Raw genomic sequence first — 144179 nt, forward strand, 5'->3', positions numbered from 1 at the left:
TGCACGCAGGCACTTCTGGTCACTGCCATAAGATAGCTGTCTGAACCAGCGTTCCAATGCCTGTCACGGTTCTCAATTTCGACTCCCGATGCTCCTGTTACACTGAAAACAAAATAATCTATATCCCTCCAGAACCTGCAAATGAAACTCAAAACCACTCTATCCTTCTTCAATGATAAAAACAACCTTTTAAACCCTGCAAATACATTCTAACCTACTCATGCTGAATTTAGGAGTGAATGAGCTAACTTCATGGCTTGTTTGGTCTCGATCTTACCATGTTTTGACACCTAAGGACACTATACATGGGATTTGAATTAATTTTATAACAAAAACTGTATCAAAACCCAAATCTGGACTTTGGATAAGGGCGTAACCGTCAATAGTTTGCTAATCGCGCAGAGGAGAGACAACGAGCATGTGACAGCTGCGTTCCGGCGGTCTTGGCTGACGGTGCTCCGGTGGTTAACACATTACGATTTCCTTCTCACCTATATCATAACTCTGACGGTTATCAATCTCCGTTTACATGTCAACCGCGGTCAGACCCCGATACGGTTAACCCCAAGCTCGACGGTTTACTCTGAATGCTCACATGATAATTGTCACAGTTATCTCCCTGCGTGATCAGCCTTCGATGCTAACCTCGATTGCTGTTCACATGCCTTATCGCCATGGTTCCTTTGCAGTTAACTCCCGCAGTTAGGGACTGCGGTTAAGGCTTTGAATTCTCCGCTGTTTACATGAACAACAATCCCCACGCGGTTTAGGCCCGCGGTTTTGATGACTGTTATATGTATTTTGTAATGTTTTTGTATTGTTTTACAAAGGCCGAGAGTTTGAAACATAGATTTTATGTGTTTTATGTTGTCTTATTACATAGATTTGTAATTTAACATGTCGGATAGTTTTAGGACTTAGGTTTTAGGTATTTAGTGTATTGTTAGGTTAGGGTTTTAGGGTTTGATTAACATAATGTCTTAGGTTTAGGGTTTTAGTATTAACATCAAATAAAAACCCATTCATAACCAAATGTCACAAGGTGAAATTAGCAACGACATCACTTGACGACAACCCTGTCAACAACCAAATCCTGTAAGACGAACGACAATCACATGTCGATGACCAAATCCTGGCGGAACTGACGACAACCACATGTCGACAGCCAGGTACAAAACCATATCCTTTGAACACCATGAAAACCATAGACATCCCCTGAACACACTGAACCATAAACAACACTGTTGATGTTGAACGACGCCGGACTAAATGCTGACGACGAAACTGAACCTGTGTAACTGATCTGACGATATCCTCCTGGATCAATCCTCTCCACTTGAAAGCTTTTGGACCACAAAAGTTTGACTTAAACAAATAGTCGATGAGGGTAGAGATCCCTCACTCTCCACCTTGCCCTGATGATGTACCAATACATTTGATCAACCACCTGAAAGTGATGACCCTGATGACGCTGACCATGGCACATTTTGAATCGGTGACCTGTTCCATCCATCTGTAGTATGAACAACTTGAGAAGATGGTTAAAAAACTTGTTATGAACATGGCAATTGACTTCTTTCCACGAAGTACCATAAATTAGTGATTCATAAACATCTTTGAAAACATTCTCTACAGGATATTTTTCAATACCATTGACATGTATTAACAATCTATTTTGTAGAATGACAGAGACAAGCAAAGACATTTTTGATATCAAACCAGCTACTTGACTTGATATACTCTCCTGCTTCTTGATTACTAAGTGAACTTGCTGCAATAAACCCATCAAACTGTAATATGACAACTGCTGCAACTTAGTTTGATTTTGAAAGTATTGAATTAGCTGTTGATTTGTTTGAATCACTGTTTCTTCATTTATTAAATGATGTTTCCATTGATTAGCACTTTCCCCTGATGCATAAGTTTCCCTTAGATGTATTGAATACTTTGACATTGCTTTAGAAAAGGCTTTAATATGAAAACAAATAGGCTTCCTCTCCACTTGAAAAGAGGCTTCCAAATTGTTTGAAACATTAAATGGTGACACAATACAAGAGAAATTTAACACTGACTTTCCCCAATACTGACCTGCATCTCTGTAACTGATAATTTCCAAACTTGGACTAAAATAATTCATTCTAACATTAGGAAGAGGAGCTTTAGGCATCAACTGTAATTCATGTTGTATTCCTTGCGTATGAGTAAGATGTTTGGTTTCTTTAAATAGAACTGGAAAATTTTCTACCTCTTTGATCAAACTATCTTTAAGCTGAGACTCATAACCTGAACAAATATCATGTTGATTCTTATGTTGTTCCTTTACACACATGATTGCAAATATTTTATTTGAACTTATTAATCGCTTCATCTGATTAGCAACAATTAAATTCAAGTAATTTTTGTTTTGATGTGCCCTGATAATAAATTCAACCCCATCTTTCTTAAGATGATATTTATGCTCTCTCCTATAAAATACTGCATCACGATCATAAAGATAAGGACTTCCTAAGACAACTCCACATATGTCTACTGGAACCACATCTAATTCCACTTCATCAATGTAATTAGTTGTAATGGAAAATTTTAATCGACACTATTTTGTGACTTTTATCTGAGTTGATTTATTTAGCCATCCTAATGGGTAAGGTCTTGGATGATTCCGTGTCTCCAAACCCAAATTCTTAACTAAATATTCAGCTATTAAATTGGCCTATGATCCACTATCAAACATTGTATCTATCTTTGTATGCTTAGAAGTTATCCTTATGTTAAATAATTCAACTCTTTTATCCTCATTTGAGGGATTTATGTTTGATGAAGATGCAATAGTATTCAAACTTGAACCATTGTTAGAAGTTTTACCTGTCCTAACCATGGCATTTATCCTCTTTTCATCACTTGAATCGGAACCTAGATCTTGCTAGACTGCTGCAATTGCCTTCTTTTCATCCTTCTCCTTAAGGAACTTTTTGGGCTCAAGTTTTGGATGAAGTTTCCAACACTTAGATTCATTGTGACCGATTCTCTGGCAATGAGAACAAGTAGGTCTTTCCTTCATCATGACCGATTCTCTGGCAATGAGAACAAGTAGGTCTTTCCTTCTGAGCTATCGCTGATTTTTTTCTCTTCGAATTGTTCTTCCCCTTACTATAATTGGAATCTTTGATTTCCAACTCTTTGGATGATTACGGTGAAAACTTGAATGCTCTGCCACCTGATTCAATATGTATGGCCTGAACACACACTTCATCAAAATCATCAAGATTAAACATCAATAATGTATGCTGCAAATATGAATGTAAATTGCAGATGTATTTTAATAAAGTTTCACGTGTATCCAATGAAATACCAAGCGCCAATGCTTTCTTTCTAAACTCCTGAGTAAACTCTTGAACACTCTACCCTTTACCTTGCCTCAAACGCTGCCAATCAATAACAACTTGCTGCATGTACCCTAAAGGATATAATTGTTTCCTAAGAGCTTTTTAAAACTTAGACCATGAAGAGATGACTTTACCTTTATGCTTTACATCTATCTGAGTTTTACTTTCCAACCAGATTAAAGTTGTTCCCCCATTCTAAGCGTAGCTAACTGAATTTTTGTTTTATCGTCAAAGATGTTCTGAATACGACAATACACTTCTAACTGCTTAATCCAATTATCTAACTTTTCAGGATCCATTTCACCATCATAAATAGGTAACTCAAATTTTACATCAAGTTTTAAAAAAGATGTTTTTTAGGTTTCTTATTTTGCACTGGAAGAAGAAGAAGAAGATGGAGATGATGGAGATGATGGAGGTGAAGGTGGTTTATCAGCCTTGCCTTTACCTTTGTCCTTCTTTGATGTATTTGAAGAAGAAGATGCATCTCTCACCTTCTTATCTTCGTAGAGTTCTCCCAACATCTGCTGCATAATCAAGAATGCTTGCTGACACTGTTCATTGCTCATTTTAGTTTCTGGCGTTTCACCTGCATCAGATCCTGTCATGGTCGACTTATGAACGACTCGTCGTTTTCCAATCTCTGGATCAATCTCCTCGATGATTCCTTCTCCACGTTGCGACTTTGACCTGGGTAACATTCAATGGCAAATTCTACAAACGCAACCTGCTCTTATACCAAATTATATGATTTGAAATGATCATATATTAAAACTGAGGTAGAATTGATTATGCCATTAATGAATAGAATGGTAACTGAAAGTGTTGAAACTGTGAGAACTGCTTGAGGAAAAGACTTTATGACAGATGAAAAAACATAAATAAGATGCAAAACAGTAGTGAAAACAACAAATACACAACGATACTAGACAACAAGGTTGGTCACAGAGTTCATTCCTGATGGACTACGTCTCCAGGTCCGCTTTCAAGATGGGCGATCGCTTTATTAGGATTGAAACTGAAAAGGTCGTTTACACAGAAATTTGACCAAACTGAATGTGCATGCAGGCACTTCTAGTCACTGTCATAAGATAGCTCTCTGAACTAGCTTTTCAATGCCTGTCACGGTTTCAAATTCCGACTCCTGATGCTTCTGTTACACTGAAAACAAAATAGCCTATATCCCTCCAGAACCTGCACATGAAACTCAAAACCACTCTATCCTTCTTCAATGAGCAAAACAACCTTTTGAACCCTGCAAATACATTCTAGCCTCCTCAGGCTAATTTTAGGGTTTGTTTGGTCTTGGTCTTACCATGTTTTGACACCTAGGGACACTATACATGGGATTTGAATTAATTTTAAAACAAAACTGTAACAAAACCCAAATATGGACTTTGGATAAGGGCACAACTGTCAACAGTTTGCTAACCGCGCGGAGGGGAGATAACCAGCATGTGACCACTGCTTTCCGGCGGTCTCGGCTGACGGTGCTCCAATGGTTAACACATTACGGTTTCCTGCTCACCTGTATCATAACTCCGACGGTTATCAGTCTTCATTCACATGTCAACCGCAGTTAGACCTCGATGCGGTTAACCCCAAGCTCGACGGTTTACTAGGACTGCTCACATGATAACTGTCACAGTTATCTCCCTGCGCGATCAGCCTCTGATGTTAACCCCCACTGCTGTTCACATGCCTTATCACCGTGGTTTCGCTGCGGTTAACTCCCGCAGTTAGGGACTGCGGTTAAGGTTCTGAATTCTCCGCTATTCACATGAACAACGGTCCCCACGCGGTTTAGGCCCACGGTTTTGAGCACTGTTATATGTATTTTGTAATGCTTTTGTATTGTTTTACAAAGGCCGAGAGTTTGAAACATAGGTTTTATGTGTTTTATGTTGTTTTATTACATAGATTTGTAATGTAATATGTCTGATAGTTTTAGAACTTAGGTTTTAGGTATTTAGTGTATGGTTAGGTTAGGATTTTAAGGTTTGATTAACATAATGTCTCAGGTTTAGGGTTTTAGTCTTAACATCAAATAAAAACCCATTCACAACCAAATGTGATAAAGCGACATTAGCAACGACATCACTTGACGACAAACCCGTCAACAACCAAATCCTGCGAGACGGACGACAATCACTTGTCGACGACAAAATCCTGGCGGAATTGACGACAACCACATGTCGACAGCCAGGTACAAAACCATATCCTTCGAACACCATGAAACCATAGACATCACCTGAACAAACTGAACCATAAACAACACTGTTGAAGTTGAACGACACTAGACTGAATGCTGACGATGAAATTGAACTTGTGTAACTGATCTGACGAGATCCTCCTAGATCACAAACCCCTGGATAAAATATGTAACGTCTTCATCTCTTTTTTTTTATGCAGGGGGTGGAATTTTTCAATGACATAGGCTTCATCAACATCCGTTGCCCATCTTTTCTTGAAGAGATCTTCAAATTGGTCCAATTCACTGGTACTAGTTGGAGGAAGACTAAGGTACCAATCCCTTGTTGGAAAAGTGACTAGGTTCAATCTTCATTCTTCTATCAATTTGTATTTTTATGTAAAAGAAGAAAAATATTTTTATTTGTTCAAGCATGGGTTTCATGCTCAATTCTAGATTAAGCATGTTCTTCATGCTTCTAGGTTTTGATTAAGTCAAAGAATTAATTTTGAGTCAAATTCCATTTGGACTCTTTGTAAGAAAAAGGTAAAATAATGTTTGTTTAGTCAAAAAGAGTCAAATTAACCTCCATAAGACCAAGTCAACCCTCTAGATGGTCAAGTCGGCTCACTCAAAGGGATGTGTCTGTTCGTATGTGAGAACAACTATTTATAGGCGTGAATCCTCCTCCAAAACAAAAGTAAGTTCGATGTGTTTCTGTGAAAAGATATATGAGTTTTGTGGCAAGTTCGTGGAAGCTTTCAAGGAAAGTTTGTTGAAGTTTTATAACAAGTTCATGGATGAATATAGAAGAATAAATGCGAGTTTTTTCTTTGGAATAGATACACGTTTCCCATGATCATAATTATGTATAAACAATACGAGTTATGACAAACTTCCTCCATGAAGAATGACTATAGTACATGTGAAATATGAGCTGTAGTATCTATGATATGCGAGTTGTTGAAGGGATGTAAGATCCATAAAAGACAAGTTGCAGGAAGGACATACGATAACTATGGGAGAAGGGACCTTGTGATAGACCAAGCTACCTTATTAAAGATGAATCTTGACAGAGAATGGAGGGTTGACTTGGTGGTTGGAGGAGGCCTTGTTTTTTGGGTCTTGGAGGTCTCATTTTGATTTGATTCTATAAGAAGAGGATTGTTCGGGATTTCCCCAGTTGTGGGGTTTTGGCTTGGCATGGAGCCTATACCTTGTGTTCTTTGTGTTTTGTGATTTTCATGTTTTTTATAATTGCTTGATGAAGAAGAAAAACATAATAATAAAATGCCAACAAATTTTACAAGTAATTATCAAGTAAGGAAAATCAATATTAATTTACAAATGCTTTGATTTTCCAACATGGTATCAGAGCCAAGGTCAGTAAAGGAGAATTGAAGATCACTTTCTGTTGGTAGCGATGTTTGAAGTCTTCTTTGAAATCCCTGTGGAGTCTGAGTCTAGATCACTTACTGTTGGCTTAGTCCTGGAAGCTTGAATTCATCCATCAAGGAGATCAGATACAACTAAAATACAAAGTTCTGGATCAACTATTCAAAGTTCCAATTTACATCCTAATATTTGTGGCATACCTGGTTCTTCCTGCAGTATAATAAAATGAGAACTATTCTTCATTGGACTACTAGACCAAAGGCATCAAGACACTTTTATCATCTAAACCTTCTTCAAACATGATCTGAATTACAAAGAACCACTACAATAATCTATGACAATATGACTGCAACTTGACAAGAAGTGAATTCCCTTGAGCTACTAGATTAAGGATGGAAGTGAGTTTCTTGGTGATACAGTTTGACTTCTGGACAACGAACAACAATTACAAGAAGATGAGAATGCTTGAAGATCCAATCTGTGAAACTGTGATGATCCAAGTTTCAATACGAAGATGAAAATCTTTTTTTCCATACTACTGTTCGAAGATTTAGTGATACAAAGTAATTCCTGAAGTCTGATGCAAAATAGTGATATGTGTTGTATCTCCCAAATAAAATGCATGACTATGATACAAACTCTCTCTAAGGTCAAAATGTATTCCATGTGGTGACCCAACTTGAAGGTCGAGATGGGCTACTAAAAGGGCTGTAATCTGATCCATCCAAAGAGCAAGCATCAAAGGAAAATATACCTCTCAGGCAACCGAGACCTAAGGAGAATTGCAAAGGCAAGAGAAGGACTCTATTTTGGGATAATTCTCTTGTGGTTGCAGGTCGAAGATAGGGGGAGCAACCAGTGAAGGAGGGAGTCGAGAAACGACAATTTTGTACCTAGTTTGAAGGACACTCTTCAGGTTTGGAATTTTTGCTCATGCCCTAGTTCTTGTAGGTAAATTTTGGAGGGACAAAGAGCCTAAAGAAGAGAGCTGTAAGGGCATAAGGAACAACGAGAAATTAGGGTTTTTTTGGGAGGATAAACCACAATTTTTGGAAGCTTATATGACCAATTTTAAGGGGCTATGATTGTGGCTACAGTCATTCTGAATCAGAGGGTTGAGATTACAGAGAGAAGGTACATAACACAAGGACAAGAAGGATAATAAATTGTTGATAAACAAGGTATGGTTGTTCTATTGTATTGGTTCTTTTGCTAGTGGAAAAATTGTTCAATTTAGACAGATTATTGAAGGTAATCTTGAAGCTGTTGGGAAGGAAGTAAGTAGGTGATCTTAGGAGCCCTAATTTCAGACTTGTGGAGGACTATAAGTCTGCTAGGAAAGACTAGGATTTGAGCTTTAGAGACTGATCTTTGAAGGACGTTTGGCCAAGGTCTAAAAGGTTGTAAAGAAGATTCTCAAAATCTAGAAGGGACAAAACTTCGATGTAATTGCAGATTGAAAGAAGGGCCTATTTTAGAGGATGAGTTATCTAGTAGGATTTTCCAAAATCTAGGTCACATCACTTTGTGGCAACTACATAGGAAGAAGGTCCTTTGGGAGGGTTTTTTGTTTTACTTTGCAGGTACAAAAAATCCCTAGACAAGGTTGAATGGTGCAGGCTTAGATCAATGATTATTTAGAGGCAGATTTGAAGAGGTTCTTTGTACATTGAATAAAAGAGTGGTTCACTATTGCATGGGTAGATTTATGAAAACTCGAAGGATAATGAAGTAGTGGACATTCACTATCAAGTGGGTTGTGTTTGGAAAAACCTTATGATATAAAACTTGGGGATATTGGAAGGCAATTTGATTGGTGTCCTAAGGACTGTAAATTTGAGGGTTGTGTAGAGAAACCCTGATGACAGTCATCTTAGAGGCATGAATGAGTAAGAATATTTATTTGAAGACCCCAAGAGTTGGCTATTTTGGAAAGATAAAAATAGCGGCTAGAGGGAAAAATTATTTGAGACTATATAGTTGTGTTGTTAGCCAAATTGTCTGAACAATGGATTGGATGCCCTATTATTATGATGATAAGAACTATGTGATGGATTATCTTCAAGGAAAGAAGCAATGCAGAAATCATTTTTGGACATAGTTCTTGATGCAGTTGGTGAAGACCTCAAATACAATGGATTGTTAGGAGGTATATTTGGAACCCTAGTTAAGGAAGTTGCAAGATGAACAAACTCAGTGATAAGAGGTATGGTTGAGGAAGCTACAATACTTTTAGGTAGCTGATGTAAGGGATGTATGGGTACTTCTGACACAATGTGAGGATTGTTGATGAATTCTTCCCGTTTGAGAGGTAGTGAGCATGGATTTTTCCTCTCAGGTTCAAAGGGACTAAGGTTGGACACTGGTTCTCCCTTTGTCATGTACAAAACAGGACTAACTGTAGTAAGTCTAGTGCATGCATCATGAATAGGGAGAATGATTGTTTGAATTAGCATGGATGTCCTTGTGTCAGGTTCTGTGACAGATTAGGATTGATATCCTAAGTCAAATACGTAGACATCAATAAAGATAATGGTGGATTGGATAAGAATCTTGGACAAACATTCTTGAGTCATGTATTGTGATGGATTAGGATGGAGGTCCTAAGTCAAGTACATGGACTGGGATATGAATGGTTTGATGGACATGCATTTTCTTGAGGGAAATGGTCCAGTGAAATATATACTTTGGGTATCCTAGATGGAGTATGCACCTCAGTGAGGCGATTTGGTGTCCCATGGAATGCCTCCCAACATTGTGCTATGATCTTGTGAGAGATAGAGTGTACCTGTCAAGGCCTTGGTAATATGATAATGTTGACTATGATGATTATTGATGCTTATCAATCTAGATCCCTTATGAGAATATTTCAACTTGAGATAGACCTATTGAGTCATTATGAATATTTCCCTAGTTAAGAGGAGTATTGGAAAAGTAACTAGGTTTGGCCTTCATTCTTGTATCAATTTGTATTTTTATATAAAAGAAGAACATTAATTTTAATTTTTCAAGCATGGGTTTCATGCTCAAGTCCAGGTTAATCATGTTCTTCTTGTTGGTAGGTTTTGATTAAGTCAAAGAACTAATTTCGAGTCAAAGTCCATTTGGAATCTTTGTAAGAAAAAGGAAAAATAATTTTTGTCTAGTAAAAAAAGAGTCAAATTAACTTCCATAAGACCAAGGCAGTCCTCCAGATGGTCGAGTTGGCTCACTCAAAGGGACGTGTCTATTTGTATGTGAGAACAACTATTTATAGGCGTGAATCCTCCTCCAAAATAGAAGTAAGTTTGGTCGTATTTATGTGAAAAGATATACGAGTTATGTGGCAAGTTCGTGGAAGATTTCAAGGAAAGTTTGTTGAAGTTCTGTAGCAAGTTAGTGGATGAAGCTAGAAGAATAAATGCAAATTTTTCCATGGAATAGATACTAGTTGCTTGTGATCAGAATTCTGTATAAAAAGAAAAAGTTATGGCAGACTTCCTCGATGAAGAATGACTGTAGTACGTGTGAATTACGACTTGTAGTATCTATCATATGCGAGTTGTTGAAGGGCTATAAGATCCATAAAATAAAAGCTACAGGAAGGACAAACAATGACTATGGGAGAAGGGACTTTGTGATAGACCAAGCTGTCTTATTAAAGATGAATCTTGATAGAGAATGGAGGGTTGACTTGGTGGTTGGAGGAGGTCTTGTTTTTTGGGTCTTGGAGGTCTCATTTTGATTTGATTCTATAAGAAGAGGATTGTTAGGGTTTTCCCCAGTTGTGGTTTTATTCCTGGGCGTGGAGCCTATATCTTGTGTTCTTTGTGTTTTGTGATCTTCATGTTTTTGATAATTTCTTGATGAAGAATAAAAACAGAATAATAAAATGGAAACAAATATCACAAGTAATTATCAAGTAAGGAAAATCAATATTAATTTACAAATGCCCTTATTTTCCAACATCCCTAACATTCCCTTCAAAGGTCAAAGAAAATAACATCATCTTTACCCCCAAGGAAAAATCGTAATTTCCATTAATATTTGAAAATTAAATGTTGTAGATGCTTGAAGAAGCATACACTGTAGGTTGTGGCGAACCACCTTTCAGATATACATTGTACAAAAAACCCTGTAGGGTATATTGATAGTATGTGCATAATTACATATCAAAAATAATTAAAACATAAACTGTTCAATGAAATATGTACTAGCTATAGCTCAAAAAACATGTAAGTAGGCCCTCTCGGCTCCTATATTCTGTGGTCAATGTATGGGCGATGATAGTACTGATAGTGGTCCATATCCTTTTGCTCTTGTATCAACCATAAACCGCGAGGCTAGACCACAGCCTCCTTGGGTAGCTGGTCAGAAATCTGGTTGTGCTCCCTGTAGATATGATGACAAACAATGGTATCAAATTGGGCCCTTAATAGCAGTGCATCATCCAATATATGCCTGAGCGTGTGTGCATAGCAAATAGATAAGTTGTTGAACCAATTTATAATAGTCTTGGAGTTACCAAAAACTTGTAGGTGCCTACACTCTTTTTCTAAAGCAAATTGAAAAAGATGTCTGAGTGTCAGCAGTTCTGCAAAGTTATTGGTCCCATTACCCAACCCCATCTGAATTTTGAAATAGTGATTCTATGATAGGTGTAAAACCCCCCACAACCTTGAGCTTGGGTAGATCCATCAAAATAGGCCCATGGTATGCTTTTGTGTTAAAATTGGCAACTAGGGCCAAACTCCATGTGGGTCATATTATTTATGGCAACTGATATTTTTCTTGGATCCATCTCATTGAGAGGTGTAAGATTGATCTAAATATCATCCAATTCCAATAAGTATTCATGGAGTTATGAATTTAATTGTGTTATAAGACAATTCGTCAAGGTTAGCTAGCAACCAAATAACCCACACATATGCTCCACGATTTAGTATAAAAAGAGGTGATTTGATAGTCATTTCTTACACATACTTCTATCTTGATTTCTCTCCACTTGTCTTGGGTTTTAGTGGAAGAGAAATCTAGGAGTGGAAGCCCTAGACGTTGGAGGAAAAGAGGCTGCCCTAGATGTTGGAGGAAAAGAGCCCTAGACGTAGATGGAAGGCAGCCCTAGACGTAGACTAAAGGGTGCCCTAATGCAGACCTAAAGGCTTCCCTAAACGCTGGTCTAATCCAGCCCTAAACGCTGATCTAATTCAGCCCTAAGATAGTCAAGTTTATGGGCCACAACGAGGGTTTGCTATAGGTGATAGCATGGTAAGTAAGGGTTGTTCCAAGTGCATAATGCTGGGCAAATTAGGACAAGGAACAACTGTGTCAACAACGGGGTCATAACCGCAATATAAGGGGTCAAAGGAACAACGTGGAGGCTGCCCTAGACAATGTAAAGGGGCTGAAGGGATAGCGTGACCTTAGCCGCAATATGAAGGAGCTGAAGGGACAACATGGCCTTAACCGCAGTCAAACAAGGCCTAAAGAAATAACATAGGTATGGAGGGTTATCTCCTTGGAGAACTGCAGTCTTTAGAACGCTGCTTTGCTATTTTGTATGGAAGATAAGGGCTGTAGGGTGATTCCCTATCCAGTGATGCAGTGTAGTAGTGCAATGTGTTGAAACAACACATGGCAGCAAGGTTACATGGTGCTGCAAACTAGTGAAACGAAGTAAATATATAGCTGGGTTACATGGTGCTGGCAAGATGCATGGACAACAGGCTACATAGCGCTGCAAAGTCACATAGGACAACAATAAGGTATAGCAACTATGTTGGGACAACAATACTAATTGGACAGTAAAGGACATAGTGCTGCTAACAGGCATGGGACAACAAGGACATAGTGTTGCTAACATGCATGGGACAACAAGGTGATATAGTGCTACTAACATGCATGGGACAACAAGGTGACATGGTGCTGCTAAGACACATGGACAAAAACCAGGTATGCTAAGACATATGGGATAGCTGAAAGGTATGGCAAGGCAAAGTGAGACAACAGCTGTGACATGGTAGAAGGAACATGGTACAACAACAAGCATGGTACAACAACAAGCATGGACATCATGGTTGTCATGGAAAACGTGGATAGCTGTGACAAGCATTGTGTTGCAAGCACATGAGACATGCAGTATGACAACATGGTTCAACCATGGCACATGGGACAACAGTGCAGCATAAGGTGTAGCAGTCATGAGGTCCAACATTGTGATGATGGGTGCAACATGGTGCAGCACGGTGAGGTGCAACATGATGACGAGATGCAACACAATGAGAGGTGAAGGAGTCACCTTGGAGAATTAGTTGAAGCGACATGTCTTCAACTGATCTCATATTTTATCTTCCTCGAGATGATCTCTGCTCTTATCTAGAAAAGTCAAAGTGCTGACTTTTGTTGTAAATGTACTATCTCTCTCTCTCTCTCTGCTAAACTATTGAAGAACATAAAAGAAGAATTGATCAAGGGTTTCCCCACATTGGGGTTTGTCCCTGGCTAGCGCCACATCTTGTGTTATCCTTTCGTGGATTGTCTTCTGCGATTTATGTTTATGTTCTATCTACAATTTACTTTAACGCTGATGTGATTGCTAATCTGGAAAAGATATTGAGCTATCTGTGAAAATTGAAATAAAATTGCTCTAAGCATAGAACATACCTAAAATTAATATGGTATCAGAGGCGAGGTGAAGACAAAGCCCAAGCAAGAGTGAAAGAGCAATCACCAAAGACAGTTGGGAAAGGACAAAAGGATCAATAGATTCCTCATCCCTCTTCAAATTCACCAAGGGTGAAGTCGAAGCAAAGAATATTATCCAAGTGGCGCAGTGGAAGCTTCTGATGGCCTACCTTAAGATCACTTCGATGGGAAGTCTGGATCTAAGGGTGGAAGGAAAGGAAAATGCCTTGTTAGTAATAAGATTCGACCATTATGCGAAGGAGTGTCCGAATGGTAGGGACACATCACTTTATGATGATAACAATCATTCCAGGGACATCTTCAATGATCAGAGGAATGACAGGTAATGCAGGTCATCAAGGAAATGGTCGACTCTTCAAGAAAGCAAGGAACCCCAGGTATGAAGAATCAAATGTTGTTTCTGATAAGATAAAGAAGCGTTATCTTGTATTGGCTCTCTCCTTCAAACTCTTTAGGAATCTGGCTTATTGATTGTAGTTCTTCAAGGCACTTCATCAGATAGAAGGGCGCTCTCTCTAATTTGGTAGAGATGGAAACAATCATGGGATTATACTTGGAGTCGATGCCACCTATCCTGGAAAGGGTGTAGGGAATGTTAGCCCTCAATTGGACGAGGGTAACTTGATTCATTTACAAGAATCTATTTTATGTACCTGATCCCAAGAAGAACCTGGTGTCCATTTAAACAATGGAAGTCAAAGGTTTTAGGGTGGCATTCATCGATTGAAAGGTACGTGTTTGAAAATAGATTTTTCAAAGATGCTTTTACTCATAGGTTCAGGGTTGGAAATTTGTATCAACTTGTAGGATCGTCCATTGGGGACCATGTCAGTTGTCACATATCATGTATAGCACCGGAGGTCTACTTTATGGGACCCTACCCGATGTGAGTCAGATGGTGACAGGGATGCCTGAATTCAAGAAGAGCATGAAGGTACATGTCCAAGATGTGCTGAAGGAAAATATTACAAGGGGAGCATTCCCCTCATGTAGCAGGTCCATAGGTTTGGAACAACATGGGGGGTTTGATATTCATGATCAGGAATCTCATGTATGCAGGTGGAAGAAATCCCTCTACGGCTTGAAGAAAAACACCCCGGGCGTAGTATGAAAGGATTGATAGTTGTCTGATGAAGATGAGATTCACTAGGAGTGAAGCCGATCCAAACCATTGCTTGAAGGTTGTGGATGATAGACCTCTCATACTAGCACCTTATGAGGACGACCTCTCTCTGACAGGTGCGAAACCTCTCATTTATAAAAGTAAGAGGGAGTTGGATTCCAGAATTGGAATGCTGAACTGCAAGCCCATGACTACCTCGATGGAGCTTAACTTTTAGAAGTTATGTGGTAGTGATGCGGGACCAAATTTGGGAAATGCCTCCGAGTTTCCTAAACTCATTTGCTTTTATGTTCTTGGTGAACTTTCGTCCGGATATATGTTTTGCAGTTAGAATGTTGGGCTCATATTTGGTTGAGCCTCACTAGATTGGTGCCAAGAATCTTCTGATACATATTCGGGGCACAATCTCTCATGGATTGAGATACACTGCTGGAAATGTGAAGCTGCATGATTATTCGAATGCTGACAGGGTAGGCAGTGTGGAGGATCTCAAGAGCACTTCTGAGTGCTGATTCTCTTTGGGTTCTGCTTGATATCCTGGATGAGCAGGAAGCAGAAGATGGTTGCTTTGAGCACTACTGAGACCGAATACATAGCTATGAGTATGACCTCATGTGACGCTGCCTAATTGCGGAAGCTCTTCAGTGAGCTGTTTGTACACTGATGGATACCACCATGATATTTTGTGTCAACCAATGGGGGTTTCGATTGTTGAGGAATCCAGTATTCTATGATTGCTCCAACAGATAGACATCATATACTACCTTATCTGGGATATGGCATGTTGATGAGCGAGGAGGCTCCATCGCATTGAGACTGATGTATAGGTCACAGACATTCTATCAAAGCCCCCTGGAAAGGTCAAATTTGTGACTTTCCCGAATGACTTGGAGTCGTTGAGAGACCTTCTTATGAGGGTCCCGCATGATGCAATATGTGAGAGCTCCGGGGGGCTTGGGGTACTTCTTGGGGCAACACACGACCATAGGGTGACTCACCCTCCCCTAATGGTGCGCTGTGTATAGGGTGAATGGCTCAGCCTTCCCTTGTGATACCTCGAGGTGACTTAGGGAAAGGATGAATGGTTCTCCTGTCAAGGCATCCTACCCATGCATTCTAAGACTCATGGGAAGTACCTCTCATCTGGTCAATGAGCAGGGAAATGGGGTTAGGGACCATAGTAGTAATATTGATGGAAACATCGTTGTATCTACCAAACTCCCTATGCTAAGATGACCTCCATTGATCTGGGATTAGTGAAACTGATATGGGATCAGTATGAGTGGTTTGAGACACTCTCTTGTGATATTGATCTGGGATTAATGAAACTGACTTCGGGTCAATAAGAGTGGTATGACACACTCTCTTCATATGGAACTGACTTTGGGTCAGTATAGAATGGTATGAGACATTCTTGATCAATTCTTCTTCTTCATGGTTCAGCAGAGTAGAGTAGAGCAGTGCAGGGCATTGATGGCAGAGATAGTACAGTTAGACAGATGGATCAACAGATGGAGTTCTCCCTAGTTGAGAGGGAGTGTTAAGATTGGAAACTAGGGAAAAACTCCATGTGGGTCATATTATTTATGACAGCTGATATTTTTCTTGGATCCCTCTCATTGAGAGGTGTAGGATTGATATAAACATCATCCAATTCCAATAAGTATTCATAGAGTTATGAATTTAATTGTGTTATAAGACAATTCGTCAAGGTCGGCCAACAACCAAATAACCCACACATGTGCTCCATGATTTAGTATAAAAAGAGGTGACTTGATAGTCATTTCTTACACACACTTCTATCTTTATTTCTGTCCACTTGTCTTGGGTTTTAGCGGAAGAGAAATCTAGGAGTGGAAGCCCTAGACGTTGGAGGAAAAGAGGTTGCCCTAGACACAGATGGAAGGCAACCCTAGACACAGACTAAAGGGTGCCCTAACGCAGACCTAAAGGCTTCCCTAAACACTAGTCTAATCTAGCCCTAAACGTTGATTTAATTCAACCCTAACGCAGTCAAGTTTATGGGCCGCAATGAGGGTTTGTTGTAGGTGACAACATGGTAAGTAAGGGTTGTTCCAAGTGCATAATGCTGGGCAGATTAGGCCGAGGAACAACTGTGTGGATAACAGAGTCATAGCCACAATATAAGGGGTCAAAGGAATAACGTGGAGGCTACCCTAGACAATGTAAAGGGGCTGAAGGGATAGCGTGACCTTAGCCGCAATATGAAGGAGCTGAAGGGACAACGTGGCCTTAACCGCAATCAAACAAGGCCTAAAGAAATAGTGTAGGTATGGAGGGTTATCCCCTTGGAGAACCGCAGTCTTTAGAAGGCTGCCTTGTTGATTTGTATGGAAGATAAGGGCTGTAGGGTGATGCCCTATCCAGTGATGCAGTGTAGTAGTGCAGCATGGTGAAACAACACATGGCAACAAGGTTACATGGTGCTGCAAACTAGTGCAACAAAGTAAATATACAGCTGGGCTACATGGTGCTGGCAAGATGCATGGACAACAGGCTACATAGTGCTGCAAAGTCACATAGGACAGTAGCAAGGTATAACAACTATGTTGGGACAACAATACTAATAGGACAACAAAGGACATAGTGTTGCTAACATGCATGGGACAACAAGGTGACATAGTGCTGCTAACATGCATGGGACAACAAGGACATAGTGCTGCTAACATGCATGGGACAACAAGGTGACATGGTGCTGCTAAGACACATGGACAACAGCTAGGTATGCTAAGACATATGGGACAACTGCAAGGTATGGCAAGGCAAAGTGAGACAACAGCTGTGAAATGGCAGAGGGCACATGGTACAGAAGCAAGCATGGTACAATAACAAGCATGGATAACATGGTTATCATGGACAACATTGATAACAGTGGCAAGCATGGTGCTGCAAGCACATGAGACATGCAGTATGAAAACATGGTCTCAACCATGGCACATGGGACAATGGTGCAGCATAAGGTGCAATAGTCATGAGGTCCAGCATTGTGATGGTGGGTGCAACACGGTGAGGTGTAGCATGATGCTGAGATGCAACACAATGAGAGGTGAAGGAGTCACCTTGGAGAATCAGTTGAAGCAACATGTCTTCAACTAATCTCATGTATCATCTTCCTAGAGATGATCTCTGCTCTTATCTAGAAAAGTCAAAGTGTTGACTTCTGTTGTAAATTTACTATCTCTCTCTCTCTCTCTGTTGAACTATTAAAGAACATAAAAGAAGAATTGATCAATGGTTTCCCCACATTGGGGTTTGTACCTAGCTAATGCCACATCTTGTGTCCTCTTGTCTTGGCTTGTCTTCTGCGATTTATGTTTATGTTCTATCTGCAATTTACTTTAATTATGATGTGATTGCTAATTTGGAAAATATATTGAGATAACTGCGAAAATTGAAATAAAATTGCTCTAAGCATAGAACATACCTAAAATTAACATTTTGTGTATGACTTCAGGGGTGATGGATCGATGGGGAACATGTCTTTCATCATCAGGTATATTGGAGTAAATGGACAAGACACGGGCAAATGCTCGGTTCTAGAGAGGCATGATATTACTGAATATGAATTTGTTCCGAGACAGCCAGATAGCCCAGTAGACCAGTAATGGGAGATTCCTAGCTTTGTGTGGCAGAGCCGATGACCACCAAGATTGCCAAGCCTCAAGAATTGTATTACCTTGCCATCTGAAAGTGATGGAGAGAGAGGAGAGAATCAGGACCCAAAAATCCTTGATGATGGGACAATGAAGAAAGAGATGCTCAATAGATTCAAAGGCTTGTCGACATAAACAACACCAAGTAGGTCCATGGAAGGATCGCTTCATAAGGTTATCTCCCATGGGTGCTTTGTGATGAAGGACAAACCACATGAAAATTCTGGTACGGGGGGGGGGGGCTTTCAACTTCCATAATAAGCTCCACCACCAGTCAAGGATTGGTGGTTTGTGGGAAGAGTATATGACAAGGTATCCATCCTTGGGAGTGTAGTGACCATGCTTTGCATGGGCCCATATCAGTTCATCTTCACCTTCAAGAATCCTGACATGTGATTCAGTAAGAGAATTGGTATAATTGAGCCAGTCTTGGTGCCATATGTCAGGGATACCAAGTTGTAATGCCGATTTCCAAGCCTGAGAAAAAATATTAGTATTTTTTGGGTCTACAATATGATCAAGATAGATGATACCAACATTAGTTAAAAAATTGATAAGATCAGGTGGTAGTCTAAAGGCGTTACCACTATCAGACCATGGATTCATGCCCATACGAGCTGAGGAGCCCGACCTAATCCTCTAGGTTAGTCCATCACGAACATATGATATTGAATTTAATACTGCTCTCCATATAGATGAAATTCCTATCCTGTTCCAAGAAGGGAGCTGAATCCATTCAAGTGTGCGAAGGGGCCAGATGTATTTTTGATATACAACCTCTGTCCATAATCTATGTGCCGTGAGAATATACCAGCCCATTTTGGAAGCAAGTTTAGTGGAGAAGGATTCAAGATTTTTTAGTTCCCAATCTCCCCATTTCTTTAGAAGTGCAATCAAATCCCAACAAACCCATGCATAAATGTGAACATCTTTTCTCCCTTTCCATAAGAATATGCAGCACAATTGTTGGATCCGTGAGAGAATTCCTTTTGGGATCCAGGCCATGGACATCCAGTATACCAGAGTCACTTCGAATATAGAGTTAATTACAACCAAACATCCATCCCTGGAGATGTATTTGTGATGCCAAATGTTAAGTCTTCTTTCAATCTTGGCTACTCGCCAAGTCCAATCAACAATCCTGTAGTGAAGGTGTTGGAAACAACACTGAGAGGAGGGGTGAATCAGTATTATCAGATCAATAATTTAATTTCCCAAACAAATTTATATACAATACTTCAGCGAAGTGAACTAGCGTGTACATGCTATTTTACTTAAAGCAACCAGCGTATATGTAGAGAACTTTTGATTTAGACAGTTTATCATGTATTGAACTTTAACACACATGAACACCAAGATATAAGGTGGAAACCCAATGTAGGTAAAAACCACCTGCTGCTGTCGTCTATCTTCTTTTAATAACAAGAAAATCTGTTTACAATCTTGCACTGGTGCAGAGTCATACCAGTACGCAGGCACCCACCTGCAGAAAGTTACAACCTTCTCTCGTTCTCTAGCTACTACTGGAAGGGAGCTACAACCCCCTAGCTCTTGTACTAGCCAATATGTTTACTAGTACGTAGGTACCAGCCTAAAGAAAACTCCACTCTTCTACCAGGGACCACGTTTCATGAATTTTCAGACTGGATACTCCTGGAACACAACACCACAATCTAAAGTCCATGTTTCATTCAATTTTCATACTGGACCCATCAACAACATCATAAATGCAATACAATCATCAAGTAAATCTGCATCAACCAAAACTCAATCATCATAACCTGAATCTGATCATTCAAAACACTGTCACCATAATACAGTCACCAGAACCCAAAGCAGAACCCAGAACTCTGCAAAGCAAACAGATACAACTGAAACAGACTTCATAAGGTATACACTACTTCCATTTGTCGAACCAACGAGTATACACGCTTTTATCAAAGCCAACCAGCGTACACATTTGCAAATATTAATTCATAATTTTGCAGCTATTCCAGACTTCAGTTATACCTAGATCATAACATTTACAAAATAACACATGCGTCAGTATTCAGATCTAGACTATACATAATCAAACCATATAATGATAATTCGTTTCAAGCCTTAAGATCCCGATCCATCAATAGATCTTATCCCTCATCAACCGCTAAGGTTCATCCTTGGTTCAGATCAAGCAAAGCACCATGAGCTAATAACCTGCATACTAGATCTCACACGTCATCAGATATTCGATACTTGCACTGCTTGGCCTAATGATCTTCTCCTCCTTATATAGTTTTAGGCCTTTCTCAATACCATGGATCAAAACCACTTAGGACCAATACCTTGGACCAAATACCTAGGGTTAATACCTCGGACCAAATACCTTGGACCAATACCATGGATCAAAATACCTGGACCAAATACCTCGGACCAAAAACTTAGTTTTCCAACATATACGCACTTTTCCTTATGTGAAAGTGCGTGTGTACGTATACGCTACTTGTGTTCAGTGAACCTGCGTGTATACACAGCTTGGTCAAGGTGAACCTGCGTATACCTCTCTTTATTCATTCTTTGTAGTCTGATTTGTAATTCTTTGCTATTGAAATGCCGCACCGTGATTTTTTATCTGAGTGAGTTGCCATCAAGGACAATGCTTGTATCATAATGCCAACAATCTCCCCCTTTGGACTTGATGGAAACAACAACACCAAGTCACTCTCCCCCTTTGACATCAAGGGCAAAGGGTGGACCAAGATAATTTATCCTTTTGACATACATTATGCTGGTCATGCTCCCCCTGAGTACATGCTGAAATCTCTGATTTAGCTTCCCTTTTGTACATGCTAAGATGCACTGAAACCATCCATGCTCTTCCTAAGTAGAAGTAGAGTCTGCAAAAAAATATTTTCTAAAAGAATAACATGACTCTATAACTCAACTATGTGAGGGTGACCTTCCTATCACCAATGACTCATACATACATCCATCTCCCAATCGAATGGGGATATACCAAATTTGAATCATCCACCCAACCGAGTGGGGATATGCCAATTGTTTATACATGACAGAAACAAGAAATATTACATCATCCATCCCATGTAAAGTGGGGATACAAATTACATCATTTGTCCAAGAGGACTCATATCACTTCCTAGACTTTTACATGACTTGAGTAACAAATGGTATAAATATATGAAGCCATAGCTGGACTCAGCAACCATAATTCCAACAATGCTGAATGTATGTGAAAGGCTAATGCTCCCCCTGAACCTGTGCTACCTGTGCATTGTTAACAGGTCAATGATCAAGGCATCTTTGTCAGTCAGATAAAATTAATAAACAAAACATATAGACACTAATCATCAATATCAATCAGAGCACCCATATCAAGTCCCGCCCCATTGTTTTTCTTGTCTGAAACACATATACGCTCCTTTACCCATAGAAACTCGTGTTTGTATGCGACTATACTTCATGAAACACCCGTATAATAGCCTTTTTTCTGAAAAAGTTGGATTTAACAGTAGGATGATGCAACAACTACTCCCAGCTTTTGTCTGAGATATTCAAATGTCTCTCTGTGCAGTGGTTTAGTGAATATATTAGCAACCTATTCTTTGGAGGGAACATCCTCCAATTTGACCTTTTGTTCAAGCATTTGTTCACGTAGAAAATGGTATTTGATGGATATGTGCTTGGTCTTGGAGTGCATGACTGGATTCTTTGAAATACTGATGGCACTTGTATTATCACATAGAATGGAGATGGGTGGAGTACATGTGATTTGAATGTCTTACAAGGTTTGCATCATCCAAAGTAGTTGTGTGCAACAAGATGCAACAACCACATATTCTGCTTCAATTGTAGATAGCGCAATTGAACTTTGTTTCTTGCTGAACCAAGACACTAACCTAGAACCCATTTAAAATGCACCACCACTAGTGATTTTTCTGTCTTCAACACTTCCTGCTCAATCTGCATCTGTATATGCATGAAGAGTGAGATCTGTATCTCCAGGATAGCATAAACCAAAGTTCTGTGTTCCTTGAAGATGTTTGAAAATTCTTTTGATTGCTTGAAGGTGTGATTCCTTTGGATTTGCTTGGAATCTTCCAACTATTCCTACTGCATGCATGATGTCAGGTCGGGTACTTGTTAGATAAAGCAAACTGCCAATCATGGATTTGTAAGTTGGTTGATGTACTGTTGCTGATTCATCATTTGAGCTGAGACTGCATCCTGTTACCATTGGGGTACATACAGGTTTAGAATCTTCCATGCCGTACCTTTTCAAGATCTGTTTGAGATATTTGGTTTGTGAAAGAAAAATACCATCTTTATTTTGTTGAACTTGTAGACCAAGAAAATAGGTAAGTTCACCAAGCAGGGACATTTCAAATTCTTGCTGCATTACTGAAGCAAAATTCTGACTCATGTATTCTTCATTGCTACCAAAAATTATATCATCAACATAAACAACAATAATTAACAATTTATCAGTGCCAATCTTTGTATATAGATTGCTATCTGCTGAACCTTTTGAAAAACCTTGTTAGTGTAGATATTTGTCAAGACGGTAATACCAGGCCCTTGGAGCCTATTTCAGACCATAGAGAGCCTTTTTGAGCCTGCATACAAGTTTTTCATCATTTCCAAGAATGAATCCTTCTGGTTCTTCAATATGAACTTCTTCTAAATCTCCATTAAGGAAAGCATATTTTACATCCATTTGGTATACTTTGAATTTCTGAAAGCTAGAAAGAGCAAGAAACATCCTTATGGCTTCAATTCTAGCAACAGGTGCAAAGGTTTCTTGAAAATCTATACCTTCTTGTTGAGCATACCCTTTACAAACAAGTTTGGCCTTGTTTCTAATGACTTCTCCATTTTCATTCAGCTTGTTTTTGAATATCCATTTAGTTCCTATAATATTTTTATCATGAGGTCTAGGAACTAATTCCCAAGTATTATTCTTTTCAATTTGCTCAAGTTCTTCATTCATGGCCTTGACCCAACATTCATCTTTGCATGCTTCATTTACATTTTGAGGTTCGGTGGAGGATAGTAATGCTAGATAGCTTGAAGTTTCTGTAATAGTTCTTATTGTCTGTACACCTGCCTCTTTTTCCCCTAAAATTTGAGTTTCTGGATGATTTTTCTGAACATACTTGGACAAAGTCTTTTCTTCTACCATTATCTCTTCTTCTGGTGCTTCATTGGTTTCTTCTTCAATATCATCGTGATTTGATGTGGGAAAATACTCTCCATCTTCTTCATTGTCATAATCTTTTGTTTTTGTTTGTTTTGGATTTTTGCATGCTTCATCAACTACAACATCAATACTTCCAACAATTTTCCCAACTCTTTTATTATAACATTTATATCCTTTACTTCAGGAAAAGTAACCAAGAAGAATTCCTTCATCTGCTCTGGGCTCAAACTTACCAAGTTTTTCATCAATTCTTTTGATATAACATTTGCTTCCAAAAACTTTAAAGTATTTTACAGTATGAGTCTTACCATACCAAAGTTCATGTGGAGTTTGAGTGCTATTTACCTGAACATTTTCTTGGTTGAGAATAGTTACGACGGCGAATGCAATTTCACCCTAGAAGGTTGCAGGAGTTCCAGATTCATCTGGCATAGCTCAAGCCATTTGTTGAATAGTTTTGTTCATTCTTTCTACCACTCCATTTTGTTGAGGAGTCCTTGCGGTGGAGAATTGCCTTTTTATTCCATGTTGTTCACAAAAGTCAAATAATTCATCTGAGGTAAATTCCCCTCCTCGATCAGATCTGAGGCATTTGGTTTTTCGATCTGATTGATTTTCAACCAAAGCTTTGAAGGCTTGGAACTTTTCAAATGCTTCATCTTTATGATTTAGCAGACCTATCCAACACATTCTTGAAAAATCATCAATGAACAAAATAAAGTATTCTTCTCCATGAGGTGACTTTTTCCTTGATGGTTCACATAAATCAGTATGAACAAGTTCAAGAGGCTTACTAGCTGACCCTTCTTTTTCAATGAAGTGAGCTCTGGTTTGCTTACCGAATTGACATGGTTTGCATATTGTATTTTCAGGGATGCTGATATCTGGAAGATCACAAACAACCTTGAATCTGCATGCTTTTCTTATTTGAGAAAAGCTTAGATGTCCCAATCTTCTATGCCACAACCAGTTTTCATCATTTTTGCTTAGATAACACTGTTTTTGTCCTCCCTTGAGTATGTATAAGTTGTTTGGAGTTCTTGTACCTTTGATCACGGTCTCCCCTGTATCAAGTTCACGAACAACACATCTGTTTGATCGAAACACCACTTCATTTCCTTGATCACACATTTGACTGACACTCAACAGGTTATGCTTTAAACCATCTACATACATAACATTTCCAGCTTTAACCTTTTCTTTCAAGAAAACAGATCCTTTACCTTTTATGACAACAGGAGTGTCGTTTCCAAATGAGACATTCTTTTCTTTTTCTAAGGCATTATATGAGTGAAGTTTTTCTTTGTCACCTGTCATGTGTTTTGAGCATCCACTGTTGATGTACCACTGATTTTCTTGTCCTTCTGCATACAAGGCTATACCACATCTTTCTGTTTGAGATTCTTTCCTTCTCCATATCTTGGGATTTAATGGAGTTTGCTCATTTTGAGATGATTGCCGAAATTTGCTGTTGCATTCAGATTCTTCATGACCAAAGTTGTTATAGATTGAGCATTCTATTTCATTTTCAAGAAGAGAAAATTTATTAGAGGAACTTTTCATGACCCTTGTTACATTCCTTTGATTTCGTGCTTCTCTAGTCATGATGGTTTTGTAAGAAACACATTGAGCAGCCTTGTGTCCAAAATTATGACATGAAAAACATTGCCCATTAAAGAAGTTCTTGCGACTATCGAATCTATTGGCCTGATGATTGTAGTTTCTATTGATATTCATCTTTGGAGCAAACTGAGTATGATTTACCTGAGATTGGTTTTGGCTTCTATTCATCCTTGGAATAAATTGAGTCTGATATACCTGGTGAACTGCTTTACGCCTTTGCTGACGATTGTCCTATTGTTCACTGGTCTTCGCTGCATCAAGATAGCTTTTAGTGGAGGTTGACGGATTCTGTGATTGAGATGCTTCTTTAGTATGTCCAAGACCTGTCTTTATCAGAGGAGAACACTATACTTTGATAATTTCATTTAAGGTTTATGATCCTTTAGCAAATCTAATATTGAGAGATTTCGTTTTCTCAAGATCCTTTCTTATACCCACAATTTCACATTCTAGTTTTTCATTGTGTTTTTCTTTTTCAGCAAGTTGGTATGTCAAGGTATCTATAATCATATTCTTTTCTTCTAAACAGATTTTGAGTTTAGAAATTTCTTCATGAAGGTCGTCTTCTTCTAAAGCATCCCAAAATTATCATCGTCATAAGCCATTAGAAGTCTATAGTCATTACTATTTTCATCTTCATCACTATTTGATAAACCATCACTATCTTCATGAGTATAGTAACTTCTTTTATTTACAACTTGTTTTCTCTTCCCTTTTTCATATTTATCTTTATGAGGACATTTGGCAGCATAATGACCGACTCTGCCATAGGCAAAGCATTTGAAGGGTAGCTTACCTCTAAATCTTCCGGAACACCATTGAAGCTTCTTGACAAACTTTACTTCATCTTCTTCTTCTGAAATATGTACCAATTCATTGTGTTATTCCTTTCCTTTTACTGAAGCTTTAAATGCGGCTTCTCTCATATCTTATGGACCTCCTTTTCTCATCTCAAAGGAAGTTAAGATTCCGTGAAGCTGTGTCATATTGATAGTCTGCAGATCCTATTTTTCTTCTATGGCAAACACTTTTGATTCAAATTTAGCAGACAAGGATCTCAAAAATTTCTCAACTAAGGTAACTTCCTTTATATCTTCACCCAGATTCTTCATACAATTAACAACCTCATTTATACATAAGAAGTAACTAGATATACTTTCATCAATGTGCATCTTAAGAGTTTCATACTGAATTCTGAGAGTTTGAAGTTTAGCACGTTTTACCTGAGAATTTCCTTCATAGCTCAGAACGATTTTGTCCCATATTTCTTTGGCTGATTTGAGCTGCATGACTTTGACAAACTCTGATTGTGATAGACTTCCCAATAAGGTATTGACAACTCTGGCATTGGTTTCATATTGCTTCTTACATGCCGTATCTGTAGGAATTGCTGTTGGAAATGTATATCCTCCTTCCACAATTTCCCAGACATCCATTCCAAGTGATTGTAGATAGGATGTGGTTCTTATTTTCCAATAAACAAAGTTGCTCCCATCAAAGATTGGCGGTCTGATGGATCCCACGCTTTCTTGATTACTCATGATGATGGATCTCCTTTCAAGTGATCAAGCTTGTTCTGAAGGACCTGCTCTGATACCAATTGTTGGAAATAACACTGAGAGGGGGGGTGAATCAATATTATCAGATCAATAATTTAATTTCCCAAACAGATTTATATACGCTACTTCAGCTAAGTGAACTAGCGTGTACACGCGACTATACTTAAAGAAACCAACGTATATGCAGAGAAATTTTGATTTAGATAGTTTATCATGTATTGAACTTTAACCAGTATATCAGAGATTTATTAGAAAGTGTGGTAAAAGCAGAATAAAGCATCACACATAAGAAACACACATGAACACCAAGATATAAAGTGGAAACCCAATGTGGGTAAAAACCACCTACTACTGTCGTCTTTGTCTTCTTTTAATAATAAGAAAATCTGTTTACAATCTTGTACTGGTGCAGACTCATACCAATACCAGGCACCCACCTGTAGAAGGCTACAACCTTCTCTCGTTCTCCAACTATTACTGGAAGGGAGCTAAAACCCCCTAGCTCTTGTACTAGCCAATATGTTTACTAGTACGTAGGTGCCAGCGTAGATTAAACTCCACTCTTCTACCAGGGACCACGTTTCATGAATTTTCAGACTGGATACTCCTGGAACACAACACCACAATCTGAAGGTCATGTTTCATTCAATTTTCATATTGGACCCATCAACAACTGCAATAGAAGCATCAAGTACATTTGCATCAACCAAAACTCAATCATCATAACCTGAATCTGATCATTCAGAACACTATCACTAGAACACAGTGACCAGAACCCAAAGCAGAACCTAGAACTCTGCAACAGCAAATAGATACAACTGAAACATACTTCATAAGGTATGCACTACTTCCATGCGTTGAATCAGCGTGTATACGCACTTTTATCAAAGCCAACCAGCGTACACATCTATAAATATTAATTCATAATTTTGCAGCTATTCCAGACTTTAGTTATACCCAGATCATAACATTTACAGAATAACACATGCGTCAGTGTTCAGATCTAGACTATACATGATCAAACCATATAATGGTAATTCATTTCAAGCCTTAAGATCTCGATCCATCAATAGATCTTATCCCTCATCAGCCGCTAAGGTTCATCCTTGGTTCAGATCAAGCAAAGCACCATGAGCCAATAACCTGCATACTAGATCTCACACTTCATCAGATATTCGATACTTGCGTTGCTTGGCCTAATGATCTTATCCTCTTATATAGTTTTAGGTCTTTCTCAATACCATGGATCAAAACCATTTAGGACCAATACCTTGGACCAAATACCTAGGGTCAATACTTCGGACCAAATACCTTGGACCAATACCATGGATCAAAATACCTTGGACCAAATACCTCGGACCAAAAACTTAGTTTTCCAACATATACGCGGTTTTCCTTATGTGAAAGTGTGTGTGTATGTATACGCTACTTGTGTTCAGTGAACCTGCGTGTATACGTAGCTTGGTCAAGGTGAACCTGCGTATACCTCTCTTTCTTCATTCTTTGTAGTCTGATCTGTAATTCTTTGCTGTTGACATGTTGCACTGTGATCTTTCATCTGAGTGAGTTGCCATCAAGGACAACACTTGTATCATAATGCCAATAGAAGGGGCTTAAGTCTAAATCCAAGGTACTTCAGATCATCATCCAAGGATAGGAGAGAATAGGGGAATCTATGGAGAGAAAATTGGATCTCATGAGGTGAGCATCTAGAAGATGTAATGGTAGATTTCCGAGCATTACACTCCATACCTATAGCAGAACAAAATAAGTGCATAGTAGAATGGAGAATAGATAGGTCACCAATTCCTCCATTGAGGAAAATTAATACATCATCTACAAAAAATAAATGCGTTAAGATACAGTTGTTGGTGATATTGATACCCTGGAGATGGCCCAATCTGCGATCTTCTGTGATGATCCGACTTACGCCCTCCATTATGAGAAGGAACAAGAGAGGAGAGAGGGGGCAACCTTGTCGAAGACCCCTCTCTGCATGAAAAAAGGGGGAGGCAGATCCATTGATGAGTACACTATAGGATACCTTGGTGATGCAACACATGATCCAATTGACAAATTCCAGAGGGAAACCCAAATGGGTTAAAAGCATATGCAGGTAGAGCCAACAAGCATGGTCGAAAGCCTTTGCAAGATCAATCTCAAGGATCATGCCTTTCAATTTCATAGTTTTGATGGATTGTAACACCTCTTAGGCAGTACCAATGGCATCATGTATCTGACGATTATTAAGGAAGGCAAATTGTTTAGGAGAGATATGAGCAGAGAGAATGGGCTTAAGTCAGTTGGCAATGATCTTATAGATGCAGTTGCAGAGAGAGATGGGTTGAAAATTGTGAAAAGATTGGCTAGTTAGATTTCCAGATGAGGGCTATGAAGATGGAATTGAAGGCCTCATACATGCAACCACTGGTGCGACAGTCTTCAATGATTCAGAGCATATCTTCCCCCATAATGTCAAAGAAATCCAGATAGAACTCAACCGGCCAGCCATTTGGACCAAGACTTTTTTCCTTCTTAAACCATTTAAGAGTTTTCTCCAGCTCCCCCATTGTAGCTGGCTTGAGGAGATCCTTAGCTACCTCCTGATCAACAAAGCGAGGAAAGATGGCAACCAGCCTAATGATTTCTGCCAAAGTAACTTCTTGAGGGGCTCTATAAATATTTTTGAAGTGAGATGAGCCAAGAGAGGCTAAGTGATGGAAGGAGTGTACTCTCTGGCCTTCCTCATTGGTCATCTACCAGATGGTGTTGATTGCATGACGTCCATTGGCATAATGGTGGTAAAATTTTGTATTGTCATCTCCCTCTTTCAACTAGATAACTCTGCTCCAAAGTCTCCATGTTTCCTCTTTGTCCTTTAATATTCTGTCTCGTTCAGTCTCTAAGTTGATGAGATGGGTCTTGGCATCAACAAACAAGAAGCCCCTTCCATGCTCATCCTCTAGACTAGCAATCTCGAGCTCAAAAGTGTGAAGAGTGTTTTCATCTTGTAGTTGCTTGTTATGGGCCCATCCCATGGATAATTGTTTGAGTTTAAGAAGGTTGTTAGAGAAACCTTCCGAAATAGTTCGGCCCAAACCAGGGGGTGTGCCTTCCAAAAATCAGAGACTAAGAGAATGTAGTCAAGATCCTTTAGCCAAGTGGCATTGAATTTGAATGGAGCTTTAGGTTTATGGACTTGGTCATTGATCTCAAGATAAATAAGTGAGTGATCTGATAATCCCCCCAATCCTACCCACTGCCCGTAATTATGGAGACTGCCAATGAGCCTTTCCTTAATAAGGAAGTGGTCCAGTCTTCAAGCCAAGATTTCCTCACTAGTCCTTCTGTTCCTCCAAGTAGGTTGAATTCGTGCCATGGGATGTCTAATGAACCGGTGATCCTCAAGAAGGGTCTCCAATGTGTTAGACAAGGGGTCAATCTGGGCATTGTGATCCCAGGTCCAATGGAAAAGTTGAGGTCACCTCCCATAATGATGTTCTCAGCTTGTAGAAGAGCTGAATTGAGTAAGTGATCCCAAAATGCTGCTCAGTTGTGACAGGGGCCATATACATTTATCAATCGTAGCTCTAAGCCCAAATCATATGAAAATATATCTGCACCAATGAAGCCATTCCCACCCCATACATTTGATAGTCTAACCGACCTAGGGTTATACCCAAAGGAAATACCCCCTGATCTCCCATGTACATCAAGGGCATGGAAATGCCATCTAGGTACCAGAGATTCCAATGCAGGAATAACTAGATTGATAAGCCCTAGGGTTTCTTGTAGAAAGAGAACGTCCACTCGCACGACTTCCATAAGTCTTTTGAAGGTTAGTTTTTCGGCAGAACTAGCCAACCCTCGACAGTTAAGGGATAGCCACTTCATGGAGGAGGGAATGAATGGGTGCTCTGTGCTCTAAGAACCCAATCGATGGCGAATTGATGGCCTGCTGTGACATCAATTCCAAGTTGATGAATGGCTTTGGATATAGAGGAATGACGGCCCCGAGTAGATTTAGGGGGCTTTTGGGGGGGGTATAATCCTGATACCACAAGAGTCCTTGGATGAAGGTCTATCGAAGGATCGAAGGTTGTAGGAATGGGTAGGTCAAGAGGAGTCCAAAGCCTTCGACATAGGAGAAGATAGAGGGAGATTTGGGAAGGAGGGGGGCGTGTTTGAAAATATGGGGGGGGGAATTAGGGGGCAAGATAAGGAAGGAGATGCAGATGCAGTTGTAGAGGTGCAAAGAGAAGATGTGGAAATAATCAAAGACTCAGTAATAGAAATAGAATTAACAATAGAGTAGAGGAGAGGGTTACCTGATGAGAGCGTAGAAGCGGCCGCCGCCCGGGATCTAGTAAGAGGAGGCAAGGGAGGGCGGGTCAGAGTGGTGCTACGCTTCTTCTCCTGAGCCTTTGCCGGAGTCAATTGGCCAGAAGTAGTGGGTGTGCACTGAACATGTGAACCTTTTTTGTCCATCGTACCTTCAGTCGCTCCTCCAGGGGGGAGCAGGTTTAACCAAATGGAATTCCTTATATAAATGCCCTACCTTATGACATCTTCGGCACTTGAAGGGAACCCCTTCGTAATCCAGAATATGAATGTGAGTGAAGTGATTCCAATGAAGGGTTATATGTTCCTCCAACCCTTCTCAAGTGTCAAGGTGTACAAATATGCGGGAAAGGGACATGTTACAGGAGATAATAAAAGATTTTTCATGATCCAGATAGGTACCTAGAGCATTGCGATGCGCTTGAAAATATCTTCGGGCTAGAAGTGAAGCGACAGACCAGGAAGCCTCACCCAAAGAGGACAAACCCCCAATTTCTCCCACTTTGGATTGAACAAGGGACTCCATCTCTTGAGCAGGACGAGAGTTAGCTCTATATGCCAATGTTTGGAGAGGACCCACGAAGTGTAGTCAACATGATGGAATCAGAGGGAAAACCAACCACGTGCAAGGGTGGTTACAGTTGGCAGTTTGGTGAGGATTTGTCCCCGATCCATTGTCGGAGTCTGGATGTAGAGTAGGAACGACCATGAACCCTCCCCACCAGAACACGGTCCTTCGTATCCAACACGTCCCCCATCTAAATCCCTTCACCAAAACAGAGAGAAACATCTTTGTTTTTTGCCTTGACACACTTTGATTTCTTCATCGGTTTAGGTTGATTGGTAACCTGAGTGACTAAAGAGGGTTTGGGAGGAGGGTCTAGATCCTCAGCCCTAGGATTAGGTTCGCAGTCAACAAAATTAAATTGGCAGGCCTTCAAAGAAACTGGAAGAGGGAGGACCGGGAACGAAATGATGGGAATCCGGCTGATTAGGGGGAGGCTGAGTAGATTAATCCAGAGGGAGGGTAACTGGTCCAGAGGATGGGAAGTGAGGGGGAGCATTAGTAGAGGGAGAGAGGGAATAACTCGTCGGGTAAGTGGGGGAGGCGACTTCCAAGGCAGGTAGCCAAGAATTGTAGGGACACCAGAGAATGGGGGAGATAATTTGATTCTAACCAGGGGAGTGAGGGAACATCTGGACATGAGGAGATAGGGTCTGATGGAATAGGTGTAGTAACTGCCATAGGGTAACCAACAAGGGAGTCTGGGGGTGTAGACAATGACACATCTGACAATGGAGGGGGTGATGTGGTCCAGATAGGAATCGAAGCATACAGGTCGTCTGTATAGTCAACTAGGTCCACCTCCATTTTGCCGACCTGTCGACAACGCGTGATGTTGGAGTAGGATCCCTCACCAATTTCCAGGTAGTGTGACGACATTGTGAAGGGTGAAGAAACCCATAGTAGCCGCGAGAAAGGTGCAGGTGCACAATGTCGATAAGCTGAAACTACAGGGCATCAAACCTTAGCCGAAATATGTGCTGCAACGTATCTCACGGAGTCACTCCATCTCCTTTTCCTATTGTCTAGATCAAAGAAAATAACATCATCACTACATCTTCATCTTCGATACCTCGAGGGCCCACTTTCAAAAAGAAGTTTTCTACATCTGTTTCAGTGTTTTGATCAACACTCCCTTTAAACTTTGGTAGCAATTCATGATGCTTCTCAGGTAATGTGTGAGGAGCATAAAAAATTCCACTAAAATCTAGAGGTTTGAAATCTGCCACATTTCACCTCTTAAGCTTCGAGATTTTGGTTAGTTTTGGTATTCATGTTGTTATGAAAAATACCTCTTTCAACAAGGGGAGAATTTTCTCGTTGAGTAGCGCTCTTAGTAGCTGGTGAGCACCAGTATTGCAGCAATAACGCTGCAACTCCCAGGCTGCCTACTTTGCTCTTATCAACCCGGTAGTTCGTAACAAACTTGGAAGCATCGGTGTTGTATGCACAAGTACTAGTCCTCACTGCAGGTTGTCACTTGGTCAGCCGGTGCAAGATCACTAGGAGCTCAAGCCAACTTCTATGGATTTCAGAAGATGTTTTATATGTGATGAAAGAAAAGAAAGATTACTTTTCAGATGCTATTCTAACTACAGAAAGGAGAAAGACTAAAATGTAAAGCAAACCTAGTAAACTCTAATTAACCAACTAGTTCTACTTTTGCAGAAAGCACTATAAAAACCATGAAAGGAATGCCATTACCTACTCAAGGAAGTAAACAACATCTAACTATGCTATTTTTGGAAGTAAATAAGCAAAAAACATATTTTTGGATTTTTATGTATTTTTATGTGAATTTGACATGCATGTAATTTATTGTGTGTGAGTGTAGCAGCGAATAGGTGGCATTGAAGGGCGCTTTTGGGACTTGAGAGGATGTAGGATGGTGTGGATCGGTCCTAGGATGTCTCAGGTGGCCTTCTGGAGGGTTTTTCCCACACTCGGCCTTCAAAATAAAGCCTACAGGAAAATCTACAGGAGGGCACAGGAAATGGACATGAGGAAAACAGGGAAACTACAGGAGGCCTACAGGAGGAGGTCGAGAGCAGTTTTCACTGTTTTGAGGGTGTGAGAGTGGGTGAAAAAGGTGGATGAAGGTTGGAATGAGGTGTTAGGGTGCCTAAGGTCTACCATGAATCACCAGGAGAGAGAAAGATGATTGGGTTTGCTCAAGGAGAGAGGAAGTAGTTCTATGGAAAAATGTAGGAAACTAGGGCAGAATTGAGGTGAGATTTGGGAGACGTATAGGGCATGGATCAGATGGAGGGTGTGATTACTGATAAGCTGGCCTACTACTAGAATAGATCTGCTGCATAGAAACTGATAGTCAACCAAGGAAATCAAGCAACAAGTGAAATGAATGCTTTTAGGAAAAACAGAGTTTTGCATAAAAATGGTCTAAACTATGATCTATGAAAGGAAATACTGAGAAATGTTGTAGGAAAGGAAAGCATGAAAGAATACTATTGCAATCTAAATCAAAACAAAGCTGGACTATTAAAAAGCTGCAAACACTAGAAGTCCTATGAAGGAGGAAAATCTGTGTTTTTGGGGCTGCTAGAGAGTCTTTGCCTCAAATCATGGTCCCAGAGGGAGGAAGAGGGGCCAAGGCACTATTTCTGGCATTTTGAATCTTCTTTTTATCACTGCTTAACTTGCTACAGAAAGCACAAATGGAAGCAAACTACTAAATCATCAAAAGCAACCTATTCTTAACCATAAGAAAAATACATCTAACAACAAACTAATCTACAAACTGAAAAAAGGCATACAAATACAAGTAAAGAGGAGCTTGGCTGCTTGGATTGGGCCCTAACCCAAGAGATTCAACCCTCTGAGGTAACTTAGTGCTAGCTCAAAAAGGATTCCATCTTTATTTTCAAAACAATAGCAAGATTACGTGAAACTGTCACAAAATAATAAGCTCGAAATTTAAGCAGAGTTTACATAAGAAAAAATCCGACCCTAGTGAGGCCCTAGGCCTCTCTACTTACACAAATGAAGCTACCAATAGTTTCCTTAAAATTAGGGAGGCTTGTCTCCCAAAAATTGAGATAATCATCAGTCATCCTCCACTTGCTCGGCTGCCTTCTAGTGCATGATTCGGTTGCTTGTACTCCGAGCTGAATGAAGGGGAATTCGAAGTGAGGAGTAATAAATGAGGGGGATTCCCTTCTATAAGTCCTCTCCTCTATCCACTTCGAGTTATTTCTTCCATTTGTCCACTATATCCTTGACTTTGACCTCCAAATCCATCAATAATCTGCATTAAATACATGTTAGACCACATGGCACAATAACTAACTCAACTCACTCTATAAGCATAAATATAATCAGAAAATCATACAACAAGCTAAGAGAATGGTTGATTTGACTAGGTTAGGAGGTAAAATGAGCCCATATAATTACCCATTTATGAGGCTCATTATCACCCCCCTACTGAAGGTGTTGCTCATCCTCTGAGCAACCTAGTCATTCTCCTCATCTTTTATGGCTCTGGTGGCCTCCCTAGCATCCCAGGCTTCTGATGTGGTCTGTTCTTCTTCGTCATAGAATCCTACCTTCCTGTCTATTTCCTTCCACTGCTCCTCTTCTTCTTCTCTTCTGCCTTCCAGCATGCCTAACAGCAGTGGGGGAGTCAGTTTGAGGCCAATCTAGTTGACCTTCAGCCTCTGCATGGAGCGCTTGTACATTGCCACTAATGCCTCCTTCAGCCTCATGGGGGAATGATATTCCCTGATCTGCAAACTGTGTGGTAAGGTGTTCCATCTCCTCATGCATGCATGCACACAATCATCCCCAAGTAGCCTTTGCATATCATCAAAGTGTGTAATGGCTTGTGCCTGATTGGTGAGATATCTAGGGGCAATCTGAGGGTCATTGGCAAGCAGGTTGTGTGTGCTGATGAGTGCCATAGGATCTGATGGCTCAGCTCTTACCATTAATGGCTCATTCTGATCCTTTATCATCAATCTTTTCATTTCTGCTGCCCTCAATTCTTCATGGTTCATGCATGAGGCCATGGCCATTAATTGCAACTTCAGTGACTAAAAAAAAAAAAAAAAATAACAACAACAACAACAACAACAACAACAACAACAAACCGCTTCCTCTTTTCCAAAAATTACTAACCTTTTGAACTCGCTCACTTGGTCCAAAGTTACTTTATGAGAATAGAGGTCTTGGGTTCAAGTCTTTCTTTTTGTTGAGTTACTTTTTCAAAAAACACATGTAGCTTATGTTTTAAAGTTACTTTATGTAAAAGTGTTCTCACCTATTATAAAAAGTGAGTCACTTATAATTCTAAAGTCTCTTTATTTTTTATTTAAGTTACAATTTAGTGGGTAGCTCATAAAGTACCATTGTAAAAGTGACTTTCACTTATATATAAAAGTGAGTCACATAAATTTCTTTTAAAAGTGAGCTAATTAGATTTATGTTTGGAAAGGGGGGATTTTTTTTTAAAATATAACATTATCATTAATTTCTGCACATTCACGCACTTTGTCGGCATCTTCAACAACTTTTATTCAAAAAGCCATAACTTCTTCATCCAAAAGCCATTTTCAGAGTCGTTTTTTTTTAATCAACCTATTTTTTTGAGATCTTTCCATTGGAACACTTATTTTCGGCATCTACAGCTTCAATTTCTGTTAAAATAGAAAGTCCATGCCAAGTTATTCTTGACAGCACCAACTACTTCCAATGTTGGTCCTACATTGTGGATTTACTTAGAAGTAAAGGTCTTTACAGAATAGCCTCAAGCCAAGAAACTAAACCTAAAGATGAAGATAAGGTAGCCAAATGGGAGAATAGGCAAGATCAAGCATGTGGGTTGATAGGGATGTCTATTTGTCCAGATCTAAAATTCAAATATCGCAGAACTTGATACCCCCAATGAAGCAATTAAACAACTCACTAAAGTTTTCGGAATTAAAAATGAAATTAGAGCCCATCAACTTGAAAATGAGTTTCTTACGTTTGACCCCAATACTTTTTCTTCCATTGAAGACTTTTTGTCCAAGTTCAAGACCCTTAGACTTCTCTTGGAAGGTGTTAAGGTTAAGAAAGAAGATGGTAGCCTTATCTATTCCATTCTTACTAAGTTGGGACCAGCCTACTATGTGTTTGCTTCCACCTTCCATTCTACAAGAGAAGCCTTCATTTCTTAAGGACAAGACTACAAGTCCCCTTCCTTTGATGCCTTTTATGATTCTTTAATAAGAGAACTAGAAAAAATCTTACATCTTGGTCTTCTTAATCTTGGAAACTCTTCTAAGAAAGCCTTAGTAGCCCAAAAACAACCAAATTCAAAGAATCCTAAGAAGCCGTCTCCTAAAAAGAATGGTCCTAAACCAAACAAGGGTTCTAAGCAATTTCAGTCTCAAAATGAAAAATCATTTCAACAAAATGATAAGGAAAATAAAAACAAAGGGAAGAAGACTGATAGACATTTCCACTTTTGTAATCGAGATGGCCACTTAGAATCCAAATGATTTAAGAATATGGAAGCCTTGGAAGCAACAATGAAGAAGCATAACATCCATTTGGAGCACTCTTCAACTTCAAATTCATCTTCAGGAATAACACTTTCTGCATGTGGTTGTCAAGCATCTCGGTCTGGATATGCACTAAATGTATCTTCTTCTTCTCATTCTCTTGAGTGGCTCATTGATTCTAGAGCTTCTTATCACATGGCCAAAAACAAAGCCATTTTTTCTTCTTTAAATGATTGTAACACCAAAAATATATATGTTAGTGATGATAGATCTCTTAGTGTTGTAGGGACTAGAAATGTTCATATAGAAAATGGTCAATTTAATGATGTATTATGTGTTCCAACCTTATCCCGCAAACTTCTATCTGTATATCAGATAACTCATTCAGGTGAAGGAAAAATCGTTGACTTTTCACCTCACGATGTTGTAATTAAGGACCTAAGAGATCCTAGACATATTTTAGCTACTGGCATTGCTGATGATTCTATAAAGTTGTATAAGTTTAACAACTTTGGGTCATCAAATATTCCCTTGGCATTTGTTGCTCATAATGATGAAGTGAGCAAACTTTGGCATGAGCGATTTGGTCACTTAAACTATCGCTCCCTTCAGAATCTATGTAAAGAAAATATGGTGACAGGTCTTCCAATGGTATCTTGTAGAGATGGTGTTTGTTCTGGATGTGTGCTTGGAAAACATCATCGGGATAGTTTTGAAAAACGTGCCTCTTGGCACGCCTCAGCCCCTTTATAGCTTTTGCCAAGTGATTTAAGTGGTCCACTTCTAGTTGTTTCATTCTCTGGCTACAAGTATTTCTTAACTTTCATTGATGATTTCTCCAGATGCACTTGGGTATACTTCTTAAAACTCAAGAGTGAAGTATTTAACATGTTCTTGGCCTTTGTTGAAAAACAATTTGGACATGAAATTCTTAAGCTAAGATCTAATAATGGCGGAGCATATGTTAACAACAAATTCATCAACTTTTGCATTGAGAATGGAATTCAAATGCAACATACTGTTCCATACTCCACAACAAAATTATGTAGCTGAAAGGAAGAATCACACCTTAAAGGAAATGGCTAATTGTATGCTTCAATCCAAAGGACTTAGGCTTAATTTTTGGGCAGAAGAAATTAACTATGAAAATTACATAGTAAATCACACTCCTACAAAGGTTTTAAAGAATATCCCTCCAGAAGAAGCATGAAGCTCAATTAAACCAGATGTAAGTCACTTTCGTGGTTTTGGAAGTGAATCATGGGCCCATATTATAGATGAGAAACATAAAGCTTTAGAACCTAGGAGTGAAAAATGTATTTTTGTTGGAAATTCTGAAGATGCCAAAGGATATAGACTTATTCCACTTAAGTCCAAAAATATTATCATTAGAAGAGATGTAAAGTTTGCTGAAAATATACTGGCCTATGAGCTTAGTTCGACAGATGTGCCACCTCTCTCTATTCCTTCTACTTCTGAAAATATTTCTTCTTCAGATGATGAAAGCAAGGATGACAATTCCCCCCCCACCTTCTTAGGATCCTCCTTCAGCTCCTCAGCTTCCAAAATGGGTCTATGCTACTCGGGATGCAATAGGTGCTCTTGCCGGTGATCCTACAGATCAGCGACGTACACGTTCTCAGTTTGATAGAGCCTCTTCTTTACTGGCTCAAGCTTCAACGAATTATGATCCTGACACCTTTGCAGAAGCTTCATTCCATCCAGATTGGGGTGCAGCTATGAATGAATAATATCGTTCATTATTGAAAAATGATACATGGGATCTTGTTCCTCTACCAAAGGGACGAAAACTTGTTAGATGCAAATGGGTTTATAGAACCAAGTATGGACCAGATGGAAAAGTTGATAAACATAAAACTCAACTTGTTGCTAAGGGTTTTTCACAAGTAGAAGGCATTGAATATACTGAAACCTTCTCCCCTGTTGCCAAAATGAACTCTATCGACCTTGTTCTTTCCCTTGATGCCTCTTTCAAATGGGAAGTCCATCAAATGGATGTTAAATATTCCTTCTTGCATGGGGACTTGCATGAAGAAATTTACATGGAACAACCTACTGGCTTTATACAAACAAACTCCAGCCTTGTATGTCGGCTTAAGAAATCCCTTTATGGTCTCAAGCAAGCCCCTCGGGCTTGGTATGCCAAAATGGATAGCTTTCTTTTAGAAACTGGCTTTTCTAGTTGTCATTCTGATAATACTGTCTACACCAAGAAAGTGGGGAAGTCTCTTATCATTCTTGTTCTTTATGTTGATGATCTTATCCTTACTGGTAGTGATCCCAACTTTGTCAACCATGTGAAGTCCAACCTTAAAAAGAAGTTTGAAATGATAAACTTAGGACACTTGCATTATTTTCTTGGTCTTCAAGTCTTGCAATCCAAAGAAGGTATATCCATTTCCCAGTCCAAGTATGCCTGTGATCTTCTATGCCATTTTCACATGGAAGACAGTAAGCAAGCCCCTTCTACCTTTTATTCTAGAGCCAAACTTTCAGTCACTTGTACTTCCCCTGAAGTTGATGCTACCTTATACCGTCAATTTGTAGGAAAACTTTTGTATCTGACCCATACTCATCCTGACCTTTCCTTTGTTGTTGGCCTTATTGCTCGATTTATGCAAAACCCACATGAAAGTCATTGGAAAGAAGCTAAAAGAATACTTTGTTATGTTCAAGGGTACAATTCAGTTTGGAATTCATTACAGTGCAGAAGCATCTCCTCTATTGGTTGGTTTCACTGATTCCGATTGGGTTGGTGACCCTGATGATTGGAAGTCTACTGTAGGTTATGTGTTCACTCTTGGTTCAAGACCTATTACATGGGCTTGCAAGAAACAAAGTGCCATTTCTCTTTCTTCAGCAGAAGCAGAGTATCATGGTGCCGTAGAAGCTAGTAAGGAAGCCTTGTGGCTTTGTCATATCCTATCAGAGTTTGGCTTTCAACAACAACATCCGACTACACTTTGGTGTGATAATCAAAGTTCCATTCAACTATGCAAAGACCCAGTCCAACATCAGAGCAACAAGCACATTGAACTGCACATGCACTTCATCAGAAAGCTCATTCATGACCATGTCCTTGAAGTGCAATATTGTTCAACAGATGATCAAGTTGCAAACATCTTTACAAAGGCTCTGACAGAGACAAAGTTTACTAAACCTCGATTTATGGTTGGAGTTCAGGAAGTTGTCACTAAGGTGGTATAGGCTCTAATGCCTCCTTCCTTCTCCTATTGTGTCATATTTGTACATCCTTCAATCCTATCCCAAGTTGTTCTTAAGGGGGGATGTTAGGATATTCCGACACACAAGAAATAGTTAAGTATAACTTGGTATAGTGTAGAGTTAGGTAAAGTGTGTTTCTTTACTATGTACTTTTGTAACTTACAATCTGACGGTCATGATATGTAGTGATCTGACGGTTCATTCTCTCCTCGGTATTACCGACACTTGATCCATGGCTTGACACCCGATTGGTCCATGATCTCTATTTAAAGAGCATGGAGGGTCATTTGTAGGTTAACCATTCATGAGAGAATCTTATGTAAATTTTCATTTCTTTATTAATAAATTTCCTGAAGTGGTCGTGTTGGCTCAAGCCGTGGACTGTTTCCCTCTTTGAGGGTTTTAACCACGCCAAGAATTCTGGTGTATTGATCTATGATCTGTTTGTGAGCGGTGTCCTTTGGTGTTATATATGAGGAACTTACCTTGTAAATTTCTACAAACTGACGAATTAAATCTAACGATGACAATTATCCTTAGAAATTTTGTATAGGTATTGGAGATGGATATTCCATATGTGTTTCTAGCCTCATAGACACTACCTGAGACTAGAACACCTATTCGAGCTACACAAACACTCCATCTTAGCAAGGAAGGTGTTATGCATAACACCTAACTTATCTTTGAAGAAGATGAATGTCACCTTTCCTAAGGCCTTTGTTTGAATGTCTGCTACTTGTTGATATGTAGGTATATATTGTAGTTGAACAATCCTATGTTTTACACCATCCTTGAAGAAGTGATACCTGATGTCTTTATGCTTAGATTAGTTGTGAAACACTAGATTCTCATATAACTTTTTGCAACTCTGGTTGTTGCAATGTATCATGATCATCTCTACCCTATGACCAAATAAGGCTACCAACAACTTTCAAAGCCAAATGGGCTCACTTGTTTCCATGCTAGTTTCTATATACTTCACTTCCATAGAGCTCAATGCCACAAACTTTTGCTTCCTACTGTACCAAGGAACAACTCTTGATCCCATGCTAAAGAAACACCTTGAAGTGGTTTTCCTATCCATTATACTTCCTACTCAGTTTGTGTCAATATATCCCACCAATATGATACCATCACCTTGAGCATGTCTGATCCCATACTTGATTGTACCACACAAATACTGCAACACATGCTTTGCCACTATCCAATGCACTCTCTTCGGCTCAACCATGAATTGACTGAGAGAGTTTACTGCAAAGGATATATCTAGCCTGGAGTTGACCAAGTATGTGAGAGAGGAAATCAACTACCTATATAAGGTGGGGTCCACATTCTTCTCCCTAGATGCGTTTACCTTCCTCCAATTCATGATCATAGGTGTAGACATGGCTCTGCAATCCTCCATCTTGAACCTCCTTAGGATCTCAATGCATTATTTCCCTTGCCCAAGGAAAATATCCCCATTTTTTTCCACACCTCCATGCTTATAAAGTAGTGCATAAGCCCCAAATCCTTGATCTCAAACTTTGTTGCAAGATCCTTCTTGCACTCCTCTATGAGCCCTAGTTAACCTGTTAGAAACAAGTCATCCAGATACAAAACAAGAATGAGAATCTCACCCCCATTAAAGGAATTTCGAGGTCTAAAATGGGCCTCCTAAGGAATATTATAAAATACTAGTGGAAATAATAAAATAAGATTAGATTACATCATCAAATTGTAGAGGGAAAAAAAGGAAAAACTACTTTTTAAACTCGTATTTCAACTTATCTCCCTACGATTTTACTCAAATTTCGAATTTTTTTCATGTATTTCTCATCTTTTGTGTAACAAGGTCTATCTAAAGTATGCAAAATTAGTACTCCCTGGATGAGAAATTAAATTCTACATCCAATGAGTACTTTCGCTTGACATTTGAGTAAAACTGTAGGGAGATAAGTTGAAAATATGAGTTGAAAAGTAGTTTTTTTAATTTTTATTTTAAATAATTTTTACTTTGTTACTCCAAAAGTGGTGAATCATACCCTATGGTTGACATCATCAACGTGAATCCTAATTTTTCTTATAAAGTTGATTTTGGTTGTATATTTTTGTTTTGAGGCTCATTTTGACTTCAAAATTTCTCTAATACAACCACCAAGTAGTAGAGGTTTGCATCTACCCTACTCTTCATGAAGCCCATCCTTATGAGTCTCTATTTATGCACCCATACCATGCCCTAGAGAGCCTGTTTGAGCCCGTACAAATCTCCCTTCAATCTACACACGCGGGTCTCACTGTTGTGTGCTACAAAGCCCTCTGGTTGTTCTATGTATTCCTACTTCCAACTCACCATTACAGAACATTGTCTTCACATCCATCTGATGGATCTGCCATCCCATCTGTGCTGCAAGTGAGATCATGAATCATATAGAAGTATACTTGGCGAAAGGAGTGGATGTATCCTCATATTATATTCCCTTCTTTTGAGAGAACCCCTTGGCAATGAACCTCTTGTATTTCTTGATGCTCTCATCTACACCGTGCTTGATCTTAAAGATCTAGCATGAACCAACCACTACCCTATCTATCGATCTAGGCACAACCTCCCACACATCATTCTTCATGATTGAGGTATACTCCTCAATCATCGCATCTCGCCACACTTGATGTGGTGTGACCTCCTAATAGTTGGAAGGCTCACTATATACCAATTGACTAACCAATTCCATGTAGCCAGTGTACCTCTCTAGTTGTCTCCATTGTCAACTTCCCATCCTAGGAGCTCCAACAAATTATTGAGCATCCCTTAGTGTCTGTTGATCCTCACAGTTCCCCCTGCCAACCATAGAGGATGGAATGTCAACCTCCATATCCATCTCTCATATCTGCCACATCTGCTACTCCATACTCTACGAACTCTCAGGAACTTCTGCACCTAAGCCTGTGCTCATACTGGTAATGTACTCATGCTTTGTTTCCCCTAATCCTGTTGGTCAGCCCTTGGAGCTTCTGTTGGCTCCTCACTTTGATCAATTGATCACAAATCGTTAGACATCTTGTATGCCTTGTCTTCCATGAACTTGACATCTAGTTTGACAATAATCTTCTTGGCCCCTAGAACAAATATTCGATATGCCTTTGAGATCTCATTGTACCCGATAAAGTACCCCCCCCTTTGTAGTATGATCTAACTTGGAATGTGTATCCCCTGGAATGTGACAATACACTATGCTTCCCGTAAGAATTTACAGGGTAAGTTCCTTAGAGTCTGTCCCAGCTGCTGGACCATAAAAAGTTTTGATTGGCCGGAAGGAACTAGCCGGTTGACTCAACGATTGTTCTTTCTTTCTTGTCCCGGGAGGCCAGGAAGTATATTAGTTGTTATAGAACACCAAAGGACATCACTCACAAACAAATCACAGATCAACATCAGCACAACAAACACATTGAACTACAAATGCACTTCATCAGAAAGCCCATTCATGACCATGTTCTTGAAGTGCAATATTGTTCAATAGATGATCAAGTTGCAACCATCTTTACAAAGGCTCTCACAGAGGCAAAGTTTACTAAACTTCGATTTATGGTTGGAGTTCAACAAGTTGTCACTAAGGGGGGATAGGCTCTAATACCTCCTTCCTTCTCCTATTGTGTCATATTTGTACATCCTTCAATCCTATCCCAAGTTATTCTTAAGGGGGGATGTTAGGATATGCCGACACATAGAAAATAGTTAAGTATAACTTGGTCTAGTGTAGATTTAGGTAAAGTGTGTTTCTTTACTATGTAATTTAGTAACTTAGAATCCGACGGTCATGAAGGTAGGCATAGTTGGACTAAATCAACCCCTCAGACATCTCAAGGGTGCATAAACTTGGTTCCAACATCCCTCCATACTGATTTAGGTGAGACTTCAGTCCGCGCTTCATAGGCTGATTATGAAAGGGCCAGTAGTGTAGGGATTTTTTTGGGTAATTAACTTCAAACCTGGGTCAGGCACCATCAAGCCAACAACTCCCTTCCTAGAAGCCTCTATAGTATCTATAAAAAGAGAATCATTTTCTCTCCAAAGATATGAATCGAACACACATCTAAGGAAAGTAAGTTCTAAAATCACCTACGACCTTGAGGAGAATTGAAAACTTGATGAGAAGGATAATTTCTGAGGGTGTATTGGGTTGTATCTTTGTTAATGGGTTTTTGCTGGGTTCTCATGATTATTTACAGGTGGATCTGAAGTAGACTGCTAGAAGCACTGTTTGCAATATTTGTTGGGCGTTTCATGAGATTTCAGCCCCATTGAAGACTAGGTTTGAGGCACGCCTTGATCTTTTGTTGTTGGAATTCGTATATATATTAACCCCTGGAATAGATTCTAAAGAATTCAGGTTCTGACACAATTTATATAAAACTCAACATTGTCTAAGCCTTTAACCAACATCAACTCTTATTTGTTGGAAGGCATATTTTGGCCTTGGTAAGAGGCCTATTAGCACTTTTCTATATACTAATTGGAGGCCTATGCATTAGAAATATTCTAAGTGAAACTATATTGAAGATAAGGTCGTAAGTTGAAGCATTGAATCCCTAATTGTAGGTCTGAACCTTTCAGTCTTTGCATCAGTACTCTCAATTCTCTAAAAACAAAAAATTTGAAGCATATTTATCAAAGAGTTGCTTGGCCTTATACATATCAATGACTGGTTTGTCCTTGTCTACTAGATCTACACATGTTCAAGCAATTTTCTGAAGAATATTCATACAACTCCTTCAATAAGAAAGTTCTGAAGATTACACAACCTCTTTAAGCACAAAAGTTTGGCTCTCTTGAATTCAATGGTGGCACGAATTTGAAACTTGGAACTAACGCTTGTTTATTCCATTAATTGTTGATTTATGGTAGCATCATATGTGATCTAGCCATGAAAATTGGTGGAGAGGCTAAAACACATGAGATGTCCAAGACCCAGAAATGGTTTGGGGAAATTCCACCCATTTATAAAGATATTAACATGGATCAAGCCAAATCTAATCTTAGCCATTAATTAGAGACTTAATCTCGGTCGTTGAAGACTCAACAGGAAAATTATAAGAGGAGGCTTGAGGGTCAGTTGGAGATACACCAAGATTGATCAGTGAGTTTGATTTTCTGGAGCAGGGCTTGCTGAGAAGATTCGAACAAGTGATATATTGTAGCGAGGGGCAGTGAGTACATAGCAGAGAAGTAGGGATAGTGCCTGAGGTTCAGTGCAGTGACTGAAGAGGCTGACGTAGAGGCAACTAGAGCTATGCAGAGGCAGCTAGAGACTGTGCAGAGGCTGAGGGGCCTATGTGGGTGATGCAGAATGCCAGAGAGCTGATGCCGAGGGCTAGAGTGTTGATGCAGAGGGATAAAGGATTGACGTAGAGGCTTTAGGGGCTGATTTGAAGCTAGCAGGGCTGGTGCAAAGCTAAGAGGAAGCACTAGAAGGATTTTCGTGGGGTGGACTAGAGTTGAGACGCTGAATATTTGTCTTCGAGAAGAGGTATTACTGTCATGTAATAATATCTGTTGGGTGAGCCATTTCAACACCTTAGTTGTACTCAAGAAATCTACATAATAATAAAACCCTCATAACTATTGCATCGGTTTTCCCGCATTGGGTTTTTCTGAGGGACGATTGTCCAAAAATAAGGGTGTCCCTTGTGTGTTTGTTTCAATATTTCAGCTGATGATCTGTAGATAAGTTAATGCTGCATTTGTGTTTATTTTAGTATTTATATTTATAAATGACTTGTTAATGGAATAAACAAGTAGGAGAAATAAACTAGATAATGCATTAGGGATTTCTAACATGTCAGACTTAGAAATTTCAACATGGTATCTGTTGGCTTGAGGGGGCTTGACCGAGGTTCAGAGTTAATTAGCCAAACAAATCCCTACACTACTGGCCATTTCAGCATCAACCCATGGTGCATGCACTGAAGTCTCACTCGAAGCAGTATGGGTGGATGCTGGAACCAAGTTTCCACACCCTGGAGATGTCTAAGGGGTCAATTTAATCCAACTATGCCTACCTTCGTGCAGGTCACTTCACGCACTGTCTTAACCTGGGAGACCTTTGCGATCTGTTAGGATCGCCTTTCGCGTAGCCCTAACCAGGGGCTGAGATGCTTCCACGCTGCTAGGATAGCGATTTGTGCTATTTCCCCAAGTTACACCATGTATCTTACTTATCTTCTTACAATTGTTAGTTAACTTCGCATAAATAGATACCTTATCTCACATTTACTTAATCAAGACAATCAGATATGTTTGTGCACCATATAGACAATAGAAATGAAATTTATACCCAATATATTCGATACAGAAAACAAGAAATAAATACACAGAATTGATGTAAAACTTCTCTTTATTAATGCTTCAACAGTTACAGACTCGACTCGCCCTGCACACTCAGCTGCAGGGGTCTGCACACTTAGCTGTGGACTACTAGGCCTTTGTGCACTCAGTTGCATAACCTTCTCCTACTCTACAACCCAAAGACTCGACTCTACGCTTAGATGTTTCGCTATGCTTCTATTCCATGGTTACTCTATTTCTATTATCTCCCAACTACTTAGAGGCTTGCTTTATTTATACAATCCCATTGTCTGCAGACCATAGGTGGATCTCTAAAGCCGACATTACATTACAAAATTGAGGGCGAACAACCCTATGAATCATTTACAACTTCGCGCTCTGCGCCCATAAAATTTGGAGTCTTCACATTGGATTTACAACTTTTAACCAAAAACTGGGCTTTAAGCCCCAAAAATTTCCTTGGGGGATCCCGTGCCCAACAGGCCCCCAACATAAGCATCGTGACTTGCCCTCGAGTCACTCTGTCAGTGTGGAGATCTTCGCGTGGAGACCTCCCAACTCTGCCTGGACTACTGCAAGATTGGAAGCGAACTGAGCAACTGCCTGCTGCACTTCCTGGATGCACTGTTCAGAAACTGTTGTAGTTGAACTACTTCCCTAAACCTGTTTATAGTCCCGCACCTCCTTTCAGCTACCTGGAGTGCTAAGACTGTGCTTCCCATGACTAGTCAGATGGCTGGGCCACCTGTGTAAGGCTTCATCCGACTACCGTTTACTTTTCCTAAGAAGAGTTCACCATTTAACTTCTCCAACTGCACTGCACCACCATCTGTGATTTCCTTAATAACATATGGTCCCATCCCATGCAACAAACTGAGAAACTCTGGGTGGTGGTCCCTAACTCTATCAATGTAATCGAGCTCATCCTACTCTATTACTACGGTCTTTCTATCAAGAAAGTCCTTTATTCCTTCCTCAAGCTTCTTGACTTCCGCTTCCGCCATGGTTCTTTTCTCCCTCAACCAATCTCTTTCATTCATGAGTTCTTGGACCCTAAGATCACCCTGCTAGATCTCTTCATCGAGTCCCAACTGTTCGTCTTCGAGCTCTTCCAACAACGCGAGCCTTTCTTCGAGGGCTCCGTGATCCATTACCCCTGCGAGCGCCACTATGCGCGAACTAGACATTATAGACTCCATAGGCATTACGACTTCTACTCCATTGACCAACTGAAAGGGTGTCTTTCCGGGTACGCGTAGGTCCCAACCACTTCGCTACGCGTTGCATACCTTTTTCAACGCATTACACACCTTGTCAAATGCTTCCACGTGGATAACCTTCTGTGTGATTGTTCTTCCCACACATTGTCTGTCCAACCTTAAGAGAAATTTGCACATATGTCCCCCCAACACACGCTTATTGACCATAAATCTAAGCGCGGAGTTCATGCACATTAGCATAGGTTGTTTTCCTTATGCCTGTATCCACTTGGCTAGATGTGCACGCGGATCATCCCGTCCATCATACTTTTCTGTTAATCACATTTTAGGCTTCCTAAAACATGTGCGCATCATTCTCCTACATTCACGCCAGTCCTCAAAGGTCCCTTTGTACGTACCCCACCACCTCGTGGGCGTAGCGCGCAGTACCCAATTTAAAGCCTAGAAGCGTCGCTCTTCCGACACCTCCCTTTCGAATTTATTCAAGAAGGAATCTACCCCACTTAGACCATCATAAGTAGGCAGGTCCCTTACTTCTGTTGATACACAACACAGCGACCTTGTCATCATATTACAATTAAGTGTAGTCACCTCATGTAACCAAAGCCATTTCCTCATCCGAATTCGAAGTACAGGAGCTCTCGCGCTCCCATGCAAGTCATCCATCCGTAGTGGGATTCACCCAGTCCTGGTTTCACGCTGTTATCTTATAGATGCAGTCCAAATCATCACTTCTTTCATAGTCACACACCGGCTCCATATAGCGCGATCCTTCAGCAGGGTCTAGAGGTATAACTATGCGTAGTGACTTCTTCTAAAAAATCATCTTGTGCTTCTTCAGATTAATCACCTGTTTATGTCGGTGGCCCAATTAATTCCTAAGAGAACAGGGTAGGGATTGATGTCATCAACAATCTCTATTACTTCAAACTCTGCTAGCATGCTCACTCCCTCAATATCCACAGTGATTCCCTGCAATCGCCCCATGGGTATTATTTTCTGCTGGTTCGCCATTCGCAGCTGAATAGGAGACCACTGTAGTGTAGGCCTCTCCATGGGCTCCCATGTTTGATTCGGCAGAACATTTGCGTCTGATCCTAAATCTAGAATTACTTGGTCCATCTCATAATCTGCGTGATTAACCTCATTTCTCTTCCCGTCCTTGTCTTATGCGTTCCAATCTTCCAGACTATGCGCGGTTCTCCTAGCGCGGTCTCGACACATCTGTTAATGAGTTCCTTAATCCTTTTATAGTCTTCTTGTCGGATAGTAACTTCATGCATGTTTCCACGATCGTCGTAAGCATAGATGGGTCCATCTCCAGCTCTGATCTATCTTTGCTTACTGAAGTGGAGGCATCAGCAAAGCTCTTCTTAGTTTCCATGAAAATTTTCCGAGCGTGCTCCAGATCAAACTCTGCTTATTTCACCAGAGCTTCACGAACCCAAGTACTATCTTCAGGTTGTTTGCCTTTTTCATCTCCCATCATGATTCCACTTCAAAGCACAATGTTCACATTTGGATCTTCCTCACGTGGCTCAGACCTCATCATCTGCAGGTTCTGAGTCGGGGGAGGTGGTAGCGCTCCTTTGTCATGTATCCTAGCTATCAGCGTAGGGTAATCTTCTGTCTCATTATCAAAAAAGGTGCAATATAAACATGATGACTGCGTCGGATTCGTACAATCACGGGCATAATGTCCTGGCCCTCCGCAATTGTAACATATCAGTTGATTGTGACCTCTTCCAGGTCCTCCTCCACCTCGACCTCTTCCGCGCCCCTGGAATTCGATTTGCGCCACTCCTGCATTCTATTCTAAGGGCTGCGATTCGGTCTGAAATCTGCAGGTGGGAGTTCTATTCATCATTGGATCATAGCTTCTACAAGTGTGCTCATTGTGTCCCACTAACCTACAAAAATTACAGAACAATTGTTGCAAATTTTGTGTATACTTTTGTAACAAATGACAGTTGTCCGTAGCATGTTTTCCACCCATTTGGCAAATCGCACACCACAAGGCAGGTGCCGCACTAGGTCCTTTTAATGCTTCCAACCTTAACGGAATTGGTCCTCCTCTGGCGAGGTAATTTGCAAACATTGGGCAGTGGTCCTTATTATGCCCCTGACCCTTACATTTTACACACCACACCTCTTCGTGCACTTCTAGTTGAGTTGTTCTGTCCTATTTCAAACTTTGCATCTCCAAGCATAAATTTTTCAATTGTGCATGGATCTGTCGAACTCCCAAGTTAGGATCCTGCATTGGGGTCTCATGAAGCCTCATCGCGATATATAAGGCCTCTGCCTGAGTCATTAACTTCTGCTGTGATAATGCGCTCCTTAAATGTGGCGTTAGCGATGCTACAAACCATTTGCGATGTTGTCCATCCATCAGATTCATATTAGCTTCGCGAATCATACACTTCAACCTCTGATCCAACTCCCAAGGAGTCTCACCTGGTAGCATCATGATTTCTTTGAATCCAATGATCAACTGTGCTTCAGACTTCAGCCTGCTAAATTCTCTATTTAGCGCTACTTGGATATCCACAATTCCTGCATTTGGATTATCATTGGAGTGCTTAATATACCAAGTCAGCACGTGGTCCTGCAGGGCACTAACCAGTGTCACTTTCTTTATATTTTCATTTGTAACTCCCTATGCTTCCCATATGGCTCTTACCACGAACCAAAATTGGTCTAGATCCTCATTTCCCAATCCCTTGAACATAGGCAACTTTATCGTGCTTCCCATATTGACTCGCGATGGTGGCGAAGGCGATACGGGTGAAGATGGAGGTGAAGGTGATGAAGTTGGTGGCAGTGTGGGTGGGGGTGGCATTCGTGGAATTATTTTCCTTATCAGATGGATCGCACTTCGTGGCAAGACCTTCGCGAGTTCTTCCTCGTCCCCTCGCAGAGGTGAAATCAAGGAGCTAGTTTCTGGTCCCTTATTTCCTTCGTTCCTGTAAATTTTTCCACTTCACGTAGCCCCTAGCATCAAGGTTATTACATAACTCTCTTTCACATAATAACATTTTAATCCAAGTATTCAGGGAATTTACGTACTTACCTCGCGGTCCCTTGAGAAAGCATCGCTTTGCCTTGCTATAGCTCACTAAAGTGTCAACCACGAACTCAATAATGAATCCTCCTATAATTCGATCGAGCTAGTGACCAACAATGTGCATGATCTTATCCTCCGATGCTTCCAACCTTCGCACTAACTCTGGGGTCCACACAATAGGATTGTTGAGTTTCCACCTTCTTAGGCTATTTGCTAGCTTCACGATCCACTCGTACAAATCAGTAGGAAAAGACGCGAAGAAGATTTCATGGATATTTGTGTACATGTAGTATTCTAACCACTCTTATTTTGTCAGTCGTGGGTTCCTGTTCTCCTGCGCTGCGAACTCGTAAAGCCTCCTGTCCAACCAACCTTCAATTTCCTTCTTAGTTGGATTCTAATGATACGACATCAGACATCTCTATGCAGATTTCGATCTCGCCAATGGAACCATTTGTTGGCTTGAGGGGGTTTGACCCAGGTTCGATGTTAATTAGCCAAACAAATCCCTACACTATTGGCCCTTTCAGCATCAGCCCATGGTGCGTGGAATGAAGTCTCACCCAAAGCAGTATGGGGGGATGCTGGAACCAAGTTTCCACACCCTTGAGATGTCTAAGGGGTCAATTTAATCCAACTGTGCCTATCTTCGTGCAGGTCGGTTCGCTCACTATCCTGACCTGCGATACCTTTGCGATCTGTTAGGATCGCTTTTCGCATAGCTCTAACCAGTGATCTGCGCTATTTTCCCAAGTTACACCGCGTATCTTACTTATCTTCTTACAATTGTTAGTTAAATTCGCGTAAACAGATACCTTATCTTACATTTACTTAATCAACACAATCAAATATGTTTGTGCACCATATAGACAATATAAATGCAATTTATACCCAATATATTCAATACAGAAAAAAGGAAATAAATACACAAAATTGATGTAAAATTTCTCTTTATTAATGCTTCAATAGTTACAGACTCGACTCACCTTGCGCACTCAGCTGTAGCGGTCCGCGCACTCAGCTACGGACTACTAGGCCTCTTTGCACTCAGCTACAGATCCTTCTCCTAATCTACAACCCAAAGACTCAACTCTACGCTTAGATCTTCCGCTATGCTTCTATTCCATGGTTACTCTATTTCTATTATCTCCCAACTGCTTAGAGCCTCGCTCTATTTATAAAATCCCATGGTCCGTGGACCATGGGTGGATCTCTAACGCTGAAATTACATTACAAAATTGAGCGTGGACAACCCTATGAATCATTTATGACTTCGCGCGATTCAGCCTTTACATTACAAAATTGAGGGTGGACAACCCTATGACTTAGTTGGACAAAGGAGCGATTCAACCTTTGTTGGGATTTCACAGAGCTGGAAGGCTCAATTTATTTAGTTTCTAGGACCTAGGGAGTTGTGGGAAGATTGTGGATTGGGAAGCTGGTGGGGTGTTGTTTCTATCGAAGCAAAACAATATCTAACGGGATAGAACCAAGGTAGAGGGAATCACTACCTTGACAAATTTCTAGCCAATAAATCTAGATATGAGTTGCAGTTGCAAAGAGGATTAGAGAGGAGTGGTTCGAAAGTTGGTGGGAAGATATCTAGCAGGGAAATCAAGACTTAGAGGGAGATTTCCAAGAGGGAAGTCGAAACTCAGAGGAAGTCTAGAAGAGGAGCGAAGATGGCATTGAATGGATTGAGGGATCAGGATAGGTTGGATAGGGCTTCCAACTTTATCATATGGAAGGCCAAGATCCTGACAGTCTTGGATAGACATCGCATCAAGGGCTTTGCCTTGAGAGCTGTGGCTATCCCAATAGACCCAAATGATAATGAAAAGTACGAGGATGCGATGGCGAGGGAAAAGTGCATAATCCTTGATGGGGTCAAGGATCATGTTGTACCACATATTGCTGAAAAGAACACAACAAAGGAGATGTGGGATACTTTGATGATATTGTATCAGGGCACTTCTGTGTAGCGAAAGATGCTATTGGAGAATTAGCTGTAGTCGTATTAGATGAAGAAGGGGGAGCAGATAGATATATACCTCCTCATATTGCAGGAGATTCAGAACCAACTTACTTCCATAGGAGCCATGTCGTATCAAGAGTTCATGGGAGGATCACCCTGAATGCAGTCTCCGAGGAGTGGGAGACATTTGTCCAAAGCATTTTGGGTGGAGCTAATATTTTAGGACGGGAAGAGATGTGGGCATCTCTTTGCCAAGAAGAGATCAGACAGTTTACCAAGGCGGGGAGTAGTGGCAAAGGAGGTCGAATCATGATCAGATATTGATAGAGGACCTTAATGATAGCTCAAAATTAAAAGTGTATGAAAGAGTGTCGAACCTGAATGACCGTATATATCTCGTCTTTATGACTCCAGCGCCATGAACGGTTCAAAAAAGTGATATCGTATGAAGAAGTTATCACAATTTAAAAAAGTCCAGTAAACTGCAATTTATGGACATTTGACCAAGATTAATTTGGTTTAAGCGCTAAACCTTTCCTTAAGTTCCTTTCTTAAAAGTGTGAATTAAGCACATGGGTAGTATTTGGAAAGTGGAAACTAGTATCTCGCGCGCCCTAAAGGTGGGAAACGGTATTCCTAAATTTCATGCAAGTACCCTTAGCGGGTGACCCGTAGCACAAGAAAACTACTTTTCTCGTGTGCTCTCTATCTGATATCGGTCGTGCAAGATTTCACACGAGATTGTGTGATAGCCATTCGATTGGATGAGACAGATTGACGGTGGAGATTGTCCAAGTTAGTTGGTAAGCGGATGACGTGATATCCGTTGGATTTGGAGAAGTGAGATCAATGACACAGACTGAAGCGCTTGATAAAAGGGAAAGTCAAAGAAGGATCGAGTGGGATTGATCAATGGTGGAAATTCTTCTAAGTAAACAGTCCCATGCGGTTGCGATTAATATGATCGCCAGCCTTATCCCTAACCACCGGGGATTAACCGCTCCGTATGCATGCTAGAAAGTTATTGTAAAAGTCACCTCCGACGGTTCAGCTTGGTGGAGCGACTAAAATTAGGCGGAAATGCTAAGTTTAACTAGAGTTAGGTGCAGTTCACCAAATTTTGTAGAGTATCCCTAGGGGATATTGATTAAATGCACTCCAGGAGAAGTTTTCATCGAGAGCCAGAGAGAGAGGGAGAGAGTGAAACAAGAGGCTAGCTAGGCTAATTGGAGCCTTCTTAAGCCAATGGATTAGTCTAGAGAAGTTGAAGAAGTCATCTTCATGGAGATTTTCATTCAGGAAGATTTTTGGAGCTCAGGGCCACCAAGAGTTCGAGGTAGTTGTAGGAGCTACCAGTACTCGTTCTCAGCGAACCAACAGTCATTCCTAACTGTAATGATCCTTCTGAATCCATTGTAGGGATTTTCAGAAGCATTTGAAGACTTCTAAAGGACAAGATGCTACAAGGAAGTTTAAGGCAGCCCAGTGCCAACCATGGAGGAAGGCCTAGTTTGGGGTTGCAGTGCTCATTTTGAGCAAATGATTAGTCTATTTTCAGTGTCTGATATGTGCTGGAGACAGGAGATGAGGTTTCAGTGACAGTTAAAGAATTCTAAAGGAGTTAGTGCCATCAAGAAGCTCAGGGTTGCTCATAGCACTGATTGAAGGAATCAAGTCTAAGGAGCTTAGATCTTTTTGCAGAGTGATGAAAACCATGACAGGGATATAGATGGTATTCTAAGACAATTGGTTTAGTTCGGTAAAATTTGGATTTAAGTGTGGAACTTGTAAAAGAAACTTTTCCATAATCCCAAAGAGCCAAGTCAAGATGACAAAAGCTCAAGGAGCTGTAGCCCATGATATTCGGGTGAACTCCTAGATTAAATTTGTTGTTATGTGTGGTTGTTTATTTGCTGCATTATGTGGTTGTTATATGTGTTCAATATCAACATAAACAAATGGACTTAAAGCACTTAAACAATTAAAAGAAAACATACACCTGTTTCAAGTATTTAATTCTGCAAATGTCATATATAAGCTAGATCATTTATTTGTTTAACTGAGTGGGAGGTTCTTGTAAGCATAACAAGTTAGAAAACCCCCATTTCATATCAGGTGGTATCAGAGCCAAGTTGCTTGATTGACAGAGCAAGTTGCTTGATTGGCAGAGAAATAAGTTGCTTGATTGACAGAGAAATAGGTTGCTTATTTGACTTGAAAGGTGTTTAAACAATATAAAGAATTTGACTGTTTGACTGTTTGTAAAATGACTGCTATTTGAGTTTACAAAGGTGAAGGGAAAGCTACTGATAGTTAAGTCTAGGAAAGGACACGAAGGAAGAAGAGATGAAGGCATTCACCTTACCCAAAGGACCTCAAGGCAACCCTTGAAGCACAAGAGGGTTTGTTTGCAAAAGGCTGCTTGAATAAGAGTTTGATTCTACATCCATTAGTTCTTTGAAAGCTTTTAGAATTTTGTTGAAGTTCTTTTGTTCATGTTTATAATGATAACTTCTACAAGTGAGTTTTCAAAATCCTCCTCCTTCACAAGATTCTTTGATGAAGACATGAAACAAGACTTGATCATCATGATGGATATGGTGAAACAAATGTATGAAGATGAAAGGAAGAGCACCAAACTTCGAGAGCAGCTGAATTCCATGAAGGAAGAGAAGTAGTTGCTTTTTGACAAATTGCAAGAAATGGAGAGCCAACTTTATATTTCAAATATGAACCTAGAAAGGATGCATGAGTTGGAGACACATCTCTTTGTTTCCAAAGAAGCCTTAGTCAAGCATTAGTTTGAAGAAGAGGTAAACAATTCTAGTTTGTCTTCAATTTCCTCTAAGAATGTTTATGTTGGTTCTTTTGAAAAACATACAAGAGGCATAGGGTCCAAGTTGATGTAAAAAATGGCTATGAAGGAAAAGGATTGGGCAAACATGCACAAGGCATTGTGAGCCAATAATGGTTGAGGAAAGGCCTAAGTATTTGGGTCTTGGCTATGGACAATATTATGGAGAAAGTTCCAAAGCAACCATGAAGGCAATTGAAACAATTCCTAGAAGGAGTTTCATTTTAGGTTATCTACCTAAAGTTTGTAAAGATTGTATTCATGGGGAATGCAGTTGTTTGAAACATACTTTGCAAGAAGAATGTTTTCATAAGCATGCACTCCAACAAGGGAGTTGTGAAAGCTCTAAAACCATTGAAGAGGTTGATGGTTTTCCGAAGGGAGCCACTTCTTCATTCGATTCACCTTCTCATGAAGGCAAAAAGGGTGAAAGATGAAAAGATGAAGGTATAAATCTGATTTCAATCACATTTCTTTTGATTATGTAAAGCATGGTAAATTTCCACATAAGCATTGGAAAAAAATTGTGTGTTCCTTTTGTGGTTTGGTTAACCATAGTGTTTCTAGATGTTGGAAGAAAATGGCCACATACAGGAAACTTTTGAAGAAAAGGATGCAAGAAGCCAAAGGTCCATTGGACAAGGCAAATTATGTTGTAAAAAGGATGAACATGTGTTGCAAATATTGCCATAAGCAAGGACATATTGCTGAAAAATGTTGGATTTTGAATCCAACAATGCTTCCACGAAATTTGAAGAAGGTGGAAAAAGAGAATGGCAAGAATGGAAAGGAAGTTTCCATAGTTGATGTGTTTCAGGATGACTCACATGTTGATGTCGATATGCAGTTAAAGGAAGCGCCTTTAATGTGGATTGGTAAGAAATGGTTAGAGTTCTTATCTAATTAAGGTTGCATGTCTTTTGATTTGATACATTTCTTTACTAATGGAATGCAAGTGTAGGGTTTTACCAAAAGGGTGAATGAAAAAGTTGAGTATGAGACTCGCTTTATTGCAGAAAAATTATATTCATTTCAGATTTGTAAGTACATTTTCATATGATTGAGCTTATGATTGTGCTTGAGAGAAAGTTGAAGAATGGAATACATACATGAGAATGGTATGTATGAACAAAGGAATGTTGATGATATCATTGTATTTGAACATGTATTAGTAATTGACTTGATGGTCTATTACTTTGTTTAAACATGCATGCAATGTCATATGGACTTGGAAAAGTTGATTTTCTCTCGAAGATTGAAAAAGGGAGATAATGAAGAAGTGTTTCACAAGAGGTGGAATTCTTTCTACTTTGAAAAAGAATCGTCAAGTTCTTTTTGTACATGCTTGACTTGAAGAGTCAGTGGTTTGAAAAGGTATGTTTTTGTCGGCTTGTGATTTAGTCAAACATTTGTTTGTACACAAGATGTAAGAGACATGATGATAATTCACATGATTGGAATTTATGTCATCAATTTGTTATTTTTGCATTATGTTGTTTTTGACAAGATGTCAGAAGAATATTTTCAATAGAAAATGTCACCATAGAAGTGGCTTGGTAAGAAGTGGTTTGACTTCTTGACACAATAAAACATACTTTCATTGGTACATATGCAAATTTCAGTTAAGTATGCATATATTTATGATGTAATCTCGTGTTTGTTTGAGACACCTTGGGTCAATGATCAAGGAAGCGATGTTCAACTACCTTCTGTAAACTTATCAACAGAAATTCTGAATGAGTTCAAGGAAGACAATTCTTAATAGGAGGACAAGTGCATCCAGGAAGGGAAGTGTCGACTACCTTCAAGTTTTGGTTCAAAGGCACTAGCCATGCAAGGAAAGTGTATGGAGGTTGAAACAAGAGGGTTCTCTACTCTCATCTACTATACAAATAAGTATATCAGTCTTTTGGGGTCCAAAAGATTCCTAATGGGGAGGAGTGATCAAATATTGATCCAGGACCTTAATGATAGCTCAAATTTCAAAGTGTTCGAAAGAGTGTCGAACCTGAATGACTAGATAGATCTCGTTTTTCTGACTCCAGCATTGTGAATGGTTCAAAAAACTGATACCTATGAAGAAGTTATCGCAATTTGAAAAAGTACAGTAAACTTCAATTTATGGACATTTGACCAAGACTAATTTGGTTTAAGCGCTAAACCTTTCCTTAAGCATCTTCCTTAAAAGTGTGAATTAAGCACATGGTTAGTATTCGAAAAGTGGAAACTGGTATCTCGCGTGTCCTAAAGGTGGGAAGTAGTATTCCTAAATTTCACACGATTACCCTTAGCAGGCGACACGTAGCACGTGAAAACTACTTTTCTCGTGCGCTCTCTATCTGATATCGGTTGTGCAAGATTTCACGTGAGATTGCGCGACAACCGTTTGATTGGACGAGACGGATCAGGGGTGGAGATCGTCCAGGTTAGTTGGTAAGTGGATGATGCGATATCCGTTGGATCTAGAGAAGTGAGATCAATGGCGTAGACTGAAGCGCTTGATAAAATGGAAAGTAAAAGAAGGATCGAGCATGATTGATCGACTGTGGAGATTCCGCTAAGTAAACAGTCCCACGCAGTTTTTGATTAATATGACCGCCAACCTTATCCCTAACCGCCGAGGATTAACTACTCCATATGTGCGCCATAAAGTTATTGTAATAGTCACCTTTGACGGTTCAGCTTGGCAGAGCGGCTAAACTTAGGCGGAAATACTAAGTTTAACTAGAGTTAGGTGCAGTTCACCAAATTTGGTGGAGTATCCCTAGGGATATTGATTAAATGCACTCCAGGAGAAGTTTTCATCGAGAGCCAGAGAGAGAGGGAGAGAGTGAAACAAGAGTCTAGCTAGGCTAATTGGAGCCTTCTGAAGCCAATGGAATAGTCCAGAGAAACTAAAGAAGTCATCTTCATGGATATTTTCATCCAGGAAGATTTTTGGAGCTCAAGGCCACCAGGAGTTGGAGGCAGTTGTAGGAGATACTAGCACTCGTTCTCAGTGAACCAACAACCATTCCTGACTGTAATGAGCCTTATGAATCCATTGCAGGGATTTGTAGAATCATTTGAAGACTTCTAAAGGATGAGATGCTACAAGGAAGTTTAAGGTAGCCTAGTGCCAACCCTGGAGGAAGGCCTAGTTTGGGGACGTAGTGGTCATTTTGAGCAAATGATCAGTCTATTTTCGGTGTTTGATATGTGTTGGAGATAGGAGATGAGGTTTTAGTGACAGTTAAATATTTCTGAAGGAGTTAGTGCCATCAAGAAGCTCAGGGTAGCTCAGAGCACTGATTGAAGGAATCAAGTCTAAGGGAGATTAGATCTATTTGCAAAGTGATGACAACCATGATAGGGATATAGATGGTATTCTAAGCCCGGTGGTTCATTTCAGTAACATTTGGATTGAAGTGTGGAACTTGTAAAAGAAATTTTTCCATAATCCCAAAGAGCCAAGTCAAGATGGCAAAAGCTCAAGGAGATGTAGCCCACAATATTCAGGTGAACTCCTAGATTAAATTTGTTGTGTGGTTGTTTATTTTCTGCATTATGTGGTTGTTATATGTGTTTAATATCAGCATAAACAAATGGACTTAAAGCACTTAAACAGTTAAAAGAAAACATACACCTGTTTCAAGTATTTAATTATGCAAATGTCATATATAAGCTAGATCATTTATTTGTTTAACTAAGTGGGAGGTTCTTGTAAACATAACAAGTTAGCAAACCCCCATTTCAGATCAAATCAAGAAAGAGGAGGAGGATGCAGCTCTAGCACCTGCGGGACAACAGGGAAAGAGTAAGAAGAAGGATATTTCCAAGGTGAAGTGCTTCCATTGTGGGGAGCTGGGTCATTATGCATCCTAGTGTCCTAGGAAGAAGAAAAAGGGAGAGGCTTTTGACTCCAAGGAATCTCCGGTTAAGGCGGAGAAAGAAGTTGACATTGATGATGACTATGCCATGAGTGCTCATGCACCTCTACAGAAGAGGTGGGGAGACATAGATCTATAGTCGAGAGGACTACAAAAGGAGGGAAGGATCCTTGAGGTACCCAAACTCTTGGATAATATCTGACTACGGGAGCCCTTAATGACAGTAGTAGGATGACAAATGTCAGGTAGAAGAAAGATGCGATGGATCAACAATGCAGTGCTAGAGTGCAAGGGTTTGTAGCAGTGTAGTGGGAGTTGCAGCAGTGCGAGAGGCACAGAGGTGGTTGCAGCAGTGCGAGAGGCACAAAGGTGTTTGCAACAGTGCGAGAGGCACAAAGGTGTTTGCAATAGTGCGAGAGGCACAAAGGTGGTTGTAGCAGTGCAGAGGCAACACAGGATAGTAGCAGAGGTAGCTTCAACATCAGGAGGCTTCCAGACTGACAAGGATGTTTGAATTTGGGTAGATCAGTTAGTTACTTCTTGGTAACTGAGTTGCAGTGCAACAGTTAGCAGTGGTAGTGTTATGGGCATCATGATGCAACATGTTGAGAGGGAGTTGCAGTACAGATGTAGCATTGGCAGTGGCAAGGTCATGGGCAGCAGTACAGGAAGCAACAGTGCAGTGGATGTTGGAAAATATGCCAAGCATCAACATAGGTACTAGTGCGGAAGGATCAGTGTGATTTTTAGTGGTGGAGCATTACTAGAGCACATTCCTCGCTAAGAGGGAGTGTTGATTTGTGGTAGCATCAGATGTTCTCTAGCCATGAAAATTGGTGGAGAGGCTAAAGCACATGAGATATTCAAGACCCATAAGTGGTTTGGGGAAATTCCACCCGGTTAGAGAGATATTAAAATAATTAATATTTTTAATGGGGTTCCTAAGTCTAAACTTAGGAAAATTAAAATATTAATGGGTATTAATATAAAGCTGGGTGAGAATGTTCTAAATGACATGGATCAAGCCAAATATAATCTTAGTCATTGATTAGAGACTTAATCTCTTCCGTGGAAGACTCAATAAGAAAAGTATAAGAGGAGGCTTGAGGGTCAGTTGAAGATACACCAAGGTTGATCAGTGAGTTCGATTTTATGGAGTGAGGCTTGCTAAGAAAATTCGAACAAGTGATCTATTGCATCGAGGGGTAGTGATTACATAACGGAGAGGTAGGGATAGTTCCTGAGGGTCAGTGCAGTGACTGAATAGGCTAATGCAAAGGCACCTAGTGCTATGCAGAGGCAACAGAAGCTACGTAGAGGCAGCTAGAGACTGCGCAGAGGCTGAGGGGCCTACGTGGGTGACACAGAAGGCCAGAGAGTTGACGCAGAGGGCCAGAGTGATGACACAGAGGGACAGAGGACTGACATAGAGGATTCAGGGGTTGATCTGAAGCTAGCAGGGTTGAAACAGAGCCAAGAGGAAGCGTCGGAAGGATTTTCGTGGGGCATACTAGAGATGAGAAGCTAAATATCTATCTCTAAGAAGAGTTATTACTGTCATGTAACAATCTCTCTTGGGTAATCCATTTCAACACCCTAGTTGTACTCAAGAAATCTTCATAATAATGAAACCCTCAAAACTGCTACATCGATTTTCCCGCATTGGGTTTTTCTGGGGATGATTGTCCAAAAATAACGGTGTCCCTTGTGTGTTTGTTTTAGTATTTCAGTTGATGATATGTATATGAGTTAAGGCTGCATTTGTGTTTATTTCAATATTTGTATTTATAAATAACTTGTTAATGGAATAAAAAAGTAGGAGAAATAAACCAAATAATGTAGTAGGGATTTCTAAAGTGTCAGACTTAGAAATTTCAACATTAATAACCAAAGTAAGGTATGCTACATAAACCCTAAGGATTGAATTTGATTGACATTAATGCATATTCTTGGCATGATTTGAGGTTATGTAAAGAGGGATTTTATCTCTTTTAGTTCACTGGGATTTTCCTTCCAAATCACACCTATAATAATTTTGTCTCTAGACTTGGTAACAATGACTTTTGAAAAGCATACTATAGTGTATCTAATAACTAGACTGTTAGAAGATTTTTCATAAAGTATTATCACTGGTTTTAAGGGTTGTAACAGAGGTTGGTTAACATTACCAGATATGTGGATCTCTTTATTTGATGATTTTATTGCTAAGTTCACTACATAGGGTTTGCAAAAACTATTTGGGAATAAGGACAACAATCTTTATTGTAAAAGATATCATCAATTTGAAGGCATCAACTAATAGCTTGAAAAGAAGCTTCACTGATAGCGGTAGGTACATTGACTGAGGCATCAACATATCTATCCTATGTCAAAAAAGACATCACCATACATTCTGTTGGCAGTGAGAAAATTTAAGGCATCTTCAGGTACATTAGGCACAAATATCACAAGGTACATGAATTTTGAAGTGAAATCTATGAAATTTTCAACTTCAATTGCAACAACTAGAAATTATTCTCTTAACTGTAAATTAATTAACAATTTATTTGCCCATACAAACAACAAATATTTCTCTATTGTAATTTTTACCAAATTAAATTATGTGGAAGATAAACTGGAAATATGATAGCACACACACATAAAAATTAACACAGTTATTTTTGAACAAATTTTCCCGGAAAAACCCAATGTTGGAAAACCAGTGCAACAACTGAGGGTTTTATATTATTATGTAGGAGTGAGAAATTCTAAGTAAAATATGGATGCCAAATGTTGGCTATCATGCAGAGAAACTAATGGAAAAAAATATCTAGAGGAAATTACCCTCACTCTGAGAAATCCCGACACTTGACTACCACTGAAAAGAAAGCCACCCAACTGGGTCTGCGTAGGCTCTGCGTCAACCTGAAGTTGCCTGCCACACATGCTTCTCGAATAATCTATTAATTAAGCTGCCTCGCCTGCTGCTCTTGGGATGGGGACCCCCTGGTCTAATTTTGTCTAAGTTTTGAGTAAAATTTTGTAACATTGTAAAGTCTTTGTAATTTGAGCAGAGCGTGCATAACGTTAAGAGTAAAAGGGGATTTTAGGTAGGTCAAAGCCCCTTATTTTGTAAAGGGTTGGGTTGTTTTGAGAAAATAATGAACTCCGCCCATGGTCTGCGGACCATGGTAATGTAATGTAAAAGATATAAAAGGGAGTCATTAGGAAGTTGAGAAGTTAAGTTAAGTTCTAAGCTTATGGATAGTTCATAAGTAAGATCTTGGGTCTGTATTCTGGTGAGGGGAAAGGCTCCTATAGCTGAGTGCGTGAACACCTTGGTAAGTCCACAACTGAGTGCACGGACCCCTGCAACTATGTGTGCAGGGTTAGAAGAAGTGTATATATTGAAGATCTGAAGTAATAAAGCATCTTTGAAGAAATTATGTGCATTCTCTGTATGATTATATGTTTATGTGTTTATGCTAAGTTATGATTTAGTTCACTACCATATTGCTTTAATTGCATCCTGAAGGTTCAGATCTATTTTTGTATGTTAACTTATGTAGGTTAGAACACTTAGGAAAAGTTCATAGATCTAATTAAGTAGAAATTGATTTAAGTTTGTGATTTTGAAGATAAGGGTTCGCGAAGGTCAAGTTGGGCCCTAGATTAAGAAAGCGCCTCACTGCTACATCACATAGCCTTCTGGATGCAGAAACATGGTTCTAATGTCCCCCAATATTGACTCGGGTGAGACTGCAGTCTACGCTAAGCGGACTGTTGCAGAAAGGGCCGATAGTGTAAGGTTTTGTTGGTTAGTGCAACTAAATCTAAACCTGGGTCCAAGCCCCCTCAAACCAATAAATGGTTCCGTTGTCAGGACCGGGATCTATCTAAGGGATGTGTGATGTGGCATCCATGGATACCAAATAGGAAAGAGCTCAAGAAGTGGATAGATTGGAAGTTTCACGAGTTTTCAACTTAGGAAAATCAGAATTTGTGCTAGTTGAAAGAGAGGTGGTTACAAATATCACTATACAAAAGAGCACAAAGTTTTCTTTTCATTCCCTTGCGAATTACACAAGTGGTGGTATAAGCTAGCGGATAATGAACCTACTTGGAAACATGAAGACCCTATTGTGTGGACTGCTGAATTGATCAAGCCTCTTAAAGAGTTTGATTATAAGGTTGCAAGGGCTGTCGACTATTGGATCGATAGTATTTTGGGCGGTTTCATCGCTGAATTTGCAATTGACACCTATGAATCTTATAACGAAGCTAAATGCCAATTCTTTAAGAGTCTGAGAGGTAAGCACCTGAGGTCATTAAAGACTTGGATTAAAATGTTGTTATGCAAAAATGGTGTTGTGCATTTGAATTGATTTTTAAAAGAGGTCATACTGAGTCTATGCGAAGTGGGAAAAGATTTAGATTCGATTGAGACAAATATACTGAATGCACATACAGTCCATTGTTGGGTGAATCAGATAGCGAAGAAGAAAGGACCAACCCTAACACACATGGAGGTGCATTGCAGACAGAAGGTCAGGGCACTTCTGGGATTCCACATCCATCTACCCCATCTCCAACTTCATCACCACCTCATACACCTACACCTCCACCTCCACCTCCATCTCGACCTTCGTTCTTCAGTATGGCGAATACAGTGAAAATGGTTGTATTCAAGGATCAGGAGTTTTGGTTCGTAGCCGAAGCTATGTGGAAGGCATAATAGATCAATGATAATGACATGAAGAAAGTGCAACTGGTTACAACACTACAGGATAGAACGCTTACATGGTATATCAAATATAATACAACCAATCTGAATGTTGCGTTGGCTGAAACAAAGACTGCTCTAAATGCAAAATTTAGAAAGTCAAAATCAAAAGCTCAGTGTGTTACTGAAATAAAGGAGATCAAGTAAATGGCTAATGAGTCTGCGTGGATATAGATTAGAGGTTGAAGTTCTTACTGAGACAAGATAATCTTCAGATTTCAGATGAACAACATAAGGAATGGTACATCACTTCTCTATTACCACACTTAAGATTGTGTTTGTCCCAACAGAAGATCAGATCTCAAGCCAAATCATTAGATATCGTGATGAAGCTGGAGGCTTCACCGATTTAGGATACAAATATAGGAATCCAACAGATCCAGTCACAGTTATCAAGCCCACATATTGAGTTGCAGGATCTAAAGAAGGGAAAGGAGGTTCAGTCAGGACTACGCCCTAAAGTTTGACACACAATGTGAAATTCTGTAGGCTACTATGGATTAGTTCCCTATGTACTGGGACTATATAGCCACGGGAGGTCCCAACCCACTAAAACCAGAGGCTCCAGCTGGATCAAGCGTGGTTCAAGCGTTTGTGTAGTATCAGCCAAGTATCAAGAATGCATACAACAAACAATTGTTATCTGTTAAAGAAGTTTGTGCAGTCATCAAAGCAACTATTTTGAAAGTTTTGTAAATTGGTTGTCCATGATGAAAGAAATTGTCAAAGCTATGACTTGATGATAGACAGAACCCCAATGTATAGGATGCAGGTTGAAACCCACATGCAGAATGATCAAGGTTCACCTACGGCTCGCATAGTATTCTAAGGACGGGGACAAGGAGGAGGAGGTGTTGAAAGAGGTTGGGGCCAAATCATCTGCTACAACTATGGAGAACTAGGACATTTGTGTGTGACTATTAGAATCCAACTCATCCTTCTTGTTAATACTGTAAGCAATTTGATCATGTTATAGAATAATGTCCTATATTAATGGAAAAGATGCAGGAAAAGAAGAACCAACAAACAATATAGAACATTCAGATGATGAGATCCGAACGACATGAAGACAATCCTAGTGTCAATATAGTCATGTGAAGCAGTATAGCCACTGGTGGAGGTAAGGTAGAAGGAAAGCAACCAGTATCGGATACATGGGTTCGTAGGGCTGGTGAGAAGAATGTTGGATTTGACTTACATAGAGAAAATGAGATGTTTATGGAGGAATTTTTTTTTTTTTTTTTTATTTTTTTATTTTTTATTATTATGGATCGAGGTGCTTCTACGTCTAAAACTTAGATACCAATAGTCCCACGAAGAGAGAAATCTGAAGAAAATACTACGACAAAGAACTCTGATCCTACAGTGTTGAAATCGTTTCTACAGACGTTCATGAAGCTATTGAGGGACCAGAGGGCCGTTGAAGGACTCCAAGAATTGATAGATAACTATGCTAGCAAGGACAAAATGCTACTAGAACAATGCGTAGTAAATAAGGTGAACCGAAGCAAGAAGAGGAATGGTAGGGAAATGCGGTTGACAACACAAATTGGTGATTTTGATATGGACCAGATAATCCTAGACTTAGGATCTGACACTAATGTACTGCCAAAGAAAACATGGGAACGTATGGGGAAACCTAAGTTGCAGTGGTCGCCCATCCAGCTATGCATGGAAAACCAACAAAAGATATTTCTGATGGGTCACCTACATGGAGTGACTGTAGATATTGAGGGAGACAGTGCTCTCGCATATTTTGAAGTTATTGAAATTTTTTATGACAGTAATCCATACCAAGCCTTTCTTGGGATTGATTTGTCTTTTGACATGAATGCTATTATTAATTGGAAGAAGCAAAGCATGGTGTTTGAAAAGAATGGCCTTGTTATCACTCAGGTTTTCCCAAAAGCTGTAAGAAAGGGAAAGGAGACCGAGGTAACCACTAACCAATCTTTTAGATACAGAATCTAGCCAATATGTATCCAGAGAGGGCTCTCTCTTTATGATTTAGCTTTGTTTTTAAAGGTATTAGGCTAGTTATGAAGTTCAAGGGTTTTTTTTGAGTTTGGGTGGTGAGATTCAATAGAATAGAGAGGTAAGATAGAGTGGTTCAGTCCATTGGGCTAATGGAGTCAAAGAAGATGGCTTTCTGGATTTGGGTTCTTAACAAAGGATGGCTTCACAAAGCAAGGTAGTCAAATAGGGAACAAATAAAGACTTGAAATAGATGGAATGGGCTCAAATTGGGTGAATGGTAGTTAAGAATCCTTCAACCTATTTAAAGAGGGAAATTGGATGATTACTGATAAGGAGTAGTTAAGTATTCTTTAGCAAATAATCAACACGAAAGAATCAGGAAATAGGAGCAATTAAGATTTCACTGATTATCCAAATTCTGAAGAAAACACATAGAACAATAATCACTGAAAACAGAGTGCAATCAAGCATATTATGAAATTAATATTTTCTTTATCATTCAGATTATGAAACACAATGATATAATAAACAAGAAAACTTTAAAACACAAGATATAGTGGAATTATTGATCCAATGGTTGATTCAAGAAATCTGTGACAAGTCTTCTGCTTCAATTCTTCATCTAGTAGGCCATACAACAGTTGATTCCAACAGCTCTTTATTCCAAAAATCAATATTACAGCAAAGTCTAGGAATCCAACCTTCAATACTCCAATGGAGGGGGTATTTATGCTCAAAATTGTAAAACAAATATCTCAGTGAGATAATATCTAGGATGAGTAATAATAGTTTACAAGTAAAATAGAAACAACTAGTCTTCTTCAGTAACTCTACGCTGGCTGCCTGTCTTAACTAATACTCTTTAATTCTGATCTGCTACTCTTTAAGTTTGATCCGCTACACTTTAATTATGATCTGCTACTCTTTAATTCTGCTCTGACACACTTTGACTTGTTCTGAACCCTGTTCGCCTTTATTTACCTTACTGTGGTTAATTGCCCAAATTTCTCCTTTTACCCACGATAACCGCGCAGTAGGATGAATACCTGTTGTTGGGACATTGGAGGTTGTTCTGCGCCTTCTAATTCATAAAATTCAGATCTTTCCATGGAGATTGCTGAGAAGTCCTGGCGATTGAAGCACCAATAATTGATTGTTCGAGATAGCTTGAAAGGTGCCTGTGTTCACAGAGGAAAACTGTATACTGCGGGTTGAATGGCCGGCTTGGAGTACATTGCTGTAGATTTTTCTGGTAAGGTAGCGGCTGAAACTGGAGCAGATAGTTTTTTTCACGAGAGCATGATATGCAGAAAAATATAGCAAAAATGACAATTTACCCTTTTATTTGAAAAAGTGAAGGTTGGTGGGATTTTTTTGATTTGATGGGCGGATGACATAAGCAGTATGGATGATGTCATGGTGGGTGATTTCAGCAAAGGACAGAGGACGTTAGCAAAGGGTGGTAAGCGGTTTGGCCCGCATTGCTTTTGGGGCTGAGCGGTTTCGGGCCGGGAGGGAGCGAGCGCATTGGGAGCACAATGCGTGGCAGCGGTACGGGGGCAAAGCCGCCGGTCCCCCGTGAGTTAAACAACGGTCAAAAGATGGTCGCGAAATGATCGTCGACCGTTGGATGGTGGAGCAGGGATCGAACGACGGACGAGCATTAGAGATGGCGGGAGGTTAACTTGTGGGCCGGCATAATAAAATATGTTTTTTAATAGTTGCGGGCGTATTTCTATTGGTCAGGATAATGGTTATTAATCAACCCAAATGGTTGATTAATCCCATAACTGTGCGACGGGAAGGTTATTAACGGGTTTCAAATAAACCTGTTAATCCTTGTTTTTTAATACAACGACTAGGGTTATATTTAACCGGGGTGGGGATACATAGCATTTGGGGTTTTTTATTATATTTACATAATATGGGATAGGGTAATTTTTTTTGGGATTTATATAATAAAAGTTAATGGTTAATATGAAATTGAAATGAAAGCGCTAAGTATAAAAACAATTTGACTTTTGTAGTTAAACTTAGGCTCAGGATGAAAAAGGGTTTTCATGAGGAATATTTGCCATTTTCCTAAGTAAAATAGGGTTTTACTTAGGCAATGTTTATGAAATGGAAGGAGTGGCTTTTTAGTGATATTAAGAACAGATTCTTAATATTTTAGGGGGGAAATTAGTAAATGATTAGGGAAAAGTATGAAGGGGAGTTAGTTATTCAACCTTGCCTCGCTTGAGCTGCATCAAGTATAATGTCTGCCTAGCACTTGCGATAGAGATAAAGATTAACACATTCTTAGAGGCATAATCTATCACAAGTATCATTGTGCAACACCATCTACCTACCCTGCCTACTTGGGCCTAGCATTTTTTCCTTCTTTACTTGGGTGCACTTAGACTAGAAAACTCTCATCAACTTTTCTTTTCTTTGCATGGAAAGCTTATCTAAGTCTGTAATTATTACATTCGAGGGCTCAGATTAAACTGTTGAGCTCCTTTTTATTTACTCTACCTATCTACTTATCTGCCAAGATTAAACAGTTTGGTCAGTTTTTTATTCTCTATCTCTAAAATAGGAAATTCAAATATGAACTAGCCAAGATTAAGTTGTTTGGCCATTCATCAATTGTGGCATAAATTAACAAGCTGCAGACAATGCTTATTACAGAAAATGAAAAAGTAGTGGCACTTTGGACTTGCACACTTTCCTGGTCTATTTTTATTTGGGGTTCATTTCTTTCACTTTTTTGACCATTTTATTCTTTTTACCTTTTGATTTTTCTTTTAGGGCATACCCTCTTTACATTTTTTACATTTTTTGATTTTTTGATAATATGGAAACCTTTGCAGCAAGGAAAGGAATGAACATATTACAGAGCTTAACAAGTCAATCATGAAATATGACACCTATTGGTATAGGAGCATAACAGGCCTCAAAGTGGTTGTTCCATTGGATCCAACTGAAGGTGCGCAGTACACAGAAGCAGTCCGTGATGACTATGATGATGAAGGCATTGATAACATATATAAGCTCATTGCGTGAGACAAAGACTAGATTAATCCCACTGCATATGGACATATCAGTTGGGAGAAGGATAGTTTGTGCCAATCAAACTCGGATGAAGAATTAGAAAACTGACAGAATCTGTTACATGAGGTCTCTACACTACGATGCAATAGGCTTACGAAGTCTATGCGCTATATATCAACTGAGGTACATAAATTACCTTATTATGATGGGCTAGATGATTTCAATTTTTTTTGACCATTTTGTAAGATACGTACCAGAGGAGCATAGGTTCCATACTCTAGATTTGGATTTAAGAGGTACGCTTGCGAGATGGCGGGGAAACCACAAGGATAATATTGTTTATTGAAAGGAATATCAGAAACTAATGAGATTGAGATTTGGCTCCGCAAAAATGCAGCTCAATGAAAAGTACACAGGTAAGAATGACTCGCGTGAACATCTGGTGTGATGGACTAAGGCTTAGGGTGAGGTACCTAAACCGGAGTGGGTACATATCTTTATTCATACCTTAGACGTTATACTGATGAACTGGTATTTGGAGACGAAGTGTGACACGAGACTGTTGATTGGATGAAATGAAGGAGAGTTTCTTACTGACATTCAACTTTGAAGACAGGTTCAAATGCATTGATGGGGCACTCTAGGTGATTAAGGCAACAATATTTCAAACACCAATAGAGCCTATAACTTGGATACAGCTTGACTGGAGTGCATAACTACAACATGCGTTGGAATGCTATAATGTTACTATGGAAGAAGGTGATGAGAACCCGCGAAATATCAATATTCCTAAGTTAGAGGGTGTTGTTGGGAAAAGTATCCAATACGGAATGACCCTATCCCACTCTAAGGGTGATAGTACCTCAGCAACAACCGAATGCAAAGCTATTCAAGATTACTTCTTTATGAGATGTAAGAGAGAGGAGGAAGAGATCCACTGACCGTTATCTTCCGCTAATGATTGATCCAATCTTCCCTCTTTGCTGCTTGCTCCCAGCTCCTTGCTCTTTCACTGGCCCAGCTACACAAAGATCCTGCAAAAGCACAAGAAAGGGAAACTACAAGAAGCATACATCCATAATTGATTCAAGGATTAGAATAAATCAAATATACAAGCATCAATACACCATTGAGACACATGCATATAGAAGAACCTCAAATGCTTTATTAATGGAAGAAGTAAAGTTCTGAGAGTGTTACAACCATAAGAGGCCCAATCCAGCAACACCTCCCAGCAGAAAGAAATCTCCTCTTCACCTCCTTCAAGCAAATCACCCAATAGTTCTATGCACAAACCAACAGCACTTCCTTACATTCACAAGATTCCAGCCTCCCTAGACCTCATGAGAGAGCTCTATATATAGGAGTTTTGGAGAAAGGATGAGTCAGCTTGAGGCTGGCATGAAGCTGACTAGTGTCCTCTCCCACTTCAGTTCTTGAGTCCACTTGGAGTTTCTTGCTTCCACTTGGAGATCTAGATCCTCTTACTCATCACAAGGCGAATTCCCTGATCCAAGTGTCATTTTGGAAGCTTCCTGGGCATTTGACACCTTGCAGAATGACTGTGCCACTTGGCCAATCTCGCCCAGCGCAGGTAGCCTTCATTAGAGTTGACATTCAGCGCAGGTACAGAGTGGAGCAGTTGACATTCAGCGCAGATGCTCAGTGGAGCAGCTGACATGATCCAGAATTAGCTTGTTTTTGAGTGTTTTCAGGTGGAGAACTGATTTTTAGTGCTGTGGTTTGCTGACCTTGTTCCTCTAGGGGTAGGAACAACATGTTTAGGGACTTTGGATCCCTCAGATTATTGACATTTCATGCTTCATGCTGTTAGGCACAAAAATGTCTATAACAGTTGCCCCCTAAAGTATGAGGTCGTTTATCGGGTGAAATGCTTTATCAGGAGGATCCGAAGTTCATTCAATCGCTGAGAGGTGCCCTGTAATAAATACAATACAATACATTATTTTTCATTCTGCTTTCATGATCTAGCTGAGGCGGGCATTCCCATGCTCAGCTTTATAAATTCATTTTGGTACATATAACAGACGACCGTCTGATAGTAGACTGATAATTCTCTGCTGAAATTATCATCCTTTGAGTAGGATGATCATCTGCTGTAATAATGTACATATCAAATGTCTTTATATCCTGAATATATATCGCAGCCCGGATGGATGAAACTAGATCCGGGGTCTTCAAACTCGTTCGATCTTCACTCTAAGTACAAGTCGATCCATGTGAGAATTGTGCTGAAGTCGAACATGGAAAGACATCGCTTGATTACCGGTTAATAATGTAAACTGTTAACAAGCGCGAGAGGAATCACCAATAATGACAATGACCCTCAAGGTACTGCAGTACAATTCACGTGGTGTGAATAAAGGACTTGGCGTCGAACACCACGCAAAATCTTCTGGTCGAAGGTCATTAATGTATACCTGTCGCCGGAAGTGAGAAACTTGCCATTAAGGCATGCAAGCTTCAAAGTACTGGGGGGGTTGTTCCTAGATCACCTTCTTGGATAATGAGCTGAAGTCGACAAGAAGCGATCCGTCAAAGGAGGGCCTTAATGAATCCCACATCAGTGACATGGAACGGAGCTAATGATTTTAGTGGAGGTGAAAACAATCTGTGAAATATGATTCAGGGTGGCGATCATGGGTGGATGAAGGATAATGTATGGCAGTGGATGGGACACGGTTGACTCTTTCTGAACAACATCTCTTGAACATATAACGACACTGATGTGATGGATCGGTAGCATTACCCCAAATGTGTATGGTTTGGCGAGGACCATGGTGATGAGACCGGTGAATGAAACAACCCAACCCGATGTGATACGGAGGACAAAGTGTCATGTTCAAGAGCGACTTGCTACCATTAAAGCTTTGAGGTTCTCCCAATTTTTCCCCAGTCATTTCTGACCAGTACCTCTTTATTTTTGTCAAGCTTGAGGAGGATAACATATGCTTGTTCTATAACCTGCCCTTCGGGCAAGCCCATCGCTATGTTTTAACGAGCCTAGCGATAGGGAAACTCGTTCTCGTCTAAAGACAAGTTTGTCGCTATTTAATTATTTTAACGAGTCTAACGACAAGGAAAACTCGGTCCTTTTCATTTTTAGAGAGTCTGAAAAGGTACAGAAAGTTAACTCCAAAATTCCTTTTTCGTCATCTAATCCCTTAAGTCCGAAAAAGTATAAAACAATACAGAAGGGATGAGTTTTCGATAACTTTAATGAGCCGAATAAAACAAGCGCTCGACCTTTTTGTGTAATAATCCCTCAGGTCCAAAAAGATTAAAATCTAGAGGAGGGATAGCTCTTCCGGTCCTTTTAACGAGCTGGAAGGCCAAAACTCGGCAAACTTTTCATATTTTACGAGTCAGGAGAAAAGAGCTTAAAGAAGACTCGTCTTTTGAGGAACGAGTGATAAACAGGGATAGCAGCAGATTCCAGGTACAGGTTGGAATTTTCCAATCACGGCAGTGTCACAAGGATGGCTAAGTGAAATCACTCTTCGCAGCTGTTCCTCAAAATGGGTAAACAATCATATGGGGGTGAATGATCGGCCAAATGGAATGGAGGTGGCAAGTGCAAACATGACCAAGGCTTTTATGGCTAATAAATTTACGATCACAATGGTTATTTACCGGAATAGGTTCATTTTTTATTTAAAAATGAGCTTAAACTCTGGGGGAAACATTGCTCACTGCTTTTATTTATTTTTTAACGAGCATGAAGACTGCGTTAAAACTACTCGGATCTTGCGTTTATTTTTTAACGAGCATGAAATTTATGCTAAAACTGCTCGATAATACCAGTCATAAGATAAGAAATGTCTCCTGTGAGATCTCTATTTTTTATAGAGCTTCATCTTCACTAAGCTTTGCTCCCTCTCATCCTTTCTTTATGCAAGTTCGGAAACGGCTAATCCCAAAAATAGATAAATAACCGCTCCTAGCTTGCACTCCAAAAGGTTTGCATGCCCCCAGGTATAAAGTACAATTTCAAGGCTGCCCCTACTTATCCGATAAAACATTTGTTTTAAAGGGTGAGGCTTGCCTCTTTCTGGTTACCCAAAGATTGTTTTGTTAACACCATCAAACGAAAACATTTCCTCGGCACTGTCTACCGAAGTAGACAATGATGAATGACTGTTGTCAAACAAGTAACCTTAACAGAAGAATCTTGTTCTAGAACAACCCCTCTTCCATCCATGGACGGGGTACGGACTAGTCATATTCTTTCGCGGAAATTCTACCTTATACCCAAGGTTTCCTCTGCCCGAAGCAGACCAGGATGCATGCCCCCTGGGTTCCAGTCCCATCTTTCCGAATCACTCGCACTCATCGGGAAGGAGGACTGGGGGTGGAGACATTTCTTGGGTGAATAGACCATTGAGGGTTGGTATGTGACTATTTGCGATGCGTGATCCCGGAAATGAAAGTTGGTCTACGAGCTTGACCATTCTTCCTTCGTGTGGAAAACACATTACTCTAAAGAGTGAGGAGACTATAGCTCCCATGCAATATATATAGTCTCGTCCAAGGAGTAGGTTATAATCCAAGGGTCCTTGAACAACCATCACGTTCATCTGAACGGTCTTCCCTTTCAATGTAACAGGTACATTGGGGAGGATCCCTAATGGTCGACTGGTTCCTTTATCAAAACCCGAGAGATTTCTTATCTCAGGCAAAAGCTCCGGGGAACCCAGTGCTTTCCAAGCAATAGAGGAAAGGATACTCACAGATGCCCCTTCATCAATGATAGTTCCAGCCATTACCATTCTGTAGATTTGGACTATGATTCTGAATGGTATACTGGCTGGTAAACGGGGTCTGCCTAGTTGGTTCCAATCAAAGGATACAACCAGGTTGCTTGGTGGTGGGACCGAATATACGGCCGGATATGACCCTGACGATGTTCCTTCCTGCGATAAAGGAATGGGCGCATTGCCCTGATGCTCATCAGAGTCTGTGTTGATGAAAAGAATCTGGATGGTGTCATCCTTATTCTCTTCAGTGAGGGTGTCACTTGAAGATGAATCTTCAGTGACGGTGTCATTTGAGGATGAAACCTCTGAAGGAAGAACCGGGTCAACTGCCGTATCGACCTTTAGACTTTCGTCTGGTCTAGATTCAGTAGGTTCATTTTCAATGACTGACTCTTCAGCTGACCACTTGAGTGGGCCAGCTGTATTTTCAACCAACGAAGGACTTGGCATGAGTTTTTTGTATCCAGGAGGAAGTATTACCGGTGAAACCGGACGATCTTCCAAAACTCTCTTCGCTTCGTCTAAGAAGGGACAAAGGTGGATGGCGTGATCGCCTTTACACAGTTTGCAGGGGGATCTTGCTCCCCCTCTTTGTCTTGAACCTTCACTTTCGCTGGTTGACGGTAAGCATTCAACATGACTATCAGAGGTTGATGCTCCCGAATTGTGCAAGCGAGGTGACCAGTCCCTTAGTATCCGGGGAATACAGGGACAATCTCTATGGAAGTGGTCTCCTCTACATATGACACATGGCGATTTAGGCCCGGTCTGTGCTGTGTGTGGATTTTTGTCAGATGTCTTTTGCTTGCCCCCAGTCGCCTTAGGCTCCTTCTTCTTCTTCTCCTTCTTCTCCATGGGAGCTTGGCTTTTGCCGGCTCTACCTTGCGAAGATGAAGGATTAGAGGAAGAGTTATAGGAAGTAGAAGGTTGGTGGGTAGCTCTAGACTCATCTAACTGTTGACTCGACTGTTCAGGAACCATGGTGGTCTGAACTACATTAGTTGAGAATAGCCAAATAGGCAGGCCAATTGTCAGTCCTGGAAGCGACAATGTGGCCATGTGGGGCGCATCAACTTCTCCCCAAGAGGAGAATGGACTAGGATTTCCATCATGTGGAATTCCTTGGTTGGGGCGTTCCATGTTCTCAACCTAAGATCAACGCGGGAATAGGAGGTGATTATGTTCCGTTTAAAATAAATTTTATAACGACGCTTTAGACACAACTTGCTTTTTCACTTTTTAAGAGTCGAGAAAAAGCTAAAGATGACTCTAGTCTCCTTCGATGTTTTAACGAGCCCGAAGTGACAAATGCTCGGATGGACTTTTTCAGTTATAGAGTTTGAAAAAGGCCAAAAGAAACTGCTCTGGAGTTCTAGGCAGAGGGTGTGCCAAACTTTTCGCAAAACCACAGAATACGTTTTACGGTACGAGTGGTCGATCTTCGTGAATGCTGTGTTCACTGCATTGCGATCAGTAGGGCGGCCGACACGGTTTCCTATGGATAAAGGCTTTATTCCTATAGGGGTCTCCCAATATATACGCGACGGTACGTGGGAGCACAAGTCCGTATTGATACTTATCGCTTCACCGTGGAGGAATCACCCAACCACTCAACGCTAAGATATCACGTTTAACGACGCTGGAACACGTCTCTAGCTTAGACCTCTATGTGTTTGCGTTATGTTTCAATGCGTTGTTATGTAAATTCAATTTATTTTAAGGTTGATCTTGTTTAGCAGTTTGCCTTTATGGATCACCACGAGATGTATAGTAACACTCCTAAATGCAGTCTAAGATGATAAGCAAGCTTTTCAATCTTTCAACTTTGAAAATCTTAACTACTGAGGGAAAAGAAAGATAACATCTTTTCACACAGATCATAGAGCACACACTAATGCACTTTTTCCTAAATCAACATGCAAACTGTCATAATGCACATGCACAATGCAGGTATTTCTTTTCTCTTTCTTTAATGTTGGCGTAATACAAAAAAGAAAGCTGTTGTATAATTTTGAATTCAATTTCAAGTGAAAGCAAACAAGCTTGTCCAAAATCAAAAGACACCTTAAGATTTACTTGTTTCGACACTAGAAATATATAAATTCAAACCATATGACGAAAACAAAAGACCAATCAGCTATGAACAACAAATAAACTAACTCTTAAGATCAAAACGACACTTTATCACAGGTCTAGATCTAAGAGGCCACAGCAAGACTAGTTCACTTTCGTTATGGGAAACTGTAAATGATACAAGAAATACACAAAGAACAAACACAGTTTCTTTATACAACTGAGGCGGAATAGTGGCAAGGAAAGTTGGCTTCAGATAGGCACATTGACTGGTAACAGGCAGCAAAAAACAAGAGTGAAAACAGGGCAAGAAACAGCAGGAAACCCCAGTAGCACAAGGCAAGACTGGTCCAGCGCAGGTGGTACACAGGCAGTTTGACCTTCAGCGCAGGTAGCCCCTTCGGGAACTGCGCTGAAATGCAGACAACCTTCACACAGCCTGCACTGAAGAACGAAACTTTCGTTTCTCTTGGTTTCCGGGTCACAGATTGCTAAAAAATTCACAGTTTTTGGCCAAATCAGAAGCTATCAGTCAAGGACACACTAAGGGATGACAAGGAGGATGAAAAGCTATCACTAAGAGCTTATTAGAGTCCTTGTGGATCAGCTCTTCAAATCATAAACTTGCCCAGAAACTGAGCTAGAGTAGCTGCCCTCTACTTTGCATTTGAAAGATCCAAATGCGGTTCGATTCGGTACTCCCTTCGTTTATGAAATGAATAGCAAAAACACAAACAACCAACAAGATACGATCCCCAGTGGAGTCGCCAATTTGTTGTTGGGAAAAGTATCCAATACGGAATGACCCTATCCCACTCTAAGGGTGATAGTACCTCAGCAACAACCGAATGCAAAGCTATTCAAGATTACTTCTTTATGAGATGTAAGAGAGAGGAGGAAGAGATCCACTGACCGTTATCTTCCGCTAATGATTGATCCAATCTTCCCTCTTTGCTGCTTGCTCCCAGCTCCTTGCTCTTTCACTGGCCCAGCTACACAAAGATCCTGCAAAAGCACAAGAAAGGGAAACTACAAGAAGCATACATCCATAATTGATTCAAGGATTAGAATAAATCAAATATACAAGCATCAATACACCATTGAGACACATGCATATAGAAGAACCTCAAATGCTTTATTAATGGAAGAAGTAAAGTTCTGAGAGTGTTACAACCATAAGAGGCCCAATCCAGCAACACCTCCCAGCAGAAAGAAATCTCCTCTTCACCTCCTTCAAGCAAATCACCCAATAGTTCTATGCACAAACCAACAGCACTTCCTTACATTCACAAGATTCCAGCCTCCCTAGACCTCATGAGAGAGCTCTATATATAAGAGTTTTGGAGAAAGGATGAGTCAGCTTGAGGCTGGCATGAAGCTAACTAGTGTCCTCTCCCACTTCAGTTATTCTTCAGTTCTTGAGTCCACTTGGAGTTTCTTGCTTCCACTTGGAGATCTAGATCCTCTTACTCATCACAAGGCGAATTCCCTGATCCAAGTGTCATTTTGGAAGCTTCCTGGGCATTTGACACCTTGCAGAATGACTGTGCCACTTGGCCAATCTTGCCCAGCACAGGTAGCCTTCATTAGAGTTGACATTCAGCGCAGGTACAGAGTGGAGCAGTTGACATTCAGCGCAGATGCTCAGTGGAGCAGCTGACATGATCCAGAATTAGCTTGTTTTTGAGTGTTTTCAGGTGGAGAACTGATTTTTAGTGCTGTGGTTTGTTGACCTTGTTCCTCTAGGGGTAGGAACAACATGTTTAGGGACTTTGGATCCCTCAGATTATTGACATTTCATGCTTCATGCTGTTAGGCACAAAAATGTCTATAACAGAGGGATTGTGCGAAGTTGTAGGACATGATGCAAAGATCACTAATATATCACAACCGGTAAAGACAAAACAAGTAAATATTGGCTTATAAGTAGAACTAAAGTTCGTACATATTGGTGACTATTGGTATGAAGACACGATAGGCAAGGTTGCTGAATTACTACATGAAAATCATGACTTATTTCCAACAAATTTCTTTGAATTGAAGGGTATAGTAGGTGATTTGTGTATGATGAAGATCAATTTAAATCCATATGCGAAGCAAGTTAAGCATCGCCCATATCAACTGAACCCCAAGTACAAGGAAAAGGTAAGAGAAGAGATGGATAAAATTCTCACGACAGGTATAATTGAGCCAATGGAAGAGTCGGAATGGGTCAGTTGGATGGTGGTCTAGGAAAAAAATAAGGGGTGATATAAGGATCTGCGTAGATCTATGAAAGTTAAATGATGCATGCATGCATGACCCCTTTCCTACGCCTTTTACATATGAAGTTCTAGAAAATGTTGGTGGACAAGAGGCTTATTTGTTCACAGATGGATTTTCGGGATATCACCAAATTAAGATTGTGCCGGAGAATAGAAGCAAGACTAGCTTTGCTACATAATGGGGGTCATTCCAAGATACAGTTATGCCTTTCAAAATGAAAAATTCCCCTGCAATATTTTCAAGGGTGGTAGTCTCAACATTCAAGGAATTTATTCACAAGTTTCTAGAGGTCTACATTGACAATTGGACATTATTTGGGCTAGTTAAGAAACATGTTTCTATTCTGCGCTTAATGTTGGATACATGCTAGAAGTATCAAATTTCCTTGAATTTGAAGAAATGTATTTTATATGTACCTTATGGAATACTATTGGGACATATCATATGCAAGCAGGAATTGATGATCAACCCTGCCAAAATCACTGTAATTATCAATTTGGATCCACCCAGGAATGTTAAACAACTACACACGACTTTAGGTCATACAGGGTATTACAGGAAGTTTATAAAGGCATATGTACATATCACCTCGCCAATGGAGTGGTTGTTGAAGAAGGATGCTACATTTTGCTGGGATGATGACTGTTAGAAGAGATTAAATGTTCTTAAGGTGAAAATGGTTACTGCGTCAATCCTAGTATTCTGGATTGGAAGAAACAATTTCATGTGCACTTAGATGTGTTGGAGAGGTAAATCCCCTCTACGGATAGAGGCGATCCCTACTAGCCCAATAGGGGTCTAGCAACAATCACACAATGCTGCCACGCATGTTCCTAGTTACAATTAAACAAGAAGTAAAGAGCACCTACTTGGATTCCTGCGCTGTCGTTGGACGAAGAGATGTCTCCTTCGCTCCTTCGCTTCAGCTGGTCACAGTCCTCCGCGATCTCCGCGAACGGACACCTGCACACACGAAGAGAAAGCAAACGCAAGCGTGAAATCTAGTAAAAGTAACTATATGTCAGTCAGAAAAGACATAATTCACATTTATCCATTGCATAAACAAATGAGAATGGAACAATAATAGCAGTCATCTATTATTAATCAGAATAGAGAAGAGTACAACCAAATGTTCTGACGTCGATAAACTTCTCAGGAGGGATCAGTCAGCATGTATCTCAAGCATTCACCTTTGAGGATGGTTCTCCCAAGACAAACAACTCTCTCTCTCTCACACAAATGTCACAAACAAACTTCCCCAAGCAATGAATCACTTCCACTCCTAACACACCAAACCTATAGCAGCAATCTGAGCACTACAAGCTCTGTACAATCCAAGCTAAGTCTAGCTAGTTCCCACTAGTTTCTAACTAGCTGCTCATGGTAATGGTGGAAGTTTATATAGGAGAAGGAGTCTCCTAAAAAGGTGGAAGGATGAGCTTATCTTCAAGGGGAGTTGTTGCAAAGGGTCGAACAGACATGCCATAGAAGGGAGTCGATATTCACAAAGCTAACAACCAAGCCTGGAGAGATCTGGAAGGCTGGTTGTTTGAACAAATTCGCCCAAACTGGATCAGCGCGGATTATATGGAGACTGCCGCGCTGTCAGCACATAACGATAACTGAACAAGTCATGTCAGCGCGGAAGAACACGGGAAAGCCGCGCTGTGCGTCATCGCGGAAAAGTGATGTTCTTCCGCGATGGCAGCACACAAAATACACTGTGAGGCGCTGGTCATCGCGGTTATTTTAGGAACAGACGCGCTGATGCACAAAACTTTGGAAAAATGGGTTTTAAGCCAGTTCAGGGATCAAACACTTAGTGATTGTGACTTCTGGACACAGCAGGGTGACTGACAGGAAGGCAGTGATAAATTACTGTGTAACAGATGCCCCCTAAAGCATGAAGACCGAGAGAGTGGGAGGGGTGAAATGCTTTACAACACACGCCGAACTGGAATACCGCCAGGAAGTACCGAAAAATCTTTGACAATCATATACATGTAGTCTAGGCATGGGCGCAGCCATCCAAAAGACATGCGAGACTGGTCTATGGTATGGACGCAGCCACCCAGCTAAAGAGACCATAATAATGACAAGGTATGGTCGCAGCCATCCATGAAGACTCAGGTATGGGCGCAGCCATCCATCAATGAGTCATGTAATGATTATCCACAAAGTCGCAACCTGGACCACAGTGAGCAAGGATCCAGGGTCTTGCGCTCCATCTCGACCCGAACAGAGTACAAGTCCACACATGTGAATACAGGGGTTGGAGTCGAACATGCATGAACATCGTCTGATTACCGGCCAATGATGAGAACCGTTAACAGACGCGAGAGGTACCACCAATAATGACAATGGCCCTCAAGGTACTATAGGTACAATCCGTGGCGTGTGAATCAATGAGTTGGTGTCGAACACCCACGGAATCGTTCGATCGAAGGCCAATGATGTAAACCTTGCGTCGAACACGAAGAACCTGCCATTGAGGCATGCAGGCTCCAAGGCACCTGGAAGGAGTCTCCAAGTCACTTTCTCGGATAATGAGTTGAAGTCGACGAGAAGTGGCCTTGATCGAAGGTGGGCCATGATGATTCCCACATCATCGACATGAGACAGAGGTATAATAATTTGAGATAGCGAACGAGGTTGCATTGTGGCAGAGGACAACTTCTCTTGAACATATAACGGCACTGTAACGGATTTGGCAGTACTTGACATCAAATGAGCAGCGGATAGGATGATGACGGCAATGAACAGATGAGAGGTCAAATAGGATATCCCAAACCCATGGAGGCTAGTGAAAACGAGATGAGATGACCCCACCCAGACACGAAACAGCGGAGTGCCATGTTCAAGAGCGACATACTGCTGACACGACTACGATTACAGTTCCATTTTCCCCACCATTTCTGGCAGGTACCCCGATTATTTTTGGATGACAAGCTTGACGGGGATAACATATGCTTGATGTGTGTCATGTTGACAATATCCGATGTCATTGAGTGTTTAACGAGCCTGACAAAGGAAAAACTCGGCTTCTTTTCTTGTTTCGAGAGTCTGAAAAGAATGCGGAAAAGGAGACTCCAGGGGGGTCCTTTTTCGTACAGTTGTGTCTCTCGAGCCCGAAAAAGTATAAAACTATGCTCGAAAGAACCGCCCGACCATTACGATCGAGGAATACTTTTCGTAAATAGTGTTCTTCGACCCGAAAAAGTAAAAAAGCAGTCAGAAGCACGTCGTTTTGGAGCCAATAACGAGTGCGAAACGACAAACACCCGGCAATCTCTTTAGTTTAAACAGTCGGAAAAAGAGCTTTAAAAGCGACCGCCTCTCGTTCCTTTTAACGAGTCGAGAGGGGGACTCGGCAATCTTTTCATCTTTAAACGGTCGGGAAAGAGCTGAAAGAAGACCTCCATTTTTATTCTCTTTAACGAGTCAAAAAGGGAAAAATACTCGGCAATCTTTTCATATTTTACGAGTCAGAAAAGAGCTTAAAGGCGACTCGTCCTAGAGGAACGAGTGGTATAAAGGGTAGCAACTGGTTCCGGTAATGGTGGAACTGTTCAAAACATGTAATGGTTAAGAGGCTGGCTATCAAAACCACTCATAACTGCGGTTCCTCAGGAAAGGATAAACAACCAAGTGAGAGCATATGATCGGCGAAAGAGATGGTGGCGATGGAATGAGACAACCAAGGCTCATCTAGCAGAATTCAGGGGATAAAAATGGCAATCACGAGATGTAAATCAGGTATGGGTTCATTTTTACACAAGCTTGAACCATGGAGAACTCTGCTTGGATTCGGTTTCATGTTTACACAAGCTTGAAACGAAAAACTATGCTTGTTATAAGTTCGCATGCCCCCAGCATAATAATGCAAATCGAGGTACATGCCCCCCAAGCTTCATTGCATTCAACAAAGTGGATGGAATGAAGGTTCACTCTCGAGATCGATGAAAGACTCGACTTGTATTTTACGAGATCTTAATCAAAAGACTCGATTTTGAAAGGGAGGTGTTTCATTTTTTAATGAGGTTGACACAGTAAAAGAACTATCCTCATAACCCTTGTTTCATTTTTTAACGAGCTTGACACAAGATCAGGAACTATGCTCGACCACCTTGTTTCGTTTTTTAACGAGGTCGCCACCAGATCAAAACTATCCTCGGAACGTCTTGTTTCATTTTTTAGGGAGCTTGACACAAGACAAAGAACCGTGCTCCGACCAACCTAGTTTCATTTTTTAAGGAGCTTGACATAGGAATGTGAACTATGCTCCACCAGACCTGGTTTCATTTTTTAAGGAGCTTGACACCGGAAAGGAACTATGCTCCATCCAGACTTCATCATAATGAACGGGAAGCGGAGGCCCCCAAGAAAGTGGCTCCGGAGGGAAGGCCGACATCTTGGAAATCAGGACCTAATGCCCCCAGGACACTATGCACGATGGTGTCATCACTGGGTACGGGCACGGGGTGGGTGGCCACGTAGTTGATTTGCGGCGAGGCAGATGCAACTTGTGGATGAAAGCCAGGAGGGAAGGATGAGTGCGCCGGAGGGGCTTGTGGACGAACGAACGATAATTGATCGAACGTCACGATTCTTCCATCGTGTGGAAAACAAACCACACGGAAAAGTGAAGAAACAAGGGCTCCCATGGCATACACAAAGTCACGACCAAGGAGAAGACTGAAGTCTAAAGAACCTTGGGTAACCGAGACGTCGATATAGACAGTCTTGCCTCCCAAAGTGATAGGAAACTGTGGAAGGATCCCTAACGGCTGGCTCGTTCCGCCGTCGAACGCGGTGAGATGCGGTGCGACAGGTACAAGCGATGGGGAACCCAAAGCTCGCCAAGTAGTAACGGGCATAAGACTAACCGATGCTCCTTCATCTAACACAGTGCCAGGCAGCGCCTTATTGCAAGCATAGGCGGTGACCCAGAAAGGCACATGGGATGGGAGAGGAGGGGCAGTCAAATGACTCCAATCGAAGGAAATGACCGAACTACTTGGTGGGGGAACCATATGGTTGCTCCCCTGCTCGGAAAGGACCGAATCTGAATTCTCCGGAGAGGTTGCAATAGGAGAACCATCATCATACTCAGGAGAATCTGACGAGACGAGCAGAACATGAGAATTTTGCTCTTCCGAAACAGAGTGGTTGAGAGGAGGTGAACTCGAATCAACACCCTTTCCGACCAACGGCGGGTCTGGAACAGACTGGGAACAGCCAGGTTCGAGGAGAGGGGCCTGGACAAAAGGGGAATCTGAAGCGATCTCTTTGTGAACAGGGGCGCGATCTACAGCTGTAGAAAGACGCTGATAACCAGCGGGGAATGGATTCGGAGGAGCAGCAAGACTTTCCAACACAGCAGAGGCTTTATCCATGAGTGGACAAAGGTGAAGGGGATGTTTGCCTTCACAAAATCGACAGGGGATTCGAAACTTCCCTTTCTCCTTACCATTTCCAACTGATGAGGTAGCATCGCCATGATCATTAGTGGACGATGAAGGGCGGGCCGGATCGTGAGACCAAATTTCTAATACCCTGGGAATGCCAGGACAATCACGAAGCAGATGGTCCTCCCTGCATAATCGACAAGGAAACTTAACCTTCCGCGGAGGAGCAGAAGGTGACCCGACTTCGGGTGTACTGGAGTGGATAGCTGGACTTGAGAGGGGGACTGTGTGTGTAGGCTCTCCCTTAGGGGACTTCTTCTTCTTGGTCTTCCTCTTCTTCTTCTTAGCCACCTGGTTACTCCCATCGAGAATTTCACCAGGCGAAGTACAAGAGGATGACGTAGAAGTAGGCGTCGAAGGGGAGAGATCCACCTTAGGATCAACATGACGTTGTTCAGGTGGAGGGACTGATGGACTAACAGCCGATACGGTAGGGACCAAAGAGGTTGAAAACAACCACACAGGCAACCCGACAGTTAACCCTGGTAGGGACAACGTCGCCATATACGGAGCACCAACATTCCCAAGAGGAGGGAATTGTCCTGGGTTCCCATCAGAGGGGGAACCTGGGTTAGTGAATCCTGGAAAAGTTGCCATAGCAAACGAAAACGAAACCTACTCAAGCTAACGCACACAAGATCTAACCAGGTGATGTTATCGAGGCCGAATAAATTTTTAAGACACAGGAACCAAACTTGACCTTTTCATGTTTCAAGAGTCGAGAAAAGGACGAAAAGATGACTCCAGTCTCCTTCGAATGTTTAATGAGCACGAAGTGACAAGACGCTCACAGGCACCTTTTCATTTAGGGAGTCCGAAAAGGATCAAAAGTGACTGCTCTGGAACTCTAGGTAGAGGGTGTGCCAAACTCTTCGCAAAACCACATAATACTTTTTAGGGTACGGGTGGTCAATCTTCGTGAATGCTGTGTTCACTGCATTGCGAATTGTAGGGCGGCCGACTCGGCTTCCTATGGATAAAGGATAAAAGCCTAGTGGGGTCTCCCTATATACTCGACGGTACGTGGGAGCGCAGTCCGTATTAGACCACTATCGAGTCACAGAAGGAGGAATCACCCAACCTAATGTGAAACAACAGTGACTACGTTTTAAGACGCCGGAACACGTCTCTAACCTAGACCTCTAAATATTTGTGTTTAGTTCCAATGCGTTTTTAGATTCATTTGGTTCATTTTATAGTTGATCTTGAGATTAAGTTTCGATTTCAAGCTCTATCGTATGTTCGCTCACAATTACTTAGATGCAATCTATATGCAAAAGAATTTCGTTTCGTTCGATGAATTCTAGCTACGAGAGAGCAAAGAATTTTTTAAACAAAACGAATACAAACAAACAAGCAGCTAAATGCAACTAAAGCGAGGAAAGGAAACTTTTCTTTTGAAAATGCAAATCAATGAAATGTTCTTTTCCTTTTCGAATTTTAAAGCAAGCTACTAATTCGTTTTCTTTTTAGTGACATAAAACACCTAAAGGAATTTGGAGGAACATGAACACCAAGTAAACTACTTAATGAGAGCACACAAAGTTCCCAAAAACACTCAACCGAAGTCTCGAAATCAAAAGGAAACAAGGCAATGCACGAGCTATGTGATCTAAGCTCTGCAAAACAAGCAAGGATCGCAAGCAAGGAGGAAGCGAAAAAGACCACTTGGAAGCACAATCCAATACACTCTGACAATCACTGAAAAAATGCGAAAACGAGTCTAGAACGAGCTGGTCAATCAAGCAAACAGGGATCCTCACGGGAGGCTTGACACACACACGGCCACTAGATGTCCTAGGGTTCAGAGTGCGCAATCAATAGAGAAAAGCAAACATCCGACGGACCAGAGTCGCAACCAGTCAATTAGAGACCCAACACAATCCAGTAATCGCAAAAGTAAGGATGAAAACACGAACCAAGCAGCGAGAAGGGAAGTTGTTTGCAAACTCAAAACCAAGCAAAACGAAACCCTATGGAGTTGAGCTCCGTAATCAAACAGTTCAAAGTTCAGAGAGTGAAAAACAAGTCATCAGACAAGTGGGGAGAAGAAGGGAAAGTCACAGCAAGAGGTTTAGGAGGTCAATTTGGACAAAAATGAGTTTTTCAGGCTCAGCGCGGGTAGCCTTCAGCAACTTGGCGCTGACAGGGGGAGGCCTTCAGCAACTTTGCGACGTCAGCGTGGAAAGTCAGGGAAAAGGCGCGCTGCCCTAGAAGAAACGAGGTCAGCGCGGATATAAGGCACACAGACGCGACGACCAAAATCACAAAGAAGAGTGGGCGCGATGTCAGCGCGGAAGAACACGAATAAAGCGCGCTGCCCTTGAAAACGAGGTCAGCGCGGCTGTTAGACGTACAGGCGCGATGAAGAGAAAACCAAAGAACAGAGTCGCGATGTCAGCGCGACTGTTCCGAAATAAAACGCGCTGAGAGCAAAAAACAAGGAAAACTGAAATAAAACTTCCCAAACCAAAGGCAGGAGCTTTTCAATGATAAAAATGCTTCCCAGAAACGCCCAGAAAGTTCATAAGCAAAAAGACAATCCCAAAAACTCGAAAAGAGATCAATCAAAGCCAAACACAAAAGTGGACTCAAGAGACAAAAAGGCTGATCCCCAGTGGAGTCGCCAAATTGTTGGAGAGGTAAATCCCCTCTACGGATAGAGGCGATCCCTACTAGCCCAATAGGGGTCTAGCAACAATCACACAATGCTGCCACGCATGTTCCTAGTTACAATTAAACAAGAAGTAAAGAGCACCTACTTGGATTCCTGCGCTGTCGTTGGACGAAGAGATGTCTCCTTCGCTCCTTCGCTTCAGCTGGTCACAGTCCTCCGCGATCCCCGCGAACGGACACCTGCACACACGAAGAGAAAGCAAACGCAAGCGTGAAATCTAGTAAAAGTAACTATATGTCAGTCAGAAAAGACATAATTCACATTTATCCATTGCATAAACAAACGAGAATGGAACAATAATAGCAGTCATCTATTATTAATCAGAATAGAGAAGAGTACAACCAAATGTTCTGACGTCGATAAACTTCTCAGGAGGGATCAGTCAGCATGTATCTCAAGCATTCACCTTTGAGGATGGTTCTCCCAAGACAAACAACTCTCTCTCTCTCACACAAATGTCACAAACAAACTTCCCCAAGCAATGAATCACTTCCACTCCTAACACACCAAACCTATAGCAGCAATCTGAGCACTACAAGCTCTGTACAATCCAAGCTAAGTCTAGCTAGTTCCCACTAGTTTCTAACTAGCTGCTCATGGTAATGGTGGAAGTTTATATAGGAGAAGGAGTCTCCTAAAAAGGTGGAAGGATGAGCTTATCTTCAAGGGGAGTTGTTGCAAAGGGTCGAACAGACATGCCATAGAAGGGAGTCGATATTCACAAAGCTAACAACCAAGCCTGGAGAGATCTGGAAGGCTGGTTGTTTGAACAAATTCGCCCAAACTGGATCAGCGCGGATTATATGGAGACTGCCGCGCTGTCAGCACATAACGATAACTGAACAAGTCATGTCAGCGCGGAAGAACACGGGAAAGCCGCGCTGTGCGTCATCGCGGAAAAGTGATGTTCTTCCGCGATGGCAGCGCACGAAATACACTGTGAGGCGCTGGTCATCGCGGTTATTTTAGGAACAGACGCGCTGATGCACAAAACTTTGGAAAAATGGGTTTTAAGCCAGTTCAGGGATCAAACACTTAGTGATTGTGACTTCTGGACACAGCAGGGTGACTGACAGGAAGGCAGTGATAAATTACTGTGTAACAAGATGCATCTTGTATAGCGTTGGGAGTTGTTTTAACTCAACAAGGTGAAGGAGATATTGACCATATGATTTCCTTTGGAAGTAGGAAACTATCTAAGGCGGAATGAAACTATTGAACCAAAAAATGAGAAGGATTGGCCATGGTCTATGCACTACAAAAATTCAAGCTCTATCTGTTAGGTGCATACTTTAAAATGTATACGAATCATTCTGCATTGGAATACCTAGTCATTAAGCCTGTGTTGGGGAGGAAGATCTGTAGGTGGTTTCTTCTCTTTCAAGAGTATGATTTTGAAGTAATAGTTAAGCCAGGGAGGTTAAATGATGGACCTGATCACCTCTCTAGGATTGAGAATGGTGAAGAAACCACTAATATTGATGAGGGGTTACCTGACGTGCAACTCTTCACAGTCATAGTTGCTGATGAACATTTTGTGGACATTATTTATTTTATGTCTACTAGCATAGCTCCTGAAGGATACAAAACACAACAAAAGATGGAACTAGTGGTCAGGGCTGCAGATTTTTTAGTAATTGCAGGACACTTATATAAGATAGGACTGGATGAAGTTCTACGCCGATATGTACTTGAGTATGAATGACACAGTATTCTGGCTGAAGCACATGGTGGTGCCACAGGAGGACACTATGTAGGCAAAGAAACTTTACAGAATATTTTGCGAGTAGGACTATGGTGGCCTATGGTACATAAAGAATCTAAGGAATACTGCAGAGTGTGCGATGTATGTCAGAGGATGGGAAGACCATCGCGAAGGGATGAACTGCCTTTAAATCCACAGGTCACGCTTCAAGCATTTGATAAATGGGCAATTGACTTCGTTGGACCAATTAATCCACCAGGAAAGAACATGGGTGCACATTATATTATCACTGCGACAGGCTACTTAACCAGTTGGGCTGAGCAACAACCCATGAAGGATTGCAACACGAAAATTTCTGCGAAGTTTATATTTGAGTACATTCTGTTATGATTTGGATGCCTGAAGATCTTGATGAGAGACCAAGGTTCACACTTCTTAAATGAAACAATTAAGGCGTTGAAAGAAGAGTTCTAGATGCACCATCATAAGAGTACGCCGTATCATCCTCAGGCGAATGGCATTGTCGAATATTTTAGTAAAATTTTGGAGAATTCCTTAACGTAGATCTACAATGTTAATAGAAATGACTGGGATGTGCGCATACCAATGGTTCTATGGGAATATAGGGCCACTTGTAAGAAATTGGTCGGGAAAAAACCGTTAGATTGGTATATGGACAAGAAGCAATGATGGCAATGGAATATATAGTGCTCAACTTAAGGACTGCAGTAGTAAATGAGATGGAAGATCATGACTACATGGAGGAACGTTTAGCGTAGCTGCTTGCACTGGAGGAGGATTATTTTTTTGGATGGTTTTCATCAACAGGTGTAGAAATCTAGGAAAAATGCGTGGCATGATCACCAAATTAAGAAAATGACGCAGGAAAACCCACGTATACCCACAATATATATATAATATGCATGTATCTATCTTACCCCAGGAATTTTAACTCTCTGTCGAGTCAAATCTTCAGTTCTTGATGGTTTAAGGCCCCTTTAATAAATCTCTGCAATATGATATATTAACTACCACAGTCTAACCCTTCATCTATATCCATTCATCGGGACTCATCCACCCTCGTAAACCTTTTGTTGATCTTTAATTAGTCCTCATTATCCGCACATATAACTAACCCCACACTTTACTATGGTTACATTTGGACTCAACCCATAAAAACCTTCTATCAGTGCTATTTCTATTATAAACCTTTTATAATAGAAATCACATAAAACATGTGCAGAATTACCTTTTCCATCTTTCCTCAGCCTTTACACGTTTCTCGAAACATACCTTATCGCAATCGCAGGTTTCAAAGACTTAAGAACTTGGCATTGGAACTTCCCAATCTATGGGATGCGATAACTCTTCCACCAAACATGAATTTATATATTTGTTCCCTGACCATTTATTTACTCCATCATTCCATCGTTATCGCAATTCACTAATCTCACTAACATATAACTCTTCACCGCATTCGATATACGATTAACTACAACCAGATTTCAAATCGAATAAACTACATCCATACCTTATCGAGTCCGCTCACATCGCATATCGCAAAATATGATGTCACAATTGTTAAGGGCTAAGGTCCTTCTCTCATAGAATATTACGATGTGATCTAATCGCCAATCGCATTGAACATCGCAATTTCATATCGCAAGACTTATGGCCCAAGGTTAATTCCTCCCATTGGAATATTGTGATGCGAAATTTAAAAATGATCCTCCGCCGTTGATCTGGTAGATATGACGGCCCTTGTGCACCAATACTTCATTTCTTCACTCATCTCTTTATTTGGATTATATGCCATTCTTCAATGTTTCTCTATGGTTTCAGATTATTTCAGTGGTTTTGGTTCTTCTGCTGTTCTGCTGCGCGACTCCCTCCTGAGCTTAATTCTGTGATTCCTTAATCACTGTCAATCTAGAGCATTACTTTGATTCTTCAAATGGCTTCAAAGGTCCATTACGATCCTCTATCTCATTCTTCTCCTCTGTATTTTGCCGAACTTCGCCTGCACTATCTATTAGACAGAATACTCTGATTCATTCATAATTCATCATTCGATACTCAAACCACACACTTATACAATTTCGAAATTAATCTTTTTATATATAAACAAACATTTACACAGTCTCACTATCTTTGGCCTGATCTTCTAATATTAGTGGCCTCTATTTTACAATATGCCTGTAGGCTTACAGTCACACTCTAACTAGCTTTATTATCTAACTAGCTAACCTATCCAACCCCTGATTATGCCTTTAAGGCTTACATTTATACAAAAGGATTCTAAAACCAATTCTTGGTTTAGATCCATAAACTCCTCAAAAAAATCCTAGAATCTCTTCCTTATCTCTAAGGATCCTCTTTAATCCACAAAATCATGAACTAACTCCTAATCTGAGTTTTACAATTAATTCTCAAATTCCTCAATCTTCAACTATTCTAAATCTCTCATATTCTCCTACATTCGAGAATATTTACAAATTTGTCTCACAATATTCAATTAATTCCTATTCTCACTAAAATCACTGAAAAGCCTAAATAATTACATTAATTCATACTTAGGAAACCAACTTCCTTGAAACACAAGACCCTCTATGCCTACTAAGATACAATGATATTGTTGAGTTGAATGCTCCCGCATTAGACTCCCAAAGTAGAAAATATTCATGATCTCCTGATCATGTGTGTTCATATGTCGATAGAAAACCGCCAAGGTCCCAAACTTTAGTATGTAGCTGCCCAAATGCCTTGTACCTTTGCTGCTGCTGTATGTATGTTGTCTTCTATTTCATCTTCCTCTCCTTGTCAATCAGGTTCAAGTTCTGATTGATCATCCTTCCTACTGCTATCAATCTCCTCCATACGGACTATTTCATCATCAACTACCATAATTCCTCAATCTCCATTTCCAGCACATCCTTGGACTGGTCCATACTGTGCCACTTACTTCTACCTTTTTCTTTTTGTTTCAGGTTGTTGTTGCTGTCCACTAACTCTTCAATCTGTTGTTCTACTCTTTGAAGTTGTCGAATGCTATCACTTACTGATTTTTCGCTTATTCCTTCTTGTTCTTCGCTTATTCTAATTGCCTCCCTTTCATCCTTACCCTCTTTCATGGTTATCTCTTTCTGTATTGAATCCTAACTTTCCAACATTCTTTCTAGCAATCGAACATCTCTGTTCCATGGATTAAATTCTTCCACATAATCCCCTTCTTTCATTTTTATTTGGCTGCTCATCTGTGCCAAATTTCCTCCAGCATATGCAACTAAACCTGCATTCATAAAACAATTGTTGAAATAAAAATCATAAGGCTTCCACGCCCTTTCTTCCTTTGGCAAAAATTCAATTTGTTGCTCTACTTCTTCCTCCTCTGTCAACACATCAATATGCTGTTTTGAATTCTCAACAGAATTCATGAGACTGTCAGCCAGTCTCTCCTTCACACCATCTGTTTCAATGATGTATTTCTATCCTTTTCCACTGTAGTGAACTTCTTCATTCCCATCTAGTTCTGACTTTACAACCTGAACACTTACTTTTTGGTTTTCTATCCTTTTCTCCAAAAGACTTAACTATTGTAGAAAATTTTCCATCTCACTTGAAATTTCTCCTAAAAGCTCTGTACAATCCTCACTATCTTCTTCTTTGTCACAAGTATAACTTCTTATTGACACTAATTCTTCCTTCTTGATTAGAATAAAATTTTGATTCTCCATCTCTGTGATAGTTTTAGATGTCTATCCATCACTCTCCCTTTGGTTATTTAAGAAAATCAATTCCTCGTTGTTCTTTCCAATAGAAAATTTCTTATCATAAGTCACAACTGTCTCATCCTTACTGAAGATATTTCCTCCACTAAACATGGAATTTATGAACTCCTTCTGTTGCAATAACTCAACTTGATCTTCATTTGAAAGACAGTCATCATCATACTTTACTTGGAAACTTTCAGCTTCATTCAAGACAGTTCCATAAAATGGTTCGTCTTTTGCAATACTTGCATTCATGCACACCTTGTCAGTTGTAAAACCATAAGACCTCATAACTTCTTTTGATGATTCAATCACCAATTCCTCCTTCTGTTCCAAGTCCTTTACATAACTTAGAAATACTTTGATGGTCTTCTCCTCAATCTCATCAAGTCCTTTACTTGATTGCTTGATATCCTTCTCTACTTCTTCTTTTAGAACAAAATTTAGGTTCTGCCTATCTTCTTCCTTCTTTATGTCAATATCAACAAGTTGTCCTCCTTCATATGTTTCACCTGCAAACATACACAAATTGCCAGATTTAAAATCATGTGACTCTTTGGTCTCGCTTGAAGTTTCAGTCTTCAAGTCTTCATCTTCACCCAGAACTTCACCCTGCTGTGGTTCACAAATAGACACTTCCATTTCCAACTCAGCTTCTTTGAGTTTTTCCATCAGCCACTTTACTTGCCTCTGTTGTAGCCTTCTCTGTAACTTATGCCATTTCATTGGCTTCTTCTTTAAGGTCCAATCTTGTCTCTGGCTTTCCTCTAGTATCATCATCAATACATTGAGGTGTTATTTTAACTCAACAATCTCTTTGTCAATTTCCTCTTGACTCATCCTCTTGCCATTTGCATTGGCATCTTCCTTCTTCACTTTTCTTCTGCTATGGTCTTCCTCAGAACCTCTGCTATGACTATCAGTAGTCATTTTCTCCTCCATCTCTATGAGTTCCTCACTCACTCACTGTGAGATGCATTAAAGCCTTTACAACAGCAAGTCCTCCCTGCTGCCACTTACCTCACCAAGCTTTCCTCTATACTTGGTCTCTTGGCAAGCACTTGTTTTTCTATCTCTGTAAGCTCCTTTGAGCACTCTTCTCTGCTCCTTCTAGGCTTCAACTCATCTTCACCTCTCAAGAACACAATTGTCCTCTTGTATTTCAATCACCATGAAATACTTGGTTCTGACCACCTCTTCTTTCACTTAGAAACTCGTACCAGCTTCTTTTATCCCTTAGCAATTCTACCCACATCATTTTATGGATCTGCCTTTGTGATCTGCAGCAATATCTTTGTAATAACAAGTCTCCTTCTTGCTACATGTGCTTCACTAAGCTTCTTTCCTATGAGCTCAGTCTGTTAACATCTCTCTGGTTCTTTCCTCTGGAACCAATTCGAGCACTCCTCCCTCTATATTGCTGCAACCTTCTCACCTTCTTATGTTGTTACATGTGCATCATTATAAAAACCACACATTCTCCAATCTTCAAATAAAATTAAAACAAACATATCACCTCCCCTTCAAGACCTCTGCATGATCTTGTTTCACCATTTCCTGTACTTCGAATGGATTGTCCTTTGTCTCTTGCATCTGCAATACTTCCAATATTCTACTATACCTTACCTTTGTATGCTTACTGTTTGTCAGATTAGAATCTGATCTCCCTTGCCTGCTTACACATCACCATTCGCCTGTATACGCACCTTTAGAATATAACTCTGTTCTAAACTCTTTTCAAAGAAATGTTCACACAGAATTTCTTTGTGTTGCCTTAATACCAAACGTTTCAATCACAATTCTTCTCTGATACCACTTTGACGTAGGAAAACCTGCATATACCCACAATATGCATATATCTGTCTTGCCCCAGGAATTTTAACTCTCTGCCTAGTCAAATCTTCAGTTCTTGATGGTTTAAGGCCCCTTTAATAAATCTCTGCAATATGATATATTAACTACCACAGTCTAACCCTTCATCTCTATCCATTCATCGGGACTCATTCACCCTCTTAAACCTTTCATTGATCTTTAATTAGTCCTCATTATTCGTGCATATAACCAACCCCACACTTTACTATGGTTACATTTGGACTCAACCCATAAAAACCTTCTATCGACGCTATTTCTACTATAAACCTTTTATAATAGAAATCACATAAAACATGCGCAAACTTACCTTTTCCGTCTTTCCTCAGCCTTTACACGTTTCTCAAGGCATACCTTATCGCAATCGCAGGTTTCAAAGACTTAAGAACTTGGCATTGGAACTTCCCGTTCTACGGGATGCAATAACTCTTCCACCATACTACGACTTTATATATTTGTTCCCCGACCATTGATTTACTCCATCAATCCATCGCTATCGCAATTCACGAATCTCACTAACATATAACTCTTCACCGCATCTGATATACGATTAACTACAACCAGACTTCAAATCGAATTAACTGCATCCATACCTTATCGGGTCCGGTCACATCGCATATCACAATATCAGATGTCACATTTGTTAAGGGCTAAGGTCCATCTCCCATGGAATATTGTGATGTGATCTAATCGCCGATCGCATCGAACATCGCAACCGCATATCGCAAGACTTATGTCCCAAGGTTAATTACTCCCATTGGAATATTACGATGCGAGATTTAACAATGGTCCTCCACCGTTGAACTGGTAGATCCGATGACCCCTATGCACCAATACTTCATTTCTTCATTCATATCTTTATTTGGATTATACGCCATTATTCAATGTTTCTCTGACCTTTCAGATTATTTCAGTGGTTCTGGTTCTTCCATTTTGTGACTCCCTCCTGAGCTTAATTCTGTGATTCTTTAATCACTGTCATTCCATAGCATTACTTTGATTCTTCGAATGGTTTCAAAGGTCCATTATGATCCTTTGTCTTGTTCTTCTTCTTTGTATTTTGCCAAAATTCGCCTGCACTCTCTGTTACACAGAATACTCTGATTCTTTCATAATTCATCATTTGATACTCAAACCACACACTTATACAATTTCGAAATTAATCTTTGTATATATAAACAAACATTTACACAGTCTCACTATCTTTGGCCTAATCTTCTAATATCAGTGGACTCTGTTTTACAATTTGCCCGTAGGCTTACAGTCACACTCTAACTAGCTTTATTATCTAACTAGCTAACCTATCCAACCCTTGATTATGCATTTAAGGCTTACATTTATACAAAATGATTCTAGAACCAATTCCTGGTTTAGATCAATAAACTCCTCAACAAAATCCTATAATTTCTTCCTTATCTCTGAGGATCCTCTTTAATCCACAAAATCATGAACTAACTCCTAATATAAGTTTTACAATTAATTCTAAAATTCCTCAATTTTCAACTATCCTAAATCTCTCATATTCTCCTACATTCGAGAATATTTACAAATATGTCTCACAATATTCAATTAATTCCTATTATCATTAAAATCATTGAAAAGCCTAAACAATTACATTAATTCATACTTAGGAAACCAACTTCCTTGAAACACAAGACCCCCTATGCCTACTAAGATATAATGATATTGTTGAGTTGAATGCTCCTACATCAGAAACACACTTTTAAGAATGGAGATTTGGTCTTGAGGTATGAAAACAAGTTCACAAAGTTTCCAGGGAAGTTTTAGATGCATTGGCTGGGACCCTATATGATCTAGGATATTTCGGATGGTGGTGTAGTTCAAATCCCAAATCTGAATGAGGAGTTGTTTCCTAGAAGGATTAATTGAAGAAGATCGAAGATATACAAGGATGAACTTGTTCCTCTGAGGAGGAAATGACTATATGACAACAAGAAAGTCTTAGTACATCAGGCGATTAAGGCAGGACTATAAACTACTCTGTCGAGAAATTGTTACGTCGAAGTAGGAGGGATGTGCGATGTTTAGGGAGATGGAATAGGCGGAGAAAGATGCGACAATGTAGTTGCACCATAAGGGGGGCCCAGTGCAGCCTACCCAAAATATGTCCACTAGAAAAGCTACAGTTGATTTGACCATGATTTTGTTGTTAAAGGGAGTGGGGGGAGTGCATTTAAGAAGCATATCTATGAAAATCTGCTGCCAAATTCACATTTATGAAGAGGATCTGAAGGCATTCAAATTTTAATTTGGCTATAAATATGGTATCCTGCTCTACATTTAGACACTTTTCCTATTGAAGAATCTTGTAAGATTTTGTGACTAAGTCTGAGCTAAGAGAAGTGTTGCATGACTAGTGAGGATTGGCAGGATGTCTCCTTAGAATTTCTGACACAAGGATTAACAGGCATCATGACTGCTACTCCTCCTACACATGCTAGATCACTGAGACCGAAGCCCACATCTGTAGGAGCAACAAAAATGACGGTAGACTCAACAGAAGCAACAACAATGAAGAAGCGGAGAAAACCGCAGAATCTACCGGTCAGACAGTCACTTAGGAAAGTGACTGTTGAGCACCGGAGCAAGGAAAAGATGGAGAAAGATAAAAAGAAGCAACCAATGGAACCGATTAGATTAGAGGAGGAAGAGCTTGGTATAGGAGTTGAGGATATAAATGTCGATGAGGTAGAACCAATTTCACGGTTACCTCCCTATATGCCGTCGAGAAAGACGATTGCCAAGGATACCAAGGACCTTGATGCAGTGAAATTTTCCATTTCGACACATTTTCTGCCCGAGGATGTATTTCCTTTGAAGGAGCGTTGCTGGCAGAGTTACCACAACTGTGCATGGAGGATTGGGATTTGCCGGATAGGGCAAAATTTCCTCATTTTGAGCCAAGAAAATACCTGAAGATGGTATATTATGAGGAGGCTGATGTAACATGAGTAGAACCAATGACATGGGTGACTGGGATTCAACACGTTGGTTTTTTGAACATGTTGATTGTGCCTCATTTTTGGTGTAGAAACATCCACACAATATGTGTGAGCGAGTTACTGACTTTGGTGCACGACGAAGCTTTATGGCTAGGGGAGAGGATCCCAATTGACGCTATGCTGATCAGAAGGATCACCACACTGCCATGTGTAGGAGCAGACCCTGCCAACGCTTTTGTTGGCAAGTCTCAAGAAAAGAAGTTTGTAGACCAAGTAAAGAAGGATTTCCATGTTGTCAAGAAGTCACGACGTTGTGCTGTTAGCTCGATTTCTGATCAGGATGCCACCTTTTCCGTGTCCATTAGCCGGTAAAATTATGAGGAAGTGCAGGGAAGATAAGGTGCCAGCCCTAGTCATTCAGTTGGCTACGCAGTGCAGCCAAGGGGTATAGTTTAATTGGGTAGGATAGCTCTGCCAGGAATTTCTGGATGATTTTCGCGGAGCCCAGGAAGATGGGAAGCCATTCCATTATGCATGGTTGTTGTTGTTGATTGCTTTGACAACCTAGAGAATTCCCGACGAATTGCAGTTCCCTAATGTTGACCCAGACTTGTGCGAAGCTATGAGGTATGCTTCGCTGTGGTCGTTAAAGGATTCAAGTCGAGTGATAGAGAATAAACAATTTTGGGTGTTGTTTGAGATGGATTTGTGCACCGTGGTCAACAAAAAGCCACGACTATCACCAGTGTTATTTGCCTAATATCGTGGAGTTGTGAACTTCAAAGGTGATTTCCATAATGTACACATACAGGTGAAGGAAAATACAGAGGGCATATGGTATGAGTTGCCCTATTTGGTGATAGAGAAGAATATATTTTTCATAGTCTCTAACTGGTCAATCATATGGTCGGACCCCAACATGGAATCCGAAGGAGTCCAAGTAGGGACCAACAAAACAAAAGGTACGCTAAAGGAAGACCCCAAGAAGGTACCTTAGAAGGTCGTTGTGGACCTTGGGAAGAATACCGCACATGAGCCAGAGTGCGTAGACAAAGAGGAGCTGGACATGGAGGAACCAGAGCCGGGTGGAGCAGACCCTTTGATAGAGACATAAGATATTGGATCTCATTTCATACTAAAGAAGAGGAAGAAATCCACCACTAGAGGTGTGTGTAAGAAGCAGAAATATGACAAGGATTCCAGCATCTAGTCGATGGTCCTCACTAAGGGGGACATTGATGAGATTGGTGACACTATGTGCTCCATCACCAAGGATATGTGGGGACACATAGAGGATCAGTACAAGTCAGTACTAACACAGGTCCAACAGGGTATCAAAGAGCTACAAGTGCAAGCGAGCGTGATTCAAGCGAGTGTGGTTTAGGTGAGAGAGAATCAAGTGAGTGTGGAAACGACAAGTGCGACACCAAAATTACCTTCAACGTTGGCGGTCACCATAGAGATCCGCACATTGCCTATTCCAGGAGGTTCGTTGCACTTTCCTATCGCGACGAATCAGGTAGCAGCACCATATGGAAGGAACTCAGAGCTGAACTTAGCGGTGCTTCCCATTCAGGCATTACATGAACTCCACCAGGGAGTATCTGTTGAATTGAAAATCTGAGAAGAGCGGGCGCTCTTTGTGATTAAGGACATCAAGAGACATAATGAGAAGTTAGCTGAGGAAGCTTCCAAAACGGTGCATGATAGAGACACAACCACCATGCAGGTAGGAGCTGGAGGACACCATCACTCAAACTTGCATTGAGTTGCCAAAGCTTCTCATACAAACTAAAGCATATTCTAAAGAGAAGCTCTACAAGTTGGTAGCCGTAGTGAAGGAGTCCAAAGTGGAGGTTGAACGAGTGAAGTTTGAGATGTAGATGTAGGTCATAGAGCTATAGATGAAGCTACAACCAACAACACCTCCAGAAGTTCGAGAGCAATGCGAGGCTGCTATTAAAGCCGATATGGAAGTACTAGAAACTGCAGTCAAGGATTGAAGCTACTTTTTTGAGAACACCATGGAGATGTGGGACTCGCTGCAAAAGGACCCACATGTGCAGAGGACTGAGGTGGACATACGAGATAAACAAATGTAGTTTGACGAAATCAGAGCAACAACATGGACCTTAGCACCTGTGCAATGGTTCGCTAGTCTCCAGGAATGGAAGGCCATTCAAAATCAGATAAATGAGCTGCGACGAAAAGCCTTAATCATTTGAGTGAGAATGCAGCCTAGGGCCGACGAAGATAGTCAACTCTCTCAGTATGTTGATAGTAAACTGAAAGGAATGCAACAGATGTAGAGGACCATTGTCTTGGCATTCAAGGGGCCAACTACGAAGAAGTTGGTCAAGGAGGTTTGACAGGCCGCCGTGTAGTGCACAAAAAAGATTCAAGTGATGAAGACAGAGTTCAGGCCTAAAATCATGCGTCGAGGACATACCAACAGAGTGAATCTGGATGAGTCACATTTTTGTGTTGGGGACCTGTTGGGATGGGAACCCCCAAGACTAATTTTGTCTAAGTTTTGAGTAAAATTTTGTAACATTGTAAAGTCTCCACAATTTGAGGAGCGGAGCACGCAGAACGTTAAGAGTCAAAGGGGATTTTAGGTAGGTCAAAGCCCCTTATTTTGTAAAGGGTTGGTTTTTTTGAGAAAACAATGAACTTCGCCCATGGTTTGCATACCATGGTAATGTAATGTAAAAGATATAAAAGGGAGTCATCTAGGAGTCATTAAGCAGTTGAGTAGTTAAGTTAAGTTCTAAGCTTATGGATAGTTGATAAGTAAGATCTTGGGTCTGTATTTTGGCGAAGGGGAAAGCTCTTGCAATTGAGTGCATGGAGACCTTGGTAAGTCCGCAGCTGAGTGCGCAGACCCTTACAACTATGTGCACAGGGTCAGAAGAAGTGTATGTATTGAAGATATGAAGTAATAAGGCATCTTTGAAGCAATTATGTGCATTCTCTATATGATTATATGTTTATGTGTTTATGCTAAGTTATGATTTAGTTCTCTATCATATTTCTTTAATTGCATCGTGAAGGTTCATATCCACTTTTGTATGTTAACTTATGAATGTTAGAACACTTTGGCAAAGTTCATAGATCTAATTAAGTAGAAACCGATTTAAGTCTGTGATTCTAAAGATAAGGGTTCACGGAGGTCAAATCGGGCCCTAGATTAAGAAAATGCCTCGTTTCTACATCACATAGCCTTTTGGATGAAAAAACCTATTTCTAGCACCCCCCAATACTGCCTCAGGTGAGATTACAGTCTGTGCTAAGCAGATTGTTTCCGAAAGGGATGGTAGTGTAGGGTTTTGTTGGTTAGCGCAGCTAACTCTGAACCTGGGTCCAAGCCCCCTCAATCCAACAACTATTGACTGAGAAAATTATTCTTTGATACTTTTTAACCTCTTCCTATCCTTTGGAACTAAAAAATGCCTCTGCACAAGGATAGGAAGACTTTTTTAGTTCCAAAGGATAGGAAGAGGTTAAAAAGTATCAAAGAATAATTTTCTCAGTCAATAGTTGTTGGATTGAGGGGGCTTGGACCCAAGTTCAAAGTTAGCTGCGCTAACCAACAAAACCCTACACTACCATCCCTTTCAGAAACAATCTGCTTAGCACAGACTGCGCAGTATTGGGGGGTGCTAGAAATAGGTTTTTGCATCCAAAAGGCTATGTGATGTAGAAATGAGGAATTTTCTTAATCTAGGGCCCGATTTGACCTCCGTGAACCCTTATCTTTAGAATCACAGACTTAAATCGGTTTCTACTTAATTAAGCCCTTGTGCTGCCTCTGCACAACTTCCTATAGAAGTTTCAGCCTTTCTCTGCAATGCACTTCACTGGATCTGGAGAACTTCATCTGGCCTCATTGTCTCTACCCCTCTTTATCTCTACTTTCTTATTGAAGCTTGAACTCTTCCAACACTTCTGGCTCTCTGGAAAATTAAACTCTCCAAGGAAATGAAACTCTTTGTGGTTCTCACAAGTCTCTGGAGAACTTCCTCCAGCCTCACTGTCTCTTCCCTTCTCTGTCTCTACTTCCCTACTGAAGCTCAAACTCTTCTAGCATTGTTGGCTCTCTAGAAAATCGAACTCTCTTTGGTTATCACAAGTCTCTCCGCCATCTACCCATCAAATTATTTTTATAATATTCTATTGAACCTCCAACAACCAAGATTAGAACTTAATCAAGGGCCCAAATTATTTCCTTATTGATCCATGTGAGTTTCTAGATGATTCACAACTTATCTCAATTAATTCAGATTAATTAACCATATTTCCTAAGTTTAGACTTAGGAAATATTAAAAAATAAGCTAATAATATAATTGAGATACTTCTAGGTGGAATTTCCAGAAAATATTTCTGGGTTATGGAGATCTCATGTGTTTTATACCCACCACAAAGTTTCAAGACTATAACACTTCTGATGATACAAAAAATAACACTCCCTCTTAGTGGGGAAGGTGTTATCTCTAGTGCTGCACATATTGCCACAACACCCTATTTTTGTACCAACCTCTGCCATGCTACTAATGTCTGGTCACTTCCCATCAACTACTACACAACTATGATGTTGCATCTATGTTTCCACTGACACTACCATACTATTTCCAACTCTGTATGTGCACTGCAACTCCCTCTCATCTATTGTTGCTGCTACGAAAAATGCTACAACTGAGAATTATCCAAAATAATGAATCAAATTTGTCCAGCAATACATTTGTTTCCCAAGTCCTTACTTCTACTAGCCTATGCACAGCCCGCTAAAGAATCTACGCTCTTTCTAACTCTACACTAATCCACCTACTCTACTGTCAAAATTGCACTGCGCTCCTTACCATTTGGCTGCTACTAGTCTGCAATTGTCATTGATAATCTCACTGCATCACTAACATTGATCCAACCTACTACTAAATACTATGGGTCCCTGTAGCTAGGTGATGATCCATGAGGTTGACTCCTTAGTGGACCCTGCACATGTCTGCAACTCTCTGGGAATACATCTCAAAATTGGCCCACCTATCTCCTGGAGGTAGGCTGCAAACATCACAAAATCTTCCTCCAATCTGGAGGATAGCTTGTCTATCTCCACGGACACTACCTCTTGGACCTACTTCTCCTTCTTGTCCTTCTTCCTAAGAGGGCACTGTGTATTGTAGTGGCCTAATTCACCACATCTGAAGCACTTGACCTTTGACAGGTCCTTATTCTTCTTCTTTTACCCCTGCCACTGATCAAGACCCATAGATGCTGGGGCCACATTTTCTTCTTTCTTCTCATCCTTCACGCCCTTACTACTATTATTGTTAATGGTACTATTGGCTAGAGCTTGCCTCAACTCTTCGCGTTGTACATAAGAACACATCCTGTCCCACTTAAGAAAGGTGTCTTTGTCCAATATACTCTGGAGAAATGCCTGCTATTCATTTGAGACACTATTCAGTTCCAATCATACAAGATCTGTGGGTTCAAGTGCCTCCCCAACCACTGATAGATGAGCTCGGACTACTTGAATCTTGGTGAGGAAGCCATCTATGCTCTTGCCCTTCTGCATCCTTATTCTTCTCAACTTTTCCTAGAGAAACATCTTCCAATTCTTAGAAGAAATCTGAAATAGCTCAAAAAGATCACCCCACATCTCCTTGGTCATACCTTTGTTTGCCACATGCGAGACTAGATGGTCTTAGAATCCATCCAAAATTATCCTCTTTTCTTTAGCCATTTCCCTCATGTACTCCTTGAGCTGATCAACATCTTGGGGTACTGTTACCACATTCTCTGCACAAGTCTTCAGACCATATTCATCTAGAAAGAAGGACATCCTAGCCTTCTAGGTGATGTATTTGGAGGCTCCCTCCAACCTATCATGATCTCTAAGCCCAACTGTGACCATCTCTAAATGTGGTCTAGAAACTCCCTCTTCCTCTGCTCATTCTACTCGGACTCCCTTCTGGAGTGAGAATATCTACTCACATCTACTGCCAATCTGCAAATGGGAAATTCAGATTTCTAGTCTAGAAACCCTTTAAGAGAAATTTCCCTCGTGTGTGCTATTTCTCTTCCTCTCCCACTCAAATCTTCTCAACGATTATGCTACGTTTCTCTCTAGAATTATTTCCTGGCTCTAGCTCTGCTTGTTGGATCACTGCCTTGAGAAATTCAAATTCTTGCTTGTTGCAACTGGAAATCAAATTTCTGCTTTGCCACTTGCACTGCCTGGCTAGGATCTGCATAGTCCTTGGGAAAATTATGTTGTTGCTCCCTCTGAACAATGAATTTCTCCCACTTCATCTCTGAGCTACTGACCTGATCCTTATTATGATACCATGTGAAATTTTCAACTTCTATTGTAGCAACTGGAAATTATTCTCCTAAGTGTATATTAATTAATAATTTACTTGCCCAGACAAACAACTAATAATTCTCTACTACAATTTTCACCAAATTAAATTTTGTGGAAGATAATCTAGAAATTGAGAAATATGCTAGCACACATACATAAAATTTAACACAATTAGTTTTGGACAAATGTCCCCGGAAATACCCTATGTGGGGAAACAGTTGGGAAGTGGGTATATCCCAACCCAACACGAAGCAGAGGAGTGTCATGTTCAAGAGTGACAAGTTTCTGACACAACTGGTATAAATTTTCCATTTTCCCCCACCATTTCTGGCAGGTAGCCCAATTATTTTTTATCACAAGCTTGAAGGGGATAACATATGCTTGTAATGGAAATCCATCCTTCAGATAGATCCAACCTAGTAAGATTAATAAGCTTGAGTAAGGAGAAGTTCGTGTCTGTCATGGTGACAAATCCGATGTCATTTAAAGTTTAACGAGTTCGACAAAGGGAAAAATTGGTATCTTTTTCATGTTTAGAGAGTTTGAAAAAGACATGGAAAAGAAAACTCCAAAAGGTCCCTTTTCGTAAAGTTGTCTCTTGAGCCCGAAAAGGTAGAAAACAATACTCGAAAGAACCTCTTAACTATGTCAGCCAAGGAGTACATTTTTCATAAATAGTTTATCCCAACCCGAAAAAGGGTTAAACATATACCGGGAAAATGACGTTTCGAAACCATTTACGAGGTCAAAATGACAAGAACTCAATAATAATCTTTTCATGTTTTGAGAGTCGGAAAAGGGCTTAAAGCGGACTCCCCATTTTTATTTCCTTTAACGAGTCAAAAAGGAAAAAAATTCGGCGATCTTTGCATTTCGGTTTTTTACGAGTTTGGAAAAGAGCTTAAATACGACTCTAGTTTCGTATTACCATCAGAAAGCCATCACTTGTCGCTACACAAGAAGCAAAAGTATTATCCGTTTCTAGGAAAAATGACGAAAAAAATGCTTTTAAAACCCTAAAACATGGTGAAAAGTTTATAAAAAGGGAAAAAGTAAAACATTTTTTACCATTTACCTCTTTTACCTCATTTGGAGCAATTTTTACCCACTTGTGCCCTAAATCTTCAGGGGCGGATTTCTGTGGATCTAGGAGGTTCATCGTTGGATCGTCAGTTGAAGGTCAGAGCCGAGGCCTTAATATTTTCATTGATACCTGTTTTTTATGCATTTAACCGTCTTTTTTTGGGGTTTTAAGGGAATTTTGGCAAAACAAATTCACCCTTGGTCAGCGCGAGATCCAAGCATGGGACCATGCCGATCCGGGGATTTTAGCATGGGCTCTCGTGCCGTCAGTGCTCCTGTTTTAAAAATAGTTGCACCAGCACAAAAAACTAAAAATTTTCAATTTTCGCCCAATTTCATTGCCTTAAATCCGAAATTTCTCCTTCAAGGACTGATGTTACGTCAAATGGGGGGTTTTTATAGGAAAATTACAGAAAGAAAGATGGTGATCGAGTGGAAAGAACGTGAGCATGAAAGAATAGATTCATTGGCATTGGAAGATCCAAACTGTCTGGATGCATTGAGGAACTGTGGGCTCCTCAAGTTCTTTCTTACATTGGGCCTATGGGCTCAACCTGAGCTACTACAATACTTGATCAGTCTATGGGACGTTGGATAAGAGGTATTTGTGATCCATGACCAAGAGCTGGAGCTATAGACTTCAGACATTTACTTCTTAATTGGATTGTGCCCCAGAGGGGAACTGGTCCAATTGTATGGAGGCAGGCCCATTGGGGTGAGTGTAAACATGCTCCTTGTCGAACATTACCCGGGAGCTCTAAAATCTACAAGCGGTAAGATCGACATCATGACCATAAACTATCTTGTATTGAAGGTGATGCTCTTAACCATCAACTGAGTGGCTGGGGCTCAAGCACTACACGAGTCCAACAAGTCTAAGTTCCAGTATGTGGTAGACTGCATGGCACCCACTGTCTTCAACTAGGTGGAAGCCATGAAAGTGAACATAAAACTCCAATTATCCAAATGCAAGGTAGGGAACCTAAGGCAATTTGGATATGGTTCTGTTATGATTACTTTCTTCCTAGAATGAATCCCACTATTCCACTATCAGCTAGCGTAGGTGAACCCCCCCGATGCCACAAGATCCACAGATGGTCTGTTGGGGTGAGCTGATGCCCAAGACTGGAGGGGGACAGCACATGTCGTACAAGCCTGCCTTCTTCGTGTGGCTCAGATGACAGTTGATTGTGGTGGAGGATTGGCCATACAACAAGACTGACTTTCGCGGTGATCCTAACATGCCAGTTCCAGAGGGAGAAGAATTTGATGATGGAGGTGAGAAAAACAATTTTGGTTTTTGGTTTTTTATTATTTTTTCATATATGTATTCGTGACATCTTGACTGTGTAATTGTAGATGTTGGACTGGAAAGACTAGTAGGGATGTCCCCTATAGCTAGACATGTGGTTCGATAGTTCGAGGTCACTCCTTATCAGGAAGGAGTAGACAACGAAGAAGAAATTGCCCAAAATCTGGAGGGCTTGACCAAAGGAATCCTAGAGTATGCACGGATCGAGGACATTCCTCGCCATTATCAGAGGCACATAGTGGGGGTGTCAAGTTGAAATCGACGATTACTGACTCATGTAGTACAAGCAGTAACATGTTATCATGATCACTATGCAAAATAGTCCATAGTTTAGCATTTACAGTTTTGAGGCCTGTGAGCCACGGATGTATTCAAAACACATATATTATTTTTTGGATGTTGATGTATCACACTTAAGCATATTGCGTAAATGTCTGTCTAAAACATAATTAGCCAATGCATCTATTAACGTATTCATATGCCTAGGAATGTGATGATATGTGATATAATGATACAATGTTTTTTCACATATTGCATAAATGTTTGTCTAAAACATAATTAGCCAATGCATATGTTAATGTATTCATATGCCTAGGAATGTGATGATATGTGATATAATCAAAATTTCTTTCCAATAGATGAATACACAAATACATTCTCAATATTTGAGGGTTTTCGACAAAATATTGCCCATTTCGCTGAAGAACAACAACTTGCGAATCAAGGTTAACAACCATTTCTCAAATGTCAAGAGCAATTGCTTCTCACAAGAGTTCGATAATTGTGCTATATTCAACAATGTTATTAGTTGTTTGACCCAAACAAATACCTTGAAGATCAATAAACTGACCATGAGGGGCATAAATAGCCAATGCCACGGATGATAAATTCTAGGTACTACGGCAAGAACCATCAGTGAAACTGATGTAAGGAGTCACAGAAATATGAAAAGCAGGTGATGACATAATAAGCAGGAAAGTTTCTTGAAAAACACATTGTTACACAGCAATTTGTCACCGTTTATCACCGTCCCTATTACCCCTCACCCGTACACTGGAGGACTCATTCTGGGACCTGTGAGAAGTGACATGACCTGAAATCACTTGCATCATATTCCTCTAAGTAGGAGCTTCATATGCCTTGAAGACATCTCCTGCAAAATACCCATGAAAACAGCTCTTTTTGCATTAGCGCGGGTCCACAGTTCACTGCTCGCGCCAATGAGGGAAATCCTCTAAAAAGGGCGCGCCATTGGCGCTTTGTCTCAGAGTCGCACTCACGCCAACCGAATTGAGTAAATTTTTTAACCAACAAGCTCCCGAAGGTTCTCTTCAACCCATTCACCAACTGAATCTATGTTGAGCTAGGATGGTTTGGCTTCGAATCTCCATAGAAGGGAAAGTGGTTTGCCACCTTTCATGGAAGTTTCCAAGTGATAAAGCCAATCCCATGAATAATGTGGTTGATCCTATCTCTTTCTTCTCTATCTATAAAAGCTTGCCTCTATGCCTTGAGCAAGCTAGTTACAATAGTTCTAGTCCCAGCATAGTGATAGAGAGTTTGAAACTACAAGAGCCTTCTTTGCACCCATAAGGCCAAATCTAAGTGAGGAGATTCTTGTCACCAAAGAGAGAGAGGCTTGTTTCCCATCCCAACAAGCTTTGCAAGACTTGTGTAGCTGACTACCCAGCCAAAGGAGGATTTGACGTCAGAAAAATGGTTGTATTCTTCTTTGTTATTTATTAATAATAGATGACTATCATTATGGTTCCACTTTCATTGTCTTATGATTGATGTTGAGTTATATCTTTTCTGATTGATATATAGTTGCATCTATTGGATTTTATGCTTGTATTTGTGTTGTTCTTTGCATGTGCAGGTGTCCAATCACGGAGATCGTGGGGATCGTGACCGGCCGAGGCAAAGGAACGAGGGCGACGTCTCTTCTACGAATATTAGCGTTGGAATCCAAGTAGGTTCTCATCATCCACTTTTTATTTGCAATTAGGAACTTGCGTGGTAGCATTGTTTGATTGTTGCTAGACCCGGTCTGGGCTAGTAGGGATCATCTCTGTCCGCAGAGAGGATTTACCTCCACAACAATTTGGCGACTCCGCTGGGGAGTTAGCTTGTTGTTTGATTTGTAAACTTTAGACGGAGCTTGAAGTACGACCAGATAGCCTTCGAAACGCTATTGCTTTGCATTAGCGAAGTATATCAAAGCCACTTCAGTCAATCTCCGGTTTGGTTTGCGGACTAAACAACTTGGAGTTTGTCTTGTCTCTTTGGTTTTCTCTTGTTTGGATTGCTTAGATAGCTTTCTGGGTTGGATTTCTTGCTGTCTCTTGCTTCTTGGTCTGCCTGGATACTGTTAACCAAGCCTTGGACTGCTGGTTTTTATTTTTAAGCTAGCAAACTTGATTGGCGCTCTTTTTTGCATGACAGTCGCGCCAATTGGCGCCACTTGCCAGTGTACAGCCCGCGCCAATCCTCAATTGGTGTTAGTTTTCTGCTTGACAGTTGCGCCAGGCCTGTGAACATTTCCAGTTTGCTTGTTTGCAGCCTTCCAAGCTTGGGTTTTGTGTCTAGCTACACCTTTTTCAATCACTTGAGTGTGTCAGAGTCTTATTTGACTGGTTTTGAGTTTTTTTTGGCAAATTATTAATTTGATTTCCTTTGATCATTACTTGGAGGTTTGTCTCAGTCTTTGAGTGTTTTTAGTTTATGATCTTTGGAACTCACACCTGTTTTTCTTGATTTGCACTTGATTGGTTCTTAGATTACATTAGAATCATCACGTGTTTGAGAATTCTCTTGCATAGATCACACTTTCATAATTAGAATTCTCATTTTCAGGATATGAATGAAAAGTGTGCATAGATCACTGATGAGCCCCAATTTTTGGTAACAATTTGGGCTCATTTGGCCTACTGACCTTGCTCAACCCTTCATCTTTTATCACTTATGCATTCATTTCTTGGTATATTCGTGTTATTTGTAGGAAGAAGGGCAGGCATTATATCTATGTGGCTAATACATGATGATTTCAGGATTTTTGGCATTAAAGGGAGCAAAGACCACGCAGAAGGAGACAAGGAGACAGCAAAGGTGGCATTGCAGGTTTATAGGGAGGTTGTCTACAGCCTTAAATGACCTCCCTCGTGATCTCCACCCTAACTCCGAGCTCCAACAGCTTTCCCCACCGAGCTTAAAGGCAGCCAACGGATTCTACAGGAACAGCAGTCTACAGCAGTTTACTTTTAGTTGGACAGCCGAGCTCCATTAATTGAGGAAGCCAGCTTGATCCTCATCATGTATAAATATTAAGGTCGTGGCCTTTGATAGGAGCTTTTTGAACTTTTGAACTACTGTTGCAATTTCTAAGCACGAGCTACAACTCGGTTTTTGCTCTTTGTAAGCCAGTTTTGGCATGTTATTAGACTCATGATTATTCAATAAAGACAGGCAGCTTTGGATTCAATTCTGAGTTTTTAAGGGAGCTATAGCTCTCAGGTTAGGGCCCAACCTGAGAGCAATAGACCTCCTCTTCCTTGTATTGTTACTTGTCTTTCTTCTTAGCACTTTATTCCTCTGTTTTGACATGCATTTAGAAATTACAGTCTGCTGATTTGATTTCTTTTATGTGATTGAGTAGGATTAGTTTACGGTTCAAGTGCTTTTAGTTGCTTAGATTAGAGTAGGAGGATCAGCATTCATTAGAGCTCCAAGAAAAGGCTGACAGTGCACTCACTACCATCTCTGTTTAGAGATTGGGGGTGTAGACCCTACCAGCCACCAAAAAAACGCAGTCATACACTTTCATTCAAGCTACAACACAGTCATTTCAATCGTAGATCCATCCATGCATTCTGATCTTGAGCAGTACTTCTTCATTCCAACTCCATGCACGATTTTTCTCTGAAGTTTACATTGCTGTTCATTGATTTAATAACACAGTTAGGATAGGTTGATGAATTCTCGGTTTTGTGCAGATTTGTTTCCTTTACACTGCGTTGCATCGCTCTGTTATCTTCTTCTTCTTCTCAACCGCGCCCAAGGTCACCTACCCAACCTCTGTTCAGCTCGTTTGCCTTCCAACCCTTCTACTGTTCACGTAACTTCATCTTTTTGACCTTTCATTGCTTCCACCCTTCTATCCACCAACCAACTGTACCCACTCTTTCCTCATCTCATATCTCTATCCCTGAGCCATCATAAGCTCCCTTTCCATTCTACCTATCCACCCATACAACTCCTCCACTCCTCCATCACCCAAAACTCCAACCACAGAACATCCTGTAGAAGTTAGCAGACTTCCTGTAGAAAACCCGAGCTTCCTGTAGGATCCCCTGCAGACATCCTGTAGAAGCCTGCAAACTCGGTTGCCGAGCACCTGAACGTTGTAGACTTCTGTGGAACGACGTTAGGGATCCCCTGGAACCTCTCCTAAGCCCTCCTGACCTTTCCCAAGCTTTCTTTCCCTTCGAACTACCCCTGCACAGTCAAACCCTAATAAGAAACAAAATCATAATAACTCCAACCACTTAAGCAAAAATACAAAAACAATTTTCTTTTCAGTAGAAGTAGCTTAAATTCATGCATCTCATATCACTAGAAGTAATGGCATCATTTCTAGAAGTTTGCACTCCCACCATTGCATCATAGAGATTATACTAGTCAGATTAGGGTTTACTAGGGTTTCCCTGTTTTGTTGGCTTTCAGTTCATTATTGGAAAGTAGGTTAATTTCCTTTGAGATAGCCTTCATCCATCATTTAGAAAGCTTCTTCTGAGAGCATATAGAAGTTGGCTTGAGCCCTAGCGGACTTGTGCCAGCTGACCAAGTGACAGCTGCGACAAGAGCTAGTACTTGTGCATACAGCACCGTCGCTTCCAAGTTTGTTACGAACTACTGGATTGATAAAATTAGAGATAGGAAGCTCCAGGAGTTGTAGCATTATTGCTACAATACTGGAGCCCACCATCCTTTTGGCACCGTTGCCGGGGAAGCGTCAGAGTATTAGTAATTGTTGCTTTTCTTCTATTTTCTTACTCTTGCCTTCTGCTAAGTAGTTTATTTCATTTCCATCCTGCAAAAGTAGCATAGACATTTCCTGCTTTCATAGATTAGCATTTCCTGCTTTCATAGATTAGCATTTCATTTCTGCAAGTGTAGATTAGTGTTTCAATTCTGCAAGCGTAGACTAGCATTTCCATTCCTGCAATTTCATTTGAGCAAAGTAGATTAGTTCTTTCCTGCTTTTAGTTTAATTCTGCATCTTTATTTCAGTAAGATAGTTAGTTGTAGATCAATCTGTTTCAGTTTTGCAGGTACCAAAAGAAAAAAAAAAAAAAAAACAAAAGCAATAAAAAAAAAGTCTTTCCATTTCATGCCTCGTAGGAATCGAGATAAAACAGGCAAATTCTTACCCAACACCCCCACCACATCACTGAGTCACCCTTCTCTCTTCTTCGGTGACAATGATCCAGAAGAACCTATAGGTGAACCTCCTGAGATATACGAAGATCCTATAGCAGAAGAAGAATTAGAGACCATCCCATCTGAAGCTATGGCTGACAATAGAAGAGAAGATGAGAGAATAGAAGGTGCCTTCCCCATCCGAGAGACCAATGGAGAGATGAAAATGAAGAACATTAGCCCCTCCGCTTTACCTCACTTCCATGGACTGACTACTGAAGATCCTGATACCTTCCTATTTGAGTTTGTTGTCCTTTGTAGAACCTATGACTATACTGAAGATGAGCAGAAGCTGAAACTCTTCCCTTCCACTCTTAAGGATGCAGCATTACGCTGGTTCATGGGCTTACCTGGGAATAGTGTCACTACTTGGGCTCAGATGCAGCAAGCTTTCAATACCAAGTACCGGGACTACTGTAGGTCCAAGGAAACCAAGGGAGAAATCTTTCGGATGACCATGGGAAATGATGAGTCCTTAGAGGATTATGAGGAGAGGTTCCAACTTAGCTATAAGCGAGCCAGGTGCACACTTGACCCTGAATCCCTCAAGTTGGTCCTGCTCCGAGGAGTCCCTGAAGACCTCTTAGATACCCTTCACATGTTAGCTAGGGGGCACATTTACCAACTGCCTTATGAGGACATCAAGACTGTGTTTAGAAACCACTCCAGGGCAGCTCGGAAACGAGGTAGAGGAAACCTCCTCTCAACTGGTGTCCCTTTCTCCAAACATGAGTTTGCAAATCAATTAGAAGATCTTAAGAGTGAGGTGAGACAGACCATTGCCATGCAGCTGGACACATTCAGGATCCAGCAGAAGAAGGAAGAAGCTGAGAGAGCCTTGGCTATCTTCTGCCCTAGATGTACCAGGAGACACCCTAAGAACGAATGTCCATTGCATTCGGTTGAAGTGTGTTTCGTTTGTGAGGAGGACCATCCCACAAACCAATGTCCAACCTTACCTGGATTTAAAGCCATGTACCAAGGGACAGAAGCTCCCACTGAACCTCTCTATTACCTCAACCAAAGGATGCCACAAGGACCTAGACCTTACCAGCAGGGGATGCAAGGGGCACCTCAAGCTTATTACAGCCCCAACCAATCGACTCCTATGCCTTCCTGGGGTCCCCCTGCTCATCCTTCCTGGTCTATGCCTCCTCCATGGTCTTATCCACCTCAGTACCCTACTCAACCCACTACTCATTCTTATCACTCACATGCCCAGCCACAGCCTCAGTGGAATGCACCTCAGTCGGGGCGGAGGCCCCAATACAACACTCCTCCTGCCATTTTGCCTCCACCACCAGTTCAACCTCAACCATTACCTCCTGCTCCTCCAAGGCAACCTCAAATACCTGCTCAACCGAACCCGAACCCCAACAATAGACAGGCCCAGCAGGTATACACTGGGGAAACATCATGCCCTACTTATGCTGTGGAGATCCAGGAGATCAATCTTCGATCTGGAAAGACTCTTCCAGATCGCCAACCTCCTCCCCCAGAGGATGAGGAAGATAAACAGGAAAGTGAACCAAAGGCTATTCCACCCTTTCTTGAGAGACTAACAGCCACCACACAACCCAACCCAGAGGAGGATGAGCTCCTGGGTGAGCTCAAGCAGTTGTGTGTGAAAATACCACTTCTCCAAGCCATCAAGGATGTGCCAATATACAACAAACTGGTTAAGGAAAAGTGTTTTAAACACCCAGGCAGGCGAAAGAGAGATGCTTCAACCATCAATGTCTTAGGACAACTGTCTGACCTTATGTTAGGACAAGTCATCTGCCCAAAGTATCTAGATCCTGGGAGTCCTGTAGTAGATGTCCACATCAATGGCATCATCATACCTCACACTTTGATTGATTTGGGGGCTGCCATTAATGTGATGACTAGGGATACCATGCTCAAACTCAATCTTCAGGGTTCCTTGAGGAAGACCTCGACAGTTCTGCAACTTGCAGATCGCTCCACTGTGACTCCCGAAGGGATTGTGGAGGATGTCCTAGTCTCTGTCGACTCTTGGGAATACCCTGCAGATTTCTTGGTTCTGCAACCCAAGGCAAAGCTTACTGGATATCCTCTTATTTTGGGAAGGCCTTGGTTAGCCACTGCAGATGCTTACATAAGTTGTCGTGCAGGAAATATGACCATCAAAAATGGTCCTATGTCCAAGCAGCTAGTCCTATACCCTCCTGCCCAACCTTCCTTAGAGCATGACTTACCACTTTGGTTGGAGGAAGGAGAAGAAGATGAAGTATACTCAACACCTTTGTGCACCCTAGATACCACTAGAAGAGACCCCCCAACCGAGGATGACTTGATTGAGACCTTGATCCAGAATCCACCTTCCAGTGCACTATCCTTAGAGGAATTGGTGGAGGATGCCCAAGCCAGCACCTTAGTGGATCTTTGTACAACCAACCCTGTCACTCCCAGAGTCAAGAATGTGGAGTTCGGCCCTGAGAGAACGTTAAAGATCAGCTCCTCCCTATCTCCTTCCCAGGAAAAGGAGCGGTGTAGCCTGTTGGCCAGTCACCTAGATGCTTTTGCTTGGAGCTATAAGGAGATGAAAGGAGTCCATCCCTCGGTCTGTACCCATCACATATACATCAAAGAGGGTTGTAAACCGGTTAGGCAACCTCAGAGGAGAATGAATCCAGCCCTTAAGGACATTGTCAAGGAAGAATTGCAAAAACTGTTGGATGCCGGATTCATTTACCCCATCTCAGATAGTGAATGGGTGTCTCCTCTGGTGTTGGTTCCCAAGAAGAATGGGAAATGGAGAATCTGTGTGGACTACCGAGAACTGAACAAAGCTACCAAGAAAGACCATTTCCCTCTACCTTTCATAGATCAAGTGTTGGATGGACTGGCAGGAAAGAAGTTCTTCTCTTTCCTGGATGGGTTTAGCGGGTACAACCAAATCCAAATCAGCCCGGAAGACCAAGATAAGACCACCTTCACTTGCCCTTGGGGTACCTTTGCCTACTGAGTTCTTCCCTTTGGGCTATGCAATGCTCCTGCTACCTTCCAGAGAGCTGTCTTGAGCATCTTCTCGGAGCTGGTCCATGATGCAGTGGAAATCTATATGGATGACTTCACTCCTTATGGGGCCAACTTCCAGGAAGCATTGTCCAATCTGGGAAAAGTCCTAACCAAATGCATTGAGATGAACCTGTCCCTTAGTCCTGAAAAATGTGAATTCCTGATGACTGAAGGGACCGTGCTAGGCCATACCATTTCTTGCCAAGGGTTACCGGTGGATCCTAACAAAATTGCTCTCATCAAGAAGGTTCCACCTCCTCAAAAGGTAAGGGATGTTCAGAGTTTCTTAGGATTAGCAGGGTATTACAGGAGATTCATTAAGGACTTCAGCAAGCTAGCCTCGCCATTGTTTGGCCTGTTGGCAAAAGATGTGGAGTTTAAGTGGACTGATGATTGTCAGAGAGCTTTGAATGAATTAAAGGACAAGTTGGTGTCAGCCCCAATCTTGAGAGGTCCAAACTGGGCCCTACCTTTCCACATCCACACTGATGCCTCGAACAAAGCCATAGGTGCAGCTTTAGGACAAGTCGAACAAAAACTTCCATATGCCATTTACTTTGTTAGTAAAAACTTGTCCAAAGTCGAGCTGAATTACACTGTAACTGAGAAAGAGTTTTTGGCTGTGGTCCATGCACTGAACAAGTTCCGACACTATATCACTGGCTATCAAACATTTGTACATACAGACCATGCTGCAATTAGATATTTAATGAATAAACCAGATGTGAATGCTCGTATTATTAGATGGTTACTTTTGTTGCAGCAGTTTGATTTGAACATTGTTGACAAACCAGGTAAAGAAAATGTTGTTGCTGACTTTTTATCTAGATTGGATGTGTCTGCAGATGAGGATGGAACAGTGGATGACCAGATGCCTGATGAACATCTGTTTGCTATCTCAGCACTCTCTCCATGGTTTGCTGATATAGCAAACTACCTTGTTTCAGCATAGTTCCCTCCGCACCTATCTTCAAGAGAGAAGAGCAAAATCATCAGAAAAAGTGCCTCATTTACTTGGATCGGGGGCAATCTGTTCAAGCTTGGCCCCGATCAGATCTTAAGGCGTTGTGTAAGGGAGGAGGAAGTCTTTGATATCCTCCTCACCTGTCATGATGGGCCTTGTGGAGGACATTTTGCAGCAAAGAGAATTGCCTTCAAGATCCTGCAGGCAGGCTACTATTGGCCCACACTTCATCAAGATGTCAGAAGATATATCAGCCAATGTGACCAATGCCAAAGAATGGGGAAACCGACTCAAAGGGATGAGATGCCTCTCCAACCTCAAGTGACTCTTGAGCCATTTGAGAAGTGGGGCATGGACTTTGTGGGTCCAATCAACCCTCCTTCGAGGCAAAGGTCCTACATCATTGTGTGCACTGACTACCTGACAAAGTGGGCAGAGACTAAAGCAATCAAAGTAGCAACAGAAGAAAAGGTGGCCGAGTTCTTAAGAGAAAACATCTTCTACAAGTTTGGCTACCCAAGAGAGCTGGTCACCGATCAAGGGAGCCAGTTCACATCCAACCTGGTTGAAGACTTACTAGCTCACCACAAGATCAAGCATAGGACTTCCACCCCCTATCACCCTCAAGCAAATGGGCAGGTGGAAGTCACCAATAGAGCATTAGAAGGGATCTTGACTAAGGTGGTGAGCAGCAGCAGAAAGGACTGGGCAGATCGCCTGGTTGAGGCCACATGGGCTTACAACACCACCTGGAAGACCACCACCGGCTTCACACCTTATGAGCTAGTCTATGGGAAGAAAGCTTTGCTGTCCATTGAGTTTGAATACAACACTTTGAGGATGGCAGCTCAGCTGGACCTAGATCTCAGCCATGCACAACAAGAAAGGTTATTGCAGCTGAATGGACTGGATGAGCACCGAATGCAGGCCCTCCTTCACTCAGAAGTGGTTCAACTTCAGAGAAAGGTGTGGCATGACCAACATCTCCATGACAAGCAATTTCAGCCGGGAGATTGGGCCTTGTTGTATGACTCCAGATACAAAGATTTCAAGGGGAAGCTGAGAACCAGATGGCTAGGACCATATGCAGTGGAAACATGTCATGACAATGGATCTGTTCTTATTCGGACCATTGATGAGGAAGCCATCCCCATGCTTGTCAATGGGCATCGACTGAAGATCTACAGGAAGCCTCTCTCAAGACAAGAGTTCATCAAAACTATGGAGAAATCAGTGTTGGTCATAGAGAAGGGTTCTGCCTCTCCTTTGGGCATACCCTGAAAGATCTGAAAAAAAAATAAAAATAAAAAAATAAAAATAAAAATAAAAAAATAAAAAAATAAAGATCCTTGGGTGAAAACCTTTCTGAGGCGCCCAAGGCAGGTGGTAAGGGTGAAAACCTCATTGAGGCGCCCCTATTGTCTTTCAAAAAAAAAAAAAAAAAAAAGATTTGAAAAAAGATCCTTGAGTGAAAACCTCTCTGAGGCGCTTAAGGCAGATGGCAAGGGTGAAAACCTCATCGAGGCGCCCCTGTTATCTTTCAAAAAAAGAGAAAAAAAAAAGAAAAAAGAAAAAAAAAGGAAAAAACAATAAGAGAAAAACAAGGTCACCAAATTCATAATGTAAAATTGCATGCAGGTTGCAGGTGTTCTATGGAGGAGAGGAAGCCTCTCAACTCAAGCCAAGGATCCTTATCATGCTGTCAGGAGACCTCACCAGCACCTCCTCCAAGAATACTCATTTTCTCCAAGGTATGTGCAATTTTATCAAGCTTGAGTCTTCTACAGGAAGACGCAGATCTTCTACAGGAAGACGCAGATTTTCTACAGGAAGATGCAGACTTTCTACAGGAAGGTGCAGACTCTCTACAGGAAACGCAACCTTTCTACAGGAAGCTCTGTATTTCTACAGGAAACTTCCTGTAGAGGTTCAGGACGGCCCAGAATCCATTTTATGAGGAGATCTAACGACTAAGGATCGGTTTAGGCGCATGCAAGCTATTGTTATCTCCCTTGCACATTGTTGTCACCTCGTCCTGCCATCCTTGTCGACATGCAACGAAGTTACCTGCACCAGCAAAGCAGATCGATGAGTTATCAAGAAAAAGCAATTTTTAAATGAAAAAAACGCTGAGATCTCATACCATATCCATCCCAGTCATCCAGAAGGCCTGGGAGCGTGATCGGGAGGCCAGACCCTTCGTCGTGCAGCATGCACCCAAGGAGGAAGAACTGTTACAAGACATCCCGCGGGAGTCCTGTAACAGTTAAGCCCGCTAGAGTGTATACTATTCACCGCGCTGGCCATATGCAATGAACGCGGACGCATGCAGCCAAGCATCAACTCCATCATCGGTAGCCTGTAAACGTGAACCTCCGGGCCTGTGAAAATTCACCAGCAGCAGATAGATCCATTCATCATCGTCCAAAACCCGAAAAATCGTGTTGCAGCCGCGCAGGTAAGTGTCTTGACCCATTCTTCCGTCAGATTGCATGAATTTTACTTTGAATTGTTTGCAAAGTGTGAAGTGAATGGGTTGAGCGGCTGTATGGCCAGTTGACTGGCCACGTCGACCGGTTAATGGTCTAGTCAGATGTTTGGGTGGCGGCCGTGACAAAAGGAATGGGTAGCACACACGTGAGAACAATCCCCGTCGGGAAAAACGGCTTTAGCAGAAGAAACGACGACGGATCTGCTGGAGGGATGATGCAGTAGTAAGTGAACTCGCAGACAAATGATGGAACGACGTCATCCAACGGTCCGGTGGGGACAGCTCACCCCCGCACCACGGATTCCGCCGATTCAAATCTAATCGGCTAGATTGCCCGCATGCATTTATCATTCACCGTTTGGATCTCGAGTGAACATTCGGATCCCTCTGCAGTTCGAAACTCCGAGCCTTTGGCTATCAGAACGACTGTGAAGCAACACCGAGAGCGCAGACCAACTGCAGTCTTCCCCAGGAATCACGCGCTGCTCCTACAGGAAAGCTGTTTCTACAGGAAGGCGGGTTCCTCACGTAAAAAGGTGGCAGATAAAAAGGTAACCCTGAACTCTCCATGCAATTGGTTTTTAAAGGTGGCAGAATCGTCGTCTACAGTCTGGTCGTAGAAAGTTGTTGCAAGTGTTGTCTGTTGTGCATAGACTGTCGTTCTACAGGATGACAGTGTAATTAAACTGTGTTAAGGTCCTCAGGGATAAGTTTTGTGGATTATTTGCACAACAGAAGCGTAATTCTACGCTCTGTCTCAGTAGGCTAAATTTCTTCCGCATTCGCCACCTCTAGCAACAGTTTTTATCATGCCGGGTGGGTTTATTAGACGGGAACCCACTGATTCATCAAAGTTAAGAGAAAACCAGGAGGTGGTGGAGCTCTTCACACGAGCACAATGGATATCCTTTTGTGACAAGTTGCAGGGTTATGACGACGAAGTGGCAGAAGAATTTTTACAAGCTTTGAGGCCGAAATCCAAAACATTGGCCACCGTGAACTTCAGGGGCCTAAGCCTCAAGCTCACCCCGCAATATATCAGTCGAATTACTGAACTTCCAATGGGTCTGCCATGGGATAAGGAAGAAAGGAAGTTGAGCCAGCAGGCAAAGAAAGAATTCTTTCCACCTGAGGAGGAATTCATGGAGGACAAAAATGGGGTGTGTAGAACCAGTTTGCTGCCACCATGGAATGAAGTTAGCCTACAGATCATGAAGTATATAACCTGTGAAGGCCGTTTTAGCATTGTGTACGGGTATCACTTTCGGTTGCTCACTGAATTGAGGCACCAGATTGATCTTCCTGTAGAAAATAAACTAAGCATTCCTTATTTCCTGCTACAGTCTCTAATTGAGTGTGCCACAAAGTTAAAAGAAGGCATACCAGATCAGGTAGCTCACCATGGATTGATCAAACTTCTCGTGGAGGATGCGCTTCATTCATATAAGGTTCCCCTCTCATGGGAAGCATTCATAAATTTGACAAGAGATGGAGACATAAGGATGTTGACTGAAGAAAGTGGTTCCTCCAGCAGTGAGGGAAAAGAAGCAGTGGCCGTGGGAAAGAAAGAAACAGGCCAGAAAACCCCGACCACAGTGCAGAAGAAAGAACAAAGGAGGAAGCACGAGAAAAAGGATGACAAAGAAAAAGGTGACACACCCATCTTGTCAGCAAGAGAGAAAAGGTTGCAGAGCAGAACGGACAAAGCTGAGAAGGTCCACATCAGCACAAGTACCTCATCAGCACCCGCAACCAAACCAAAAAGAAAAACCCATGCAGCAAAGCAAGCCAAGGTGGTGACACCTGTGTCTACAGGAAAGCAGAAACAGGCTTCTACAGGAAGCCCGAAAACAGAAAAAGGGTCTTCTACAGGAAGCCCGAAAATTACCAAAACAGGGTCTTCTACAGGAAGCCCGAAATTGGCTAAAACAGGGTCTTCTACAGGAAGCCCTGAAAAGGTGAAACCCAAGGAGAAGAAAGCTGATATTCATGAAAGGGAGGTAGCAGCTGTACTGGCTGGCCTCAGCACGCCACCTAAGCCAAAAGAAAAGAGAAAGAGGGAGACCCCTCTATACTTTAAAGCTCGAAGAAGTGTTAGGATAAAGACGGGCAAGCCACAGCCTTCGTCCAGCAGCCCGATTGTCATTGAAGATACCCCTACTTCTCCCAAGGAAAAGTCCCCCTCAAGGATAACAGTCACCTATGAGAAGGGGAGCCCAAAGAAAACTAAGTGGCAAGAAAGGTTAGACCTGTTGACTGAAAAATCTCGGCTACAGGAGGCTGAAAATGTTCTACAGGACACTCTGGCCCGGCTACAGGAAACAGAGAAGAGGGAAGGAGAAGGACCCTCATCACCACCAAGGGAGGGTGAGGTAGAGCCACCTAAAGAGGCAGAAAAAGAACATATACCAGAGCCCAGCCCTCAACCTAGTTTGAGTTCATACTACACCTTTTTAGAGGCGGGCAAAATCATACCGCAGAAATTTACTGTACCCCTGTTTTTTGCATTAGAGGAAGAAAGAGTCCGTACACACACGTGGATGAAGATTGCCAAGTCAAAGGGTGTGGCGGACATAGGTCCCTTACAAGAGCAACTCAAGGAGGTCAGGAGTGAATTAGCCTTGGCTAGACATGTGGCTAATTGCCAAAGAGTGTACCTACAGGAAGAAAACCAGAAGCTAAGATTGCAGCTACAGGAGCTGAGGGCAGGGGCAGGTACATCCTCCAAAGACACCACAGAAGAACAACAAGGCAAAAAGGAGCTGACCACCTGTCTTGAGGAGCTAATGACACTTCTACAGGAAGCAGAACATCAAGCACAAATTGAAGTGCAAGCTCTAAAAGAACAACTGCAGCAAAAGGAAGCACAATTGGCCTGCATGGCCAGTTGGGCCATGGAGGCAATACAGTGCAGACAATCTGCAAAATCCTATGGTTTGTACTTGAAAGACCAATGGCTGCAGTTCCAAATAAATACCTTGGCACAAAGAGGTATTTCTCAGATCCAAGACCCACAACAATTTTCTGAGTTGTGCAGTACTAGTTCGTCAGAAGATAAAGCCAAATTAGCAGAGTTCTGCCTCCACAATTTGGCCTTGCCGAATGAAGTTTCCTGGGATCCCAATACTGCCTTGGGTGATATGCAATTGATGGCATTCGCTTCATGGTTGAACCATGAGGATCAAAGAGCAGCTGAAGCAAAATCGGTCATGAACCGAGAATTGAACGAGCCATTGTTCATTCGAGCAGAACCAGAGGATCCAGTTGCACTCATCTCAGCACACCAACACTTGTCTACTGATCCCACAGCTTCCTTGAGATATATGGACCAACAGGCCCAAGCCATAGCTCATTTTGAAGACATGGAAAGACTGTTAGGAGAAAATGCTGCCCAAGCATGCACACGCAGATCGAATACATTGGCACACAGTTTGAAAATCCGAGAGTACCATACCCCAACTCAGATGAGGGAAGCTTTGGTAAGGGTAGACCTTTACAAGAAATCCATGCAAGGCCTCCAGGCCAGCTGGATTGGCCTTAAACTCAGCCCACCACTGTTGCTAGGATTGACGGAAGGCAGCACAGAGGAGGATGACAGTGAACAATGGGAAGAGGTGAACAGGAAAGCTGGGTTTCTTATCAGCAAGGAGGACACTACCACAGAGGCTTGGGATGTAAGGGAAGCAGTAAAAGCAATGAAGGATGAAGATTTGGACTAAGTTGCTCAAGGATGAGCAAATATTTTAGCTGGGGGGTGATGATGAGCCCCAATTTTTGGTAACAATTTGGGCTCATTTGGCCTACTGACCTTGCTCAACCCTTCATCTTTTATCACTTATGCATTCATTTCTTGGTATATTCGTGTTATTTGTAGGAAGAAGGGCAGGCATTATATCTATGTGGCTAATACATGATGATTTCAGGTTTTTTGGCATTAAAGGGAGCAAAGACCACGCAGAAGGAGACAAGGAGACAACAAAGGTGGCATTGCAGGTTTATAGGGAGGTTGTCTACAGCCTTAAATGACCTCCCTCGCGATCTCCACCCTAACTCCGAGCTCCAACAACTTTCCCCACCGAGCTTAAAGGCAGCCAACGGATTCTACAGGAACAGCAGTCTACAACAGTTTACTTTTGGTTGGACAGCCGAGCTCCATTAATTGAGGAAGCCAGCTTGATCCTCATCATGTATAAATATTAAGGCCATGGCCTTTGATAGGAGCTTTTTGAACTTTTGAACTACTGTTGCAATTTCTAAGCACGAGCTACAGCTCGGTTTTTGCTCTTTGTAAGCCAATTTTGGCATGTTATTAGACTCATGATTATTCAATAAAGACAGGCAGCTTTGGATTCAATTCTGAGTTTTTAAGGGAGCTATAGCTCTCAAGTTAGGGCCCAACCTGAGAGCAATAGACCTCCTCTTCCTTGTATTGTCACTTGTCTTTCTTCTCAGCACTTTATTCCTCTGTTTTGACATGCATTTAGAAATTACAGTCTGCTGATTTGATTTCTTTTATGTGATTGAGTAGGATTAGTTTACGGTTCAAGTGCTTATAGTTGCTTAGATTAGAGTAGGAGGATCAGCATTCATTAGAGCTCCAAGAAAAGGCTGACAGTGCACTCACTGCCATCTCTGTTTAGAGATTGGGGGTGTAGACCGTACCAGCCACCAAAAAAACGCAGTCATACACTTTCATTCAAGCTGCAACACAGTCATTTCAATTGTAGATCCATCCATGCATTCTGATCTTCAGCGGTACTTCTTCATTCCAACTCCATGCACGATTTTTCTCTGAAGTTTACATTGTTGTTCGTTGATTTAATAACACAATTAGGATAGGTTGATGAATTCTCGGTTTTGTGCAGATTTGTTTCCTTTACACTGCGTTGCATCGCTCTGTTATCTTCTTCTTATTCTCAACCGCGCCCAAGGTCACCTACCCAACCTCTGTTCAGCTCGTTTGCCTTCCAACCCTTCTACTGTTCACGTAACTTCATCTTTTTGACCTTTCATTGCTTCCACCCTTCTATCCACCAACCAACTGTACCCACTCTTTCCTCATCTCATATCTCTGTCCCTGAGCCATCATAAGCTCCCTTTCCATTCTACCTATCCACCCATACAACTCCTCCACTCCTCCATCACCCAAAACTCCAACCACAAAACATCCTGTAGAAGTTAGCAGACTTCCTGTAGAAATCCCGAGCTTCCTGTAGGATCCCCTGCAGACATCCTGTAGAAGCCTGCAAACTCGGTTGCCGAGCACCTGAACGTTGTAGACTTCTGTGGAACGACGTTGGGGATCCCCTGGAACCTCTCCTAAGCCCTCCTGACCTTTCCCAAGCTTTCTTTCCCTTCGAACTACCCCTGCACAGTCAAACCCTAATAAGAAACAAAATCATAATAACTCCAACCACTTAAGCAAAAATACAAAAACAATGTTCTTTTCAGTGGAAGTAGCTTAAATTCATGCATCTCATATCACTAGAAGTAATGGCATAATTTCTAGAAGTTTGCACTCCCACCATTGCATCATAGAGATTAGACTATTCAGATTAGGGTTTACTAGGGTTTCCCTGTTTTGTTGGCTTTCAGTTCATTATTGGAAAGTAGGTTAATTTCCTTTGAGATAGCCTTTGTCCATCATTTAGAAAGCTTCTTCTGAGAGCATATAGAAGTTGGCTTGAGCCCTAGCGGACTTGTGCTAGCTGCACAAGTGATAGCTGCGACAAGAGCTAGTACTTGTGCATACAACACCGTCGCTTCCAAGTTTGTTACGAACTACCGGGTTGATAAAATTAGAGATAGGAAGCTCCAGGAGTTGTAGCATTATTGCTAAAATACTCGAGCCCACCAATTACATTTGCATACTTTGGGTGTTTGCCATTTTCCACCAATTTCACATTTTAGCCCTAGGGCATCTAGTGGCTTTGTGCATTGAGCCTTCCTTAGGATTTTTGGTCTTCTATCATTCCAGTCGACTTTTTGGTTACTCTCTTGCACTTGTTCAGTGGTTGTTAAGTATTTTATTGCGTTATTCGAGTGATTTACTTCTTTTTCACTTGGATTCTGCTCGGCTTCGTTTTGGGCCTAGATCACATGGCTCATTGAAGTCTTTGGTGTTTTTCTTCGTTTTGAAGGACTGCCTTGGTGTTTTGGGGACTTGATTGCGTTCTCATTGAGTGAAATTTGTCTCTTTTACTCAGTGTTATTATCTCTCAAAATTTGTTTAGTGCACTTTGCCATTGAAAAGAAAATGAACAGTCTCTTTTGCGTTGAATTAGTTAATGGAAATTAGAGCTTTTCATTGATTAGTGACTTTAAAGAAAAGTTTTGTTTATTGCCATTAGCTGCATTAGAGTGGTTCTTGATTCTTTATGGTCATTTTGTTTGATTTAAAAGTTCTCAACTCTCTCGTAGTTAGTGTTCATTGAACGAAATGATACTTTTTGGCATATAGCTTGCATTTAGGGAATTGTGAGAGATTACATATGGTAGGACCTGAAAACCGAAACCTAATTCAAGACCAACCATAAAATGAACTGAATGAACTTAAAAATGCATTGGAACATAACGCTCACTGTTTAGAGGTCTAGGCTAGAGACGTGCTCCGGCGTCGTTAAACCTAGTCACTTTTGTTTCACTTAAGGTTGGGTGATTCCTCCTTCTGTGACGCAACAAGTGGTCTAGCACGGACTTGAGCTCCCACGTACCGTCGAGTATATGGGGAGACCCCACTAGGTTATCATCCTTTATCCATAGGAAGCCGTGTCTGCCGCCTTACAAGCCGTAACGCACCGAACACAACATTCGGGAAGTCCTTGGTTTTCATATGACTGCCAAGGTGTATATGCAGTTTTACGGATTTGTTTGGTAAACCTTCTTGCCTAGTTCTCTAGAGTAGTCACTTTTGATCCTTTTCAGACTCCTTAAATGAAAAGGCTCATCTGAGCATTTGTCACTTCGGGCTCGCTAAACATTCGAAGGCGACTAGAGTCACCTTTTTGTCCTTTTCTCGACTCTTAAAACATGAAAAGGTCAAGTTCAGTTCCTTTGTCTTAAAATTTATTCGGCTGCGTTCACATTTACCCGGTTAGATCTTGTTTGCGTTGGCTTGAGTAGGTTTCTTTTCGTTCTCGATGGCAACTTTTCCGGGGTTAACCAACCCAGGATCCCCTCTGACGGGAACCCTGGTCATTTCGCTCCTTTTGGAATTGTTGGTGCTCCTTATATGGCAACGTTGTCCCTCCCAGGGTTAACTGTTGGGTTGCTAGTTTGGTTGTTCTCAACCTCTTTGGTCTCTGCCGTCTCACCGTCTAGTCAATCTGTCCCTCCACCTGAACAACATCATGTTGATTCTAAGGTGGATCTCTCCCCTTCTACGCCCACTTCTACATCCTCATCTTCCACTTCGCCTGGTGAAAGTCTCAATTCGAGTACCCTGGTGGCTAAGAATAAGAAGAAGAAGACAAAGAAGAAGAAGGCTCCCAAGGGAGAGGCTAGAAGTACAGCTCTTACTCCAAGTATACTTGAAGTCGGGTCCCCTTCCGCTCCTCCGCGGAAGGTTAAGTTTCCTTGTCGATTATGCAAGGAGGACCATCTTCTTCGCGATTGTCCTGGCATTCCCAGGGTACTAGAAGTATGGTCTCACGATCCGGTCTGCCCCTCATCGTCCTCTGAAGCTCACGGCGATGCTACCTTATCAGTTGGGAATGGTAAGGGAAAAGGGAAGATTCGAATCCCCTGTAGACTTTGTGAAGGCAATCATCCCCTTCACCTTTTTCCGCTCATGGATAAAGCCTCCAGTGTTTTGGCAAGTCTTACAGCTCCTTTACCCCAACTACCCGTTGGATATCGACGTCTCTTTGCAGCTGCAGATCGTCCCCCTACTGACAAAGAGATTGCTTCAAATTCTTCTCTTGTCCAGGCCCCTCTTCCCGAACCCGGTTATCCCCAGCCTGTTCCAGACCAACCATTGGTCGGAAAGAGTGTCGACTCGAGTCCGCCACTCGCTCACTCTGTTTCAGAAGAGAATCACACCCATGTTCTTCTCGTCTCTTCAGATTCTCCTGAGTCTCGAAATGACTCTCCTAACCCAGTTGCTCCCGAAGGTTCTCCTTCGGTTCCTTTAGCACATGGGGGCAATCATATGATTCCCCCACCAAGTAGTCTGGTCGCTTCCTTTGATTGGAATCGCCTGATCGCCAGTCGCCTCCCATCCCATATGCCTTTCCAGATCACAGTACATGCCTGTGCTAAGGCAGTACCTGGCACTGTTTTGGATGAAGGGGCATTTGTCAGTCTTATGCCGTACACTACTTGGCAAGCTTTAGGTTCCCCACAGCTTGGGCCAGTCACTCAGAATCTATTGGCCTTCAACGAAGGAGCCTATACATCTCTAGGAGTTCTCCCGAAGTTCCCTATTACTTTGGGAGGCAAAACCGTCTATATAGATGTCTTGGTTACCCAAGGTGTTTTAGACTTTAGTCTTCTCCTTGGTCGCGACTATGTTTACGCCATGGGGGCCCTCGTTTCTTCGCTTTTCCGTGTGGTTTGCTTTCCGCACGATGGAAGAATTGTGACTATCGATCAAGTGTCATTCGTTAGTCCCTCGATGCCTCCTGCGCCGTTGTTGTCCCCTCCTAGTTTTCATCCACCAGTTGCATCTACCCCATCACAGATCAACTACGTGGCCACCTATCCCGTGCCTGGATCCAGTGATGTCGCCGTCATGCATAGTGTCCTAGAGGCATTGGGCCCTGACTTCCAAGATGTTGGCCTTCCATCAAGAGTGACACTCTTGGGAGCCTCCACTTCCTCTTCATTATGGTGAAGTTCCCTCGGAGCATAGTTCCTTGTCTTGTGTCAAGCTCGTTAAAAAATGAAACCAAGAGTCCCGAGCATAGTTCGTTTTCCTATGTCAAGCTCCTTAAAAAATGAAACTTGGCTTGGTCGGAGCATAGTTCGTTTTCCTATGTCAAGATCCTTAAAAAATGAAACTAGGTCTGTCCGCGGATAGTTTTAATCTTGTGGCGACCTCGTTAAAAAATGAAACAAGGGTTATGAGGATAGTTCTTTTACTGTGTCAACCTCATTAAAAAATGAAACAACTCCCTTTCCAAATCGAGTCTTTTGATTAAGATCTCGTAAACTACAAGTCGAGTATTTCATCGATCTCGAGAGTGAACCTTCATTCCATCCACTTTGTTGAATGCAATGAAGCTTGGGGGGCATGTACCTTGATTTGCGTCATTATGTTGGGGGCATGCGAGCTTATAACAAGCATAGTTTTTCATTTCAAGCTTGTGTAAACATGAAACCGAATCCAAGCAGAGTTCCCCATGGTTCAAGCTTGTGTAAAAATGAACCCATACTTGATTTACATCTCGTGATTGTCGTTTATCCATTAAAATTAGATGAGCCTTGGTTGTTTCATTCCATCGCCACCATCTCTTTGGCCGATCATATGCTCTCACTTGGTTGTTTTTCCTTCCCTAAGGAACTGCAGCAATGAGTGGTTTTATTAGCCAGCCTCTTGACCATTACATGTTTTGAGTAGTTCCACCATTGCCGGAACCAGTTGCTACCCTTTATACCACTCGTTCCTCTAGGACGAGTCACCTTTAAGCTCTTTTCTAACTCGTAAAATATGAAAAGATTGCCGAGTATTTTTCCCTTTTTGACTCGTTAAAGAAAATAAAAATGGAGGTATGCTTTTAGCTCTTTTCTGATCGTCCAAATATGAAAAGATTGCCGAGTTTGTCCTCTCGACTCGTTAAATGTAAATGAGAGGCGGTCGTCTTTAAACTCTTTCCCGACCGTGTAAAAACGAAAAGATTGTCGGGTCCTTGTCGTTTCAGGCTCGTTAATGGTTATGAAACGACGTGATTTCAGTCGCATTTCTACTTTTTCAGGTCGAAGTCACTAAACATGAAAAGTACTCCTCGATCGTAATGGTCGGGCGGTTCTTTCGAGCATTGTTTTATACTTTTTCGGGCTCGAGAGACACAACTTTACGAAAAAGGACCCCCCTGGAGTTTTCTTTTCTGCTGTCTTTTCATACTCTCTAAATAGGAAAAGACGCCGAGTTCTTCCTTTGTCAGACTCGTTAAAACTTAATGACATTGGATTCCATCGTAATGACACTCACAAGCATATGCTATCCCCGTCAAGCTTGTTAAAAATAATTGGGGTACTCGCCAGAAATGGTGGGGAAAATGGACCCATAATTATTGTCGTGTCGGCAGTATGTCGCTCTTGAACATGGCACTAGTCTGCATTCGTGTCTGGGTGGGAACATCTCATCTTGTTTTACACTAGCCTCCGTGGGTTTGGGTTATCCTACTTGACCTCTCATCTTCTCATTGCCTTGTCACCATGACCTCTGCTCATTTGATGTCAAATACTGCCAAGTCCACTGTTGTGCCACCGATATGTTCAAGAGAAGTTGACCTCTGCAGAATTACAACCTCCCTCTGATACCTCACATAATTCTGAATCACCACAACATCTTTCCTCTGTCTCGTGTCAATGATGTGGGAAACACTATGGCCCACCTTTGATCAAGGTCACTTCCTGTCGACTTCAGCTCATTATCCAGGAAGCTGATCTAGAGACTCCCTTCGGTGCCTTGGAGCCTGCATGCCTCAACGGCAGGTTCTTCGTGTTCGACGAGAGGTTTTCATCATTGGCCTCCGATCGAATGATTCTACGGGTGTTCGACGCCAGCTCATTGATTCGCATGCCGTAGATTGTACCTGTAGTACCTTGAGGGCCATTGTCATTATTGGTGGTACCTCTCGCGTCTGTTAACAGTTTTCATCATTGACTGGTAATCAGACGATTTTCATGCATGTTCGACTTCAACTCCTATATTCACATGCTTGGACTTGTACTCTGTTCGGGTCGCGATGGAGTGCAAGACCCTGGATTTTGTTTGTTGGAATCCAGGCTGCGATTTGTGGCTCATTATGATTGTTACATGACTCATTCACTGGATGGCTGCGACCATGCCTGAGTCTATTTATCGATCCTCTCTGGATGGCTGCGTCCATGCCTTGGATCAAGATCATTATGTACTCTGCTATGGATGGCTGCGCCCATACCACATACATCATGTATTTGAGATATCAGTTGTACTTCTTTATGCAAGTTCTCCAGCGGTCGTGTTTTCAGTCACGCATGTTCTTGTAAAGCATTTCACCCCTCTCTCTCTCGGGTCTCATGCTTTAGGGGGCATCTGTTACACAACAATTTGTCACCGTCCCTTTTACCCCTCACCCGTACACTGGAGGACTCATTCCGGGACCTGTGAGAAGTGACATGACCTGAAATCACTTGCATCATATTCCTCTAAGTATGAGCTTCATATGCCCTGAAGACATCTCCTGCAAAATACCCATGAAAACAACTCTTTTTGCATTAGCACGGGTCCACAGTTCACTGCCCGCGCCAATGAGGGAAATCCTCTAAAAAGGGCGCGCCATTGGCGCTCTGTCTCAGAGTCGCACTCGCGCCAACCGAATTGAGTAAATTTTTTAACCAACAAGCTCCCGAAGGTTCTCTTCAACCCATTCACCAACTGAATCTATGTTGAGCTAGGATGGTTTGGCTTCGAATCTCCATAGAAGGGAAAGTGGTTTGCCACCTTTCATGGAAGTTTCCAAGTGATAAAGCCAATCCCATGAATAATGTGGTTGATCATATCTCTTTCTTCTCTATCTATAAAAGCTTACCTCTATGCCTTGAGCAAGCTAGTTACAATAGTTCTAGTCCCAGCATAGTGATAGAGAGTTTGAAACTACAAGAGCCTTCTTTGCACCCATAAGGCCAAATCTAAGTGAGGAGATTCTTGTCACCAAAGAGAGAGAGGCTTGTTTCCCATCCCAACAAGCTTTGCAAGACTTGTGTAGCTGACTACCCATCCAAAGGAGGATTTGACGTCAGAACAATGGTTGTATTCTTCTTTGTTATTTATTAATAATAGATGACTATCATTATGGTTCCACTCTCATTGTCTTATGATTGATGTTGAGTTATATCTTTTCTGACTGATATATAGTTTCATCTATTGGATTTTATGCTTGTATTTGTGTTGTTCTTTGCATGTGCAGGTGTCCAATCATGGAGATCGTGGGGATCGTGACCGGCCGAGGCAAAGGAACAAGGGCGACGTCTCTTCTACGAATATTAGCGTTGGAATCCAAGTAGGTTCTCATCATCCACTTTTTATTTGCAATTAGGAACTTGCGTGGTAGCATTGTTTGATTGTTGCTAGACCCGGTCTGGGCTAGTAGGGATCGTCTCTGTCTGCAGAGAGGATTTACCTCCACAACACACACCAAACCAAACTGCACAAAAATGAATAACACACTTATGTACACAAGTAACCATGTGAGATGAATCACGCATAATATTTTTTGAGATACAACCCATTGCGGGGCTTACTCAAAGGGTTACCCTCATAATCATTTAGCTCATAAGCCCTTTTTTGTAATACATGCTTAACAATATAGGGCCCATGCCACATGGGTTCAAATTTACTTGCCCCTAGCTTATCGTTAGCTTGGTCGTACAACAAGACCAAATCACCTTCAGAAAAAGCACGAGGAGAGACCAACTGATCAAAATGGGATTCAACTCACTTTTTCTGAGCTTCAATGACTAAAGCAGTGAGATGGCGGATTTCATCCAGTCTTTCCAAATATAGGAGACACTCTTCTTGAGGCGAGGTTTTAGGGAGTAGTTCGACAACCAATTTGAGTGAGGGAATTTCACATTCAATCGGTAGGGTAGCTTCCAGACCATAGACGAGTTGGAAAGGTGTGAATCCAGTTGTGTCTTTAGTCGAGGTTTGGTAGGCCCACAAAGCTGAAAAAATCATGAGATTCCAATTGGATTTGTGCGTCCCAATGGTGCACTAAAGCATAGTAACTAAAACTTTGTCCACTGCTTCAACTTGGCCGTTGGCTTGAGGGTAATACAGAGTTGAGCTGTTGTGATGCAAGCCTAGTTTCAAAGTTAGCTCAACCATCATATAATCGCGAAAATGGGAGCCATGGTTAGTGACAATGGCTTGAGGCACTCAAAACCTATAAATCATATGATTGAATAGAAACTGCGCCGCCATTTTACCATCAACTGAATATGTAGGCATCGCTTTGGCCCATTTGGTGAAGTAATCCATGAAAACGATAATATAACCATGTCCCCCATCCAAATGAGGGTTAGATGCCATAAACTCAATGAGCCATTTGGGAAAGGGACCAATGGTAAAAACGGGGTGAAGGAGAGTGGGTGGGGCGTGCATTTTCCACTGATAAATCTGGCACTAGTGGCATTTGCGGACAACAAGAATGCAATCCTTAAATATGGAGGGCTAGAAGTAACCAGCGTGGAGGATCTTTTGAGCAATGGCATAACCAGACAAATGACCACCACATGCACCAGAATGGCATTCATTCAAGACTCTTTCAGCCTCATCAACAGTTAAACATCAGCGAGGAATTGAATCAACACCAACGCGGTATAAAGTATCCCCAATGATACGGTAAGGTTGGGATTGATGCCGAATGCGTCGGCAATCATCCTTGGACAACGTAGACTAGAAGGTAGAATTTTGGAGATACATGATGATATCACCATACCAAGGATCGAGAGTGCTAATCAGAAAGAGAGTCTCATCAGGTAACTGCTCATCAACACCAGTAGGGAGAGAAGCAGAGGGAAAAGAGCAAATCAACTCAGCAAATACAAGTGATTTCTTTGATTTGGCAGTAGTGAACACCAAATCGAATTCCTGGAGGATGAAAATCCACTTGGAATATTTTCCCCCAAGCAACTGATGAGTCAGAATATAAGTCATGGGGTTGCAATTAGAAATCACGGTTGTAGTGCGGAGGAGAATATAATGCCAAAAGCGTTGAACAACTTGAACAACAACCAAAGCCAATTTCTTGACATGAGCATAATGGGTCTCAACATTGAGGAGATTGCGACTAAGGTAATAAATGACATGTTCATGACCTTCATCATCATCTTGTACCAAAACCATAATAATAGTGCTAGAAGCTGCAGCTAGATAGAGGAAATAATAATGATTATAGTTCAGAGGGTGCAATAAAGGAGCATTAATGAGGACAACTTTCAAGTCATCAAAAGACTTTTGGGTAGTCTCATCCCAACGAAACGTAGTTCCTTGCTTAAGCAATCGAGTGAAACCTGAAGCTAGCTCAGCATAGTTAGGCATAAAGCGACAAAGGAAATTTGCTTTCCCCTGCGGACTTTGTAATTGATGCAAAGAAGAGGGAGGGGGTAAATTAACAATAGCCTCGACTTTGAGAGGATGAAGACGAATACCATCCTTCAAAATAATAAAACCTAGGATTCGTCCAGACTCAACGTAGAAGACACATTTGTGTGGATTAAGCCGAATGTTATAGTGTCGACAACAAAGAAAGATTTGTTGAAGGTGATCGGGATGGTTACGACGCTTACGTGAATGAGTAGGAAGATCATCCAAATAAGGATGAATGATGTTTTTAATGTCATGAAAAGCATAAGACATCGCCTGTTGGAAAGTAGCCCCAACATTCTTAAGGCCAAAAGGGAGATTTTTATATGCAAAAGTTCCCCATGGATAGATAAAGGTGATCTTGTGTTGATCAACAGGTGCAATGTTTATCTGGTTATAACCAGAAAAACCATCCATAAAGGAAAAACTCTCACTCCCAGCAGATTCGCCAATAATCTGGTCTATAAAAGGAGTGGGATAATTGTCCTTCAGACACGAATGATTAATGTCACGGTAATCAACACAGACACGAATGGTTCCTTGCTTCTTAGTCACTGGTACAATATTGGAAACCCAATCTATCAGAGGAATAGGATAAATAAATCTAGCTTTAAGAAGTCATGGGTGCATTTCTTACTGGCAGCCACTTTTCTAGGGTGCATTGGACAAATTCGTTGGCGAACAAGCTTCGCGTTAGGATAATTTAGAATTTCGTGCATGACTATACTTGGGTCAATTCTAGGAATTTCTTCATACGACCATACAAAAACATCTCAAAACTATTGAAAAAGACGAGTATAAAGCTTGATCTCATCAGGAGAACAAGTTACCCCAATATGAACATTTTCAACAATACCAGGCTTAACAGAAATGTCAATAGGCATCGTTTGGGTAATATTACCCATGTTCCCTTTCGACCAAACTTCATGGGTCATGATAGGTGTCTGAAGTGGTTGGGTTGGGAAACAAGAAGAGAACTTCTCAAGACAAGTAGACATGGCTCCCTTGCCAGGTAAGAATGAGGAACGATGATGAGTATCATTCCAAGGTTCTTCATTAAGAGACATAATTTCCATCATACTTTTGTCAGTAGGAACGTCTCGATTAAGGGATCAGAAGATTCTGAAGAACCAAGCCAAGGAGATTGAGAATACGCGTCAAGAGATGTACCCAAAGGAGTGCGATCAAAAGATACTGAGGCCGAAGCCAAAACAATATCCACATAATTAATCTTGGCAGGGATTAACGACATGACATCACCCCATGCATCAACTTGATTAGGAGGAGGAATGGCCCAAGGATCAGACTTAACCGAGATCATGTTGACTGAGGCAACATATGGAGGCAGGAGAGGAAAAATACCCATTAAGGTGGGATATTTGAAGAGTCCAATGCCCACACTCTCATATGGAGCACCTGTATGCTTCACGTAAAGAACGTTGCCATCCAAGGAAGAAGAGGCAAAGAAAGACAACTGGTCAATTGTGACAATTTTCTCTTGATGAGGAAAACAGAGCACGTGGAATAGAGAGGAGGCTATAACATGCATAGCATGGGTCCAACTCCGCCCGTGTAGAAGATTATAGTTGAGATTTGCATCAACAATTTCTACTTCAACATTAACTATCTTGCCTTTCAAGGTAATGGAAATATTAGGAAGGACACCGAATGGTCAAGAATCACGTCCATCAAAGGCTTCCAACATGTTAGGTGATTGGTTTAGGGTAGGAGAACCGATTGCCTTCCAACAAGACACAAACATGATGCAGGTAGAAGCACCTTCATCAATGACGATCCCGTGAATTGTATTTTCATTGATGATCACTTGAATGAGAAAGGAAATTTGATGAGGTAAGCGTGGAACATGGTTTTCTAGATCAAAGCAAATGAGATTGGAATCAGATGGATCAACACCTCCAATGGCTGACAGTAATGCTTTCCGCTGAGAGGGAAAACTTTGAAGGACCTCAAGATCAGACATAGCTGATGGTGCTTGAGCTAAGTCTTCAACAATATTATAGTGTTGAGTGGCTCGAGCATTTGGATTATACGAGGACTTTCGCAGCACAGCTCAAGAGGGTGGTCGAACAACAGAATCAGGATTAGGTCTCTCTATATGGAGAGGACCGGAGGTTGACGAGATAGAGGAGGAAGGGGTACTTTCTTTCTCTTTCCATGCCATCAGGGTTTGATAATCTTTGGATCTGGTAGCCACATTTATAGGCATGTTCATCATAAATACTTGGGAATTTGAGGGAATAGAAGACTGAGGCTAGTCTACCATTTGGATTTGTTGGGATGGAAAGGGTTCTCTTAAGACAACCAGTGTCCCTTTAAGCAAGCGACTAACTTCATATCGTTGTGGATAATCTTTAGTGTAATGATCCTCCTCAAAGATGAGGCATGGATACTTTGGCTTTCTTTGAGAAGAATCACCAATAGATGACTTAGGAGGGCCCTGTTTCGGGGCATCAACTTTGGCCTTGCCTTTTCCCTTATTTTTACCCTTAGAGGATTTATCCACTGAGGTAGACTAAACAATGTGAACCTCAGAAGTTTTACCAGGACCAGGTGAATTTCGAGAGGGGCCATTGGAACCAGTGTTCAAGACCGATTTCTTCTTAGAAGAAGATTTCACGGGGGTCTGAGACATGGAACCAATCACTCCATCAACATGTGGCGTATCTAAACACTTCGACGATGTCAAATAAGATGATGGTCTTGGAGAACTGGGTAACATCTCATGCAATGTTCCATATGTTGGGTTGTGTTATATTCTTTCCATAACTAGCTCATGTAGTTTACGAGGGGGTTAGAGGGGGGGGGGAGCCCCCCCTTCATTGCGCTGATTGCATAGCGGGGGGGTCACAAGGGGTTTGAGGGGGGTGGTTAGCCCCCCTCTACAGGGTCTAGGGCAGTGCCCAGGGGGAATTTTTTTTTGGACCCTATATTAGGTAGGGCGGACCTATCTATGGTTTTGTGCATGGTTTTCTCACATGGTTTTGGACGCGATGGTTTTCGGTCCATGGTATTGGATGCTTTGACATGTATAAATATGTATTATAACATTGAAAGGAATATAATGAAAAATAAAGCTGGTAGTCCTGGTTTTGGGATCTAGGGGAAAATCTCTGTGTATATGTGTTTTATGTGTTATGCTCTCGAATTGTTTATTTTCTGTTGTTAGAATTCATATGTAGGTAATTTCTGTATGGGGTTAAAACTACATTTGGTATCGGAGCAGTTTTGGATTCAAAGGGATGCCTTTGTTGCTGAGGGGTTTTGCTTGGGCCTGTGGTAGACCTTATTTAGTGGGAGATCTTCGGGATCGATTCAGGTGGTGAAAGAAGATGGTGAGCAGTGGAAAGATAGATATTGAGAAATTTAATGGTCAAAGTTTTGAGTTGTGGAAACTCAAGATGGAGGATCTGCTGGTAGATAAACATCAGTGGATCACGGTAGATCTGGGTACTAAAACAACGAGAGTGTATGATGAAGAATGGAAGGAAAAGAGCACAATACGATTGTGTGTCTCAAATTCAGTGTTGTTGAATGTATCAGGGGAAGCTACAATTAAAGCTTTGTAGGACAAGTTAGGGACTTTGTACTAATCTAAGTCTCTGGTGAATAAACTGTTCTGACAGAAAATGTTGTATAACTTGAGGATGAAAGATGGAGACTCGGTGACAAAGCATCTAAACACATTTAATACTGTGGCAAGTCAATTATTATCTGTTGATATTAAAATTTCAGATGAAGATAAGTGCATCAATTTTGTTGTGTTCTCTACCAGATTCGTGGGATAGTCTGGTTGTTGCAATAGGTAGCAATGCAACTGCCTTGCAGTTTGATGAAATAGTCTTATCCTTGCTAATGGAGGAGTTGAGATGGAAAAATATGGAGAGCCAGAATGGTGATGCCTTGTCTGTACGAGGATGGTCCTAGAATAGAAACAAAGATAAGTCATCGAGTGGGAGATCTAATCCTAGAGGGAGATATAAATCTCCAGGAAAACCTATAAAGGTGGTTTGTTGGAAATGTGGAAGGGAAGGGCACTACAAAAGGGACTATAAATCTAAAGCTCCTGACAAAGGAAAGGGATTTGATGATGCTCCTTTTGCAGAGGCGAAAACAACCTCAGATGAAGGTGGGGATGTGTACTTGGCTTCTTCAAGTACACATGTAGATCATGAGGCATGGTTGATTGACTCAGTTGCATCCTTTCAGTTCACTCCCCATAGAGAGTGGTTCTGCGAGTATGAGAAATACGATGGTGGTGATGTCTTCTTAGGGGATGATAGGAAGGCTAGAATCGTTGGTCGCGGAAAAATAAAGTTGCAATTGCAAGGTGGAAGGGTTTGAACACTTCTGAGCGTTCTGCATATTCCTGCATTGGCCAAAAATCTGATTTCTGTAAGCAAGTTGGATGATGCAGGTGTAAAAACAATGTCCGAGAAGGATACCTGCAAGATGGTTCGGGGAGCACTGGTATTGATGCAGGGAGTTCGGATTGGAACTTTGTACAAGCTGCAAGGTAGCACTATTGTTGATGGGTGCAACAGTTCTATGGTTCCTGAAAGTGGATCAGAAAATTTGGTGGTCTTTGGAGAGAAGACCATGTTGTGGCATCAAAGGCTTGGACATATTGGAGAGAAGAGCCTTCGAATAATTCATGGTAAAGATATGGGAGAAGGTATGAGTAATAGTTATCTGGATTTTGATTTCTGTGAAAATTGTGTATATGGGAAGCAGAATCAGGTGAATTTCGCCTCTGGTGGTAAGAGGGTGAAATAGATATTAGAGCTTGTGCACAGTGATGTGTTTCGATCTATGAAGGTTCCATCACTGGGTAAGTCTGTGTGCTATGTATCATTTATAGATGACTTCTCAAGGAATACATGGATATATTTCCTTAAGAATAAATCTGATGTCTTTGACAGGTTTGAAGAATTTAATGCTCTGGTGGAAAACCAGACAGAAAAGAAGATAAAGGTGTTGAGGTAAGATAACGGTGGAGAGTTTTGCAGCAAGGAATTTGAAGAATTCTGTAAAAAGTGTGGTATATCACGGTAGAAGACTACTCCATGCACATCTGAGAAAAATGGAGTTGCAAAAATAATGAACATGACATTGATGGAAAGGGCAAGAAGCATGCTCAGTGGTGCCGGGTTAGGACAGGAATTCTGGGCAGAGGCGGTGGAGACAACATGTTACCTGGTCAACAGATCATCATCATCAATGTTAGAGGATAAGACTCCACAAGTGGTATGGACTGGTAAGAAACCCTCTCTTTCACATCTGAGGGTATTTGGATGTGATGCAGATGTACATGTTCCAAAGGAGAAAAGAACCAATTTGGATAGTAAATCTGAAAAGTTCATCTTTATTGGGTATAACGATGGTTTAAAGGGTTATAAGCTTTGGAACCAAGTAACAAGGAAGGTTGTGTAGAGTCGAGATGTGGTGTTCAGAGAGGTGAAAGATGTTATTAAACATGAAGTCCAACCAAAGGAACCTGACAAGATAGAGTTTGAGCTTAAGGAGGAAGAATCAAACTCTATAGCAAAGGAGGAATAAGAAGATGAAGAGCCACAAGCTCCATGTGTGAGAAGATTAGTTCGAGAAAGAAGGCAGCCAAAAAGGTTTAGTCCATCTGATTTCTGTTCAAATTTTGTTTTATTTGTTACTGATGATGATCCCAGAACTATGAAGGAAGTAGTAGACTCAGAGATGGCAAACTCTAGAAAGAGGCCATGGTTGATGAAATGGAACCTTTGCACAAAAATGAGGCTTGGGATCTGGTGGAGTTGCCGACTGGAAGGAAACCCATTGGTAGCAAATGGGTGTTCAAGAAGAAGAAAAATGCATAAGGAAAGGTGGAGAAATACAAAGCTTGGTTGGTAGCAAAAGGTAATTCCTAGGTGTCGGGAATTGATTTTGGTGATATCATTTCTCCTGTTGCCAAGGTAGCTTCTATTATATTACTTTTATCTCTTACTGCTGCTTTTGATTTTGAGGTAGAACAGATGGATGTGAAGACAACATTTCTTCATGGGGATATGGAAGAGGAGATCTACATGAAGCAACCTGAAGGTTTTGCGGTGAAGGGTAAGAAAGAACTGGTATGCAAGTTAAAGAAGTGTTTGTATGGGTTAAAACAATCACCAAGGATGTGGTATCATAAATTTGATACATTTATACGGGGACTTGGCTTCACCAGAAGCAAAGAAGATCATTGTGTGTATTTAAATTAATTGGTGACCGTGTTATTTATCTAGTCTTCTATGTGGATGGCATGTTGCTGATTGGAAATGATAAAGAAATTATCTAGGATTTAAAGACCCAATTGTCCTCCAAATTCAACATGAAAGATCTTGGTGCTGCAAACTATATTTTAGGCATGGAAAGTAAAAGAGATCGAGCAAAGAGGAAGCTCTGGTTAAAACAGAGGAAGTATGTCGAGAGAATGTTGCAGAGGTTTAACATGCAGGATAGTAAACTGGTGAAGGTTACTATTCCTATAGGTTTAAAGTTATCTATCAAACACTGTCCCAAGACACAAGAAGAGGAAGAGGACATGTCCCGTGTTCCATATGCAAGTGCAGTCGATAGCCTGATGTATGCAATGGTCTGTACTAGACTAGACATTGCACATGCAATGGGAGTATTAAGCAGGTTTATGTCAAAACAAGGGAAGGAGCACTAGACAACAATGAAGCGGGTTTTCAGGTATTTGTGTGGCGCTAGTGATTATGGTTTGTACTACCAAGGAAGACCAGGATTGGACAGGGTTTTGGATATTCATGGCTTTTTTGATGCAAATTGGGCTGGAGATATGGATCAGAGAAGATCTACAAGTGGGCATGTGTTTAACCTATTTGGAGTTGTAGTCAATTGGATGAGTAAGAAACAATCTATAGTGGCATTATCAACTACAGAGGTAGAATACATGGCAGCCACTCATGCAAGCAAGGAAGCAGCTTGGTTGCAGAGATTATTTTCAAATATGGGGTTAGTACAGAGAGCTATAAGGATAGACTATGACAGCCAAAGTGAAATTTTCTTGGCAAAGAACCTTGCTTACCATTCAAAGACAAAGCACATTGATGTTCAGTATCACTTTGTGAGAGATATGATAGAAGACCAAAAGGTATTGCTGGTAAAGGTGGACACTTTGAAGAATACTGCAGATGCATTGACCAAATCTGTGAGCTATGAGAAGTTCTCTTGGTGTAGAGAAACAATGGGTGTTTCAGGGCTAGATAAATAACTAATCTCTCCTATGGCTCCCTGTGGAAAGAAAACAACAAGTGGGAGAATGTTGGGTTGTGTTAGACTCTTTCCACAACTAGCTCACGTAGTTTATGGGGGACATTAGAGGGGGGGCAGAGCCCCCCCTTCGTTGTACCAACAGTGGGGGGTCACAGGGGGGATAGTAGCCCCCCCTGTACATGGGGTTTGAGGGGGGCAGTTAGCCCCCTCTACGGGGTCCAAGGCAGCCCTGGGGAATCTTTTTTGGACCCTATATCAGGTTGGGCGGACCTACCTATGGTTTTGTGCATGGTTTTCGCACATGGTTTTGGACGCGATGGTTTTCGGTCCATGGTATTGGATGATTCGGCATGTATAATATGTATTGTAACATTGAAAGGAATATAATGAAAAATCAAGCTGGTAGTCCTGGTTTTGGGATCCAGGGGGAAATCTCTGTGTATATGTGTTTTATGTGTTATGCTCTCGCATTTTTTATTTTCCGTTGTTAGAATTCATATGCAGGTAATTTATGTACGGGGTTAAAACCTACACCATATTGCGAGTAGACGACGTCTAAATGCTGGGCACAAGCAATGGCTTGCTCCTCAGTAACACATCCACCCATAGCTATGTCCTTAGCAATTTTGCTAATGAATGATTTTGTGAACCATTTGGTCAACAACTGATCAAAAATTTCAAACTTGATCAGGTGACTTCGACGTCTCCATTCGTGGATGTGATCAGAGATATGGGTCGCAGTGTCTTGCTTAAGTGACGTACACAGATAGGTGCTAGTTTCATAGTGAACCCACAACTGGAAATGAGTGAGGAAAGCCATAGAAAGAGTATTGAAGTCACAATAGGTACCTAGAGGCAATTCGATGTAACATTTCGCTGCAGCCCCTGTGAGAGTTCTTTGAAAAAGTCGTAGGCGGATAGAATCATTAATGTACAAATTGGAGGAGCACTAGAGGTGATATGTCATCACATGGGCTTGTGGATCCTCCTTCGATTTTCCCTCAAATTTTGGGCAATCTCTCATAACTTTCGTCGGAACTGGAGGCCAGTAAGGCAAGTGAAGGATAGGATCATTAGTGAGCCTTGAAACATCTGGCAATTCCAACATAGCGAATAAAGACAATTGTGTATTAAAAGGCATTCGGGGCCTTTAACCAGACCCGAACTGTGGAATCCCTCCTTGTTGGTAAGGATTTCCCCCCCACAATGGAGGATTTTGTCCATATGGAATCTAATTTTGTCCCCATTATAGGTTACCTTGCCTGTAGGGAGGATTTTTTCTTGGGTAGACTTGATACTGTACTGTCATAGGCCGTTGATAGGCATATGCATTAAAAGGTTGTTGAGCCTGTTGACCTTGGATGTAAGGATTTTGAAATTGATGACCCTGGACATACAGATTCTGCACATGCTACCCATGGACATAAGGATTTTGAACTTGTTGCCCTTGGACATAAGGTTTTTGCACCTATTGCCCCTGGACATAAGGATTTTTAACCTGCTACCCTTGGACATAAGGATTTTGAACCTACCGCTGCAAGGGTTGACTTTGCTCTTGCAAAGGTTGACCTTGGCCCTGAATAGGCTGACCTTGTTGATATGCATAGACATCCTGTTGTTGTAGAGGCTTTCTCTGCTGCTACAAAGGTTGAAATTGTGGATACTGCAAAGGTTAGCTTTGTTGTTGCACAGGTTGACTTGTGGCTACTGCAGAGATTGCCCTTGTTGTTGTAAAGGTTGGCCTTGTGAGGACGAAGGTTGGGAGGATTTCTAAACAAACTCTGTTTGCAGCTACAAAGGTTGTTGCAACTATTGCAAAGGTTTGCCTTACGGTTGTACCATTTGTCCTTGTTGCTACAATTCTTTCCCTTGTTGTAATGAAGGTTTCCCTTGTTGCTGCAAAGGTAGCTGAAAAATTCTTGGATAGTTCATGAATTGAATCTGGCCATACCCACCAAGCACATCAGATTGGCCAGGCTGAACATAAGGCCCAGCTTGAGGAATGTAAGGTGGGGTAACCAAGGCTTGTGAACCATATGAAGCATAAGCTGATTGGAACGGACCCTGAGCAATGTATGGCTGCTAGTATTGGACGTTAGCTAACTCGGATGGATCAACAGGGTTAGGAATAATGCCATAGAAAGGTTGATTTGTTCCAACCATGTGAGTTTGTGATCCACTCACATGGGTTTGGCCTAACATCATAGAGATATTCATATCTTGTCCCCCAGGTGGTGGGATAGTCTGTCTACTCACTGGAGGGGTAGAAGAACTTACCGAGACCATCAGTGGAAATGACGAAAGAAGCGAAGACAGAATGGTAGGTTGAACCAGAACTAAAGTGACTACAGTTCTTACAATCAGTAGAGAGGTCGTGTTCTCGACAAATGGACCTAATGTAGGCATGGTGCTGAAAGACCAGATAGGATTCTAATACAACGATGAGGCACTGAGAGTGCCCAAAACCAACTAAGCTAGAGAGGTATAACCATGCGGCAATAAAGGCTCACTAAACTCAGGATAAATGCTAGATGAGATGGCTCCTGTGTAAGGGAAACCTTTCGAAGGGAACTCATATGGCTGCTCATCACCCACTTGAGGAGTGTGAGTGGTAGAAACTTCCGACTGACTCGGAGAGGAGACTGGAATTTTGCCTTCTGACTCCATAGGAAACAACCGACGACGAGACAAATATGAATGAGGAGAAAACTCCAACGGAACACCAGGATGATCGTACGGACTATAAGGATGCTATGGAGATACCAAAAAAGGGTCTATAACCAGTCCTTGTGGACTATCAAAAGTTTGAGGACTCTCGGGAGTCTGGATAGGATTATCAGGGGATTCCGGGCCAGATTCGTAAGGTGATCCAGTATCTGATGGAGGCGGATGAGAAGACAAAGGTTGAATACTCAGAACAATTCCGAGTTCAATATCTTGATCCTCAAGCGACTGCAGAAGTTCAAGGAAATTTTCTCCGGATGACCTTCCAGATGGAGGAGAGAAAGAGGAATAAGGAAAACATGATGGTTTAGCGACAATGACTTTGTCTCAAACAAAAGAGAAAAGATATTAATTTCAAGGCTTTAAAAATATATTAGGGATATACTCACGATGTGGTCTAGAATAAGACTATCAGGAATGTGATGTGATTGTGGGCAAAATAATTTTTAAGATGAGGAAACAAACTGATGCCTTTTCATGTTTTAAGAGTTGAGAAAAAGGCAAAGATGACTCTAGTCCCTTTCGGTTTGAACAAGCTCGAAAGGAAAAATGCTCGATGATCTTTTAAATTTAAAGAGTAAAAAAGACCAAAATGATTGCTCAGGATAATCTAGGCAAAAGGGATTTACTAGGTAACTATGAATTGCATAATACGTACTCACTAACTGATAAGTACAGGTAGGCAATCTCCTCGAATGCTATTTTTGGTGTATCACGTTTACAAGGTGGCAGACTCAACTTCCTGTGGATAAAGGATTGCAAACCTAGTGGGGTCTCCCTTTATATGTGACAATATGGGGAGCACAAATCTGTACTAGCGTTGTCTAATTCTGAAGCGAACGATAGCTGCTAGGTTTAAAGACACCAGAACACGTCTCTAGCCTAGACCTCTAGATGTGAGCATTTAGTTTCAAATGTGCCTTAGGTTAATTGAATATATTTTAGAAGTTTATCTTGAAATTAAGTCTCAGTTTTTAGGCCCTATTGATGTCACCTAAAAAACTCTTATATGCAGCTATATGAGACAAAACCCTTTCAATTCGATGAATGCTTACATTAATTGAGAGAAGAGAAAACAATCAATTCAACAAACAAACAATCAAAAGCAAGATGGCTCTTCACTACTTCGCTTTTCAAAACAAAATAATGAAAATTCTTTCCACTTTCTACTCTTCCTATCAGATAAACTTCAGCTAGTCCTTTTAACAATAAAAGAAGTTCATTTAATTTCAAATGCTCATGATGATGCAATTCTAGCTTTCAATGACGCCAATTAATGCAACATATTAATTAATCAAACTAGAATGATTTTTTTTTCTTCAATGGAATGTTAAAATGAATCTTTCACATACACATCTCAATGAATATTTCCAAACACCCAAACATCAATCAAATGCAAAGCACAACAAGAAGAACTCCTTTCAAATCAAATGCAAAGATTCAACCGAAACCAACTGAGCAATGTGATCTATGCTTGGAAAAGAGACGTTCAACAAGAGAAGAGTAAACGAAATTTTTTCATTTGTTCAATTGAAACCAAAGCAAGATAGATGCAAGGACTAAAAACGAAATGCACGAAGCAACAAACCAACAACTCGACTTGATGAGCAGACAAACAAATGAATGGACAATGACCTAGATGCCCTAGGGACACAAACCATCCAAAAACTCAAAAAATCAAGTAAGTCAATCTCAAACCAATCAAGCAAACAAATCAAGCTAAAAAAGCATTCTAGCAAGGGAGAATACAGGAAAACAAGCCAAGAAATATAATTTATGAGGACAAGATACACTAGAAATGATTTAGGAGAAACCCTGATTTTAACCTATAGGCATCGACACAATTGTCTAACTAGCAACAAGTGCTAGAAGGGGTTGTGGCATGACTGTTCAAAGGGAACTCACACCGATCGACGCGACTATTAGAAAATAAACAACGCTGATCGACAGATTCAAAGAAAAAATAAATTTTCTCACAAACCAAAACCAGACTTGTCACTCTAAATTCAAGAATCAGAGT

The sequence above is a fragment of the Pinus tabuliformis genome, chromosome 4_1, assembly GCF_031772625.1.
Source record: "Pinus tabuliformis cultivar Carrire ecotype Pingquan chromosome 4_1, CPIR1, whole genome shotgun sequence".
Classification (NCBI taxonomy): domain Eukaryota; kingdom Viridiplantae; phylum Streptophyta; class Pinopsida; order Pinales; family Pinaceae; genus Pinus; species Pinus tabuliformis.